At 42.2% G+C, this 144,179-nt stretch overlaps 2 protein-coding genes and 1 long non-coding RNA gene across 9 annotated transcripts in view; 2 read left to right on the top strand and 1 right to left on the bottom strand.

The window, feature by feature from the left end:
- The window catches only part of LOC116564927, a 1,007-nt gene extending 519 nt beyond the window's left edge, over positions 1–488 (top strand). Inside the window, exon 3 of the long non-coding RNA XR_004275161.1 lies at positions 1–488. This exon is cut by the window's left edge and continues 233 nt beyond it. This is a non-coding gene — a long non-coding RNA (uncharacterized LOC116564927).
- Positions 1–33,719, top strand: part of VPS8 (VPS8 subunit of CORVET complex) — a 244,417-nt gene extending 210,698 nt beyond the window's left edge. For 3 of the 7 annotated variants that reach the window (XM_032298384.1, XM_032298383.1, XM_032298385.1), the window contains 3 exons: positions 7,586–7,639; positions 29,585–29,665; positions 32,993–33,708. In XM_032298384.1, the coding sequence (XP_032154275.1) occupies positions 7,586–7,639; positions 29,585–29,665; positions 32,993–33,142 (285 nt within the window). In that variant the 3' untranslated portion in view covers positions 33,143–33,708. Of the gene's footprint in view, positions 1–7,585; positions 7,640–29,584; positions 29,666–32,992 lie in introns of all 7 variants that reach the window. The other 4 variants (XM_032298379.1, XM_032298382.1, XM_032298381.1 and 1 more) reach the window with 2 other exon arrangements.
- Positions 33,720–62,762: 29,043 nt separating this feature from the next.
- Positions 62,763–137,029, bottom strand: CUNH3orf70 (chromosome unknown C3orf70 homolog). Its single transcript, XM_032298378.1, has 2 exons — positions 136,602–137,029; positions 62,763–64,151 (listed from the first exon to the last, which is right to left on the bottom strand). Exons 1-2 carry the CDS (start codon positions 136,795–136,797, stop codon positions 63,595–63,597), a joined length of 753 nt encoding a protein of 250 aa, XP_032154269.1. The 5' UTR covers positions 136,798–137,029; the 3' UTR covers positions 62,763–63,594.
- Positions 137,030–144,179: the final 7,150 nt, after the last annotated feature.

Here is a 144,179-nt window from a genome sequence, read left to right as displayed (position 1 = left end):
CAGGATGGAGTATTATGGAGAGAGAGAGTTTCCAGGATGGAGTATTATGGAGAGAGAGAGTTTACAGCATGAGTATTATGGAGAGAGAGTTTACAGGATGAAGTATTATGGAGAGAGAGAGTTTACAGGATGGAGTATTATGGAGAGAGAGAGTTTCCAGGATGGAGTATTATGGAGAGAGAGAGTTTCCAGGATGGAGTATTATGGAGAGAGAGTTTACAGCATGAGTATTATGGAGAGAGAGTTTACAGGATGAAGTATTATGGAGAGAGTATTTATAGGATGGAGTATTATGGAGAGAGAGTTTACAGGATGGAGTATTATGGAGAGAGAGTTTACAGGATGGAATATCTGTGGAGAGAGAGGGCTCCATAGATCTGCAGAGGGTAACTTTTGAGTATTCATTTGAGTACTTACCACTTGCTTATCCACTGTGTGAGGAAACTACTTGAGGTCAAAAATAAAAAAAGAAAAGAAGGGAAAAAGAAGAAAAAGTGCCACCCAAAAGGATTAGGTTAAACAATGTCCCAGTCTCACAAAGAGCTAGATGTAGCGCTTGCTCCTGCCAGCCAGCCTGGAAATCACAAGGTACCCCTGAGAGTACTAAGTAAATTCTTAGCCTCAGTAGTGGGGAAAAAAATTAACTGCTGCTTTGATCTCACCTAACAAAGCTTAAATGCAAAAACCTAAAAAGATAAAACTATTTCCAAGTATTATAACCACATCTCAGAACAGAGCTCAGAATGTATAAAGAATTATAAAAATATCCAATACCCAACAAGATAGGATCCACAATGTCATAATGAGGGGAAAAATCAATCCATTGAAACTAACACAGAAATGACCCAGATAATAAAATTATCAGACAAGGACATGTAAAGTTATAATTGTGTTCCATATGTTCAAGAAGCTAGAAGAACAATTAAACATGTCAAATGGAAATAGGGAATTTAGAACCAGTAGAACATCTAGAGGTTTAAACTACAATGTCTGAGATGAAGAATATACTAGATTAATAGCAGAATGGGCATTGGAGAAGAAATGATTAGTGAACTTAACAATATAGCAATAGAAACTATCCCAAATCAAACACAGAGAGAAAAAAAGACTAAACAGAAATGAACAGGGCTTGGTGCAGTGGCTCATGCCTGTAATCCCTGCACTTAAGGAGGCCAAGGCAGGAGGATCACTTGAGCCCAGGAGTTTTAGACCAGTCTGGGCAACATGGTGAGACCCTGTCTCTACAAAAATTTTTAAAAATTAGATGACTGTGGTGGCACATGTCTGTGGTCCCAGCTACTCAAGGGCTGAGGCAAGAAGGTAACTTGAGCCCAGAAGGTCAAGGCTGCGGTGAGCTATGATTGTGCCATGGGACTCCAGCCTGGGCAACAGAGTGAGACTGTATCTCAAAAAAGAAAAAAGAAAAAGAAATGAGTAGATAATTGATGAACTATGGAACAACTTCAGGTTGCCAAATATACATCTAATTGGAACCCTGGAAGAAGTAGGGATGCAGAATACAAAAAAAATATTTGAAGAGATGTGATAGAGTTCTAATTCCAGTAATAGCAGAGCAGCCTATGTTGGATGATCTTTCTGCTAATAATAATTATAAGCCCTACACAAACCATGAAAAAAAACATTGTTTAGAGAACAACTGGAAGCAGGCAGAAACTATAGGGAATGCAGACCTTGAGGTAAGGGAAGCAAACTAGACAATCTCTACATTTAACCAGCTTTTCTCTAGGGTGCTTCTTGGCTTGCCATGGAGTACTGAAGAGAAGAATTTGAATGGCAAGTCTCATTTGTACTGGGTTAAAGAAACAGAGGTCAAATTACAAGACTACCAAAGCAGCTCTAAGGGAGAAAATCTCAGAAAGAAGCATGCCACAGAAGAGGGAGCCCCAAGTTTTCTTTGCAGTTTTCCAGATTGTGTACAGACAGACAGTACTTGCAGAAAGCAGCGTCAAGCAGAGATTTCAGCAGCTGCCTGGTGCTGAGTTTTGAATGTAAATGTTGCTATATTAGAGGAATTGATAAATACTTCAAATTTTGTGTTGAAACTGCAGAAGGGGTATAGTTGAGGACTAAGGGATTTCCCAGGACTAAGGGCAAAAGCACATTAAATCCTAACAAAACCAAAACCCAAACTATCATAGGATCAGTAAGAGGAAGAAAGAAAGTGTAACCTAAAATCAAGAGAAAAAGCATCAGTAGAAGCAGACCTATGAATGACCCAGATGCTGGAGTTGGCAGTTAAGGACTTTAAAATAAAAATTATAAATATGTTAAATAATTAGTGGAAAAGATTAGCAGAATAATTGAACACATGGGGAAACCTCAGCACAGAAATAGAAACTCTGAAGTAAAACCAAGTGTAAATTGTAGAGCTAAAAAAATATCTGAAGTGAAAATTTTGTTAGATGTCAACAGGATTTCTAACACTGAGAAAAAAATTAGTAAATTTGAATACAGTTCTACAGAAATAATAATTGTAACCGAAGCACAGAGGCAAAAAGAATTGAATGTGAAAAAAACTCTTGGTGACCTGTGAAACAGTATCTACAAGTCTATCATATATAAATTATAGATATATGTACATTATATATCTATAATTTATAAATATGATAGGCATATATATGAATATAATATGTAACTTACATAGAATATATCTATAGCTGGATTTCTGGAACATAAAGAGCAAGAGAATGGGAGCTGGGAACATTTGACCTAATAGTATCTGAAATTTTCCCAAATTTGGTAACAAACATCAACCCATGCAGTCAAAAAACTCAGCAAACCTCTAGCAGCGTAAATGTAAAGGAAACCATACCCAGACACAGCATAGTCATAGTCAAACTGCTGAAGCCAAAGATGAAGAAGAAATCTTCAAAGGAGCCAAAGACAGCAATAATAATGATGGCTGCCTTCTCATTTTTTAAAGAAAAAAATGGAGGCCGGGAGACAATAAAATGGCATTTAAAGTGCTAAAAAGTAGGTTGGTATGGTACATATATTACCTTCCTGGGTGGACTAGTCTTTATTTCATAATTACGTGCTTTTGAGAGATAAACAAAGGACATAAATAGCCTCACTTTGGTTCAGGTCAGGTTTTGCTTCCAGATGACTTTTGGTTTGAAAAATGTTTTTAAAACAACCCTTTTCGTTTCAGAGCTTTTTGGATTTCAGAATTATAGGAAAAGGATTTGTGGACCCATCTTACTTATCTAAAGAAAAAGTAGTAATGTGTATTTTTAAATGGTTGTACCTTTGAATCAGGGACTTAGAAGAACCTGTCCAACAGAAATTATCAAGCTTGTGTGCCAGATGTTATATGCAAAGATACAACATTTTAAAAAATAATTTTTAAAAGTTGAAAACAACCTAAATGTCCCAACAGCCCACAGTTGATTAAATGAATCATGGTATGTCTAGACAGTGAATGAACTGCTTTGTAGCCGTGAAAAATCATATTGTAAACAAAAAAAAGAAAAATCCTATTGTAGAATAATACTGATATGTCAAAGTAAACATTCATAATGTGCAACATAAAAAGACCACAAAGCAGTGACTCTAAATTTTAATAGCAGTTACTGCCGTGTGATTGGATTGTGCTTTTTATTTGCTTTGTTTGAGCTGTTATATTCCTTAAATTTGTGTCACTGAACATGTATTTCTTTTACAATCAGAAAAATTAAGTCTTTTTTTTTTTCCATTTAAAAAGGTCTCTCTGTTGCCTAAGCTGGAGCACAGTGGTGTGATCACAGTTCACCACATCCTCAGCCTCCTGGGCTCAAGCTATCTATCCCCCAACTCACCCTCCCGAGTAATTGAGACCTCAGATTCACACCACCGTGCCAGGCTAATTTTTTAATTTTTTGTGAAGATGGAGTTTTGACATGTTACCCAGGCTAGTCTCAAATTCCTGGGCTCAAGCCATCCTCCTGCTCTGACCTCCCAAATTGCTGAGATTACAAGTATAATCTACCATTCCTGGCTCTATTAAAAAAAAAAAAAAAGGCCAGGCATGGTGGCTCACACCTGTAATCCCAGCACTTTTGGAGGCCAAGGCAGGTGGACTACCTGAGGTCAGGAGTTCAAGACCAGCCTGATCAACATGGTGAAACCCCATCTCTACTAAAAATACAGAAATTAGCTGGGTGTAGTGGCATGCACCTATAATCCCAGCTACTCAGGAAGCTGAGGCAGGAGAATCACCCGAACCTGTGAGGTGAAGGTTGCAGTGAGCTGAGATTGCACCATTGCACTCCAGTCTGGGCGACAACAGTGAGACTCCATCTCAAAAAAAAAAAAAATACAAGGTGATAAAGAGGATACTCCTATTGGTTTTAAACTTCAGCCCAGATTGCTTGGTTAAGTCAGGAATCATTTTATTAACAAAGATCACAAAAAGTTCAGCATTATTAAGCCCATAGCTTAGTGTATCATCTATCCCCAGATCTAGTGTCTGCACACCTGGATTTAAAGTGTCTCTTTTAAGCTTCATTGCCTGAGGCATTTCCAGAAGGAATCCTGTTAAATGAAAGAATAAGGCCTTTCATGAGAGATGCCATTTCTGTTGCCACTGCGAACATTCTCTGACTTAATCTCTGGAGAACAGCCTTCTCAGATAAATCGTCCACCACCACATCTAGTTCTTGGCTTGTTTTTAAAAGTCTGCGGAGTCTTTCATGAGGTCATTTTTTTAAGCTTAAATGTCTACTTTACTTTGAAAATCTCTTTTCTCCCTTTTTAAAAAGAGCATACCAGAAGTTAAAATGGATCATTTTTAGCAAGCTACGTCATACATCTGGAGTGAATTCCAAAGTATTAATGTCATGGTATGTTTAGAGCAAAGACTGTCAAGTCTAATTTTTGCAGATCTGCTAAATCTGAAAGGGCAGTCTGGATAGCTAGCAGTTTTGATTGTTGAGCTGAGGTATGTTTTCTAAAGTTATTCTTAGAATCAGAGGGTTTTTAAACAAAACCTGCAATGTGGTCTTACTTGACTAGCAATGTGACCATGACAGGGTGTATCTTCATCATCTGTACTATAGGCTCTTATAATTAGAGTTGAAAGAGGCTTGAGGCCTTGTAACTGCTTCCCAGTACCTCATTCTAGTCAGAGAGTATCTAGTATCTATTGAACTACTTACAGTAATAATTATATTCTGCCCTTGATATGGTTTGGCCATGTCCTCACCCACATCTCATCTTGAATTGTAGTTCCCATAATCTCCATGTGTCTTGGGAAGGACCTGGTGGGAGGTGATTGAATCATGGGGGCGGTTACCCTCATGCTGCTCTTGTGATAGTGAGTGAGTTATCACGAGATAAGGGGCTTTTCCCCTTTTGCTCGGCACTTCTCTCTCCTGCTGCCTTGTGAAGAAGGATGTGTTTGGTTCCCCTTCTGCTATGATTGTAAATTTCCTAAGGCCTTCCCAGCCACGTGGAACTGTGAGTCAGTTAAACCTCTTCCTTTATAAATTACCCAGTCACAGGTATTTCTTAATAGCAGCATGAGAATGGACTAACACCCCTGTAAATTAATAAGCAGATATTCTGGTCTCTGTATATTCGATATTTTTGCTATAATTCACTGCTGAAACCCTATGGGCTAGGAATTCTCATTGCAGAAAGATGTTTGATAACAATTGAATTTCTTTTATAGATATAAGGCTATTCATATTTTCTGTTTTGGGTCCATTTTTGTAAGTTCTGTTTTTGAAGAATGTGTCCTTTTCATTTAATTTGTCAAGCGTATTGGCATAAAATTATTCACAATAGGCTTTTATCATTTTTTAAATATCTGTAAATGATGTTGCATGCTATAATATATCCTCTTTCATTGCTGATACTGGTAATTTATATTCCCCTTTTCTTGATCATCTCAATGGCAGATTATCAATTTTATTTATCTTTTCAAAGAACCGATTTTGACCCTGATAATTTTCTCTTTTGTTTTGTTTGATTTTTATTTCATTGATTTTTGCTGCTTATTATTTCTTTTCTACTTAGTTTGGTTTTACTTTGATCTCTTTCTAGTACCCTAAATTGGAAACTTGGATCCTTTATTTTAAACCTTTCTTATTTTCCAATATAACATATGGCTATAAATTCTTCTAACCACTGTTGTTTTAGTTGTATGGTACAAATTTCTTTAAATGCTTTATTGAGGTATAGTAATTGATATAAACGGGACATGTATAAAGTATGTAAATTTGACATATGTATACATTCATGAATCTATCACCACAATCAAGATAATGACCCTATCCATCACCACCAAATATTTACTTAATCCCTCCCTCCTGTTCCCTGTCAACTACTGATTAGTTTTACAAACTGATTAAACAATAAATTAGTTTGCATTTTCTAAAGTTTTAGATTAATGAAACTATAAAATAGATATACAGTTTTTATCTGACTTCTTTCACTCAGCATATTTATTTGCACGATTGCATCATACATTTTTAAGCTGTTGGCTGCATAGATGTTTAGCATTGTGTGTCTTCCTGATTAATTGACCCCTATGTTATTATGGGATGGCCCTTTTTATACCTGATAGTAGTCTTTGCTCTAAAATCTAGTACTGTTGGTGGGGCACAGTGGCTCACGCCTGTAAATCCAGCCTTCTGGGCACAGAGGCTGAGGCAGGCAGATCACCTGAGGTCAGAAGTTCGATATCGGCCTGGCCAATATGGTGAAACCCTATCTCTACTAAATACAAAAAACTAGCCAGGCGTGGTGACGCATGCCTGTAATCTCAGCTACTTGGGAGGCTGAGGCAGGAGAATCACTTGAACCAGGAGGCAGTGGCTGCAGTGAGCCAAGATTGCACCATTGCACTCCAGCCTGGGCAACAGGAGTGAAACTCCATTTCAATCAATCCATCAGTCAATCAGTCAGTCATCTAGTGCTATCATGGTATATTTTTCCCATCCTTTTAATCTATTTGAGCCTTCATATTTAAATGGAGTGTTTCTTGTAGGCAGCATGTAGTTGGGTCCTTCTGTCTTATCTAAAATCTCTGTCTTTCAGCTCTTCAAATATTTACAGATATATCTATACCATTAGTCTTTTTTTTCTTGGACTAAACATCCTTTTATTACAGTTTGATACTTTTTCTAAATCCTTCACTATGGTCCAAGTCTTCTGTGCATGCTTTGCTTCAGAGGGATATTGTATCACAACAGATACTTTGAATTGCCTTCTGCAGGAAAGACTGATCATTGCAGCATGTTATAGGCCCTTTCAGGCAATATATTTTGTTTTTATTCCATTGCTTAACATCATCACCAAAGATCCATTATCTATTTAGTTCCTCACCATTTGGTTAAAATCAGACTAGACCATCTGTCCCACTTTTCTCACCCAAATCAGATTTGTTTCTTGGTTCACTACTGATTTTTTGATCTCCAGAAAAATTTCAAGAGATCTTAACACAAAATCTGTTCATTGTTCCTCTGGAAATGTCTGTTTTATCTCAGTGATACCAATTCTAGTTGAATTATTTTGAATGTGAGTCAAACAAAACTAGACTTTAACTGAAAAGGTATTAAAATGTTTGCCTTTGTTTCCCCAGGTAAAAATGTCTCCATCATATCATCAGTCCAAAGGGGATCTCACTGGTAAAAAGGTGAGTTTGTTTTAAAGGCAGAAAGCCAGTTCCTCCTTCTGTGTGTTTATTCTCCTATGTTGAACACTGTTCTCAACATGGCAGTGATTTTTAATCATCTTAATGCTGTTGAAGATTCTTTCTGATGAGATGCTTTAATGACATGTCTCCGGGCCTCATAGGCTCTTCCAGAGAAACCAAGCTGGGTTTTGGTGTCAGCCTCCTAGCAGCTGTCAGTTTCTAGAATTTCCGTCTTCTAGACCAGGCACGGTGTCATGGTATCAATGAGTGGCAGCAGGTGAAAGGTATTCAGAGAGGAGAGCTCTATAGTTTGTTTTAATAATGTGCTTTACTTCTAGAGAGCTATGCCTAAAAACCCTGGCCTGAGATATTAACACCACTGGGAAGGTCTTCAATAAATAGTGGTAGAAGAGAGCTCTCATGTTCCTGACTGTAAGCTCTGTGAGCACAGATAGGGCGTCACTGTTTTACACCCTGTCTGAGCAATGCATAGATGATGTCAGGAGAACCACTAAAATTCTTTTCCTTTATCCAGCTGCAAAAGTGCAGTTGAAACATGGTAAACAAATGGACGTTTGTGCTTGTTTCTTTCATTATTTTTCTTTCTCTAGTAGTTGAATTGTTTCTTTTTTCCTTGTCCGTTTTTACAGTCTTACAGTTTCAGCCAGCATTCGTATCAGTGGAGGATTGTAGAGCAAAAATAACCACTTGCTGGCTCTGTTGACCAACAGCAGGTTTTAGCTTCAAAGCAATGTTCCAAAAATGGGTCCCTCTCCTCGGACTTCAGAATCCCCTGAGACTTTTTCAAAAGAGAAGAGAATAAAAATAAAATACGTTGTCTGAAAAGGCCTGTAACATGCTGCACATGGAAATCTCCTTCACTCTTGTCAAGGCAGCAGGGGCAGGCAAGACTGAGGCAATGCTGTTGACACTTAGAGCCATCACCCTGTGATGCGCAGAGCCAGCGGAGCCTGGCGGGTTAGTCTCGCTCAGTAAACAGAAGAGGAAATGGGAATCCAGAGGGTTTCCGGTTTTTTTGTCTTTGCTCTCCAGCGTTAGCTATGGGACGAACTTCTAACAGAGAGCTGTGCTTTGGATACCACCAAACTTGGGTTCAAAGATTTTTCCTTCCACTTATTTATCTGAGTGACCTTGTGTAAACTGGCCCCTCCCTTCGTCTTACATGAAATGGTGATGCTATCTCTCAGAATTGTCCTGAAGATTAAATGAAATACTGTACTGTCTAAGAGTCTCACACTGTGCGACATACAGTAAGTACTCAAGCTGTTGTTGACACTAGTATTAAACGCAGGTCCCCCAACTCCTAGTCAGGTGTCCTCTTACTTTATCGTGTCCCTTGTATAATATTGTTCATTCAGCAAGTATCGTTGGCCCCTCACGTTTGTGGGCTCTGCATCTGTGGATTCAACCAACCACAGATTGAAGACATGGGGGGATAATGATAAAAAATAATGATGCAACAACGAAAAACAGTGCAACTATTTACATTGTATTAGGTACTATAAGTAATCTAAAGATGATTTAAAGTATATGACAGGATGTGCACTGGTTATATTCAGGTACCTTGCCATTTTCAAAGGACTTGAGCAGCCATGAATTTTGGTATCCATAGGAGGTCCCGGAGTAAATTCCCCGCAGATACTAAGGGATGGCTGTATTTCTTTCTTTCTTTCTTTCTTTTTCTTTTTTTTTTTTTTTTTTTGAGACAGGCTCTCACTCTGTTACCCAGGCTGGAGTGCAGTGGTGCGATCTTGGCTCACTGCAACCTCTGCCTCCTGAATAGCTGGGACTACAGGCACCCGCCACCACATCCAGCTAGTTTTTTTGTATTTTTAGTAGAGATGGGGTTTCACCATGTTGGCCAGGATGTCTCAGTCTCCTAACCTCGTGATCCACCCGCCTCGGCCTCCCAAGGTGCTGGGATTACAGGCGTGAGCCACTGCGCCCGGCCAGCTATATTTCTTTACATCAGTTACTGAAATAAACAGTGCACTAGAGATGAGAAATACAATCCTGATCTCAAAGACCTCAGCATTTATTGAGAAAAGTGGACAGGCCATCTGACAGTTACCAGACAACTTGACACATGCCGTGGGAAGTGCACAGGGTTCTTCTGTGAAGGCACCAAGGAAAGTCCTTGTTTTGAGATGACCAAACTCACTTAGTGCAGCTCTTACGTTCTTTATGGCAGAAAGCTCCATGAAGAACTTTGAGGAATGGTGAGCTGCTCCCCCACAACGTTGTTATCACATTGGAGCGAGAGCCAGTTCTGCCGTGTATATGGGCATTTTTAAAATAAACACTCATTTTGAAATAGGACCATGCAACCTGTTTTCCAAACTTAGTAACGTCCCAGCTTTTTGTCATTTTGCGTGTCTGACCTCTGTCAGAGATGAGACAACATCACAGAAGCAGGATTCTGTTCCTCTTAGAATCAGCATCAGGCAAACAGAAGCTTCCCAGCCCGATGCCTGGACACAAGTGAGCCGGGCAGCATTGCTTTGTGACCAGATGCAGACTTATTCCCGCTTTATGCAAAAGTTGGGACTATCTCTACAATATTTTATTCAGTCTACATCTCAAATACCTTTTACTTTATCAGTGAGAGTCCATTTCCAGTATTCACTGTGGTGATTTACAGGCCATTACTTTCTCCAATAAAAATATTTCCATTTTTTAGCTACTGAGCCAAGTCGTAGTGTTGGTGAATATGTGAATAGCTGAGGAGCTTTTCTTAGCAGCCGCCTTGTGGAGTTCATAGTAGCTGGCCTCTCCTGAAATATAGATTCTGAGATTGGGCCACTGACCATCCCTAATTTGAAGCCCAAACTAGGTGGCACATACTTATTATCACACTGTCTATGTTGTCCATAGTTACTTCAAAATATATATCCTAGTAAGTGGCTATCCCAGATTAGGGGTCCGGAAAGGCTTCCCGGCAAAGGTAAACTTCAGCTAGCCTTAAGAAACAAGGGAAGCAGTAACCTAGGCAGATGGAGGTGAGCATAGCACATTGTAGGAAATGGAAGTGGTTCTGCATGTCTTCTGCATGGTGTGAAAGCATGGAGAAGTCTGGTGAAAGATAAATGTGGCTTGAGACCACAAGAGCCCCAGTCTGTGAAGTTTGCTTTCTATCTTGAGAATAAAGGTTTCCAGCAAAGGTAAGGTTAAAGGCAGAAAGACCAATTAGAAGAGTAAGACAGTTGTCCAGGCAAGGAAAAAGGTCCTAACCCAAGGCTGCGTTAATGGAATAAAGCGATTAGATAGATTCAAAGGTTAGCTACTTTTCCTCTCGGAAAACCCTGACACCCTCCTTACGTCTGAGTAAGTGTCCTTCCTTCCTTCCGTGAGCTCATAGCACCCTGAATTAATCCCTACCAACACGATTATCTGGGCGAGTTGAGATTGCCCCTCCACTTAATCCCATCTTCCATTAGACCATAAGCCTCACGAGGGCAGAGCAGTAACCACATCAGTCTTGTTTACTGTTGTATCCCTAACTCTAGGACAAGGTGGTCACTCGGTCGTTGAATGAATGAGAGATATACGAAAGAGATTTCACAGGACTTTGTGATTATTTTTGAGAAGTGGGTGTGGGGGCGGATTTCTGGCACTGATGACTAGAGGAAAAACAAATGAAACATCATTGCTGTCCCAGGCTTGTCTCCCCAGCATGGAGTTCCTTACTGAATCAGCAGTACTCAGAGTGAGATTTACCGGAAGATCAATGTGAAACTCGACACCTAATTATTACTTCCCTAGTTGGGTGTATATTTTTGTGTGGATATGCCTGTATGCACATGTACATCTATGTATATATTCTGGTTCTCATCCTTGAGCCTCTCTTCCCAAAGTTGCATTGACAGATGGAAGCAGCAGTAGTGTCTGTTGAACAGAGTGACTGCCAAAGTGACATGTGTAAGAAACAAAGGAAGCAGTAGCGTTCTTGATTTAGCCAAGAAGTCTCTGTTGACCGATAACTGAAGGAAGTGTTGGGTGACTCTGCTGTCAATATTGGCCCTGCCAAGAGCTGGATTCAAGTGCTGAGGAAACCAGAGTCGTGTTCTGTAGGACCTGCTAACTTCCTGGGACTTCTTTTTAGGTGTCTCGTGTAGGAGTCACTTTTTAGGATGTCACTGTTCCACTCTGCTGCCGCGTGTCAGAGTGTGCATCACATTCCACAACATGTGTCTTTGTTTTTTTGAGATGGAGTCTCACTCTGTCGCCCAGGCTGGAGTGCAGTGGTGCAATCTTGGCTCACTGCAACCTCCAACTCCTGGGTTCGAGCAATTCTCCTGCTACAGCCTCCTGAGTAGCGGGAACTACAAGCATACACCACCACACCCAGCTAATTTTTTTGTATTTTTAGGAGAAGGGGTTTCACGGTGTTGGCCAGGTTGGTCTTGGCCAGGCTGGTCTCAAACTCCTGACCTCAAGCGATCCTCCCACCTTAGCTTCCCAGAGTGCTGGGATTACAGGCGTGAGCCACCACGCCCTGCCCACAGCATGTATCATTTTACAAGCATTTTGCCTTGTAGATATTCTTTACAAAAGCTTTAGATTGGCAGTATTTATTATATATAAAATTGGTAGAGGTTTACTTTATGCATATAAAATTTCTTCTTAATGGGCTCTAATTGATAACTTCAGTAACGAAGTTGGAAGATACACATGGTTCCCTAGGACCTTTACAGTGTTTGATCGTGTATGATCAGAAGAAATTTTAAAATCAGGAATCTTTGCCTTCAGATAAAATTGACATAAAAGCCCATTGCAAGGAACTCCCCAGGATGGATCCAAATGAGGACAATGTTTAAGGTGGATCAGATACCATTCAGCTCTGATGCACCTCTTCTTGATTAACCGAAGAAACAGCAACCAAGAATTTTCACAGAAAAGTTGGGTCTGTTACAGTTATGATAACTAGAGAAAGCATTTTGTCTTGTGTCTTGATCACAGGTACATGGTTACCTCTCTGAGCAAGCCCTGGTTTTAGATCAGCTTTCTCTGCTGGCGTGTTTGCAGAAGCTGAGGGGCCAGGTGCTCAGGCCGAAGACTCCTCAGCCCGGTGGGGCAACTGGAAGGTCCACAGTCATTCTCCTTAGAGTAACTTCTCGAGTTAGCGACAACGCACAGGGAATGAGACAGTGGAAAGCCTTTCCAGCAGTTCTGTGAGTCCATTCAGTAGATGTTCTGCAGGCCTCTGGTAGTTACCAGGGTTCAGAGGGACAAAGGGCAGTGAAGAAATTTAGTTCTCTGTCTCAGCACATTTACCTGTTAATGATGACTGAACTGGTGGATGTCATAACCAAACCTCTTAGAAGTTGATTTTCAGTTTATTAAGTATTCAAGTAAGTTATAAGAATTTGGAGCCAATTTTTGGAGTTCAGAGACTATCTCACTGTGTTGCCCAGGCTGGAGTGAGTGCAGCGGCACAGTTATAGGTCACTGCAGCCTCAGACTCCTGGGTTCAAGCGCTTCTCCCACCTCAGCCTCCTGAGTAGTTGGGATTGTAGGCATGAGCTACCAGCCCTGGCTGATTTTTCTTTTTGGTGGCTGTTCTAGGTGCTCTCATGAAGTAAGGTTCTTTTAACCAATTTGCAGTCGTGCTGCTCATGTTAGCAATGTAGACAGCTACACTTGCTCATCATTTTTGTTGAATTACAGCTTGGCTTTTTTTTTTTTTTTTTTTTAAGGGAAAAAGCCTCACAAAGCCACTGTTTCCTTAACAACTGGAAAAGCTGGCCACAGTGTCTCAGCTGGCTGGCCCTAAGAATGGCTGGTTGATCGTTTCACAAAAGTCAAGGGAAACATGAAAGGAAGAAAGCACAGAGATAGATGCAGCATTTTCTAGCCATCATTTGATGGAGGCTTAAATAAAATAAAGATACATTCCTCTTTTAATGTCTCACCCTTAACTCTTTCCTTCAAAGATGCGAGTTCTCATGAACAACAAAATGATAGCCCGTGATGGATGTAGATGCTTCTTTCCCTAGAATATTTGTCTTAATAGGAACATAACTCCAAATATGACTTCAGTGCCTCTACTGAGGCCCCTCCAAAAGAGGAAACAGAGAACATGATTTGATCTTTGTTTTTGCATGGACAGAGTTGGAGACCTCAGCAAGGCAGGTGCCTTTCTGTGGATGTGAAGAAGCTGGCGTCTGTTGCCTTTAGACACCTGGAGGGCAGTGCTCTGGAGGACACCAATTGGAGGAAAGCTCAGGCATCCGTAATTATTGAGAGCACAGAACTGGTGCCTGTGGGTAGCCACTCTGTGGTGGACATGTCAGCATGGTGTGAGAATTTCATAACGGTAGAACCAGCTGTCTTCAGTGACACTACATTACCTACTACCAGAGGTGTTTGGTGGGTGACAAGATGTCTATTGCTCAAAGCTCCTGCCATGGGTCCGAGTTTGGACTAGTTGATGTTTAGATCCCTTGAAGCATTAAAATCTTAGGAGTCTATAGTTGTATTTAAAAACGAGTTGCATGTTCACTGAAGTAGTGAGTGATTTCAGTTAAAACTACACAGCCTAAACTAATAGAACGTGTTGTCTTTCAAAGAAAAATGCAGATTTCTGTAAGGAGAGACTTTATCCAGAAGAATCATTGCAATAGAAGTGAGGGGGTTGTTGCAGTAAGGGGAACGCTCCAGCCGTAAGATCTGCGGTGGCCTCAAAGATCAGGCAGAAAGGACATTTATTTCATAAAAGGGGCGGGTAAACAAAGCTAGAAAGAAGCAGGTGTGAAGGAGTGGGTGGAGGGAACAGACAGTTGAACAGAGATGCGTTTCCTCGTGGTCAGCTGAATCTCAGAAGCAGCCCTTAAGGGAGAGATTGGCTGAGAGTTCAGGGGCTTAGGGAAGGAAAGAAGCTTAACCAAAATGTGGTTGTCAGTTAATAAGCGTTTTGATTTTGTTAATAATTTTTGTAATTAGTAGTCTCTGTTTTTTAGAGTACTGTAGGTTTACAGAAAACTTCCCTAGGTTCCGTTTCCCTCCCTACTCCCACAGTTGCCCCTATTATTAACATCTTGCATCAGTGCAATACGCTTGTTATAATTTATGAGCCAATATTAATACATTATTATTAACTAAAGTCCATGGTTTACATCAGGGCTCACTCTTTCTGTTGTGTATTCTGTGAGCTCTGATAAATGTATAATGAAATGTATCCACCATTACAACATCATACAGTCACTTCCCTGTGCCCCAGATCCCTGTGCTCCACCTATTTAGCATGCCTTCCTTCTCCCCAAACTTTTGGCAACTACTAATCTTTTTACTATATCCATAGTTTTGCCTTTTTTTTTTTTTTTTTTGAGACAGAGCTTTGCTCTTGTTACCCAGGCTGGAGTGCAATGGCGCGATCTCGGCTCACCGCAACCTCCGCCTCCTGGGTTCAGGCAATTCTCCTGCCTCAGCCTCCCGAGTAGCTGGGACTACAGGCACGTGCCACCACACCCAGCTAATGTTTTGTATTTTTAGTAGAGACAGGGTTTCACCATGTTGACCAGGATTATCTTGATCTCTTGACCTCTTGATCCACCCGCCTTGGCCTCCCAAAGTGCTGGGATTATAGGCATGAGCCACCACACTCGGCCTAGTTTTGCCTTTTCTAGAATGTCGTGTAATTGCATAGTATGTAGGCTTTCTAAATTGGCATCTTTCACTTAGAAGTCACCGTTTAGGATTCCTCAGTGTCTTCATGGCTTAGTAGCTTTTTTTTTTTTTTTTACCACTGAGTAATAGTCCGTTGTTGGGTTTTACTATAATTTATCCATTCACCTACTGCAGGACATCCTAGTCACTGCTACGTTTTGACATTTGTGACCAAAGCTGCAATAAATACCCACGTGTAGGGTTTTGTATGGGCATCTCAACTCATTTGTGTAAATACCTAGGAGCATGCTTGCTGGATTATATGGTAAGACTGACTTTACATTTTTTCAATCGCCAAAGTGGCTGTGCCATTTTATATTCCCAGCAGCAATGAATGAGAGTTCCTATTGCTCCACATCCTCACCAGCATTTGGTGTTGTGGTGTTGTCAGTGTTTTGAATTTTAGCCATTCTAACAAGTATGTAGTTGTATCTCATTTTCTTAAATTCACAATTCCCTCATAGGATGTTGAGTGTCTTTTGACTCACATGCTTATTTTCCATTTGTATATCTTCTTTTCAAATTTTATTTTAGATACGGGGGTATATGTGCAGGGGGTATATGTAACAACATGGGAACATGGAGTGATGCTAACATGGAGCGTGTGAATCCTGTCACCCAGAGAGTGAGCATAGTACCCCTTACCCTCGAGTATTCTGCGGTGTCTGTTGTTCCCATATTTATGTCCATGTGTGCTGGATGTTTAGCTCTCACTTATAAGTGAGAACATGTGGTATTTGGTTTTCTGTTCCTGTGTTAATTTGCCCAGGATTATGCCCACTAACTCATCTGTTTTACTGCAAAGGATGTGATTTCATTCTTTTTTATTGCTGCATAGTATTCCATGTATACCAGATTTTCTTGATGCAGTCTACCATTGATGGGCATTTGGGTTGATTACATGTCTTTGCTATTGTGAGTAAGAGCCATCTTGATGGTGTGAGATGGTATTTCATTGTGGTTTTTATTTGCTTATCCGATGATTAGTGATGCTGAGCATGTTTACATAAGCTTGTTAGCCACTTTTATGTCTTCTTTTGAGAAATGTCTGTTTATGACATTTGCTCATTTTTTAATTCAGTTATTTGAAGCCCACTTCTGTCAGTTCATCAAACTCATTCTCCGTCCAGTTTTGTTCCCTTGCTGGCGAGGAGCTGTGATCCCTTAACAGAGAAGAGGCATTCTGGTTTTTGGAGTTTCCAGCCTTTTTGCGCTGGTTTCTTCCCAACTTCGTGGATTAATCTTCCTTTGGTCTTTGAGGTCAGTGACCTTTGGATGTGGTCTCTGAGTGGACGTCCTTTCTGTTGATGTTGAAACCATTTCTTCTGGTTTGTTAGTTTTCCTCCTAACAGGCCCCTCTGCTGCAGGTCTGCCGGAGTTTGCTGGAGGTCCACTCCAGACTCTACTTGCCTGGGAATCACCAGCAGAGGCTGCAGAACAGCAAAGATTGCTGCCTGTTTCTTCCTCTGGTAGCTTTTTCCCAGAGGGGTACCTGCCAGATGCCAGCCAGAGCTCTTCTGTTTGAGGTATCTGTCAGCCCTTACTGGGAGGTGTCTCCTAGTCAGGATACACTGGGGTCAGGGAGCCACTTGAGGAGGCAGTCTGTTCATTATCAGAGCTCGAACACTCTGTTGGAAAATCTGCTGCTCTCTTCAGAGCTGCCAGGCAGAGATGTTTAGGTCTGCTGGAGCTGTACCCACTACCACCCTTTTTTCCAGGTGTTCTGTCCCAGGAAGGTGGGGGTTTCATTTTTAAGTCCTTGATGGGCTGCTGCCTTTTTTCAGATATGCCTGCCCCACAAGAACATACAGTGAGACAGTGCCTTCAGCTGCTAAGCTGTGTTGGGCTCCACCCAGCTTGGATTTCCTGACAGCTTTGCTTACATTGTGGAGTTGAACCTGTCTACTCGAGCCTCAGCAATGGTGGACGCACCTCCCCCAACCAAGCTCAAATGTCCCAGGTCGAGCTCAGACTGCTGTGCTGGCTGTGAGAATTTCAAGCCAGTAGATCTTAGCTTGCTGGTCTCAGTGAGGGTGGGACCCACTGAGCCAGACCACTTAGTTCCCTGACTTCAGCCCCCTTTCCAGGGGAGTGAACAGTTCTGTCTCACTGGCATTCCAGGTGCCACTGGGGTATGAAAAAAAAACTGCTGTGGCTAGCTCTGTTTCTGCCCAAACAGCCACCCTGTTTTGTGCTGGAAACCCAGGGCCCTGGTGGTTGTGTCGGTACCAGAGGGAATCTCCTGGTCTGTGGGTTGTGAAGAGCATGGGAAACACTCAGTAGCTGGGCCAGGTGTAGGAAACAGTCCTAATGGCTTTGCTTGGCTAGAAGAGGGAGTTCCCTGGCCCCTTGCACTTCCCAGGTGAGGCACTTCCCTGCTTTGGCTCGCCCTCCTTGGGCTGCTCCCACTGTATAACCAGTCCCAATGAGATGAACCAGGTACCTCAGTTGGAAATGCAGAGATCACCTGCCTTCTGGGTCGATCTCACTGGGAGCTGTGCACCAGAGCTGTTCATATTCAGCCGTCTTGCCCAGGGACTGCATTAGCAGTTCTTATAAGCCAGGTCTGCTACCAACAAATTCTCTCCATTTTTGTTTCTCTGTGAAAGTTTTTATGTCACCTTCATTTTTGAAAAATAGCTTTGCTGGATATAGAAATCTTAATGGGCAGTTTTATCTTTAAACATTTTGAATATGTCAACCCACTGCCTGTGGCCTCCATTGTTTCTGCTGTTAGTTTTATTGGGGTTCTTTGTAAATTACTAGTCATTTTTCCCTTGCTGCTTTCAAGTTTTTCACATTGTTACTGATTTGGCATTATATTATTATGTACTTTCAGATATATTATTATGATGTATCTGTTTGTGGAACTCTTTGTTTTCATCCTACTTAGAATTTATTAAGCTTCTTGAATGTGTAGGTTATTGTTTTTCAATAAACATAGGACATTTTTAGCCATAATTTATTAGAATATTTTTCCTCTCCTTTCTCTCCTCTTCTGGTCCTCTCTTTATGCTTATATGGGGCTGATGATACCCCACATTTCTCTGAGACTGTGTTCACTTTTCTTCATTCTTTTTTCTCTCTGTTCTTCAGCTTGCATGATTGCTATTGGTCTGTCTTCAAGTCAGCCATCCTCCTGCTAGCTCAGATCTACTGTTGGGCCTGTCTTGTGAATTTATTTCAGTTGTAGCTTTCAACTCCAGAATTTTTATGCATTCTTTTTTATAATTGGTATCTCTTTATCGATACTGTCTGATGCTACATTATCATCATACTTTACTTTGTAAACCATGCTTTCCTTTAGTTCTGTGAAGATATTTATAATGACTATTTTGAAATATTTTTCTGTTAAATCTGACATCTGTTTACTCTTACAGGCAGTTTGTGTTTTCTGCTTTTTTTCCTGGGGATTGATCATACTTTCCTATTTCTTTGCTTGCCTCATAACTTTTTGATGGAAACTGGACATTTTAGAAAATATATTGTATACCCTAGGTACTGGTCCCTCTGCCCCCGGGGCTTGTTTTTGGTGACTGGCTAGATGAATTTAGTGAAGTCTATTTTTCTCCATAGTATTAAGCTTCTATTATTGGTCCTCAAGTAGGTGCAGCCGTGGATATGTCCACAGTCTCCCTGGAATGACAGCGGTATTGGCTGGGCTCTTATTTTTTGTTGTTTGTTTGTTTGTTTTTCTTCAACAATACCTCACTGTTAAGCTCTACAGATTGCCTAATGATTGCTCTGTTGTTTCCACTAACACCTTAAGACTTAAATTGTCTATAAATTAATCCAGTCAAATTGCAGTTTCTTTTAGGTGATAGTTTGAGACCTATTTTTGATATTTCATCTGACCTCACAAGGCCTCCTGCAGTTGTCTTTTTCCTCAGTTCTCTTCTGCAAAGTAGCCAGCCTGTAGTCCAGGTTGTATCTTCATGAAATCCACAGGTCGCTCCCCAGATGCATTTCACCACTACCTCCACTGTTCTTAAGAACACACTTAGGATGGAAATTCTCTGTATTCAGTTGCAAGTGAAATCAGTTCCTCTGGGGAAAGATTAGGAGCTATTTATTTTAGAGCCTGCTTCTTTCTCAGGGAAAAATCTCAGAGCTGGGGCTCTGGAGCTGGGGGTAGGGACAGCGGCAAGCTTTTGTCTGAATGTCATCCTGCAGTCTAGGAGTCAAATGCTGTTGGAAGCAGGGAGGGGCAGCAGCATACGGTGAGTGCCTGAGCAGCCTCCTGGTCTCCTCTCCTGGACTCATAAGCCAGGGCAAGGGTGGTCAGAAACCGAGGATTTTTAGTGCACAGCCTCCAAGGTGGAGCTTCCACTGCATGAGTAGAGGCTGCCGGAAGACGGGAACCTCCTTCACCTCTTGACTGCCCTCACCCAGGACTTAGCCCAGCAATACATAGCAGAAGGCAGGATGAGAAATACTGCAGTCCTGCTCCTACTGGAAAGAAAGCCTTCCAGCTGTGATCTTGGGATAAGAGAGGCTGCTGCTCTTGGCTGCAGCAGTGTGCAGTTTCTGCCTTGCTGAGTTGTGAAGGTGGGGAAGGGAGCAGTCGGTTCAGAAATCATAGTCATCTTTCTTACCAAATTTTCATAGTGTAGGAGGGTAGCTTCTTCAATTGGGCTTTAAATGCTTGGAGTTTTCGTTTTATAGTTTTCACCAGTTTTTATCTGGAGTTCGTTTTAGTCCATGTGTATTGCTATAAAGGAGCACCAGAGGCTGGTAATTTATAAAGAAAAGAGGTCTATTTTGCTCATGGTTCTTCCGGATGTGCGAGCAGCATGTTCCAGCATCTGCTTCTCGTGGGAGCCTCAGGCTGCCTCGTCTCAAGGCAAAGGGCAGCCGACACGTCCAGAGATTACGTCGTTACCGAGAAAAAGGGGCATTGCTAGCCTGAGACTTCAGAAGCCAACACTGTGACACTATGTGGTTTTGTTTTGTTTTGTTTTGTTTTAGAAAAGAAATGCTTTTTATTATACATTGACTCACGGGGACAGGAGTCCAGCTCAAATCTGTCTCCCTGTGCTGGCTTTAAGGCAGTAATTTTATTAGAAGAGATTTAGGGGGTAGATTCTGGGATTAGTGGTGATTAGTAGAAGAAAAGAGAAGGTCTGGAAAATCCTCAGGCATGCGTGGTTATCTCTTCATGCTCCCTCATGGGTCTGTGCAAATTAGTATGAAATATGCAGTAGAAATTGGGCTGCAACATCAGCAAGCTCATTCTGCACAAACTCCAGTCTCCCATATTGGTTCCAGCCAATTTCAGCCCATTTTTTAATCTCACAAGCAGAGGAAGTTTCAGCATTTTAGCAAATTATTTCTTATCTGCTATCCTGCAAACTCAAGAATTTCTGTTCGTCGCAGATTGTTTTTAACTCTTTGGGGCATGGTTTCAACATGGCAAGAGAAGCACCAAGAGAGGGACAGGAGAATAGCGCCAGGCTGTTTCAAACAACCACCTCTCATGGGAACTAAGAGAGTGAGAAATCACTCACCTCCCACCCTCGGGGAAGGTATTAACCTATTCATGCGGGATACACCTCCGTAACACGAACACCTCCATTAGGCCTCTCCAGCTTTGGAGATCAAATCTCAACATGAGGGTTGGGGGGAGCCACATCCAGACGAGAGCAGGGCTCCTCAGGCTGTCGGGCTGGAAGTGGTCTCTCTCCTCATCCATTTTAACAAGCAGGGTTCTGCCTCTGCTTGAAAACCACCTTCGTAAGGCAGGATATTCCATCTTTGGAAGCTCTGACCAAGATAATTCTTCCTTATGGTAGGTGGCACCAGTTGATCCTGGTCCTTCCCCTAGGACCTACCAAAATTAGTTTAATCCTTCTTTTATAGAGCAGAATTCCAGTGCTTCACGTGGCCGAGGTCCTGACTCCAGCCCTCGGTGGTCTTTTGACCAGGCACAACATCGACAGTCCGTTTCCTGTATCTTCTCCCCCCATCAGACCACGTCTCTTTGAGTATTGCCATTGTACTTCAGGTGAAGTCGTTTTAGAACCAAATGACTTCAGCATCTTCCTTACTCTAGAGTCTGTTTCTGTAAATGGAACCAAAAGCACATTCATTTTTTAGCAGCCATTCTGCATGCTTGATTCACAGTTGACATGTTGCTATCAGACTCCTGATTCTGTTCACACACACTATTGATGTACACGCCCTTGGTTTCTGGAGCCAAGTGCAAGGCATTGCTTACATTGTTTCCGTTTATGACCCCTTGGGAATCATTTTTTCCTCCCAAGGATAGAGCCTTACAGCTCATCATCAGAGACATGTAGCATCATTTATTAGCTCCCATGCTAATGCAACTGAGAGCTAATAGGTGTGGGTTTTACACTTCTTACTATGACACTTTTTCTTTATGAGACGGAGTTTTGCTCTGTTGCCCGGGCTGGAGTGCAGTGATGTGCTCTCCACTCACTGCAACCTCTGCCTCCCGGGTTCAAGCAGTTCTCCTGCCTCCGCCTCCTGAGTAGCTGGGACTACAGGCACCTGCCACCACGCCTGTCTCATTTTGTATTTTTAGTAGAGATGGGATTTCTCCGTGTTGGTCAGGTTTGTCTCAATCTCCTGACCTCACGTGATCCGCCCGCCTCGGCCTCCCAAAGTGCTGGGATTACAGGCGTGAGCCACCGCGCCTGGTCGGTTTTGCGCTTCTTAATATGAGACTTCTGCTTGGGTACTCGTCTTTCCCACTCAGATTATCACATGTGTGTCTCATCATGGGGCTGTGTGTGAGACCATCTCGGTGCCAGTAGTTCTCTGTTCTATCCTGTGCCCTCTCCATATGGAAGGGAACAAACACTCCCTCAGCAAAACAGGAGTTCCCTCCCGGCGACCATCTTCTTGGACCTTAGAGTTGAGATTATTGATCAAGTTGCAAATTGGCCTTTCCCCTCCAACATGTTTCCTGATGGCGCTTTTAGGCACTTCCCACAATATGTGCAGTCACCCTCTTTCTCTTCAGTATGTGTGGCAGAGCCACCAGCAGCCTGTTGCTGTGCACTAAAACAACCCAGGAGGCCATTCTTAATTGCACTGTGCCCGTTCGTAAAGGTCATGGAATTTTAGCAGAGCTTTGCAGACTGTGCTGCTCTAATGCGTGTGTGTTTTCTGGGGGCTAACATTCTGTCACTGCGGAGAATAGCCTTCTGTCTGGACCTCGGCCCCAAATCAGTTGTGCCACCCTGGGAAGCTCCCTCTTCTTCATATAGTGTCAAACACTGGATCGGGCCTGCTCGGGAAACAGTGAGACTCTCCGCTGGCAAATGCAGAAGGGAAGGAGGCGGAGGCGGACGTCAAGCGTGGGCTGCGCTTGGGGCCGTCTGCTGTGTCTGACAGGTCACTGCCTTGGGACTTTTTTGTTTCTTTGTTGTTTTCTACAAATATCCTAGGTGTGTTCTAGTTCGAATTTACATTTCTTCCATCGTAGTATCGAAGTTTTGCTCCCTGGTTTTCCGTGAAATATCAATGAATGGTAGGTGTCATTCCAGACACAGCGCGTCCTTAAAAGAGAGCCGCTCCTCTGTGCCGTCAGCCTCTGGATTTTGTCAACTTCCTTTAGAGACTTTTGAGGTTTTTTTCTGGCAAGCTATTAATTACTGTTAAAGCAGCTACGTGTTTTTGAGGCTTGTTTTGAAGTTCTGCCAGGGCAGATCCCGTGTGAATGCCCTGAAACGATGTATCTTTCCGGATTTCCTTAAGGTCTTCCTGTACTGACAGAGAAAAAGCGACTGTGAGATGGCCACGGTATGCCATGTGGCAAGACTCCAAGTTTGCACAGGACGGCGGCCCTGGAGAAGGGGGGCACTCTCAGTGTCATGCACGTGTCCCAGTCCTGTCATGTTCGTGCCTGTTTGTAATGGCCCTGCTCGCTGTCCTGGCATCTCGGGGTGGTGACGACCCGGGATAATACGTCTGTTACATTGTGGGTGGCAGCACCCAGCAATGACTTTTTAATGTTTGGGAATTGAGCTTCCCAGCCTGTGAAGCAGATATACTCAGATGGCCAACCCTTTCTCACATAATTATCTCCGTCAAGAAAACAGGAAGGTTTTCATGAACTTGACCACAGAGCTACATTAGTTATCTAAAAATTCAAACTGTATTCTACATTTTTTAATCCATTTTTTAAAAATACGTGCTGAGATGATCAGCTTTTGTCACCACAGATTTTCCGCAGGCTGTTGCCTTTCAAAGCAGGTTGGGGAAGGAGTCGCCAAGCGTGTGCAGGAGCGGTATCTGGGATTCAAAGACTGAACCAACTGGGGGTCATTTTCTGTTGTGAGGGAGCAAAACGGGTGAATAGCACCAAACAGAAGATACTTACGTTCCCGCTTTCACCTAGCGCCAGCCTTATGATGGCACCACAGAGGATCCTGGTAGGCACTCGGGCAGATGCAGTATCAGTCCCCGCAGACACAGACCAGGCAGCTGAGGGTGTCCATGAGAAACCCGTGATACCGTATACCTTCAGAGTACCTGATGTTTGTAACAAACATGTCATAGTGGGCTATAGCATTACACCTGTTATCAAGAGTCACCCTGTCTCTTACAAGCTGTATTTTAGTATGTCGAAACTTCAGTTTCCTCACAGGTAAATTAGAGAAAATAATGTCTCCTTCACTGGACTAACACACTCATGAAACACAGCTAGCAGAAGGCCAGCGGCTAATGGACAGCAGGAAAGGTGCTTTCTCCATTTCCCTTCCCAGCCCTTCCCTTACAAGAAAGAGCCTTGTAGGGTAGGCTGTGCAGAGATTTTCCCCATTAGTAGATGACATAACGGATATGAGGGATATCAACACAGCTAATTCGTGTCAGAGCCGAGTTCAGAGTTTTTTCTGTGATGGCAGAAGGCATTCATGAATGCCTAGTGCGTACCCAGAGCTGTGGTGACATTGTATGTGAAGTGTCTTCCTGCAGAACGTAGCTTAGCTCTTAACACTGGGCTTTGGTCTAGGCTTCCAAAGTCATTTATTTTATTTTATTTTTTTGAGATGGAGCCTCTCTCTTGTTTGTTGCCCAGGCTGGAGTGCACTGGCGTGATCTCAGCTCACTGCAACCTCCCCCTCCTGGGTTCAAGCAATTCTGCCTCAGCTCCCCGAGTAGCTGGGATTACAGGCATGCACCACCACACCTCGGCCTCCCAAAGTGCTGGGATTACATGCATGAGCCACCTCGCCCAGCCCCAAAGTGATTTTTAAGCAGAACACTAATAGCTCTATTTATTTTCATTCACTGCTTTCTCGTTCTGTCTCCTGGGCTTTTTGTTTATACTTTATAGAATGATGGGATGCGTTTTGAAATTAAAGCAGAATCATGAAGGATCCCCCGGAGGGAGGGTGGGCATCCATCAGTTTCACAGGAGCGTGATTAGGCAGATTGACCCAGGCAAGCACTACACGGCTGCCCACACAACCTTTTGGGTCCCTTGAAAGTGACCTTCCTCAGGCTTCTTCCAGACGGATACTGAGAGAATGGCAGATAAAAGACATCTCTGGAACTGGACTGCCCCAGTTCAGATCTGGGCTCTGCCACCAACCAGAATGACCTTGGCACGTCACTGAACCCCAGGAGCTGAGCTTCTTCACCTGCAAAATAACAGTAACAAAAGTACCCACCTCATAGGGTTTTTGAGATGATTAAATGAGATGCTCCGTGCTAAGTAGTTACAACAGTGTCTGGCACATGGTCATTCATGGTGGATAAAGCGAGCCTCCGCAGCGGGGGGGGAGGGTTGTTCCTCTGTGTCGCATCCGAGAAGACGCAAAGCAGCCTTTTTCCCCGGTACTGTGAAAAGGTCACCGTGTTGTTTCTTTGTAATTGTGGTATTGAAGGTCTCGGGTCGTTAAGGTTATTTTTCAATTAGCCTTTCAGTCTCTATCTTCGGCCTTAGAGCTGGTGATTCCAGGGTTGTGACAGCTACTGTAAACGAACCTCCCGCAGAGACGTTGGGCCACATTTCCCCCGCCTCTCTCTAGGCAGCTTAGCAGCTTGTCTGCCTGTTGTATTATTTCATTACCTCACTCATTATTAGCGGTGACCTGCTGAGAGTTTTGAGGCACTGGGGAACGAGGGGCTATGAAGAGGCAGGTTCAGTCGCAGACTGTTGTGCGTGGGAACTTGGAAAAGGTATTTCCTGTTTGCAGAGGGAAAAGAGTGCTTTTTCCTTGATCTCTGAAGCTAAACTTTCGTTTTAGGCAAAACTTTTAACTATTAAGGACTTCCAATGTGAAACAGCTTAGGCGGCAGCAAAAGCCTGGCTGAGGCCATAACAGAGACAGAGAAAGATCTCTGCCTTCACTGCCGCCAGAAAATTACAGAAGCGCCTGGAGAAGGCTTCTAGAATGCCGGAAAGACAGATGATCGTGTTGTGAATTATACAAAGTGGCCCGTGCCTCTCACAAACCAGGTTTGCTCTTCTCGTGTGTTAGTGTGGAAAGATAATTAGAAAAGGAAACGTTCAGGTTTGATTCCAGGATCTTAGTAATTGTAGAGAGTAAGAAATGAACAAGCAGAGCTCAGGCCTCTGTGACTGCCCGTGTCTTCGAGTGTGATTGGAAGGCTTCGTGTCTACAATCCCTAGGAGTCGTATCACCCCTGTTCCTGGGAACCTGGCCTGTCAGGTGGCAGTGGATCCTGGTGGTTGTCCTGTATCAGCGCTTGATATGTTTATTAAGAGGTCTGTGGATCTTGAAAGCCCTGGTTTGTTTTCTTCCTTCCGGCGGCTGTACTTCCTGCCCCCGCTTCCACATCTGTGAGTCACTGAGCTTTTTTTTTTTTTTTTTTTTTTTTTTTTTTTTTTTTTTGAGACGGAGTTTCGCTCTTGTTACCCAGGCTGGAGTGCAATGGCGCGATCTCGGCTCACCGCAACCTCCGCCTCCCGGGTTCAGGCAATTCTCCTGCCTCAGCCTCCTGAGTAGCTGGGATTACAGGCACGCGCCACCATGCCCAGCTAATTTTTTGTATTTTTAGTAGAGACGGGGTTTCACCATGTTGACCAGGATGGTCTCGATCTCTTGACCTCGTGATCCACCCGCCTCGGCCTCCCACAGTGCTGGGATTACAGGCTTGAGCCACCGCGCCCGGCCGCTATTGAGCTTTGAAACGTGCTGGCGCACCGCATTAGCGCAACATCCTCTCCCTGGGGCTCCAGAGATCATCAGGACCTCATCTTCCCCCAGATTTACTTTAACGCTGAGTACTACAAGGTCATTTCCAGGGTTGCCACTGTTTCTTCTTCTCGTATTCGCTGCAGTTTAATTTTTAGCTCTTAACACTGGACTTTTGTTACATGGGAAGAAAGAAATTTGCTCTAGCAGACAGCAGGAAATGCATTTTTCTTCTCTTCCAGTTGGAAAATCACTCCCACCCAGTTTTATCCCGGGGGGGTTCGTGGTCTGAGGGTACTTGTGTGTTTTTGGATGTGAGCGGGGACTGTGTTCCTATTTTGTTGCCCCCCACCCCCGCCGCCCTTTGTTTTTTCTATGACCCTCATTTGGCTTCTGTACACAGAAACAGTCACTTCTCTTCAGGCTGTCCTGTGTCTTTGTGACATTGCCCCTAATTTGCTTATGAATATGCCGTAAAAGATACAAGTCATGATTAGGCTCAGTAAACATTACAGTGTTTCTTGACTCTCATGCCCTGAATGCCTGCTGATGTCATGGTGCCCACCTCTTCCCTGGTTGGTAGAGTGTGGCCTGAGGTGGCACTGCCCTTTGATAAACTGGAACATAGAGGAGAGCGGTGACCTCTCAGGGCGTACAGGGAGCTGGGGCCAGGATTGGAGCCCGTGTTTCCTGATTTCACCCCATTGTTCTTCCTCAGGGACACTTCTTTCTGGGAGTGTACACAACGCAGTCGCAGTTGTGACTGCCATTTATTAAATATCAAATGGACGCCAAGCCCATTATCTCTCATTTTCATAATTCTGCAAAGCAGAGTTTTACAGATAAAGAACCTGAGACTGAGAGAAGCTGCATTACTTACTTAGAGCCACTCACCTGGTCTTGGGCAGAGTCCAGTTGGGCCCAAGTGTGTCAGAAGCCTGCCCTGTGTTCTTACTGCATTGCAGAGGGTTGATAACTCCAGCGATAAGTAGTAAGAAATCAGAAATCTGCGTGCCGGCTCCCATCCCTTCACTTGACTGGCAGACGATGACTCTATGGCTGCTCTGTGCCAAGCACATACTGGGCACCGGAGAGCAAGACGGACGGGAGCTGATCTGAGCAGCTCTCATTTCCACGCAGTTTCCCCTCACTGTCCGCGCACCGTCTTCTGCACACCCCCAGCCTCTTTCATGACCCAGTTTCGCCCACGCACGATGCTCTGATGCCCCCTCCTTTCTGTGTCTCTAGCCACTTCAGGGCGAGGGCCACGCCGCGGCATCTCACGGAGACTGGCTGTGTGCGGCACCTGTGGGCCTTCCCGCGCTCTCTAGTTAGTGGCGCTGAGAACTTGCGGAGGGAGCCTGTGCGTCTCCGATGTGTTCTGCGCGTTGCCTTCTTGGCTCTTCCTCGCCGCTTAAGGTGGTGTAGCTGTCACTATCCCCATGTGAGCGAAACAAACACTCAAAAAGCACCCAGCTCAGAGGGCACAGACAGCTCGCCTCAGATGCCGCTGCTGGTAATCGTTAAGCCAGGCTTTGGGCCGAGGCCGATGAACCCACCAGCCTGTGCAGAGCAGACACTCGGGACAGGCTCATGAAACAGGGCAAAGAAAAAGGTCTTTTTACCAATCTATACGTAAACAAAAACACATCTGAAATCAGCTTGTAACTATGGGTATCCCTGAATTGTGAGAAAAGCTAGCATAGACTGAGCCCTCACCTGTCTTAGGCAGTTGCAAATTTTTTTTTCTTTTTTCTTTTCTTTTTCTTTTTTTTTTTTTTTTTTTTTGAGATGCAGTCTTGCTTGGTCACCCAGGCTGGAATGCAATGGCAATGGTAGGATCTCAGCTCACTACAACCTCCACCTCCCGGGCTCAAGTGATTCTCCTGCCTCAGCCTCCAAAGTAGCTGGGGCTACAGGCACCCACCACCATGCCTGGCTAATTTTTGTATTTTTAGTAGAGACGGGGTTTCCCCATGTTGGCCAGGCTGTTCTTGAAACTCCTGAACTCAGGTGATTCACCCGCCTCAGCCACCCAAAGTGCTGGGATTACAGGCACGAACCCCACACCCAGCCAGGTGACACTTTAAATATGTATCTCATTTAATTTGTGGTAACCTCGAAAGGTAAGCATTACCCCTTAGCTTTTGGAGGGAGCAGGCCAGAAGGCCGATGCCTCCAGGAGGGCTTTGTTTACCGTATGGATAAGTGCCCATTCTTTCTGAAGCTCTAGACCCTCCTGTGCATCTTCATTGGTTGAGCTAGTTTTGGCCATGAAAGACAATTGCAAAGTCGTAGTGGTTTAAGCAAGAGAGAAGTGTAATTGCAGCCAGCCACGGCACACCACGCACCTCCCTTCAGCTGTCTTCTGTCTTGTGGCCCTGCCGTCCTTAACACAGGTGAGCATTACCCCTTCCCACAGGCGAGGCAGTTGAGGCTTAGAGAAGTGTGGTGACTCGCCTGAAGTTACACAGCAGGTCGCTGTCAGAACCCGCATGCAGATTCTCCTGACTCCAAACCTATGGCTGCCTCCCAGGATCCCATTTCTTCTCTCTGGATAAGAGTCGGATCAGGTCCACGGAGAAAAGAACCGCAGTTTGGCAGGTCCCACCGCAACAGCAGGGGGAAGAAGGCAGGGTGCTGGAAGAGCAGGCAGACCGGCCCTTTCCCAAAAGCAGCAGACGAATCTTGCCACCCCGTAGGCGGCTACCAGCTTTGCAGTGAGACAGAGAAAGGATGAGATTTTTAAATTACAATGCAGCTCCTGTTACCATGAGAGGAAAGGGGTATCCTTGCTGGCCATAGGAAGCGGCGGACATGGGAGTGCCAGACTGGAAGGGACTAAGGGGCTCCGACAGTCATGCCAGAGAGGGCTGAGCAGCTCTGAAGGGGCCTGCACCCGGGGCATCTGGAGACGGGCCAGCCCACAGCCTCGTCAAGGAGGGGTCCGGAGGGACAGGCCAGCTTCTAACTGACGTCAGTATGTATCTCACTGACTGCTGGGAGCAGGGACTGTTTTCAAAGAATGAAGGAAGCCCCGTGTGCTGCTTCAGCACGGTGTGGAGCGAGTTCGGAGGCCCCCAGCCACACGATGTTGCTGATCTTGGCGGTTTTTGTTTTTCAGGCAACCTCAGAGCCTGTTCTGGATCCACAGCAAATCCAAGCATTTGATCAGCTTTGCCACCTCTACCGAGGAAGCTCCAGGGTAATGTTCGCCTGGCTCTTTATATTTTATTTCCCTATTTGTCATTTCCTGCTTTAGAAAGGCAGTGTCTCTGAACCTCCCTGTAGCCTCCTCCCAGCCTGGAAGGTGCCCTGGCATCCCTGTTATGGCTACATGGACAACAGACCCTGGTCCCAGGGAGCACTCAGAGCTTGGTAAAGAGGGCAAAGGAGGTGGGAAGCTATCTGTCCCTTATCTGCCATGAGTTGTGAGGACACAGAAGCGCTTCTGTGTTTGACCTCCTCCAGAGAGAACAGGCCGGAAGGCTGGTACCTCAGGAGGGCTTTGTTTGCTATGTGGATAAGTGCCCATTCTGTCCGAAGCCCTAGACCCTCCTGGGCATCTGCACTGGCTGAGCTAGTTTTGGCCATGGAAGACACATGCACAGTAGTAGTGGTTTAAGCAAGAGAGAAGCGTAAATGCAGCCAGCCAGGGCGCACCACGCACCTCCCGTCAGCCGTCTTCTGTCTTGTGGCTCTGCCGTCCTTAACGTGTGACTTCAACTTGGATGGTCCAGCGTGGTGGCTTCCACTTACCTCCGTTGTCTAGAATTTAGACCCATGGCCACACCTAACTGCAGTGGAGACTGGGAAAATTGGTCTTGATTCCTAAAGACCTTGGGCTGAAGTTATTGGTCTACTCTAACTGTGGAAGAGGAGCACAGACTGGAGGGTGGCCAGCAGTCACTGCCACCGCATCAGACCGGGTGTCCCCCAGGCACTTCACACATGTGTTCATCCACTGTCTCCACCTGTTCTTCTGTGCCTAGGGCCTGCCTCAGGAATGGCACCTCTGCCATCCAGCCACCCAGAGCAGAGACCTGGCAGCACTAGGCTCAGCCCTCACCTTCCTTCCCCCCGACTGAGGACGTCCTGTGGGGTCTTCTCTGCCAATCCCCTTTGTGCCACCACCCTGGGTCGGGTCTCCTTATCACGCATGGAGGCCACTGCAGGTCCTGATTGGCTAGAAACCCTTCTGTCCCTTCTCCATGCGGCTGCCTGGCTACCCTTTCTAAACCCAAATGTGTCGTGTCACTCCCTTGCTGAAGACGTGTTCTGGATCTCCGCCACCTAAAGAACGAGTCCAGACCCTGCCCCCTCCGCCACTCCCAAAGCCCACCTCAGTCCTAGCTGCTCGCATGTGCTCCTGAGCTCACGGTGAGCTTGTGCAAACTGCTGCGTGCTCGGCGTCTCTGCCTGGGCTCCCCTCGCCCACTCCCCTTTCTTAGGCAGAACCTGCTGGGATACTTGGTAGCCCAGGGGAAAATGTGGTGTTCCTTCTTTGAGAGTTGATGTGGGCAGAGGTTGTTATTTCAGGAAGCTTCTCCAGGGTCTCCTGGGTGCGGCCCGGCAGCTTTATTGAGCTGGCGTCACCCCCATCCCTCCCCAGCCTCAGCCACGCTGCGCCCCAGGAGTTGGGTTTCTGGGTCTTCCAAGGAGGTTCTTCTGCTTCAAACTGTTGAGCTGTTATTTAGGGCTCATTGGTTTCCAGATCACAAAGTGGCCAAGGCAGAACACCAGCATCTCTCTTCCTGGGAAATACAAGGCTTTTGTTACCGCTGTTTCGCGGTTGCTCTTCCATCTCAGCGTCAGGATGTGAAGGCGCTGACTTGAGCTTCTGTTGCCCATTCTGCTCAAAGCACTGCACGTAACAGTCATTGCAGGGAACTTCGCGGGCTGATGGGCACGGGGAGGGTTGTGGAAGAAAGGAAGTGGCACGAGGTGGACTTGGACAGAGCAAGCGACATCTCTCGGTCCCTGCCCGATGGCTTGAGTGGGCCTTCCGGGCACTTGCAGTCAAAGCTTCAGTCAGAGCGACCGGCTCGTCAGTCAGACCGCAGGTGTGTCTCCAGGCCAGGACCTGGGTTATTTTTGATAAATTGACATGTAGGAAGCTTCAGATGTCTCCCCAGTCACCACAGACAGTGGCACTGAGTTTTCAACAGACGTGACAAATGGACACGTGAGCTTGTGCCACCGTTGCCAGAGTTTGGAGGGCCCCTCAAGGACATGGTGCCTGGCAGGTGACTGCACACCGCCACTTCCCGCTGGTGACCTAGGGCAAGTCACTTGTCAGGCTCCAGGCTTTCTGCCCCAGAGGGATGTTATGGAGGACTAGAAATCACACACATGGCAAGGACCTAGCAAAGTGCCCGTGGCGGAAAGACGCTCGATACTGCCACAAGTGGCGATTCGACATCCCCTCAGACTTCCGACGTTGCGTGGACGCAGACAGGTGGCCCTGAGGAGTGTGGTGGCCGGCTCGTCTCAGCTGCACATGCCCCGTGGGCCAGGCTTTCACCGCCTCCATGTGAGCCTACGAGGGTCCCTTAGAGTGCAGGTCGTGGGACACGACGGCCCCTCCCACAGGGCCCAACTCCCGTTATTAGGGAGCGTGTTTACCTTGGCTCTGAGTTTTCCAAGTTAGCTCTGTGGGGTGGAAGTTAACTCACAGTGTTCTGGGAAGCAACAGGCAAAGACCCTAATCAGGCAGGAAGTCTGAGGACCTTGGGTGTAGAATTCGTCTCTTCTCTGACCATCAAGGGCACCTCAGAGCCAGGCTGCCAGCTCCCTACCTTCGTGAGGGAAGGCCCCTCTGAGTGGCAGCGGCTGGCTCCCCAGCAGGCCATGCCAGGCTTGCCTGCTATCCTCTCTCCTCCTTGGCAGCTCTTCCAGAATTGAGCCACTGACAAAGCGAGGACACTGCTGGTGTCATGGGTGGGAATCAGGAAGCTGGGAGCAGGGGGTACTCGGAGGAGAAGGTAGAATCCAGGAGTTGGACTCGGGAGCCCCTGAGTTTGAGTTGGCGCTGTGTGTCTGTGTGAAGCCTTCTGGGCTGCAGAAGAGCGGTCAGAGCCAGTGGTGAGAATGAGTCATTCCCTCCGAGGAGAGTGTACCAAGAGGGGGAGCCTGGCACCAGCAGAGCTCAGCACGCAGCTCCTCGGCTCAGGGGCGCCCGCAGGGAGAGGAGGGCGGCAGCAGGGAAGCAGCGCTCAGCAGGGCAGTCCTCAGTGGGGGCTCTCCAGAGCCGGGCAGAGCAGTGTGTGTGCCCTTGGGAGCGAACCAGTCCAATGTCATTATTGAATGAGGAAATACAGGCCCTAAAAACTGAAGTGAACGTGCCCAGAGCCACGCTGCTAGTTTGCGACGTACAGACCTGAGATCCGAATGCAGGGTTTTCACTGCTCCTGCAAGACAGTGCTGCCTCCCGTGTGTCTGAAGCAGGAACTAGGAGGCTCTGCACCTCTGTTACACACCCCCTTCCCCCTGCCCCCACAAGTCTTAGCTGATGTGTGTCCCTCCTTTGCAGCTGGCTCTTCTCACAGAACTCTCCCAGAATCGCAGCAGCGAGAGCTCTAGGTCATTCAGTGGCTCCCAGGGTGGCCTTGCTTTCAACAGCATCTTCCAGAACGAGAACTTCCAGCTGCAGCTCATTCCCCCTCCTGTGACTGAGGACTGATGACTCCGTGGAGCCTGGCCCGGGAGAACCAGCGACCATCCCGAAGCAGCTGGGGAGAGGCCCCGCCTCTGGTGGGCTCGGCCTCCACTGCCTCCCACACTTCTGAGAAGAGGTTCCACATTGGGCTTCCATGCCCAGGGCGTCCGCACCACCATTCCCAGTGTAGACTCCCTGCCTTCACACTGTTGTCGTGCGCCAGCTCACCCGACTGGCTGGTTTTGTTTTGCTTGTTAAGCAAAGGAATGTCAGTACCTCTGTCCAGCTTTTTAGGAAGTACATTTTGCCTACTGAGACTTTTTCCCTTCTCCCCTGAAGCCTGGAAAGTGGGTGGAACTCACACTAATGGCATTACGGAGTCTGCCGTATGCCGCCTCCTGCAGCTGGCGGGCGATACAGAGGAGCCTCACCTTCTGCGGAGAACAGTGGTTGGCCAGGCTGCAACATAGCTGAAATAGGCCTTGGAGCAGAGACACGGAGGGGCCAGGGCCATCTCCCTTTTAATGTGTTCACGCGAAACCTTATGTGAGTGTAAGACTTGCCCTTTCTAAGAATAAATGCCTCTGTGTCCACAGGTCTCCTGGCCGGCTCTCAGTCTGTCAGGTCTGGAGGACATTTAGAGCCCTGTTCACAATTTTATTAGCCCAAAGTCAGGAACCTGACCGTGACCACCTTCGTAATTCAAATAAGCGGCTCCATCCTCAGCTGTCTTCAGAGCCACCCAAATGATCCTGTGACTGGGGCAAGGCTGCCAAAGAGAATACCACTCTCTCAGTTTTTGGCCATGGGACTTGGTTTATCGTTGAACCAGCCCCCACAGGAGGTCACCACACGCAGTGCCTAGGTTTCCACCTCACACGCTCAGATGGCCTTTTCCTCTGCACTGGAATGATCAGGCTCTCATGGACTGATACCAACCAAACCTACAGGAAATCCATATGTAAACTAGATATACATTTTTTTTTTTTGAGACAGAGTTTTGCTCTTGCTGCTCAGGCTGGAGTGCAGTGGCACGGTCTCAGCTCACTGTAACCTTCACCTCCCAGGTTCAAGTGATTCTCCTGCCTCAGCGTCTCAAGTAGCTGGGATTACAGGCACCCACCACCACACCCAGCTGATTTTTATATTTTTAGTAGAGATGAGATTTCACCATGTTGGCCAAGCTGGTCTTGAACTCCTAATCTCAGGTGGTCTGCCCGCTTCGGCCTTGCAAAGTGTTGGAATTACAGGTGTGAGCCACCGGGCCCAGCCGATACAAATTTTTAACCCTTAAATAGAAAATAGATCCTGCTTGTACCATGTACTACCTGTAATCAGCAAATCAGTTAACCTTGCTAAGCTTCTGTTTCTTTATAAAGAGAACTGTTGTGAAGATGAAATAATACATGTAAACTTTTGCTATGTGTTGTGCAGGCACATGGCAAATACCCCAGAAATGCTAGCTGGGCTTTTTTATATGACTTCTCCTAAGACCTGGGCTACAAGGGCACTGCTTCCTAACGAAGGTATCAGGAGATAAAATTGAGGGACGTGGTTGAACATTAACTCATCACCATTCAGATGCCTGCTGCAGCTATATGACATAGTCTCAACCCCAGTTTACAGATGAGAAAGCTGAGGCTCAGAGGTGACAAGTAATTTCACCCGGGGAACGTACCGAAGAGGTAGCAGAGCCCGGGGAGTTCAGACTCGCGATTCCGGAGTCAGGGACGCTACCTGCCTGAAGTTATGCATCAAAACCTTTCTCATTGAGCCTAAAATTAATGCCAAAGCAACTTGATATTCTCAAAGCAAAACTCAGTGATTTCCCTTCTTCTTTTGCAGTATAAAGAACCAAGGCAAAAGGAATATTCAATATAAAAATGTAAATTGTGGGCCAGGCGCGGTGGCTCAGGCCTGTAATGCCAGCACTTTGGGAGGCCAAGGTGGGTGGATCACGAAGTCAGTTCAAGACCAGCCTGGCCAACATGGTAAAACCCTGTCTCTACTAAAAATACAAATTTAGCCGAGCATGGTATCAGGCGCCTGTAATCCCAGCTACTCGGGAGGCTGAGGCAGAGAACTGCTTGAAACTAGAGCGGTGAGACGAGATCACACCATTGCACTAAGGCTGGAGGAAAGAGCAAAACTCCATCTCCAAAAAAAAAAGTAAATTGTGACATCAAAAACACGAAATGTGTTTGGGAGGGGTGAGGTAAAAGCAGAACTTTATGCAATCAAAGTTGTAATAAGCTTAAAATAACCTGTTATAACTAAGATGTTTTTTGTAAGCTTCATGGTAACCACAAAGCAAGAAATTATAGTAGATAGATAAAAGATAAAAAGGAAGGAATAAAAGCATACCACTAGAGAAAAATCGTCTAATCAATCAGAAAGCAAGAGAGGAAGAAAGAAAAGGATCTACAAAACAATGAACAGAATTGCAGTGATAAGTCCTTACCTGTCAATAGTTACCTTGAATGTGAATAGATTAGATATGCCAACCAAAAGACAGATTGGCCGATTGGATTAAAAATAAGATCCAACTATATGCTGCCTAAAAGAAACTCGCTTCACCATTAAGGACACACGTAACTTGAAAATGAAGGATGGAAAAAGATATTCTGTGCAAAGGAAACCGTAAGACAGCAGGAGTAGCTATACTTAGATAAAATAGACTTCAAGTCAAAACTGTCAAATGAGACAACGTTATATAATAATATGTATAATAAATGTAACATAATAATATTCATCAGGAACATACAACAGTTGCAAATATATATGCACCTAACATGAGAGCACCTAAATCTATATGTAAAGCAAATTATAAATCTGAAGAGAGAAACCGAAATACAATAATAATGGAGGACTTCAACAATGGACACGTTATCCAGACAGAGAATTAATGCAGAAACACTGGACTTGAATTACACATTAGACTTAACAGACATACACAGAACATTCCATTCAACAGCATGAAAATACACATTTTTCTCAAGGGCACATTGAACATTCTCCAGGATAGACCATATTTTAAGAAATTTAAGATTGAAAATCATAACAGGTATTTTTTCTGACCATAATGGTATGAAACTAGAAATCAGTAATAGGAATTTTAAGAAATTCACAAATCTGTGGAAATTGAACATGTTCCTCAACAACCAATGGAGACAAAGAAGAAAGGAATCAGAAAGTTTAAAAATATCTGGAGACAACTGAGAATGGAAATAACATCCCATAAAAATACCATTTATGGTGTGTGGCAAAAGCAGCTGAAGAGGAAAATGTATAGCTATAAAGCCCTACGTCAAGAAAGAAGAAAATCTCCAAATAACCTATTGACATAACAATCTAAGGAACTATAAAAAGAACAAACCAAGCCTAGAGTTGGTAAGAGGAAGAAAATAATAAAGATCAGAGCAGAAATAAATGAAATAGAGACTAGAACTAGAAAAATAATTTTTAAAAATTAGTGAAATTAAGAGGTTTTTGTTTAAGGCAGCCTATTGCTTTGTCACGCAGACCGGAGGGCATGGAACAATCACTGCTCACTGCAGCCTCACCCTCCTGGCTTCAAGCAAGCCTCCTACCTCAGCCTCCTGAGTAGCTCGAACTACAGGGGCACACCCCCATGCCCAGCTTGCTTTTTTTTTTTTTTTTTTTTGGTAAGGGCATGGTTTCACTTCACTATGTTGCCCAGGCTGGTCTCAAAAAACTCCTGGCTCAAGCCATCCTCCCACCTTGGCCTCCCAAAATGTTGGGATTATAGATATGAACCACTGTGCCTGGCCAAGAGTTGTTTTTTTTGAAGGATAAACAAAACCAGTAAACCTTTAGCTAGACTGAGAAAAAAAAAACTCAAAATCAGAAATAAAAGATGAGACATTATGATTGATACTACAGAAGTAAGAAGAATCATACTGCAGGCAAGCATACATGAACAAATTGGATAGCCTAGAAGAAATACATAAATTTCAAGACACGTATACTGCCTCCCAAGACTCAATCATGACGAAATAGAAAACCCAAGCAGGACAATAACAAATAATTAGATTGAATCAGTAATTTAAAAGTCTCCCAGCAAAGGAAAGTCCAGGACCAAATGTCTTCTCCACTGAGTTCTACCAACCACTTGTAAAATAATTAGTACCAATTCTTTTAAAGCTATTCCAAATAATTGAAGTGGAGGGAACTCTTCCTAACTCCTTTTACAAAGCCAGCCTAACCCAGATACTAAAACCAGCAAAGACACAACAACAACAAAAAAGAAAATTATAGGCCGGGCACAGTGGCTCACGCCTGTAATCCTGCACTTTGGGAGGCCGAGGCAGGTGGATCACCTGAGGTCGGGAGTTTGAGACCAGCTGATCAACATGGAGAAACCCTGTCTCTAATAAAAATACAAAAATTAGCCGGGCATGGTGGCGCGTGCCTGTAATCTAATCCCAGCTATTTGGGAAGCTGAGGCAGGAGAATTGCCTGAACCCAGGGAGCACAGGTTGTGGTGAGCCAAGATCGCACCATTGGACTCCAGCCTGGGCGACAAGAGCAAAACTCCATCTCCAAAAAAAAAAAAAGAATATTATAGGCCAGCATCCCTCATGAACATAGCTGCAAAAATCCTCAAGAAAATGCTAGTTAACTAGGTTGTATACAGTGGCTCATGCCTGTAATCCCAGCACTTTTGGAGGCCAAGGCAGGTGGATCACCTGAAGTCAGGAATTCGAGACCAGCCCGACCAACATGGTGAAACCCTGTCTCTACTAAAAATACAAAAATCAGCCTGGCGTGGTAGCCCATGCCTGTAGTCCCAGCTACTTGGGAGGCTGAAGCAGGAGAATCACTCGAACCCAGAAAGTGGAGGTTGCAGTGAGCCAAGATTGCACCACCACACTCCAGCCTGGGTGACAGAGTGAGACTCTGTCTCACACCAAAAAAAAAAAAAAAAAAAGCATAAAACACTAAATCCAACAATACATCAAAAATATAATACGCATGATCAAGTGGGATGTTACCACAGGAATACAAGGATGGTTCAACATATGCAGATCAACAAACATGCTACATGACATAAATAGCATGAAGGACAAAAACTATATGATCATCTCTATACATGCAGAAAAATCATTTGGTAAAATTCAATATCCCTTTGTGATATTGAAAAAAAAACCTCTAAGGTATAGAAAGAAAGTACCTCAATGCAGTTAAGACCATATATGACAAAGCCACAGCTAACATACTAAATAAGGAAAGACTGAAAGGTTTTCCTATAAGAAATGGAGCAAGACAGGAATGCCTACTCTTACTACTTTTATTCAACATAGTATGGAAGTTTTATCCAGAGCAGTCAGACAAGAGAAAGGAGGAAATAAAATAGTCACTGTTTGTAGACAACACAATCTTATACATAGAAAAACCTAAAGACTCTATGATAAAACTCATAAAACTGATAATTCAGTAAAGTTGCAGGATACAAAATCAACATGCAAAAATCATTAGTGTTTCTGTACACCGATAACTAGCTGAAATGAATGCAATCCATTTGCAACAGCAATAAAAAATAAAAACAATTTAGGAATACATTTAACCAAGGAGGTGAAAGGTCTCTACAAGGAAAACTAGAAAACACTGATTAAAGAAATTAGAGGTCAGGTGGTGGCTCATGTCTGTAATCCCAGCACTTTGGGAGGCTGAGATAGGAGCATCACTTGAGCTCACAAGTTTAAGACCAGCCTGGGCAAATAGTGAAACCTGATCTCTACCAAATATACAAAAATTAGCCAGGCCTGGTGGCACATGCCTGTTGTCCCAGCTAAAGGGGAGGCAGAGGTAGGAAGATGGCATAAGCACAGGAGGTGGAGGTTGCAGTGAGCTGATACGGCAGCACTGCACTCCAGCCTGGGTGATAGAGCCAGACCTTGTCTCAGGAAAAAAAAAAAAAAAAAAAAGAAGAGAAGTTGGAAAAGACACAGACATCCCATGATCATGAATTGGAAGAATTAATATTTCTAAAATGACCATATTACCCAAACAAGCTACAGATTCAATGCAGGCCCTATCAGAATGCCAATGTCATTCTTAACAGAAATAGAAAAGACATCTTAATATGTGTATGGGACACAAAAAACCCTGAATAGCCAAAGCAATTCTGAGCAAAAACAACAACGTTGGTGGCTTACACTACCAGACTTCAGAATATACTACAAAGCTATAGTAACCAAAACAGCATGGCATTGGCATAAGAATACAGAATCTAGAAATCAATCCATGTATATACAGCCAACTGATTTTTGACAAAGACACCAAGTACACTTATTGGGAAAAGGACACCCTCTTAAGTAAGTGATGCTGAGAAAACTGGATAGTCATATGTAGAAGAAAGAAACTAGACCCCACCTCTCACTCTATACAAAAACCGACTCAAATGGATCAAAGACCTAAATATAAGACCCAAAACTATAAAACTACAAGAAGAAAACATAGTCAAAACACTTCAGGACATTGATCTGAGAATAGATTTTATGACTAAGTCCTCAAAATCACAGGCAACAAAAGCAAAAATAAATTGGATTATTTCAAACTAAAAAGCTTCCACACAGCAAGGGAAATAATCAACAGAGTGAAAAGACAGCCTACAGAATGGAAGAACATATTTGCCAACTGTTCATCCAACACGAGATTAATATCTATATCCAGAATATATAGGCCAGGTGTGGTGACTTACGCCTGTAATCCCAGCACTTTGTGAGGCTGAGGTGGGTGGGTCACTTGATTCCAGGATTTTGAGACCAATATGTTGAAACCCTGTCTCTACAAAAAAAATACAAAAAGCCAGTCATTGTGGTGTGTGCAGTTCCAGCTACTCAGAAGGCTGTGGTGGGCAGATCACCTGAGCCTGGGAGGTTGAGGCTGCAGCAGGCCATGATCATGCCACTGCACTCCAGCCTGGCACAGTGTGGCCCTGCATCCAAAAAAAAAAAAAAGAAAGAAAAATACAAATATACAAGGAACTCAAACATGTCAACAGGGAAAAAAAATTTGTAATGAGCAGATAATATGAACAGGTATTTCTCAAAAGAAGAGATATATAGCCAAAAACAGATGATGAAATGCTCAATATCACTAATCATCAGGGAAATGCAAGTCAAAACCACAATGTGATATCATCTCACTCCAGGATGGCTATGATCAAAAAAGACAAAAAATACCAAATGCTGGCAAGGAAAGATGTGGAGATAAGGGAATTCATATACACTGTTGGTGGGAATGTAAACTAGCACAGCCACTCTGGAGAACAGTATAGAGGTTCCTCAAAAAAAGTATGAATAGAATTGTCATATGATCCTGCAGTCCCACAACGTGGCATTTATCCAAAGGAAAGGAAATCAGTATATTGAAGAGACATCTGCACCCCGGTGTTTATTGCAGTACTATTTGCAATAGCCAAGATATGAAATCAACTTAGGTGTCCAACAGCAGATGAATGGATAAAGAAAATGTGGTATATATGCACAATGGAATATTAGCCATGAAAAAGAATGAAATCCTGTGATTTACAGTGACACAGATGGAGCTAGAAGACATTATGTTAAGTGAAATAAGCCAGGAACAGAATGTTTATCACCACATGTTCTCACTCATATGTGGAAGCTAAAAAAGTTGAGCTCATAGAAGTAAAAAGTAGAACAGAAGATACCAGAGGCTGGGAAGGGTACAGGGAGGAGGGGAATAGGGAGAGATGTTTTAAAGAATACAAAATAAGTAACAGGAGCAATAAGTTCTAGTGTTCAGTACCACTGTAGGATGACTATAGTTAAGAATATAGTCTCAAATATCTACAAGAAGGATATTGGATGTTCCCAAAACAAAGAAATGATAAATGTTTGAGATGATGGTTATGCTAATTACCCTGATCTGATCATTGCACATTATATGCATTGAAACATTGCTATATACCTGATACGGTTTAGCTCTGTTTCCCCACCCAAATCTCATGTTGAGTTGTAATCTCCTGTGTTAGCAAGAAATTTCTAAACGTTGGTGGGGGGTGACTGGATCATGGGGGCAGATTCCCCTCTTGCCGTTGTGCTAGTTCTCATGAGATCTTGTTGTTTAAAAGTGTGTAGTACTTCTGTGTTCACACTCTCCAGCTGCCATGTAAAGAAGTTGCTTGCTTTCCCTTTGCCCTTCTGCCAAGATCATAAGTTTCCTGAGGCTTCCCAGCCATGCTTCCTGTAAAACCTGCAGAACTGTGAGTCAATTAAACCTTTTTTATTTTATAAAGTACCCAGTCTCAGGTAAATCTTTATAACAGTGTGAGAACAGACTAATACAGAAAATTGGTACAACAGAAGTGGGGCATTGCTACAAAGATCCCTGAAAATGTGGAAGCAGCTTTGGAACTGGGTAACAGGCAGAGTTTGGAACAGTTTGGAGGACTAGAAGAAGACAGGAAGATGAGGGAAAGTTTGGAACTTCCTAGAGACTTGGTGAATGGTTTTGACCAAAATGCTGACAGTGATATGGACGATGAAATCCAGGTTGAGGTGGCCTCAGATGGAGATGAGGAACTTATTGTGAACTGGAGCAAACGTCACTTCAAAGCTTACTTGCTGTGCTTTAGCAAAGAGACTGGCAGCATTGTATTCCTGACCTAGGGATCTGTGGAACTCTGAACTTGAGAGAGATGATTTAAGGTATCTGGCAGAAGAAATTTCTAGACAGCATAGTGTTCAAGATGTGGCCTGGATGCCTTTAGATACTTATTTGCATAAGCAAAGAGAACTTATATTTAAAAGGGAAGCAGAGCATAAAAGTTTGGAAAATTTGCAGCCTGACCATGTGGTAGAAAAGAAAAACCCATTTTCTGGAGAGAAAGTCAAGCCAGCCACAGAAATTTGCATATGTAAAAAGGAACCGAATATTAATGGCCAAGACAATAGGGACAGTGTCTCCAGGGCATTTCAGAGACCTTTGCAGCAGCCCCTCCTTTCACAGGCCTGGAGGACTAGGAGGGAAAAATGGTTTTCTGGATCAAGCCCAGGGCCCCCCTGCTCTGTGCAGCCTCAGGACATGGTGCCCTGCATCCAAGCTGCTCCAGCTGTGGCTAAAAGGGGGCAAGGTACAGCTTGGACTGTTGCTTCAGAGGGTGCAAACCCCAAGCCTTGGCATCTTCCATGTGGTGTTGGGCCTGCAGGTATGCAGAAGGCAACAGTTGAGGCTTAGGAACCTCCACCTAGATTTCAGAGGACGTATGGAAACACCTGGATGTCCAGACAGAAGTCTATTGCAAGGGTGAGGCCCTCATGGAGAACCTCTACTAGGGAAATATAGAGGAGAAATAAGGGATTGGTGCCCCCACACAGTCCCCACTGGGGTACTGCCTAGTGGAGCTGTCAGAAGAAGGCCACCATCCTCCAGACCCCAGAATGGTAGCTTCACCAACAGCTCACACCATCTGGAAGAGCCGCAGGTTCTCAATACCAGCCCACAAAAGCAGTCACAGGGGTGGAGCTGCCCAAGGCCATGGGAGCCCACCCCTTGCATCAGTGTGCCCTGGATGTGAGACATGGAGTCAAAGGAGATGCCTTGGAGCTTTAAGATGTAATGACTTCCCTGCTGGGTTTTGGACTTTCATGGGGCCTGTAGCTCCTTTGTTTGGGCCAATTTCTCCCTTTTGGAATGGGAGCATTTACCTAACATCTGCAGTCCTGTTGTATCTTGGAAGTAACTAACTTGTTTTTTATTTTAAAAGATCACAGGTGCAAGGGACTTGCATTGTCTCAAATAAGACTTTGGACTTGGACTTTTGAGTCAATGCTGGAATGAGTTAAGACTTTGGGAGACTGTTGGGAAAGCATGACTGATTTCAAAATGTGAGAAGGACGTGAGATTCGGGAGGGGCCGGGGGCTGAGTGGTATGGTTTGGCTCCGTGTCCCCACTCAAATCTCACGTTGAATTATAATCCCCATTGTTGGAGGCAGGACCTGGCAGGAGGTAATTGGATCCTGGGGGCAGAGTTTCCTCTTGCTGTTTGTGAGAATAAGTTCTCACAAGATCTGTTTAAGTGGTAGCACTTCCCCCTTTGCTCTCTCTCTTCTGCCACCATGTGAAGAAGCTGCCCACTTCCCCTTAGCCCTTCCGCCATGATTGTAAGTTTCTTGAGGCCTCCTAGCTTGTGGAACTGTGAGCCAATTAAACTTCTCCATAGATTACCCAGTCTCAGGTAGTTCTTTATAGCAGTGTGAGAACGGACTAATACAGTACCCCCATCAATATGTATAATTATATGTCAATTGAAAGTGTTTTAAAAAATTACAGCTTCCATATGGGCTGTGCATCTGCTGTCTCTCTCTCTCTTTCCCTCTCTGCCTCCCCCACCTCCCTGTTCCCTTCCCTCCCCCTCTCTCATTCCCTCCCTCCCCTTCTTAACTCACTCAGGAGGAAGCCAGTTGCCGTTTTGTGAGCAGCCCAGTGTACAGGCCCATAAGGGAAAAATGGAATCTTCTTGCCAACAACCACAAGTCAGCTTGGAAGCAGATCCTGCAGTCCCAATCACACATCCAAGTGGCTGGTGCCCAGTTACCAGCTCGACTGGAATCTCATGAGAGACATTCTGAGCAGAATCACTCAGCTAAGATGTTCCCAAATTCCTGAATTCCAAAAACTGTATGAGATAGTACACGTTTATTGTTATTTTAAGCAACCAAGTTTGGGAGTAATTTGTTATGTAGCAATAAATAATACTGTTTGTTTCCTAGGGGGGAAAAAAAAAAAAAAAGCTCTAGGCATCATACTACCTGATGTGAAAACTAACTACACAGCTATAATAAATCATCATGGTCCTGGCACAGAAACAGACACAGACCAGTGGACAGGACGGAGAGCCCAGAAATAAGTCCACACATCTACAGTGGATTGATTTTCAATGAAAATGCCAAGAACACACAGTGGGGAAATGACAGTATCTTCAATAAATGGTGCTGGAAAAACGGAATGTCCACATGCAGAAGAATAAAATTAGACCCTTATCTCACACCACATACAAAAGTCAACCAAAGTGGATTAAAATTTTAAATGTAAGGTCTGAAACTATAAAACTACCAGAAGAGGCCAGGCCAGGCACAGTGGCTCACACCTGTCATCCCAGCACTTTGGGAGGCCAAGGCAAGTGGATCGCTTGAGTACAGGAGTTTGAGACCATTCTGGACGGAATGGTGAGACCCTATCTCTACAACAAATACAAAAAAAAAAAAAATTAGCCAGATGTGGCGGTGCGCACCTATAGTCCCAGCTACTAGGGAGGCTGAGGTGGGAGAATCGCTTGAGCCTGAGGGGTCAAGGTTGCAGTGAGCTGTGATCACAACATTGTACTCCAGCCTGGGTGACAGAGTGAGACCCTGTCTGAAAAAAATAAATACTTATCAGCAGAAAACACAGGGGAAGAACTCCATGACATTGGTCTGAGCAAAGATTTTTTGAATATGATCCTAAAAGTAGCACTGGCAACGAAGGCAAAAATGCAAATGAGATGACATCAAACTAAAAAGTTTCAGTGCAGCAAAGAAAACAGTGTGGAGAGACAGCCTCTGGAATGGTGGAGAACATCTGATAAGGGGCTCACACCCAAAATATCTAAGGAACTCAGTAGCAGGAAAATAACTCAGTTTTTAAAATGTGCCACGGACCTGACTAAAGATTTCTCAGAAAAGACACAAATGGCCAGCAGGTGCATGAAGAAATGCTCAGCATCACTAATCAGGGAAATGCAAGTCAAAACCTCAATGAGATACCACCTCACACCTGTCAGAATGCCTGTTACCAAGAAGGTAAAAGAGTGTTGGTGAGAATGGGAAAAAAAAAGGGAATCTTTGTATACTGTTGATGGGAATGTAAATCAGCATGGGCATTATGGAACACAGTATGGAGGTTCCTGGAAAATTTAAAAATAGAACTACCATCTGATCCAGCAACCTCTCAACCGGGAATATATCCAAAGGCAATGAAATCAGTATGTCACGGAGCTGTCTGCATTCCATGTTCACTGCAGCAGCATTCTTAATACCCAAGAAAGGGAATCAGCCTCAGTGACCACCAGCAGACGAATGGATGAGGAAAATGCGGTCTGTAGCCACAGTGGAATACTATTCAGCCTTTCAAAAGAAGCAAGTCCTGTCATTTGTGACATCATGGATGAAGCTGGGGGGCATTATGTTAAGTGAAATAAGCCAGTCAAAGAAAGATAAATCCCGCATGGTCTGACATACAGGGAGTGTAAAAAGGTCAAACTCACAGAAACCCAGTCAAGCGGTGGTTCCTGGAGGGTGGGGAGATGCTGGTCAGAAGACACAAGGTTTCATTTAGGAGGAATACGTTGAGATCCAATCATGCACCACGGGGTATACTGGTATACTGTGGATCTGAGAATTGCAAAGGGAGCAGGTTTTAATTGTTTATACCACAAAAATTATAAAGTATATGAGGCGATACATTTAAATAGCCTGATTTGGCCATCCCATAATATACATATATCAAAACATGATGTGTGCCATAAATATGTAAAATAGTACTGCTCAATTTAAAAACTAAGGCAGTGTATGGGATTATCAGAACCTCTGTTCAAACCAGGACCAGCGCACACCAACAAATTATTCTTCCTCAGCTCCTCTCCTATTAGTCCCCGAGAGTTCCTTTACTTGTCCTTCAAGTCACAGCCCAATTGAGTAAATTGCAGCATCTTTTACATTCAGGTCGTGCCTTCCCAAGAATCTACTCCGGATTGGGTTTGAAGAGCCCTCTTGCCTCATCTAAGGGTAGATGAGAAACAGGCTTGAGAGCTGGGTAACGCCAGGCCCCGGGACCTGGCAGGCCTGAGCTGAGGAAGCCAGACCCTGTCCCATCTTGTGGCATTTAGCACACGTTCTACTAGCAGGTCCTTGGGGGCAAAGTCTCTTATCTGGAAATAGCTTCAGGATCAGCAGTAGCACCTGGTTCTGCTGATACTGTCTTGGGAGCTTAGAGGATGCAGAGCAGGCTAGCAGCCCCACCTTCCTCACTCCAGCCCGTGAGCTTCAGCTGTTTCTAGGTCGCATGCCACCACTTGGCTATGATGGCTGATAAGGAGGACCTGGGAAGACCCTTCATATTACCATTTGGGGAAGACAGGTAACTGATCTGAACATTCTCCTCCCATCCTGCCCCCTGAGGAGGAGATGATCCCTGGGTCAGGGCACTGACGGAAGAAGGGAGGGCATTTGAGTTGTCCAAAAACATCACAGCTTTGTTTCTCCTTTGTATCTGGTGATATTGGATCATACTGTGTCCCCACCCAAATCTCATGTCAAATTGTAATCCCCAATGTTAGAGGAGGGGCCTATGGGAGGCAATTAGATACTGGTGGTGGAGCTCTTATTCATGGGTTAGCACCATCCCCCCCGCACCTTGGTACTGTATAGTAAGTGAGTTCTCACAAGATCTGGTTGTTTAAAAGTGTGTAGCACTGGCCAGGTATGGTGGCTCACGCCTGCAATCCCAGCACTTTGTGAGGCTGAGGTGGGTGGATCACCTGAGGTCAGGAGTTCAAGACCAGCCTGGCCAACATGGTGAAACCCCGTCTCTACTAAAAATACAAAATTTAGCCAGGCATGGTGGCAGGCACCTGTGATCCCAGCTATTTGGGAGGCTGAGGCAGGAGAATCTCATGAACCCAGGAAGTGGAGGTTGCAGTGAGATGAGATCGCACCACTGAACTCCAGCCTGGGTGACAGAGCAAGACTGTCTCAAAAAAAAAAAAATTAGCTGGTCATGGTGGTGTGTACCTATAGTTCCAGCTCCTCAGGAGGCTGAAGCAGGAGGATCGCTTGAACCCAGGAGGCAGAGGTTACAGTGGGCCATGATGGTGCCACTGCACTCCAGCCTGGGTGCACTCCAGACAGAGCGAGACTGTCTCAAAAAAAAATGTGCGTAGCACCGCCCCATCTCTCTCTTCCTCCTGCTCCAGGCCACGTGAAGTGCTGGCTCCCCCTTTATCCTCCGCCAGGATTGTAAGTTTCCTGAGGCATCCCCAGAAGCCGAGTAGATGGCATCATGCTTTCTGTACAGCTTGCAGAATCATGAGCCAATTAAACCTCTTTTCTTTATAAAAACCCAGTCTCAGATTCTCACAAGATTGTTTATCAGGTGTATTGGTCCATTCTTGCATTGCTATAAAATAGAGTTTAATTCACGCAGAGCCAGCTGAACAGGAGACTGGAGTTTTATTATTACTCAAATCAGTCTTCCCGGGCCTCTGGTGGCTAGGGTGCTTCTAAAGTCGTTTGCGGGAAGGGGTGGGGATAGCTAGGCAGTGGTGCTTGCTGATGACCGCTTGGCGGTGCTTCCACAGGGGTGTGGGAATGGTCCTCCACGCTGAGTTGAGTGGCTTGCTTCTGGATGAGGCCGCAGGAGAGGTTGGTGGGTCCAGGTGGAGCCACTTGTTACCAGGCATGAAAAAACCCGAAAAATACCTCAAAAGGCCCATCCTAGGCTCTACAATTGTAATGTTACCTGCAGGAATAAATGGGGACGTTGCCTACTTGGCGGCCTCCGGAATAATGGCTGGTGATGCTCCATGTCTACACCTCAGCAGACAGAATTCAGGCTCCTCTGTCCTCCTAGGATAACCTAATCAGCTAATGAGAGACCCGGTTGAGAGTGCATAGGCGGTGGCGTGCTGTGGAAAGGCTATTGTCATTTAAACGAAAGTAAATATCTTCCAAAGTTAGCTTGGCCTAAGCACAGGAATAACTAAGGGCAGCTTGAAGGCCAGCGGCAACGTGGGGGTTGGCCAGATGAGATCTTCCACGCTGCCGTGGAAGATGGTTTCAAATGGGTGCTGTCTGTATCACACCTGAAGATGGTTGCTCTCAATCTCCAGCTTCAGCTGAATTCTCCCCTGCGCCGCCTTCGTCCCTTTGAGCCCCGTGATTGCTCAGTCGTTCTCTTGGGCGAGACACGGGGCTGGCTGCTGTCAACACGAAAGGGGCCGGTACACGGCCCTGCCCTTGGACACGCACATTCAGCAGAAACTCTGCCGGAGCCCTGTCAGCATTTGCTTTCATTTTTATAGTTTAGTTCTCATAAAAAGATGGCCTGGAGGTCCTTTGCTTTCGGGTCACGCATTTGTTCAGGTGGGGATGTATCGTCCCAACCTGCCCCTACATAGCTTTGCTCATTTATTTGGGGCACGTGTAGAAGAGAACCTGGGCTTGGACCTTGGTGAAGATTCACTCTTACAGCTGTTATCTGTCATAGCCTCTGTTTTCCATTCTGCGTCTTTTTTACATTTTATTATCCAAAGGGAGGTTTTTTGGGTTGGTTGGTTGGTTTTTTTAAATAAAATCTCACTCTATTGCCCAGGCCGGAGCACAGTGGCGCGATCTCAGCTCACGGCAACCCCACCTCCTGGGTTCAGGCAATTCTCTTGCCTCAACCTCTAGAGTAGCTGGGATTACAGGCACCTGCCAGCACACCCAGCTAATTTTGTATTTTTGGTAGAGACTGGGTTTCCGCATGTTGGCCAGGCTGGCCTCAAACTCTTGACCTCAAGTGATCCACCCGCCTCAGCCTCCCAAAGTGCTAGGATTACAGGCGTGAGCCACTGTGCCCAGCCAGTGTTTTTTTTTATATACGAAAACTCCGAGATCCCCTTTCTAGGAGCATTGACTTCCTCCAGATAGTATAAACCAGCACAGGTTTTCATGTTGCTGGGGTTTGACTGTGTCTCCTCCAGAATTCAGGTGTTGAAACTTAATGGCCAATGTGAGGCTGTTAAGAGGTGAGGGCCCCTCCCTCGTGCATGGTAATAAGGCCCTCATAAAAGAGGCTGCGCACAGCGTTCTGCCAGCTTGCCTGCTGCGGGGTGAGGATGCAGCAATGAGGCGCTGTTCTGGAAGCAGACAGCAGCCCTCACCGGGAACTGAACCTGTTGGCACCTTGATCGTGGACTTCCCAGCCTCCAGAACTGTGAGAAATTAAGTTTCTGTTCTTTATAAATCATCCACTCTCAGATATATATACACACACACACACACTTTTTTTTTTTTTTTTTCGAGACAGAGTCTCTTTTCCAGGCTGGAGCGCAGTGGTGCGATCTCGACTCATTGCAACCTCTGCCTCCCAGGTTCAAGCAATTCTCTTGCCTCAGCCTCTCGAGTAGCTGGGACTACAGGCGTGCGCCACCACCCCTGTATTTTTAGTAGAGGCGGGGCTTTGCCATGTTGCCCAGCCTGGTCTCGAACTGACCTCAGGTGGTTCGCCCGCCTTGGCCTCTCAAAATGCGGGGATTACAGGCATGAGCCACCGTGTCTGGCCAGTCTCAGGTATTTTGTTACAGCTATATGAAAACAGACGAAGATATGTTTTTATGGGTATCTGCACATTTCACAAGTTTGGGATATATCGAAGGGCATGATGGGTGGTGTGCGTCCAAGTTCCTTTTCTCTGTGATGTGCGCTAACTCCTAATATTAACCAAGCACTGAGCCAGGGAGGGTGAGTGGCTGTGGGGAAGGGGCCTCAGAGCCTTTCTGGAAGGAGGGGTGCCAGGCTGTGTGGTTCCTTCGGGACCCGGGGTGGCTGGCAGAGCATCCAGCTTTTGTGGCTGTCAGTCCAGGGGCATGTGGCAGAGACGGTGGGTGGGGTGGCATCTGGGCACCATGGCTGGCCCAAGCTTCTGCCCCATCTAGGACCTGTGTGTGGCAGATTCTGGGTGTGCGTCACCGCTCTGTTCAGCTTGATGGGTTTCCAGGTGGGGCCCAGGGTGAGGGTTCGGAATCACCAGGGTTGAGAACCGCTGTGGTTGTCGGTCCAGCTCGGCTACACGCCCCACCCAGCCTATCTGTGTGTAATGGCCTGGACACTTCTTTATAAGCTATAATGAAGGGTAACAGCAGCCACCAGCCGCTTCATTCTCCCCAGTCACCTGGGAGGGTCGCCGCTATCATCTCCACTTTCCTCAGAAGGAATCGGGTTCAGGGACCTGCCAGCTAATGAGCTGTAACTGGAGCTTGGGTGTGCGACTCCCAGTTTACATGGAATGGACAGTAAAAGCCTTACCGGGAAAGCATGTGTCCCTGCAGAATGGCTGCATGTGCAGGCGTTTAACAGCTCTTCCCGAGAGGCACAGAGGGCAGCTCCCAGTGCTCGCTCAGTGCCTGCTCGGGGGTGTGGCTGCGCGGGGGCCATCCAAGGCCAGCAGGAATCAACCGTCCGCTTTCCCTGGAACAAGGCCCGCCAGAGGGTACAGTAAGGAGCCAGTTTGTAATCTGTGCCACGTGTGGGGAACTCAGAGGCGCTGAGAAGGGCCCGCAGGTGGGAAAGGGCTGATTCTGCCCGAGGGTGCCTTGCAGGGGGTTCTGGTGAGCTGGGAGTATGCTCAGCGTGGAGGGCTTCTCCCGGGCCGCGTGTCTCACGGGTCTTCTTGCAGCTGCTTTCCCAGCCCCTGAAGGGTGTGACATCCTGAAAGAAGCTGACCCCTGAGGTTATGCAGGTGTGGTCACATCCCCAGAGTGAGGATGAGGAATCCTTGAGGAAATGACCAGCCTGTCTCCTACTGTTTTTCTTTTCTTTTCTTTTTTTAAAAAAGCTGTGTGTTGGGGAGGCTGGTGCTCCTGCTGCAGGCTGTAGGGAGAATCCGCGGTGAAGCTGTTGGATCCAGCCCCATCGTCGGTGCCTATCCATCAGTTACTTCCTGAGTGCCAAGTACATGCCAGGCGCTGTCCCGTGCTGTCCCCTGCAATGGGACAAGCAGGCTGTAGGTCAGACAGGGTCTCCCCTCTGGAAGAGAGAGAGGTGACACCCTGCCCAGACAACACAGCGTGAGACATTGTGATGTGGAGGGTGTACCTGATGAGGTCACGGGAGGGACCTGAGACTGTGTGAAATGCTTCATTTCTATTTTTAAAATTTGGACTCCTCCATCTTGCTTCTGATTGAATCTTTCATTTCTTTACGTGGCAAAGGAATAGAAAGAAAGCAACGTTCTCTGCAAGTCACCGCTCCACAGAAATCAGCAGATCCCTGCAGAGATTGAGCAGCAGCTTAGAACGTTGGAGTCAGTGAATTCCAGCATCCAGATGACCTCAGAGGTCAGCGTGCCACTTCTCCTGCCCAGACACAGGCACTGGCCTTGGCCCCAGGGGCTAGAAAGGAGTAGGGGGGAGGCTCGGGGTAAGTTCCAGGAAGCAGAGGACAGGAAGCATTCCATGTCCAGCAGGTAGCTCCGCAGCCACCAGGGGCAGCTACATTCTCGAGCTGTGTGCCCAGGGAAGAGTCTGCCCAAGTGGAGACCGGCCCTGTTCAGCATCTGGCTGGGCATACAGAAGGTGAGGCTGAATCTGCAGGGCTGACGTGGTGGCTCAGGGCAGGGAGGACTTTATCAGCAGGGGAAGGGCTTCATGGAGGAGGTGACACTGAGAAGGTAGACAGGGAAGGAGAGGCCACAGCCTGAGCTGAGCCCATCTGTGGAGCCACCTGCAGATGACAGGCCCATCCCGTACCCAGTCAGTTCTGACTTTGCGGACCCCAGAAGTCACAGCACTAATGTGGCTCTGATTCATGATTCTGCTTTATTCTAGAGAGCTCTGCCAGAGCCATGTTTGTGGGACAGGGTGGGGCAAGCTCGGCCTTCACACCCTAACTAGTGGCATGAAGGAGGTGGTGCTTGGGAGGGCCCCTGATGTCCCCACATCTGCCCCTTCCTCCTGCCACAGAGTTGAGGGGGATGGAAACTTGCCTAGCGTAAGGTGACAGGTAGGGGTCCAGTTTCTGCTTTCTGCACATTGCTAGCCAGTTTTCCCAACACCATTTATTAAACATGGAATCCTTCCCCGTTGCTTGTTTTTGCTGGGTTTGTCGAAGATCAGATGGTTGTAGATGTGTGGTGTTTCTTCTGCGGTCTGTTCTGTTCCATTGGTCTATGTCTCTGTTTTGGTACCAGTACCATGCTGTTTTACACTAAAATTAACTCCAAATGGATCAGAGATTTAAACATAAAACCTAACACCTTACAAACACTAGAGAAAACTAGGCAAAACCATCCAGGACACAGGCATAAGCAAGGGCTTCATGACTAAAACACCAAAGCAATGGCAATAAAAGCCAAGATAGACAAATGGGACCTAATTAAACTCCAGAGCTTCTGCACAGCAAAAGAAACCATCATTAGAGTGAATCGGCAACCAACAAAATGGGAAAAAATTTTTGCAATCTACCCATCTGATGAAGGGCTAAATCCAGAATCTACAAAGAACTAAAACAGATTTACAAGAAAAAAACAACCCCATTCAAAAGTGGGAAAAGGATATGAACAGACACTTTTCAAAAGAGGACATATATGAGGCCAACAAACATATGAAAAAATGCTCATCATCACTGGTCATTAGAGAAATGCAAATCAAAACCACACTGAGATACCACCTCACACCAGTTAGAATGGTGATCATTAAAAAATCTGGAGACAACAGATGCTGGAGAGGATGTGGAGAAATAGGAACACTTTTACACTGTTGGTGGGAGTGTAAATTAGTTCAACCACTGTGGAAGACAGTGTGGCGATTTCTCAAGGATCTAGAAATAGAAATTCCATTTGACCCAGCAATCCCATTACTAGGCATATACCCAAAGAACTATAAATCGTTCTACTATAAAGACACATGTACACGTATGTTCATTGCAGCCCTGTGTACAATAGCAAACACCTGGAAGCAACCCAAATGCCCATCAGTGATAGACTGGACAAAGAAAATGTGGTACAACGACACCATGGAATACTATGTAGCCATAAAAAACAAGTTCGTGTCCTTTTTAGGGACATGGATGAACCTGGTAACCATCATTCTCAGCAAACTGACCCAAGAACAGAAAGCCAAGCACCATATGTTCTCACTCATAGGTGGGTGTTGAACAATGAGAACACGTGGACTCAGGGAGGGGAGCATCACACACGGGACAGTTGCAGGGAGTAGGGGAGAGACAATGGGGGGTGGGGAGGGAGGGGAGGGGGGGGAGGGATAACATGGGGAGAAATGCCAGATATAGTATGCACCTAAAGTAAAATAAATAAATTATAAAAAAGAAGAAACTTGCCTAGCTCTCCAGGAGGGGGGGTGGCCCGTGGGAAGAGCAAGGCACAGCCCCCATCATGGCCCCTGTGTGAGCAGAACAAGGCACTGGGCCCTTTGAAAACTACAGACAGTAAACGTGATGTTTCGTCTGCAGCAAAGGTCCCAGCACGTGTGGGGAAATGCTTTACAAAGATCACATGTTACTTGTGGAAGAGGAAAGCAGACAGGGGCTTCAGTGAACACTGCAGTGAATAAATCATTCAGAGCTTTGGGGATCCTTCTAGAAGCAGTGTATTTCCACCAGCTCTGCTGCTGAAAGTACCTTTCCAAAGATGCAGTGCCAGAGTCGGATGTCTGTGATCTGCCTGGAGCTGCAGGAAAGGCCTCCTGCCGTGCCATCTTCCAGCCAGGGCAGACTCCAGAGGGGGGGGGGGGGTGCGTGGGAGGGGGTCTGAGCTCCCAATGGGCGGCAGCTGATCAGAGGCCCCATCCCAGGGGCTTCCTCCTCTTGGAGCCATCCATGGCCAGCTGTCTGCCAGCAGTCTTCTCATGCCACATCCTGGATCCTCCCTAAAGCTTTTCCCAAGGAAAATGGCAGTTTGACACTGTCCGCCTGCTCCAGGGACACATCACACCTGTGCTGAGGAAGCGAGTTTTCTCCTCTGCATTCCTCCTGAGGGCAGGACTGTCTGGCTCACTACCCCATCTTCCCTGGCACAGCCAACAGTTACTGAGTGCCAAGATATGCTAGGCACTTTGTGAGACAGAGTGGGTGTTGCTACTCTTTAAGTCACTATCTTTTTTGAGTAAACTTTTTTTGCCTGTATTCCCTTCTTCTTTAAGATTGAGTCTCATTCTGTTGCCCAGACTGGAGTGCAGTGGTACAATCTCGGCTCACTGCAACCTCTGCCTCCTGGGTTCAAGCAATTCTCCTTCCTCAGCCTCCCAAGTAGCTGGGACTACAGGCACTCACCGTCATGCCCGGCTAATTTTTTTTTTTTTTGTATTTTTAATACAGATGGGGTTTCACTGTGTTAGCCAGGATGGTCTCGATCTCCTGACGTCATGATCCACCCACCTCTCCCAAAGTGCTGGGATTGCAGGCGTGAACCACTGCACCCAGCCTCAAGTAAACTTTTTACGAACAGAATGTTCACAAACCATATGTGTACCACTAGATGAACTTGCAATGTGAACACCTGTATCACCAATACCAAGGTCCTCCGAATTCTTCCATCGCACCACACCCCTACTCCCCACATGAACCACTACCCTGACCTCCGTTTATGTGATCATTTGTGCCTGTTTTGAACGTCGTACTAATTGAGTTATATATCAAGCCCCCTTGGGAAGTGGCTTTTTCACTCGACAATATGTCTGTGTGATTTATGCATGTTATTCATCCTCACTGCTGAAAAATATCTCATTGATTGGCTAACCATAATTCAACCATTTGATTGTTCATGAGAATTCAGGTTGTTTACAGTACTGGCTTGTTAACAATTTTCATCTGTGTTTTGGTGGATGCAGGGGTTCATTTCTGTTAAGTATAAACAGGAATGATTTTGCAGGGCCCAGGGGTAGATGTCATTAGTACCTTGTTGAATGTATACACGTCTGATGAATGAACAAGAGTCTGTGGCTTCAGGAGGCAACAGGATAGGCAAGATGGGATATGGTACACATGCTGACACACTCAGTCCTTTCCTGAGCTTGACCCTAAGTGCAGGGCCCTGCCATCTGCCTTCTGCCCCAGCCAGGGGGGTAGCTGGCTCTAGAGCCTGGCAGGCTCTGTGGTTAAGCTGCTGGGTGGGGCTGCATTGGGTCCAGCCTAACGGGGCCTGGGGCTCTGAGGGGATCTCAGTGTCTCACTCTGTCATATATACTAGAGTGTAATGGCATGATTATGGCTCACTCCAACCTCCACCTCCAAGGCTCAAGAGATCCTCCCACCTCAGCCTCCCAAGTAGCTGAGACTGCAGATGTGCACACCTGTCCAGTTTATTTTTTATATTTTGTAGAGATGGGGGTCTTACTCTGTTGCCCAGGCTTAGTCTCAAACTCCTGGGCTCAAGCAGTCCTCCTGCCTCAGCCTCCCAAAGTGCTGGGATTACAGGTGTGGGCCACCACGCTGGGCTCATATTGATGCACTTATGAGAGAAGCTATAGTCTCCCATTCCTGACACCTGTTCCCTCAGACCCCTGTGCTTACCCATCTCAAAGGTCAGCATTGGGTCCTAGTAGTCTTAGGGGCCAAATCCCAGTCCCCAGCAAACTTGGGACCTGATGGTTTACCCAACCCAGCCTGTTTTTTTTTTTTTTTTTTTACAGTCTCACTCTGTCGCCCAGGCTGGAGTGCAGTGGCGTGATCTTGGCTCACTGTAACCTCCACCTCTCGGGTTCAAGCGATTCTCCTGCCTCAGCCTCCTGAGTAGCTGAGACTACAGGTACGTGCCACCGTGCCCAACTAATCTTTGTATTTTTAGTAGAGATGGGGTTTCACCATGTTGGCCAGGACAGTCTGGATCTCCTGACCTCATGACCCACCTGCCTTGGCCTCCCACAGTGCTGGGATTACAGGCGTGAGCCACCGCGCCCGGCCCGGCCTCTCCTCTCTCTCTACGGGATGGAGTTGGCTCATCCTCCTCCAGCACTCCAACAGCCCCACCCCCACACCACCCTGCCTCACCTCCACCTGAGATGGGGTTTCCAGGTAACTGCCTCCCTTTGTACTAGCCACCGCTGGCCTCTCCATGGACCATCAGTCCCTCTCTAAGTGGCATAACGTGGGCCCAGGTGACTCCCTGACTGACTCAGAAAACACTGGATGGCTCTAGGAGTTCACCCTTGAAATGATGGGGAGGGCATGAACCCTTTCAGGATAGGACTGACCTCTCTGGACCGCCAGTGATGTGAAGGGACCTCAGTGAATTCCAGTTGTACCGAAATCTTCCACATCTCCTGGTGACATGCCAGAGGCCTCTACTGTGCACCCCATGTTCATCCAGATAATTGGGTTTCCTGAAGAACCCGCATTTGGTTTCCTCTGGAAACCCAAATATCTGGTGTGCTCCTCACATACTCAGTGCAGCCTCTAAATGAGGCTAGAATCACCTCATTACTCTAGATTCTTCAGGAAAACAGGCTCTGTGAATCCCCTGTGCGCCCCCCACCCCCACCCTGGGCCACAGTGGACCTCCCCTCCTGGTGCTGTGTGGCCTTCCAGCTCCTCCCCAGAGCGCCGGAGTCCTGCAGCGGCTCAACAAGGGGTGGAGTAGCCAGGCTGGGTTTGGAATCAGAAGTCTGGGGCTCTGACCTTGCCACTTCCTGACATGTGACCTTTAGAGTTGACTTAATTCTTTGCTGCTTCGCTTTAAACTCGCCATTATCCCTGCCCTGTCCACCACAGAGTTGCTGGGTCTAGCAGATAACCTGCCACCTGGAAACACGCTTTGTAAACTGCAGGTCCCTCTTCAGACATTGTGGTGTTTTGCCGTTCCACGATGCTGTGTATTTTGTCATCATCTTTGTCCTGGGAGAAAGCATCTGGGGTTTGACAACAGGTGACCAGCTAGTTGTCACACAGGACTAGAATGTCCCCAACCCCAAGCTTTCATCTCCCATCTCTAAGAGTCTCTCACACAGCTTTAGGCTGGGGACCGAGAAAGGAAGAAATGAAGCCTCACCAGTTTCTCCAACCCACCTGGCCCATGAACTCTCCAGCCATGAAAGCGGTCACTCCTCCACAGAGGCCCATCAATTTCAGGACACGCACTCCCAGCCCAGCCATTAGTCTCTACCAGCAGGTGCAGGAGCAGGTGTGGCCACAGCCTGGATTTGCAGGCTCTCCCCTTCCACCCACAGATCCAACAAAATCGGGCTCCACTGTACTTCCTGCCCTAGGACCTGACATCTTCAAAATGACTTACTGGGTTGTTTCTGATGACAAAAGTAATATATCTGCTGGGTGTGGTGGCTCACGCCTGTAATCCCAGGACTTTGGGAGGCCAAGGCAGGTGGATCACGAGGTCAGGAGATTGAGACCATCCTAACATGGTGAAACCCCATCTCTACTAAAAATACAAAGTCAGCTGGGCGTGGTGGCACACGCCTGTAATCCCAGCTTGGATTACTTGGGAGGCTGAGGCAGGAGAATTGCTTGAACTCGGAAGGTGGAGGCTGCAGATAGCCAAGATCGTGCCACTGTACTCTAGCCTGGCAACAGTGAGACTCCAACTCAAAAAACAAAAAAAAAATCCAAACAAAAACACCATTGATACCTTGGTACATTTGCTTTTGCCTTTTTATTTCCATCAGTTTCCTGTATCTCTGTTTCCTAAAGAATTCCATCCATCTGACCTCTAACTGCGCCTCCCTGACCCCTATGCAGTGAGACTGGGCCCCGAAACCCTTCTCACTCCCTTCATTCAGCACAGAACTGGGGTGGCACAGTAAGGGTTAAGGGCATTAGCAATTCCCAGTGATTGAATTGTAATGAAGATGAGATGCTAAATTAAAGTTTATTGCAGAATAAAGGTGTGTGCAGTCAGCATTTGTAAGAGGCTACAATGAGATGCCTTCTAGAACTTGGCAATACAATTAAGTAGAGAGTTGAACAGTAGAGTGTACACGCAGATGAGATGAGCTGCCTGCAGGAATCACTTTAAAAGGTAAGTGAGCTTAGTGAAGGCAGAAAGGGCTTGTCTTGAATGCTGGTCAAGATGTGATTAAACATGGAAGAAGCAATGGCGTAATGAGAGCACTGAGATATTTGCAGAAACATGGTATGGGGTTGTGGGGCTTGTATGGACACAGAAAAAGGGGCCAAGAGGGAAGCCCATCACTGCTTTTCCTCCTCTGTCTAAGGACCAGATACACAGGTAGACAGGCCCCTTGTCTGTGGGAAGGAGTCTGCTGGGTTAGGGGGTGGAGCAGTGGAGACAGTGGGCTAGAGCGCAGACTCTACAGCCAGAGTGACTGGGTTCAAACCCTGCCTGCCCCTGGCAGACAAGCTGTGCTACACTGGGCAAAGATAGGGACTTCTTGAGCTCTTTTCCTGATCTGCGAAATGGGGCTGCTGACATCTTGCTGTGGAGACTATGCACAGGAAGCTTAAGGTAGACGTGGAGCTATAATTATTATTAAGAATGATTTTATTACTGATGAATAATGACTTTATTCAGCAGTTCCTAGGAAGGTTGTTGAGTAGAAGCCAGCCCCTGAAGCTGTTCTTTTTTGAATGTGCTGAGTAAAAATAAGGCCCTTGGGCTTGCACTGAGGCCTGGCCCTGAGCCTGGGTGACCAAGCGACCCCCAAGGCTCTGCAGGGCAGCAGGCTCCTCGACGCCCGATCTTCAGTTAAAACTGCAACCAGGCCGGGCGCGGTGGCTCACGCCTATAATCCCAGCACTTTGGGAGGCCAAGGCGGGTGGATCACAAGGTCAAGAGATCCAGACCATCCTGGTCAACATGGTGAAACCCCGTCTCTACTAAAAATACAAAAAATTAGCTGGGCATGGTGGCGCGTGCCTGTAGTCCCGGCTACTCGGGAGGCTGAGGCAGGAGAATTGCCTGAACCCAGGAGGCGGAGGTTGCGGTGAGCCGAGATCGCGCCATTGCACTCCAGCCTGGGCAACAAGAGCGAAACTCCGTCTCAAAAAAAAAAACAAAAAACAAAACTGCAACCAAACACTACCTTACATGGCACGTGGGAACTGAATACCAAGGCTGTGACTGTGTGTGAAACAGATGCTATTTGGTGGGGGATATCAAGTGTTACGTGCTATAAACCCAATGTTGCCAACAAAAGGGCCTAGACAAAGAGTTCTGGACATTACCAGGAGTGGTGACTATGAGCAGATACTGCGGACGGTACGACTTACCTGCACCTCAGGAAGTCTCGTGAAGGTTTAATGGGATAATGGGCATACACTATTTCCTAGCACGTAGGAGGCGCCTGATATAGAAATGTTTCACACTTTGCAAACGTGAGTTTTTGTTTTGAGGTCGGGTGAGAGGCATTACTCTACACTCCAACATAGCAGATTTGTTCTGGTACCAAAGAAAAAAAATCACGTTTATTTTACAAGGCAGTATTTTCCTAAAGTGTTACACACCAAGGAAAGTTGAGCTGTCTGTAGGAAAACCATATAATTTTAGGAAATTACAGAAGAGTCCACATTGTGCTTAAAACTTTAAAATAGTTTTTTAAAATAGCACAGTAAGTGAATATTGCAAGGTATGACCAGCCTTAAAAAGGGATGTGAACACAATATGGAGGCTCACTATGAAAACCGCTAGTGACAGGTCGCTCTGAGAAGTGTTCGGGCTACTAAGAGAACACTGCTTCAACCTTCACTGAAAAAAGAATTCATAGCACTCACTGAAACATGGCCTTTTCCTAAAACAGCTCTCAGTTATTCGCAGTAATGAAAAAGAGCAGTGACAATAGCAGTGACAATTTTTAAATGGTGAATAATCCCAAAATGAATGTTGAGAAGTGCCCTATTTACGTTTGGATGTGAGAACCACTGACTTCCAGGAAGTGGCAGCACTGATCAAGTGCGTGGACCTCCCACTTGTTCTCCCGTCTTCCCTCCTCCTCAGTGGGAGAAGACAAAATCGTACTACTGAAAAGCCTAAAATATAACTGGTTTCCTCTTCTGGTTCACACCTCCTCTACAGAAGGGGACAGAAGAGCAAACTGTTAAAACTTTGTTTTCCTCATGTAAAAAAGCCAAAATGTGACAATAAAATTTTGCAAACAAACAAGATGTGGGAATAAATAAGAGCTGACCGTATAAATATTCTAACTGGTGCTTTTTCTCCTGCCTGCTAGTATTTGTACCACTAAACTTAGCTGGATCGATGGACAGCTTTATAAATTATCCAGGTGCATACTCTTGCCCACGTCAAGAATTCAATTAGCATAAAAGGAGTTTGTTATGATCAGTCCTAAAATACTTGTGATGTTTCAAATAGACCAAGAAGTGGAGGATAGGAAGTAAAGCCACCACTCCCAAGATAGAATCAAAGCCCAGATCAAATCTAAAAGAAGTATTTCGGGAAAACGGTTACGTGGTTTCGCTCTGCGCCTGGTGCTTTACTCTGTTTTATTTTGTATTACCTTCAGCTACAAGTCTTCTCCTCCCAGGGAAGCAACTGTTCTTCAGGGCAGTCCTCAAATTCTGACTTCATATATTAAAAATTATATCGTAAAAACCTAGATGTGATAGTAAATCCTTAGTATTTTGTATACCAAACAGTTGTAACCACAAATCCATTTTAAGAGTCATATCTTGGAAAAGTTATAAGCATATATGAAACTTAAAACTTCTAAAATCTTGGTTAGAGAATAAAACTAAATTCCACATTTAGTGGAATTAAGCTTCTACCTAATAGCCTTTATGCCAACTTTCCGAAAGCAGGACTGGTATCGGGTTTCCATATAAACCCAAGAAAGCAGTTTATCCATCCACAAAGCCCAACCCTTGCTCCAAGTGAGCATATTCCTGGGTCCAAATGATGAAGCTTTCATGTCTGTCATGTGCAAGTGTTAATGAACCCAGGCTGTTTCACATGACTGTGTCCAGTGTCTACAGTGCATGTTGCAGTCTAAACATTTTCTAAAGTGCCTATAAGTACACAAATTTGCAACATCACATCAGCGTTAGAGAAATTCCTTCATATAGTATAGAACAGGCCTAGAATTTAAAGTGAAACTACACATTTTTATATCTGTTTCAGTTAGTTTTGGAATGCAAGCATAAATAAACAATTCCAGTTCAATCATATATTTCAGTGTTATTAACAGTGCTAGGACAAAAATAGATCTTGTGCTTATTTAGAAAAGGTCATTTTGAGATCCAGGAGTATCTGATACTTAGAATCCAATGGAACATCTCTAATTCTATACAGTAGATACTAGTAAGTGAAGCTTAGTGAGTTTTTAATTATAAAGAGATTGTGCAAATATTTAAGGTGATTATCAACCATTATTAAATCCAAAAATTCCATTAAAATTGTGTCTAATCAGCATGGCAGTTCAGGAGTTTAAAAAAGGAACCTAGACACAAGTCCTAAATGGTACTGAGAGAGGTCCCGGCCCTGCCACTGAGCCAAGATGCAGAAGTGTGGCCCCGTGGCCACGTCTTTCCATGGCTTTAGAAATCTGGTTGCTGACTCCATTAGATGAGTGGGTGGGAATGGTGTAGAGGAGCAAGCCCCTCTATATGCCCATGTGTAGAGTGTGCTCACCCACAGGGAAAATCTAGACAGGGCCCTGGCGTTGCTGTTGCAAACCTTAGCACATGGCGCGGGACTGCACCAATGTGGCCTGACACAAGGCTTGCAGGCATGTGGCTTCCATGCCTGCCTTCAGTGGGCCTGTCACACAAGGCAGGCACCAAGGACAGCAGGCCGGGCTCATCGGATGTCCCTGTGCCATCTGGGCCATGCCCTGGGCAGAGGGAAGCCCCTCATGCCTACACCTGCCCTTTCCTGTGCCTGCCTGTTCCTAGAGCTCCTCGTACCCCCTTTTGGTTTGTCTTGTTGAGTCTTTAAATTTTAGTACGTGGAGACTAAGCTGTACTCTCATTTAGCATAGAAAGTTTTAACTAACGCTGCAAAGGAAAATGCATACTCCGCCTTCTAAACCCTATGGATATCTTGGCCATCTAAATCTAAAAAAAAGTTCTATCTAGTAAATGACTTAACTTACACATACACCTGGGAAAGCAGATTCTTCCTGGAGTAGTTTGTGAATGATGTCAAATGGAGGCTTCAGGGAAGAACATAACTTTTTCTTTTTTAAAATACAAATGAATGTGCCGTAGAGACGCACCATGCTGCCAGAGCACAAGGAAACGCCCCGACAGCATGCTTCTGGAGAATTAGGAGCGAGTATTGTTCTATCTCTAGCTCTGATGTTCTCATTAGGCCATACTTATAATTTCCAGGATTTTTAACTATGCCTCACGGATAGAAGGTTTGGAGAAATGGCAGTTGCGACTTGCACAAGAATACCTGGTGTAAATGGAGATTAGAAGTAGCATTCTGAAGAGAGCTAAATAAGAAAGAATTCGTCACTATTTTGTGCATGTGAGGGAAGAGAACACACATAGCAGACCGTGTTAGTGGGGGAAACTGAAGGAATAGTACACACAATCTTTTCTCCTGACTTAGCAGCAAACTATTTCAACTGCTTGTGCATTTGCATAAAAATCCATGCATCATACTGAATTCTAATCCATTTCTCACTTAAGCCATACTAATGCTTCATACAACCAAATGAAGCAGAATTAATCAAACCTATTAGATTCATTCCTAATCCCTAAAGGACTTATGTCTTTAGCATTTCCATGCTAACTAAAACTATTAATTGATTTTTTTTCTTAAGATGTCAGATGTGGCTGCCTCCTAAATATACCTATATAACTTCCTAAGAGTTTTTCCCAGGCTTGAAGAACAATTAAAAGCAGAGAAATGTTGAGGAACCCACCCAAGAGGCCAGTTCAAGTGCTGAAACACCTTCCCCAGCTGGGCCAAGCCAAGTCAATCTCTTCCTTCCCCTGGGTTCCCAGAGCTTTCTGGGTGTTGTGAGTTGAATGTGTCATATGTAGGACTGTGGGCCCCTTCATGGGGGGAGAATCAGGTCTTATTTGTGCGGTGTCCCCACAGCACCCTGCAGGGGACAGGTGCTCAGCTAAAGCTGGACTGGGCATGAGGCGGATGAGGTCATCTCTTCTCACGTGAACGTTTAGCTCAACCTCAGTCATGGAGCCTTGTACAGACACTGGCCACAAAGCAGGGGCTGAGCTGGCCTCCAGTGATCTCCTAGAAGTAAGCCAAGGCAGCTCTGGTCCAGACCCAGTGCAGGTGTAGGGAGAAGGGGAAAGGGAAGAAACGGCGGCTACCAGTGCACGCTCTGTTCCCCAAGGGAGCTGCTGCCTGCATAGGACAAGCAGGACAGGACAGGGGTGCTCATGAACACGTCAAAAGGAATGGCAAGAGTCTTTCTGGAAGGAATGGCTATTGAGAAAACCTTGGCTCCTTCCCTTGGGCACCTCCTCAATCTGATCCAAGATACTCTGTGATCATCGCTTCACTGCCTTCAAATCTCCCAGTGAAATTAAGGCTGGGTCACAATTCATGACACCAGATGCTACATAGAAAGTAAGTCAAGATATAAAAGAAAACCATTTATAATAAAAAATGTCTTAGTTGTAAGACTGAGAGAAGCTAATCAGCATACCACCAAACTGCTACAGTTGTTGGGGGGTGGGGTGGGTAGAAAATATCATTGGAAAAAAGGATCCATCAGACAGAGGTACAAAAGCTGGGCGTGGTCCCAGGCTGTGGCTTCCTGGCTGGACTCTCACACGGTCGTTTCTATGGTTTCAATCACTTCCAGGTCAGACTGCGAGGGGGAGAGAAGGGTGCACTCATCCGGTTCCCAGCTGCTCTCTGGACTGTAATCTTCCTCTGAACTCAGTTCTGCTCCTTCTTCTGTGTCCTCGTCACACGATTCCACGTAGTGGGCCCCAATCGCATTGATCCCAGAGTCTTCAGAACTTGAGGGAGAAGAGCAGTGATCTATTTTTGGTGTATTGCTCTCTTTTGAAATTAAGGCATCGTGTGCAGAGACCTCCTCAGGGCTCATTTTGTGGGAATGTAGCGCCGGCTGCTTCTGCACATAACACATCTTCCCATTAATACATTTAACCTGATAGTTGTCAATAAAGAGGTCTGAGATCATACAGTACCTTGGTGAGTCAGGGGGCAGGGGAGGCTGGAAGACAGATGCAAATTTCAGAAAGTGCTCAGTGAGCGAGACTGAGATCTGAATGGTGTTTGTGGGCTCCCGAGGCCTGGCAGGAATCTCGGTGCTTGGAAGCTGTTCCACAGGGGTCATAGGCTGATACATGTATTTGCCTGTGGAGACACAAAAAAAAGACACTTGAAATCTCTAAGTATTACACAAACTATATTAATACAAAGATAATGGTTTCTTTCTGAGGATTCAGAATGTCTTTAAAAATATTTCAGTAACACCTCAAAAGAAACTAGTAATAAAATCATTCAACACCGTTATAGTCAATTAAAAAGTCAGCATGGTATATAATAATTTTCATCTAAAAGACTCTTTCTAAATCTCAATTTATATTTGAGTCTTTCTGATATCTCTGAAGTAGGTAGATGATACTATAATACTTATTTTACAGACAACTTTAAGTAATTTACATATCAAACTAGAACAAAGAATGTCCATAATACAGTAAGGTAAAAAATAGAACTTGCATGGCTGGGCATGGTGGTTCATGCCTGTAATCCCAAGCACTTTGGGAGGCCAAGACAGGCAGATCATTTGAGGTCAGGAGTTCGAGACCAGCCTGGCCAACATGGCGAAACTCATCTCTATTAAAAATACAAAATTTAGCTGGGCGTGGTGGTGCACGCCTGTAATCCCAGTTACTTGGGAGGCTGAGGCAAGAGAATCCCTTGAACCCAGGAGGCGGAGTTGCAGGGAGCCGAGATTGCGCCACTGCACTCTGGCAGTGGACTGCACTCCAGCCTGGGCAACAGAGTGAGACCCTGTCTCAAAAAAAAAAAAAAAAGTTGTAAAGTAGTATAATGTACTGTAAAATTATATTTCCATGTTTATCTCTTTTTAATGTATATATTCTTCCAGTTTTTAAATGTGTATAAGTTGATTATCAGAATTCCAGGAGATTTTCACTTTCTAGGTTTCTCTTTTTGCCATATTTGCACACTTATATACAATAGGTAATGGCCTGCTGGATCATCCTGGCCATGTTCAATGACTGGAGTAAGGGTTAGGGTGTGAAATGATTCCTCGAAGGACCAAAGCTCATCAGAGGCCTAAACAGGAGGTATTCTCTCTGACACCAATTCCACAGGCACTAAGCAACCTAAGCCAAGCAGAAGCAAAGGGCAAATGCACAGGGAGATGCAGAGGACAGCCTGCTGGATGTTTCTAGGAGACCAGCAGGCTTATCTCCAAGCCCTCCTCTCTGCTCTGAGCCCTCAACTGTTTCCCGCTTAGTTTACATGGAAGTAAAACCTAAATGGATTTGGTCTGAATGTGTCCCTTTCCTCATTCCATTTTTCATTCAACATCTAGCAAAGCCTCCCACATGCCAAGTGCTAAGGAAATAGGGTTGAAAATATCCAATCTGTAAGTCTAGAGTGATTTCAAAACAAAAAGCTAAAGCAGGGATGGGGGGGCGGGGCCAAAAAAAACTCCAGTCAAGTAGCCACAATTGTGGACATCATTTTTGGAGTTTTCCTAATTTAGCCAATTTATCGGTTCATGTTGTATCTTCTGCACATTGTTGACAGGGGTTTTAACCTTAGCACTACCTGCGTTTTGGACCAGATAATTCTTCGTTGTGGTGGGGGGAGGGGGAGGATGGCGCTATCCGACGTGCTGCAGGGTGTTTAGCAGCATCTTTGGCCTCTACCCACTAGATGTCAGCAGCAGCTCCTCCCCAAGGGAGGCAAATTCCCCAAGGGGTGAAATCAGCCCGGTCAAGAACCACTGATTATGGTATCTTCATGAGCATTTTTTCCAGGCGAAACACTCGTGTATGGCTCTTGCTCCTGTTTCTTTCTTTGTCAGGCTGGAAATCCTTCTAGGACAGGAATCACATTTGTAAGAAAAACTAGCTTTGGTTTTATAATGTTAATGAAGCCACAGAGGAGTAGCAGTTTCAGATTAGAAATGTAAGTAGTAAAGTTGCCACAAATCATGCAATCTCAGTAATCTATTCAGATCAGCCAAGCTTGCTTGTATTTTTTGTTTTTTAACTCCTATACCAAAAGAGCCATTCAGGTACCACAATTTCTTTATAACCAAATTACTCTAAAAATACCTTCATTTTCATCCTGGGGTACCACATGAAAAAGGTACACTTAAAGCCGTTAAGGCTCTGGGTTTCCAGGGTGCTTCCAAGCCCAGACAGACCTCATGTAAAGCCCATGGTCTGATAAAAATGTGAGAAGAACCCAGTCACACCTGCCTGGGAGAACTATGTTTAAAATATACCAGGCATTTTCGTTTCTCTAGATCTTTAAAATAATTATTACTTGTCAGGCAGAGTTAAAATCAGGTCAGATCTAAGAGCTGACATGGTAGGACCTCTGCCCCTAAGCACTGTGAACAATATTGGCTGAAGGGCTAAAGAAGGCTGACCTTTAAGCCTCCCTCCAGACCCTCCAGAGCAATGCGTGTTTGGGCACGCCATAGAGGACGGACTTGGAGAACCTGGGGAACTACTCTTCTGTCCACAGAGTGGTAAATAAAACATGGAATGAGGGCTTCGTCTTTTCCATTCTTGGCTGGTAGTTATGAGCTCAGGAGGCTGTGGAAGGGAGGCAGTCAAGAAGTGCTTGTATACGCTGATCAGGTTCATCCTGCCCTAAGTAACCTGTGGTTTAGTCAGTCACTTGACACAGCCATAGGGGGATCCTCAGAGTTGATTCATGCCGTCCAGAACCATCCTCAGATCCGGGGGAACAAGGCTTTATTTGTCCAGAGATAGAGGAAAAAGGTGAAGCCTGGCTTTAGGACTCCCCTCACTCCTTTTTTTCCTTCCCCTATCTTTGTTTCTTCATAATATCTTTACTTTCTTTCCTCTTGGCTCTTCCACTCTTTCTTTCTCTGGTCCCCTCTCATCCAAAGCTCTATTTTTCTTTCTCGAAGTGCTGTGCTATGGACTGAATGTTTGTATCCCCCTAAAATTCATGTTGAAACCCTAATCCCCTATGTGATGGTATCTGGAGGTGGGGCCTTTGAAGAGTAATTAGGTTTAAATGAGGTATGAAGGGTAGAGCCTCTGTAATTGGTTTAGTGTCCTATGAGAAGAGGGAGAGATCAGATCCCTTTCTCTCTCTCCCAAGTGAGGATACAGCATCTGCAAACCAGGATGAATGTCCTCAGCAAACACTGACTCTGCCTCAGTCTTGGAATTCTCAGCTTGTAAACCGTGAGAAATACACGTTTGTTGTTTAAGCCACCCGGTCTATGGTATTTTCTTAGAGCAGCCCAATCCGACCAGGATGTATAGTAAAGAGAAATGCAGCTGGGTGAGGAAGATGAGAACCAGATTCCACTTCCTTCTACAAGGTACGCCTAGTAAATGTGTTTACTTAGAGTGAGGGTGAGAGCCCATGATCTGGTGATACGGGGACACAAGGAAAAAGAGAAAGAAAATAGTAAAGATGGCCACATTAAAAAATAAAAAAACCTTTAGTAACCACCTTTGAAATATCAATTATTATATAATACTCTATTGTTTATGAACACATAAATAATTAAACTCACATCAAAGATCCCTGGGGTATCCTATGCTGAGAATCCGTGTTCATAAGGATAGCTCCCAGGCACTGCAAGACCCTGAGTTATCAGAGATTCAATTATGTTTACTGTACTATGAGAATAAAATGAACACACTTCTTCAACAGCAAGGATTTCTGGAGATTTAGCCAAGAAATTCAATAACCACTATATTCTCTGAACAATCGTAATTAAGAGTTTACTGTGTTACTTAAAGGATAAATAGATGAGAATGTTTAAACCCTAAAGCTCTAAAAGGAAAAGGTACTCAGAGAGAGGGCTTAGAGAAAAATAGCAAAAGGAGAATTCATTTGATCCAGCAATTCCAATTCCACTTTTGGGTCATACCTGAAAGAACGGAAAGCAAGGTCTCAGGGGTATTTGAACATCCATGTTCACAGCAGCATAATTCACAACATCCAAAAGGTGGAAGCAACCCAAGTGTCCCCATGGATGAGCAGATAACAGGCCACATATATGTAAAATATAACACAAGCCTTGAAAAGGAAGGAAATCCTGACCCATGCTACAACTGGAAGAACCCTGAGAATAAGTGAAATAAGCCAGACACGGTAAGACAAACACTATATGATCCCACTTCTTTGATGTATCTAAAGTAGCCAATTCATAGAAACTGAAAGTAGAATGGTGTTTGCCAGGGACTGGACATACCAGGAAATGGGGAGTTGCTGTTTAATGGGAACAGACTGAGCTTTAGAAAACGAAAAGAGATGTGGAAATGGATGGTGGTGATGGCTGCACAATATAAATGTACCTAACACCACTGAACTGTACATGTAAAAATGGTTAAGATGGGCCAGGCTTGGTGGCTCACACCTGTAATCCCAGCACTTTGGGAGGCCGAGGTGGGTGGATCATGAGGTCAGGAGTTTGGACTAGCCTGACCAACATGGTGAAACCCTGTCTCTACCAAAAATACAAAAATTAGCTGGGCGTGGTGGCATGTGCCTGTAGTCCCAGCTACTCAGGACGCAGGAGAATCGCTTGAACCCGGGAGGCGAAGGTTGCAGTGAGCCGTGATTGCGCCACTGCACTCCAGCCTGGAGGACGGAGTGAGACTCTGTCTACAAAAAAAAAAAAAAAAAAAAAAAAAGTTAATTATATTTTACCAAAACGTACCCCAAAAAAGTGGCCTGAGGTTACCTGCATCCATAGTTCAGTTCTTTGACTTTATATATTTTAAATTAGTTTTATACTTTTAGTGTAATTTACGGTGTTAACAGGCTGAAGGGAAAGAACCCATATGATCCAGAGTATATAAAGAATTCTTATCCCATAAGAAAACAATGAAATTTTCTTAAAAAGAGGTGTGGCTACATAAGAGTAACATGGAGGGATCTTGACGGTGATGGAAATGTTCTGTATCTTTTTTTATTGTACTTTAGGTTCTGGGGTACATGTGCAGATCATGCAAGGTTGTTGCACAGGTACTTACATGGCAAGGTGGTTTGCTGCCTCCACCCCCCCATCACCTATATCTGACATTTCTCCCCCTCCACCCCCACTGCCCCTCCCCTTGCCCCCGCACAACAGACCCCAGCGTGTGATGCTCCCCTCCCTTTGTCCATGTGTTCTCATTGTTCAACGCCCACCTATGAGTGAAAACATGCGGTGTTTAATTTTCTGTTCTTGTGTCAGTTTGCTGAGAATGATGGTTTCCAGATTCATCCATGTCCCTACAAAGGACACAAACTCATCATTTTTTTATGGCTGCACAGTATTCCATGGTATATATGTAATGTTCTGTATCTTGACTGTATTAATGTCAATACCTCGGTTGTGATATTGTACTACTGTTTTGCAACTTAACTGCCATTGGGAACTAGGAAAAGGGTATATGAGAGCACTGTATTTTTCTTAAAATTTTATATAAACCTATGACTTTTTTCAAAAAAGTATAATCTAAAACAACAGGGGAATAATGACCACAGGAGTGATGATATAACCCTTCCTGGTGTATTGTATCAGGAGCTACATGCTGTTGACACATTTCATCGCAGGAGATGTTTATTAACTTTGAATGTGCTGCCTGTCTAGGATTCTCCGTTGCAAAGTTACTATTATTCTCTTTGTAAGATAGGGATAGTGCAAATACCCTTTCTCATCATACTTTCACCCACTAATTTTAGCATGGATAGATGGATCTTGTCTGCAACAAATATTACTGTGGTGTTTGCCAAACAGTCATTTTATTTTTTAAACCACACACGATTCTTCAGATTTTCCATTTACGTCATTCCTTCTACATTTATTAACTGGAATTCTGTGTGTGAAATGGAAGATACCGGGATGAAATCGCATCTTGTCAGACCCAGACAAACTAAAGCCAGGAAAGCCTGAAGGCGGGGTGCCGGGGGGGGGTTCGTTCTTATATTTCTGAGATAAAGACTTGTTTCAAGGACTTTCTAAAATAACCCTATGAGATTCTTTACAACTGCAGCAACTCAGGTAAGATGCTCTGGAACACCTGCCCAGTAATGGCATCTCCACTGATAAACTGAGGTCGTCAACTTGGGTTATAATTCCCAAATAAATTCAACATATTTGGAGACTTTGTTCTGATTTTTTTTCTTGGTTGACATAAGTAAGCACCAAAAGCTGCTCCTTCTCCCTCACTTGTTTATTTACTCAATTATTTATATAAGCATGGACTCATAGATATTTTATTCTGTGTATTGCCACCTGTTACTATCATTTATTTTGTTACTCAAATTGTTCCAGATTTAGCTCTTGGGACCTGTGTCCTTTCAAGTATTCCCATCCTTGACTGAAGACGTCTTTACTTTCTGGCACCAGAAGACATTACTGGTTTATTTGTACTTTCCCTGCACCAGTCTGGGAATCAGCGATTTCTCCAAGGAGCCCTAGTTCCTTTTATTAAGAGCTTATACACATTCTTCAGCTTGTTGTCAAAATATTCCTGTGAAGTGGAATCTTAGTTTGCTAATGACTCCTTCAAATCACTCTCAGAGCTCATCCATAGGAAAGTGAAGACAATACCTTATGATAGTATCCAGTACCCATTTTTAAAATAATATAAAAATATACATCACAAACCCATTAATTTATCTTGAATCATTTTAAAGGGAGCTGAAATCACTTTCTCAATAATGAAAGTGATCATACAACATGTCTAACACAAAAATCAACTGTGACCAGAAAATGAAAAATAAAACTTTTTTGAGGGTGGTGGTACCTGGCTCAACACTGTCAGCTGTTTCCCAAAGGCCAATGAAACCACAAATAAGTCACTTCCACTACTAAAGTTTTGATTCATAATATTTCTGATGTTTTCTCCCTTTGGTGTTTGACAATAATATGTCTTTTCAAAATGCCTCAATGAGACACTAAAAAAGATTTATATTCTCATCCTAGCTCTTTGGTTGAAAAAAGAAACAGAAGAGTTATTACATTCTCAAACTCTTATAACAAGACAGCAGTCACTTCCCAGACTGGGGCCTTGACACACCCTGTGTTCTTTCTTCAGGAGGATACCCATTACTTAAAAAGGTTTAGATAATGCTCTATTAGTTATTCTGTCATTCTGGGCCCTTCACTTCAGCTAACATTGCAATTTGTAGCACTGTATAATTACATAGCAGATATATTTCCTTGAAGATGTTTCTTTCTCTTGGTTGTAGAGCACAAAGGGAATGGAAAACTTAAACCCAAATACAGAAAATAAACAAAAGAAATGTATGAGCCCTGTTAAGGTACTGTGTGTACCCTGCTCAACTATTTGATCAGTTGTACACTGATTCTTAAAAAAAGATCCTTTGGGGGGAAAATGAGCATTTTGCTTTTGCAGAGAGTTTCATGGTTGTTACAAATGTGTGTCCTCCTTGACACATGAAGTATACTGCTCTCAGGGAATGCAAAGTAATTTAAATATTTGTGTAAGCAAAATATAATTAGAAAGGTAAATGTACTGAAAAAAATGAGTGGCCTGAGGTAAACTGCATGCACAGTTCAGTTCTTTGACTTTATATATTGAATTACAATTATGTTTATTTTATTCCCAAGGGCATTCATTATTTTGAAAGTAATGTTAAATATTCTAATTTAGAAATTTCTGAAAGGCGCATTTTTCACTGGCTAGCATATCACAAACCAAAAGCAAATGAACTTAGTATTTATTATAGCCAATCTTTTTGTGGCCTGGCCCTTCATCCTGCCTCACTGGCATTCACATCAATATTTTTGTACTTTGAGCTGTGAGGACACTAAAGTTTGCCTATTTCCCAACAAGTTGAAATTCTCAATCAGAAATGTCTGCAAGATTCTAGTTTCTTCATTTGAAAACTGTATGTGTAACTCCTTTAGTGTGGCGGAGCATATTAACATAAAACAAATCCAGTGACACAGCCCACCAGAAGCATGGCTTAGTTACTCATTTAGCAAATCCTTACTGCATGTCTACCATGTTTATGCTACTAAGTCAGATGCTATGGGAAATAAAATGAAACAGTATGTAGTCATGCTTCTAGGAGATTGCAGATTGATATAGAAGATACAAAAGTAAAACAAGAGTTGAGTAAGACTATAGGACTATATACAAGGGTGTTCATGAGGCAGTGAAACAGGATTCCAGGTTTCACTGAAGGACTTTACATGGCCATTAAAAGACAGAGACCTGTACTGTAGCAAGCAGAATGGCTCCAATGTATTAGCGCAGCATTTGGGGTTAGACAGTTGACCAAGATGGCGAAGAAGAATAAAGTTTCTGAGGAAGACTGAGGCTGGATGGGGTTGGAAAGCAAAGCCAAGGAGTTCAGATTTGGGTGGCCATGGTGAATGGCTCAAGATCACTGAGGAAGCAGGTAATGATAAAAGGAGGGCTGTAGAGAATGTGGTCAGGTAAATGTTTGCTGATGGACTGGAAAGAGGAGATGGGAGTTAAGAAGAGGCTGCTACAGATTTTCAAGCATGAGGTTCTGATCTAAGTCAGGTGACTTGGAAGAGGAGGAAACACAGGAGACACATCTTGTGAAGGTGGCAAAGCTCAGGGGGTTAAGACAAACACCATGGACTCAGACACACCTGGATACGAATCCCAACTCTGCTATCTAAGAGCTGTTTGACTTTTTTTTTTTTTTTTTTTTTTTTTTTTAGGCAGAGTCTCCCTCTGTTGCCCAGGCTGGAGTGCAGTGGTGCCACCTTGGCTCACTGCAACCTCTGCCTCCTGGGTTCAAGCCATTCTCCTGCCTCAGCCTCCCAAGTAGCTGGGATTACAGGCAACTGCCACCAAGCCTGGCTAATTATTTTTGTATTTTTCATAGAGACGGGGGTTTCGCCATGCTGGACAGACTGGTCTTGAACTCCCAACCTCAGGTGATCCACCTGCCTCGGTGTCTCGAAGTGTTGGGATTACAGGCATAAGCCATTGCCTCTGTCCTGTTTGACATTTTTGAAATTGCTCGTCTCATATTTTCAGTTTCTTCTTGTAAAAGTGATTAATGATATCTCAGAAGGTGGTTGAAGGATTAAACATGAAAATGCTTTCAAAGCAATAACTCGGGTGTCTGGCACACCATAAACATTCTATTATTCTTGCTGCTTACAGAAGGCAAGTGCTGCCTGGAGGTGTCTCCAAGCCAGTCTAGAGCCTTTCTTGGCTGTATTTGCCCATCCCTGTTAAGACCAGGGCCCTCCCGTTCCTGAGTTTCTGGTACCCAGCTTCCTGATTCAGTTCCTCCTATTAACTTCTCTCTGATCAGATCTCGGCCACCCTACCTCACCTACTCCCAAACTCTAAAGTCTGCTTTCACTCTGTTTTTCAAACTAATATTTTTTGAGCCTTAATTATGTGCCAGGCACTGAGCTAGGTTCATGGGGTAAAAATAGAAGGCAAAACAGACAGCAACCCTGTCCTCATGGAGCTTACATTCTAGGAGAGTATGCATACTTCAAACAAATCACATGAAAAGATAGAAATGATTAAAACCAATAGAAGTGATAGGCAAAAAGTGATTAAAAAAAAAGTAAAGTCAGTGATTAGAAATTACATATTTAGGATAACTGATTTCGCCTGGGGCTCAGGGAAGACATCTCTGAGAAAGGGACAATGTATAATATAGGTTGAGTATCCCTTATCTGAGATGCCTGGGATCTGAAGTGTTTCAGATTTCCCAAAGCACTAAACTGACTTCAGCAATCAAGCCCTCACCCCCTCCCAGGATCGTACTGATACCTGGATTGCAGTCACGTGTGTTAAGAGAGAATGGAGGTGGTGGTGGAACAACGTACCACCAAGCAACCTGGACCAGCAGACTTCTATAAGCTACACTGCTCCCAGCCATGTGATGACACCCTCAAGTATGGGCAGCTTAACCCTGAGACCCACCTTAAAAATAACATTTCTGTAAGTGCCGTAAGTCAAAAATAGAGAAACTGTTTGCCACACTTAGGAATTCACAACCACCAATCTGAAACTAAAAAAGAATTTAACTACAGTTAGTCCTACCTGAAGCCAAATCTGGTTTAAGGGACAGATATACGCAACAAATTCTTGTGTATTTTAACAAGCATCAATCAGTGAACGACTAAGAGGAAAAAGAAGTGTAGAATGCATCCCCCTTACAATCCAGTTTGGGTCACATCAACATCCATAGACACCACAAGAGGGAATATAAGTATTAAGCGGTGGGTATTGATGATGCATGGTGTAAGGAACTCAGAGAAAGGCAAGGGCTGGAAGGGCTAGAAAAGGCTCCACAGAAAACATGGAATGTCAATTTAAAAAGAGCTAGGACCTGAACAAAAGAAAGTAAAGTGATGCACCTTGTGCAACAATAACATGATAATAGACCGGGGTGGGGGAGTGTGCGATGGTCAGGCGGCCAGCCTGAATGGAGCAGAGGGCTCTCCTACGACCTGAGACCAGTCTCTACCCAGATAACATCCCTCGGTATCCTCAGGGTACTTGTTTGAGAACCACCCCAACCCCACGGAAGTCAAAAATCCAGATACTCACATCTCATATAAATGGCACAGTATTTTGTGTATAACCTATGCACATCCTTCTGCCTTCTGTATATTTTAAATCATCTCTACATTATAGTACCTAATATAAAGTAAATGGTTTGTAATTTTTCTTTTTTTCAGACGGAGTCACTCTGTCACCCAGGCTGGAGTGCAATGGTGCAATCTAGGCTCACTGCAACCTCTGCATCCCGGGTTCAAGCAATTCTCCCACCTCAGCCTCCCGAATAGCTGGGATTACAGGCATGCGCCATCATGTCTGGCTAGTTTTTGTATTTTTGTAGAGACTGGGTTTTACCATGTTGGCCAGGCTGGTCTCGAACTCCTGACCTCAAGTGATCTGCCCGCCTTGGCCTCCCAAAGTGCTAGGATTACAGGCGTGAACCACCAAGCCCGGTCAATTTTTTTTTATTGTTGTATTGTTATTTATTTCCCAGATATTTTAAATTCATGATTGGTTGAATCCATGAATGCAGAACCAGTGGCTATGAAGAGCTCACTATAATGTGGCAAGAGCAGAACACTTCCCTTGCCATGGGAGATGGGATACAATAAGAGCCATTCTGCCGAATAAACCAGCACGGCAGAAGCTCTTGAACCTGTAGACACAGCTAATTCCAGTTGAGACAGGCCCCTTCTAGGGCCAGAGAGTTTAGACACTTCTGATGGGTTAAAACAAAACAAAACAAAACAAAAGAATGAGAACTCTCCTAGGCTTCCAGTTCCCATTAGGTGGCCAAATAAGGGTTTCATTTAGCGAATATGTCTGCCTGTTTCCACGTAAGCTGGAAAGTCATACTTATCCACCTGGAGCTATTCTGCAGAGCTAGCTGAATAGTTACTGGTTAGAAAAGAGAGCTGAGGAAGCCTTCTCACAAGGAAAGGTCACTGGGGGTGAGATGAAGCATGAAAACCATATGCTCAGAAAAAGGATGTCTGCTGACAGGGCACATGGAGACTCAGCCAGTCTGTACTGTCTACACGCTGCAGCCTAGGAAAACGGTGCAGAGAAGCGGGATGGGGGCAGAGAGGCATCAACAGGGAAGTGGCTGACTGCAGAAGCTACTTACAAGGTGAGAACAACTGCAGGAATACCACCGCTTTTCAAATCTAAAGATGGTTGCTAATGTCTTTCATTTTCGTTACCTAATATTATTATCTTTGATATTTTAATAACAAGCCTTGACTTTACGGGCATTTTATGAGACCACCTCAGCCTCCTGTCTTTCTCTGCAAAAATCACGAGTGCATGGGTTGAGTTACTAGGCTGAACAACAGATTTCTAAAATTGCAGTCTGAAAAAATCCATTTTGAGAACAATGAAATCCCTATGAGGGGGACGGCAAAAGTAGAGCCTGGAACATGATGATTCTGGTATAGTTTTCTGTCACTGCACTAGCACATAGCTGTATAGTTTTACAGACTATTAGCAATATCTGTCCATTGAATTAACCAAGTTATTAGCAGCCATTAATTAAATGGACAGATATTGCTAACAGATTAAAGCTAAGGGAAACGGTATAAGACATCTGTCACATTTATTGATAAGGGGATGAAAAATTCAGAAATTTACAAGGAAAGGATGCTAACAAGTCAACCTGATTTAAGAAAAATAAGATCTTGAAGCATCTGAAGTATCTGTGCTTAGCACAGGAACTCAGCAGGGACTCAATATGGTTCTCGATTTTTAAAAAAGATGTAACTTAGTTAAAGCTTTTGTAGGGAACATGTCTACATTATTCAAGAGCCTCATTTTCAATATAAAACAAGCCAATATAGCATTCTGAGGCTTCTTTTAATAACTAATAAACACATCCAAAATATCAATGAGATGTTAACATATACATGAATTATAATTCCCAATATAATCAAAGAAAATATACTTGTATTTTTCTTTAATAATTACCTATCATTTCTCCTGAAACTGTGGTTAAACCAGCCAATTTCGAAATTGGTGCCACTGGGGAAATCCAAAGATTAGGAGTAAGAAGTAATGAACTTCATATTTACAACTAACTAGTGTGTCTACTTCACTGCCCATCTAACAACTCCTGAATAGGGACAAGAAAACTCAGATAATGGCACCAAAATTCAACTGGAAGCTTTGTTCTTGAACCACCTAGTCCTTACAATAGAAGGGCTATAAACTTCATGGAGGGAGTCATTCCACAGTAAGCATTAAAATAGTAAAGAAAAAAAGGGGTCCGGAGTGCCATGAAGCTATGAACGTACTAGCTGTCAATTCATTGCCACTCAGCTCCAAATTTTCCCTTCCATATATGCTCTGCCATCATGGACAGAATTCCTTTACAGTGAGCATGGTGATGCTTTCTCAGTGGAGAGTCCAGAGGACTCTGCAGGAGGAAGGGGCTCTCTTGGCTGCTGCAAGTGTGAGGGGTACGGGGAGCTCTGCCCCAGCCATGCACCCAGAACGTGTGGTTCCTTGGCACACTTAAGTCTTGGCTTGGCCTACTGAAAACCTTCCCATGGCCCTCCCCACAAGGAAACCAATATTCTGAAGACCTCCTGCCCATCCTAAGCTTTTGCTCCCTCTACCCAGCCACACCATTAGTTGCTGATTGCCTGTGCTCCACCTGCACTGCAGAGGCTGCTTCCTGCTGGCCAAGCAATTGCAGACCAGTACAATCTGGGGAAGCAGCATGTTTCTCTGCTGTCCTTTGGGCTGAATTAGACTTTTACCATCAAAGTCTGAACCCCAGCCTTGGGGGAGAGGACTGCCTTTTAAGTTTGTCCTTCCTTAGGTATTCTCCTAGGGCCCTGGGGAACTGCATAGAATTTCCTTAATTTCTTAGAGTTTAACAATACTCTATATTAAACTTCCTCCCCATTTAATCCACTGTGTGGTTTCCATCTCCTGTTTGGTCTTAAATTGATTCAATGACACAGGTATGAGATTTCTTAAAGTAGTAATTTTGAGTATCTACTGAGAAAATAGCATTAAGAAGTTCAGTAGTTTATATATTTGGAACTTATAGATGAAAAATGTCATATATTAAAATGCTACTGATTCTTTAGATTTTTATAATTGGACATTTAATTTAATAATTTTAATATTAATGGAGAAAGACTTCAGAAGAATGCATCCTAAAACCTATTTTTTTTAAGAACATTGCCTTTGCTACTTAATATTCTAGCTCAATAATATCAAAAATAACTAAGTGAAGCAAAAGAGCTCACTGAATACCCTTGATTATTCTCCCCCAAAGGAATAGCATATAAAACTACTGAACTAAAAGTGCTTTTCCCGAAAGAACAAGCTTAGGAGAAGAACTGTGAATCCGGCCTTCATAATAGATGAGCACACGCTAATCTCAATTCCAGAGTGAAAAACTTCAGCAGCTAGGTGAGAGCAACATTCAGCAGCCTTAGGAATGAGATCAGAGAATCATGGCTGGCCAAAGATAACACAGCTCTTTTCCCAGGAACCTGAAATAAAAGGGAACAGATACAGGCACCTCTGCCTATAAAGCATGTGGCACACAGAAGGCAGAAACAACCATTTGAGAAAAGGAAATTCTGATTTACATGTGAAGTTCTAGACAAAATTGGAGCAGTATATAAAACCTAAGACATGGACCTCTGGGCAAGATGGCTTAATAGGTATAGCTCCGGTCTGCAGCTCCCAGCGAGATCAACTCAAAAGGTGGTGATTTCTGCATTTCCAATGGAGGTACCTGACTCATCTCATTGGGACTGGTGAGAGGCAGTGGGCGAGCAGAAGTAGGGTGGGGTGTCGCCTCGCGTTGGAAGCGCAAGGGGTTGGGGAACTCCCTCTCGTAGCCAAGGGAAGCTGGGAGGGAATGTGCCAGAAGGAACGGTGCATTCCAGCCCAGATACTACGTTCTTCCCATGGTCTTTGCCACCCATAAACCAGGAGACTCCCTTGGGTGCCTATGCCACCAGGGCCCTGGGTTTCAAGCACAAATCTGGGCAGCCATTTGGACAGACACCAAGCTAGCTGCAAGATTTTTTTTTTCATACCCCAGTGGCGCCAGGAATGCCAGCAAGACAGAACAGTTCACTCCCCTGAAAAGGGGGCTGATGCCAGGAAGCCAAGTAGTCTAGCTCAGTGGACCCCACTCCCCACGGAGCCCAGCAAGCTAAGATCCACTGGCCTGAAATTCTCCCTGCCAGCACAACAGTCTGAAATCGACCTGGGACGCTCATGCTTGGTGGGGGGAGGGGCATCTGCCATTACTAAGGTCTCACAATGTAAAACAAAGCTGCCAGGAAGTTTGAACTGGGCGGAGCACACCGTAGCTCAGCAAAACCACTATAGCCAGACTGCCTCTCTAGATTCCTCCTCTCTGGGCAGGACACTCTAAAAGAAAGGCAGCAGCCCCTGTCAGGGGCTTATAGATCAAACTCCCATCTCCCTTGGACAGACCACCTGGGGGAAGGGGTGGCTGTGAGCCCAGCTTCACCAGATTTAAATGTTCCTGCCTGCTGGCTCTGAAGAGAGCAGCAGATCTCCCAGCACAGTGCTCAAGCTCTGCTGAGGGACACATTGCATCCTCAAGTAGGTCCCTGACCCCTGTGCCTCCTGATTGGGAGACACTTCCCAGCAGGGGTCATTAGATACCTTATACAGAAGAGCTCCCGCCGGCATCTGGCAGGTACCCCTCTGGGACAAAGCTTCCAGAAGAAAGAACAGGCAGTAATCTTTGCTGTTCTGCAGGCTCTGCTGGAGATACAGGCAAACAGGGTCTGGAGTGGACCTCCAGCAAACCTGCACAAGAGGGGCCTGTTAGAAAGAAAACTAACAAACAGGAGTAACATCACTATCAACAAAAGGATGACAACACAGAAACTCCATCTGAGGCTCACCAATATCAAAGACCAAAGGTAGATAAATCCATGAAGATGGGGAAACACCAGTGCAAAAAGGCTGAAAATTCCAAAAACCAGAACGCCTCTTCTCCTCCAAAGGATCACAACTCCTCACAAGCAAAAGAATAAAACCAGACAGAGAATGAGTTTGACGAATTGACAGAAGTAGGCTTCGGAAGGTGGGTAATAACAAACTCCTCCAAGCCTAAAGAAGCATGTTCTAACTCAATGCAAGGAAGCTAAGAACCTCGAAAAAGGTTAGAGGAATTGCTAACTAGAATAACCAATGTATAGAACAACATAAATGACCTGATGGATCTGAAAAACACAGCAAGAGAACTTCGTGAAGCATACACAAGTATCAATCCAGTAGAAGAAAGGATATCAGTGATTGAAGATCAACTTAATGAAATAAAGCATGAAGACAAGATTAGAGAAAAAAGAATGAAGGGAAACGAACAAAGCCTCCAAGAAATAGGGGATTACGTGAAAAGACCAAATCTACCTTTGGTGTTCCTGAAAGTAATGGGGAGAATGAAACCAAGTTGGAAAACACTCTTGGTTTTTATCCAAGAGAACGTTCCCAACCTAGCAAGGCAGGCCAATATTCAAATTCAGGAAATTCAGAGAACACCACAAAGATACTCCTTGAGAAGAACAACTCCAAGACACATAATTGTCAGATTCACCAAGGTCGAAATGAAGGAAAAAATGCTAAGCGCAGCCAGAGAGAAAGGTCAGGTTATCCACAAAGGGAAGCTCATCAGACTAACAGTGGATCTCTCTGCAGAAATCCTACAAGCCAAAAAAGAGTGAGGACCAATATTCACCATTCTTAAAGAAAATTTTCAAACCAGAATTGCATATCCAGCCAAACGAAGCTTCATAAGCGAAAGAGAAATAAAATCCTTTACAGACAAGCAAATGACGAGAGATCTTTGTCACCACCAGGCCTGCCTTACAAGAGTTTCTGAAGAAAGTATTAAACATGGAAAGGAACAACCAGTACTAGCCATTGCAAAAACATACCAAATTGCAAAGACCATTGACACTATGAAGAAACTGCATCAACTAATAGGCAAAATAACCAGCTAGCATCATAATTACATGATCAAATTTGCACGTAACAGTATTAACCAAATGTAAATGGGCTAAATGCCCCAATCAAGACACAGACTCGCAAACTCGATAAAGGGACAAGACCCATCACTGTGCTTTATTCAGGAGACTCATCTCACATGCAAAGACACACATAAGCTCAACATAAAGAACTGGAGGAATATTTACCAAGCAAATGGAAAGCAAAAAAAAAAAAAAAAAAAAAAAGGCAGGGGTTTCAATGCTAGTGTCTGATAAAACAGACTTTAAACCAACAAAGATAAAAAAAAAAAAAAGACAAAGAAGGGCACTACATAATGGTAAAGGAATCAATGCAACAAGAAGAGCTATCATACATATATATATATATATCTCCTCAATATAGGAGCATCCAGATTCATAAAGCAAATTCTTAGAGGACTAAAAAGAGACTTAGATTCCCATACAATAGTAGTTAGAGACTTTAACACCCCACTGTCAATATTACACATACTAACAAGACAGAAAATTAACAAGGATATTCAGGACTTGAATTCAGCTCTGGACCAAGTGAACCTAACAGACAGTTACAGAACTCGCCACCCCAAACTGACAGAATATACATTCTTTTTGGCACCATATGGCACTTAATCTAAAATTGACCACATAATTGGAAGTAAACACTCCTCAGCAAATGCAAACGAACAGAAATCATAACAGTCTCTCAGACTACAGTGCAATCAAATTAGAACTCGGGATTAAGAAACTCACTCACCACCACTCAACTACATGGAAACTAAACAATATGCTCCTGAATGACTACTGGGTAAATAACGAAATGAAGGCAGAAATAAGTTGTTTGAAACCATTTAGAACAAAGACACAACGTACCAGAATCTCTGGGACACAGTCAAAGCAGTGTTTAGAGGGAAACCTATAGCACTAAATGCTCACAAGAGAAAGCAGGAAATATCTAAATTCAACACCCTAACATCACAATTAAAAGAACTAGAGAAGCAAGAACAAACAAATTAAAAAGTTAGCAGAAGAAAAGTAACTAAGATCAGAGCAGAACTGAGGGAGATAGAAACATGAAAGGCCCTTCAAAAAATTAATGAATCTAGGAGCTGTTTTTTTTTTTTTTTAAAGATCAACAAAATAGAGTGACTGCTAGCCAGACTAATAAAAAAGAAAAGAGAAAATCAAATAGACACAATAAAAAATGATAATGGGGATATATCACCACTGATCTCACAGAAATACAAACTACCATCAGAGAATACTATAAACATCTCTATGCAAATAAACTAGAGAATCTAGAAGAAATGGATAAATTCCTGGACACATGCACCCTCCCAAGACTAAACCAGGAATAAGTCCAAACCCTGAATAGACCAATAACAAGTTCTGAAATTGAGGCAGTAATAGCCTACCAACCAAAAAAAAAAAAAGGCCCAGGACCAGACAGAGTCACAGGCAAATTCTACCAGAGGTACAAAGAAGAGCTGGTACCATTTCTTCTGAAACTATTCCAAACAACAGAAAAAGAGGGACTCCTCCCTAACTCATTTTAGGAGGCCAGCATCATCCTGATACCAAAACCTGGCAGAGACACAACAACAACAAGTAAATTTCAGGCCAATATCCCTGATGAACACCAATGTGAAAATCCTCAATAAAATCCTGCAAACCGAATCCAGCAGCACATCAAAAAGCTTATCTACCACCATGAAGCTGGCTTCATCCCTGGGATGCAAGGCAAGTTCAACATATGCAAATCAATAAACATAATCCATCACATTAACAGAACCAATGACATTTTTTGTTTTTCACATGAATATCTCAATAGACGCAGAGAAGGCCTTTGATAAAATTCAACTCCTGCTAAAACTCTCAAGAAACTAGGCACTGATGGAACGTATCTCAAAATAATAAGCTATTTATGACAAACCCACAGCCAATATCATACTGTATGGGCAAAAGCTAGAAGCATTCCCTTTGAAAATTGGCACAAGGGGGCCCTCTCTCACCACACCTATTCAACATTGTATTGGCAGTTCTGACCAGGGCAGTCAGGCAAGAGAAAGAAATAAAGGTTATTCAAATAGGAAAAGAGGAAGTCGAACTGTCTCTGTTTGCAGACAACATGATTGTATATTTAGAAGACCCCATTGTCTCAGCCCAAAATCTCCTTAAGCTGATAAGCAACTTCAACAAAGTCTCAGGATACAAAATCAATGTGCGGAAATCACAAGCATTCTTATACACCAATAACAGACACAGAGCCAAATCATGAGTGAACTCCCATTCCCAATTGCTACAAACAGAATAAAATACCTAGGAATACAACTAACAAGGGATGTGAAGGACCTCTTCAAGGAGAACTACAAACCATAGCTCAAGGAAATGAGAGGACACAAACAAATGAAAAAAATATTCCATGCTCATGGATAGGAAGAATCAATATTGTGAAAATGGCCATACTGCCCAAAGTAATTTATAGATTCAATGCTACGCCATCAAGCTACCAATGACTTTCTTCACAGAATTAGAAAAACCACTTTAAATTTCATATGGAACCAGAAAAGAGCCCGTATAGCCAAAGCAATCCTAAGCAAAAAGAACAAAGCTGGAGGCATCATGCTACCTGACTTCAAACTATACTACAAGGCTACAGTAACCAAAACAGAATGATACTGATATCAAAACAGATATATAGATCAATGGAACTGAACAGATGCTTCAGAAATAACACTATACATCTACAACCATCTGATCTTTGACAAACTTGAAAAAACAAGCAATAGGAAAAGGATTCCCTATTTAATAAATGGTGTTGGGAAAACTGGCTAGCCATATGCAGAAAACTGTAACTGGATGCCCTCCTTACAGCTTATACACAAATTAACTCAAGATGGATTAAAGACTCAAATGTAAGACCTAAAATCATAAAAACTCTATAAGAAAACCTAGGCAATACCATTCAGGACATAGGCATGGGCAAAGATTTCATGACTAAAACACCAAAAGCAATGGCAATAAAACCCAAAATTGACAAATGGGACCTAATTAAACTAAAGAGCTTCTGCACAGCAAAAGAAACTATCATCGGAGTGAACAGGCAACCTACAGAATGGGAGAACATTTTTGCAATCTATCCATCTGACAAAGGGCTAATATCCAGAATCTACAAAGAACTTAAATAAATTTATAAGAGAAAAACAACTCATCAAAAAGTGGGCAAAGGATATGAACAAACACTTCTCAAAAGAAGACATTTATGTGGCTAACATGAAAAAAAGTTCATCATCACTGGTCATTAGATAAATGCAAATCAAAATACAATGAGATACCATCTCATGCCAGTCAGAATGGGGATCATTAAAAAGTCAGGAGACAACAGATGCTGGAGAGGATGTGGAGAAATAGGAACACTTTATACTGTTAGTGGGACTGTAAATTAGTTCAACCATTGTAGAAGACAGTGTGGCGATTCCTCAAGGATCTAGAACAAGAAATACCATTTGACCCAGCAATCCCATTACAGGGTATATACCCAAAAGATCATAAATCACTCTACTATAAAGACTCATGCACATGTATGTTTATTGCCAGCACTATTCACAATAGAAAAGATTTGAAACCAACCCAAATGCTCATCAATGATAGATTGGATAAAGAAAATGTGGCACATATACACCATGGAATACTATGCAGCCATAAAAAAGGATGAGTTCATGGCCTTCACAGGGACATGGATGAAGCTAGAAATCATCATTCTCAGCAAACTAACACAGGAACAGAAAACCAAACACTGCATGTTTTCACTCATAAGTGGAAGCTGAATAATGAGAACACATGGACACAAGGAGGGGAACATCACATACTGGGGTCTGTCAGGGGTGGGGGTTAGGGGAGAGATAGCATTAGGAGAAATACCTAATGTAGATAACGGGTTGATGAGTGCAGCAAACCATCATAGCACATATGTACCTATGTAACAAACATGCATGTTCTGCACATGTATCCCAGAACTTAAAAGTATAATTCAAAACAAAAACCTAAGACAGAACTTAAAATTATAATTCAAAACAAAAACCTAAGACATTTGGCACTAGGTTGGGCACTGTGGAGCTTTATACCTATCTGTCCATGTTATGTGTGAAGAAAAGTATAATTACAGCAGATAACTATATGGTTTTAGCCTACTGATAACATCAATAAGATTGGGTAATATAAAAATGTACTTTTTCAAGACCAAGTAACATTTATCTGCATGATGGGATTTTTAGGATTATCACTTGACAATATAATGGATAAAAGGCACCACCAGCATAAATGCAACCCTTGCAGAGAGACAAAGCCGTAGGCCTGCAGGGGAAAGACTGTGGCTAAAAGACACTGCCAGAGACACCAGCCCCACAGCAAGGATGCACCCTGTCCCAGGTACAGCTGTTTTGGATATGTCTAGGCTAAGGCTATCCTGGGAATTATCTGTGCAGATGGCTGGCTGAAAGAGGTCCCCAGCTGTTCTTAACGTATACTAATAGATAATAAATGCTATGTATTAAAATGCTACTGATTTCCAATTGGGGAATATTTTTAATGCTGTTGATAAAAAACCAAATAGGATTTCTGTGAATTCTTTACAGATTATGAGCCTAAAATGCCAGATGAGATATCGGATGGTTTCAAAGACATTAATTAGGATTTTATTACTTCTTTCTGGAATATAAGCAGGGCACATTTATTTAAAACAAGTAGGTCCTAGAGTCTACTGATTAATGCTAATAAATCAGAAAATCTATAGTTTTCACATAAAATCTCAAAGGATTACAAAATGATGTGAAGGCAGAAAGCATCTCCCTTTACAGTTGATATTTTTATGAATCCACGGGAAAAAAATGTATTCACACATCATACTGTCTGAGAAAACTAATTTCAACAATACTTATTTTACTGCATGGTAGATGTGATGATTAATTTTATATGTCAACTTTGAGGGTGCTTTGAATGGGACTAACATTTAAATCAGTGAAGTCTGAGTAAGCCAACTGTCCTTCATAATGTGGGTGGGCCTCATCCAATCAGTTGAAGGCCTGAATAGAAAAGAAACACCAGCTTCCGAAGCAAGAGAAAAATCTCCAGTAGATTCCCATGAATGTCATCCACACGTCAGCTCTCCAGGGTCTCCAGCCTGCCTGCTGGCTCACACTGCAGATTTGGACTTCTCAGTCTCTATAATCACATGAGCCTATTCCTTATAATCAACCAGTATCCATCTATCTCTGTTTTTCTAGAGAATACTAATATAGTGGAACTCATTTCACCTGCAGTGGTATGATATACCCATAGCACTATAATCCAACATGACCAATTTTAAGACATAAGGAAAGTGGAAGCAACGTGGAAAACATAATGCAGGATATCATCAGGGAGAACCTTTCCAACCTAGCTAGAGAGGCCAACATTCAGATTCAGAGAATGTAGAGAACCCCACTAAGCTACTTCACAAGAGGATCATCCCCAACAATCATAATTAGCAGATTCTCCAAAGTTGAAAGAAAAAATATTAAACGCAGTCAGAGAGAAAGGTCAGGTCACTTACAAAGGGAAGTCCATCAAACTAACTGTGGACTTCTCAGCAGAAATTCTACAAGCCAGAAGAGAGTGGGGGCCAATGTTCATCATTCTTAAAGAAAAATTCCAATTAAGAATTTCATATCCAGGCAAACTAAGCTTCATAAGTGAAGGAGAAATAAGATCCTTTTCAGACAGGCAAATACTGAGAGAATTCATTACCACCAGATCTGCCTTACTAGGAGCTCCTGAAAGAAACAGTAAATATGGAAAGGAAAGACCATTACCAGTCACTACAAAAACACTGAAGGACACAGACCAGTGACACTATAGACCTGTGTATGTAATCATTTCAGACAAGCAAATACTGAGAGAATTCATTACCACCAGATCTGCCTTACTAACAGTAATCACATACACAGGTCTGCAAAATAATCAGCTAACAGCATGACAGCAGGATCAGATCCACACCTGTCAATACTAACCTTGAACATAAACAGGCTACCTGCCCCAATTAAAGGGCACAGAGTGGCAAGCTGGATAAGAACCAAGACCCATCACACATGCAATGACACCTACAGGCTCAAAATAAAAGGATGGAGAAAAATCTACCCAGCAAATGGAAAACAGAAAAAAGCAGGGGATGCCACTCTAATTTCACACAAAATACATTTTGAACCAAGAAATATTAAAAAAAAAAAAGCATTACGTAATGGTAAAGGATTCAATTCAGCAAGATGATATAACTATCCTAAATGTATATGCACTCAACACAGGAGCACCCAGATTCACAAAGCAAGTTCTTAGAGACCTAAAGAGACTGAGACTTCTACACAAAAGTAGTGAAAGACTTCACCCCCCTGACAGTATAAGATTATTGAGGCAAAATATTAACAAAGACACTCAGGACCTGAACTCAGCAGTAGATCAAATGGACCTGATAAACATCTACATTACCTCTCCACCCCCAAACAACAGAATATACAGTTTTCTTATTGCCATATGGCACATACTCTAAAATCAATCACATAATCGAACTTAAAACACACCTCAGGAAATACAAAAGAACTAAAATCAAAACAACCACGCTCTCGGACCACAGAGCAATCAAATTGGAAATCAAGTCTAAGAAATTTTGTTAAAATCATACAATTATATAAAAGTTGAGTAACCTGCTCCTGAGTGAATTTTGGGTAAATAATGAAATTTGGGCAGAAAAAAATTGTTTGAAACCAACGAAAACAAAGATGCAACGTATCAGAATCTCCAGGACATGGCTAACACAGTGTTGGGAAGGAAATTTATAGTACTAAATATCCATATAAAAAACTGAGATCTCAATTTAATAACCTAACATCACAACTAAATGAACTAGAGAACCAAGAGCAAACCAACCCCAAAGCTAGCAGAAGACAAGAAATAATCAAAATCAGAGTTGAATTAAAAGAATTTTAGACATGAAAAACAATCCAAAAGTTCAGTAAGTCCAGGAGTTTTTTGAAAAAAAAAAAAAAAAAAAAAAAAATTAACAAAATAGATCACTACCTAGACTAATAAAAGAGAGCAGACCCAAATAAATACAATTAGAAATGACAAAGGTATTATAAATGACCTCACAGAAATGCAAATAACCATCAGAGAATATTATGAACACCTCTATGCACATAAACTAGAAAATCTGGAAAAAAAAATGGGTAAATTCTTGGACACATACATCCTCCTGAGACAGCCAGGAAGAAATGGAATTGCTGAATAGACCAGTAACAAGCTCTGAAATTTAACCAGTAATAAATAGCCCACCACCTAAAAAAAAGCCCAGGACCAGATGGATTCACAGGCAAATTCTACCAGATATATAAAGATGACCTGATACCATTCCTAGTGAAACTATTCCAATAAATTAGGGAAGACAGGACTGCTCCCTAACTTATTCTATGAGATCAGCATCATCTTGATACCAAAACCTGGCAGAGACTCAACAAAAAAAGAAAACTTCAAGCCAATGTCCTTGATGAACATCAATGCAAAAATCCTCAACAAAATACCAGCAAACCAAATCCAACATCAAAATGCTTATCTACCATGTTCAAGTAGGCTTTGTCCCTGGAATGCAAGGTTGGATCAACATACACACACAAATAAAAAAATATGATTCATCATGTAAACAGAATTAAAGACAAAAACCACACAATCATCTCAATAGATGAAGGCATTCATCCATTCTTGCACTACTATAGCAAACTACCTGAGACTGGGTAATTTACAGAGAAAAGAGGTTTAACTGGCTCATGGTTTTGCAGACTGTATAGGCGTGTTCTTCTGGGAATACCTCAGGAAACTTACAATCATGGTGGAAGGTGGATGGGAAGCAGGTACATTTTCACAGGGTCAGCAGGAGAGAAAGTGACGGGGGAGGTGTTACACACCTTCAAACAGCCAAATCTCGTGAGAACTCTATCAAAAGACAGCACTAGGGGGATGATGCTAAACCATTAGAAACCAGCCCCATGATCCAATCACTTCCCACCAAGCCCCATCTCCAACATGAGGATTACAATTCAACATGAGATTTGGGTGGGGACACAGCCAAACTGTATCAATGCAGAAAAAGGCTTTCAATAAAATTCAGCATCCCTTCATGTTAAAAATGCTCAGGTATTGAAGAAACATACCTCAAAATAGTAAGAACCATCTAAAACAAACCAACAGCCATCATCATGCTGAACGGGCAAAAGAGGAAGCATTCTTCTTGAAAACTGGCCCATTCTCTCAACACTCCTATTCAACATAGCATTTAAAGTCCAGGCTGGATCAATCAGGCAAGAGCAAGAAAGAAAGGGTAACCATATAGGAAGAGAGGAAGTCAAACTATCTCTCTTTGCAGACTACATGATTCCATATCTAGAAAACCCCATAGCCTCTGCCCAAAAGCTCCTTCAGCTAATAACTTCAGCAAAGTCTCAGGATACAAAATCAATGTACAAAAATGACAAGCATTCCTATATACCAACAACAGTCAGGCCAACAGCCAAATCAGAAACAGAATCTCATTCACAACAGACACAAAAAAATAAACCAGGAATATAGCTAACCAGGGAGGTGAAATATCTCTACAAGGAGGACTACAAAATACTGCTGAAAGAAATCAGAGATGACACAAACAAATGGAAAAACATTCCATGCTCATGATTAGGAAGAATCAATTTCATTAAAATGGCCATACTGCCCAAAGCAATTTATAGATTCAATGCTATTCTTATCAAACTACAAATGACATTCTTCACAGAACAAGAAAATCTATTTTAAAATGCACTGGAACCAAAAAAGAGCTCGAGATAGACAAGGAAATGCTAAGCAAAAAGGACAAAACTGGAGGCATCATGCTACCCAACTTCAAACTCTACTACAGGGTTACAGTAACCAAAACAGCATGGTACTGGTACAGAAACAGACACATAGACCAATGGAACAGAACAGAGAACCCAAAAATAAGGCCACATACCTGCAACTATCTAATCTTCTACAAAGTTGATAAAAACAAGCAATGGGGAAAGGATTCTTTATTTAATGATAAATAAATGATGCTGGGATAACTGGCTACCCATATGCAGAAGATTAAAAATAAACCCCTTCCTTACACCATATACAAAAAGTAACTCAAGATAGATTAAAGACTTAAATGTAAAACCCAAAAACTATAAAAAGCCTGGAAGATAGCAGGGCACAGTGGCTCAGCCCTGTAATCCCAGAACTTTGGGAGGCCGAGGCAGGTGGGTCACCTGAGGTCAGGGGTTTGAGACCAGCCTGGCTAACATGGTGAAACCCCATTTCTACTAAAAATACAAAAATTAGCCAGGTGTGGTGGCACATGCCTGTAATCCCAGCTACTCAGGAGGCTAAGGGAGGAGAATCACTTGAATTTGAGAGGTGGAGGTTGCAGTGAACAGAGATGGTGCCATTGCACACCAGCCTGGGCCACAGAGTAAGACTCTGTCTCAAACAAACCTGGAAGACAACCTAGGCAATACCATCAATCTGGACATAGGAATGGGCAAAGATTTCATGACAAAGATGCCAAAAGCAATTGCACAAAAAGCAACAGGCAACTGGGATTAATTTAAAAAGTTTCTACACAGCAAAAGAAAGTATCAACAGAGTAAACATACCACCTACAGCATGGGAGAAAATTTTTGCTAACTATACATCTGACAAAGGTCTAATATCCTGCATCAATAAGGAACTTAAACAAATTTACAAGAAAAACCCATTAAAAAGTGGGCAAAAAACATGAATAGACACTTTTTAAAAGAAGTCATACACGCAGTTAACAAGCATATGAAAAAAAGCTCAACATCACTGATCATTAGAAAAATGCAAATCAGGCCAGGTGCGGTGGCTCAAGCCTGTAATCCCAGCACTTTGGGAGGCCGAGGCAGGTGGATCACGAGGTCAAGAGATCGAGACCATCCTGGTCAACATGGTGAAACCCCGTCTCTACTAGAAATACAAAAAATTAGCTGGGCATGGTGGTGCGTGCCTGTAATCCCAGCTACTCAGGAGGCTGAGGCAGGAGAATTGCCTGAACCCAGGAGGTGGAGGTTGCAGTGAGCTGAGATCGCGCCATTGCACTCCAGCCTGGGTAACATGAGTGAAACTCCGTCTCAAAAAAAAAAAAGAAAAAAAGAAAAATGCAAATCAAAACCACAGTAAGATGCCATCTCACACTGAGGGGGAAAAAAAGGAAAAATCAGTGAGGTAAACATTAAGACTGGTCCTTGCAGAAGCAGCCTGCCTGAAAAATCACAGGCACAGGCAAAAATAGAGCAGCCTGGGAAAAACTCAGGCTGCACTTGCACAGATAAGCAGGTAGGATCCAACACAAAAGCCTTTTGTTAGCTATGTGATTAGTGAGCTCCCAGGAAAAAGTTTCCTCCCCTTTTCAGGCATATACAAGGTGGGCTCTGTGGGAACCTGCAGATGGAGGAGGTGGGCTTACTCAAACCCACAGTTATACAAACAAGAGAAGCAGTGCTTTGTGCTTGCCTAGAGACATACACACAACTACACAGATAGGGGGGAGTTATGCAGACAGCTTTTCAGATAAGAGAAGTTACTCAAACAGCTAGAGATGAGAGGAGTTTCTTATAAAAGCTTTTGAATTCAACTGCAAAACAGCAACCCACTCTGGCTCCCCACTCTGCTGTGGAGAGCGCTCATTAAACTTTCCCTTCAACCTCATCCTTTGTGTCCATGCTCCTTAATTTTCTTGGTTGTAAGATGATGAACTTGGATAACACCTAAGACAATGAGACCAGCGACCCTGGTTTCAACACCAGTCAGAATGGCTATCATTAAAAAGCCAAAGAATAACAGGTGTTGAAGAGGTTGCAGAGAAAAAGGAATGCTTATACACTGTTGGTGGGAGTATAAATTAGTTCAATCATTGTGGAAAACAGTGTGGCAATTCCTCAAAGACCTAAAAACAGAACTGCCATTTGACCCAGCAATCCCATTACCAGGTAAATACCCAAAGGAATATAAAATCATTCTATCATAAAGACACATGCATGCATATGTTCACTGCAGCACTGTTGGCAGTAGCAACGACAGGGAATCAACCCAAATGCTCATCAACAATAGACTGGATAAAGAAAACATGGTGCATATATACCATGGAATACTATGCAGCCATAAAAAAAGAATGAGATCATGTCCTTTGCAGACACATGGATGGAGCTGGAGGCCATTATCCTCAGCAAGCTGATGCAGAAACAGAAAACCAAATACCACATGTTCTTACTTATAAGTGGGAGCTAAATGACGAGAACACATGGACACATAGAGGGAAAACATACACACTGGGACATACCAAAGGGTGGAGGGTGGGAGGAAGGAGAGGATCATGAAAAATAACTAATAGGTACTCGGTTTTAATATCTGGGTGATAATTTGTACAACAAACCCCGATGGCATGAATTTACCTTTATAACAAACCTGTGCATGTACCCTTAAACTTAAAAGTTTAAAAATATATATCCAGCAACCAACAAGGTAAAATTCACAATGCTGACAACAAATTAGAGATTACCAGACATATCAAATAGGGAGAAAATATAACTTATAATGTAGAAAATATCAATCAAAATCTACCCAGAACTGACACAAAGTTAAAATGAGCAAATATACTAAAACAATGACTAAAACTGTATTCTGTATGTTCAATAGGTTAAGCAGATGTTGGGACAACTGGATATCCACATGCAAAAGGAAGAAAATCGGACCCCATCTCACACCAAGTACAAAAAGTAACAATGGATCATGGAGCTAAACATAAGAGCTAAAACTATAAACTCAGAAAACAGGAATAAATCTTTATGATCTTGAATTAGAGAATGTTTTGTTAAGCAAGGAAAGAAAAAGTAAATTTGATTTCATCAAAATAAAAAAGCTTTGTGCTTCAAAAGATACCATCAAGAAAGTGAAAAGAGACAACCCACAGAAAGGGAGAAAATATCTGCCAGTCATATACATGGCAAAATATTTATATCAGAATAAAGAACTCTTAGAATTCAATAAGAAGACAATCTAATTTTAAAATGAACAAAAGGGTTTGAATAGATATTTCTTTAAAGATGGTCAATAACCACATGAAAAAATGCTCAACACATCATTAGCCATTAGATAAATACAAAACAAAACCACAACAAGCTACTATTTCACCCTCGTTAGGATGACTTAAAAAGAGACAATAAAAACAGTTGGCAAGACTGTGGAGAACTGAAACTCTGATACTGGGGATGTAAAATGGTACATAGCTGCTTGGGAAAACCATTTTGAACAATAATTTGGAAGAGTTGATAGAGGACCCCAGAATCTCTGGCCACACTGATTGGTGGCGGTGCAAGTCCAGTCAGTAAGGACTAGGAGAGGGTTCTCCTCTATCTAATATGCAGACACCAACACAAACAGTAAAGGAAACAAAGAATCAGGCAATAATGTTTTAAAGAAAGGAATAAGTTAAATACCAGAAACTGACTCTAATGAAATGGAATTAAAAATTATTTACCTGATAGAGAGTTCAAAATAATGGAACAAAGATGCTAACTGAAGTCAAGAGAACGATGCATAAACAAAGTAAGAATTTAAACAAAGAGACAGAAAACACTTTTTTTTTTTTTTTTTTTTTTGAGTCGGAGTTTCGCTCTTGTTACCCAGGCTGGAGCACAATGGCGCGATCTCGGCTCACCGCAACCTCCGCCTCCCGGGTTCAGGCAATTCTCCTGCCCCAGCCTCCTGAGTCGCTGGGATTACAGGCACGCGCCACCATGCCCAGCTAATTTTTTGTATTTTTAGTAGAGACGGGGTTTCACCATGTTGACCAGGATGGTCTCGATCTCTTGACCTCGTGATCCACCCGCCTCGGCCTCCCAAAGTGCTGGGATTACAGGCTTGAGCCACCGCGCCCGGCTAGAAAACACTTTTAAAAGACCAAACAAATCATGGGGGCTGGGCCAGGTGTAGTGGCTGATGCCTATAATCCCAGCACTTTGAGAGGCTGGGGTAGGTGGATCACTTGAGGTCAGGAGTTCAAGACCAGCCTGCCCAACATGATGAAACCCCACCTCTACTAAAAATACAAAAAATAAGCCAGGCGTGGTGGCGCACACCTGTAATCCCAACTACTTGGGAGGCTAAGGCAGAAGAATTGTTTGAACCTAGGAGGCAGAGGGTGCTGTGAGCCAAGATTGCACTATTGCACTCCAGCCTGGGCTACAGAGCAAGACTCCATCTCAAAACAAATAAATAAATAATATAATATAATATAATATAATATAATATAATATAGAAGTCCCTCATGGCCCATTTTATGTTCTGACTATAACAAACTGGCTGAGTGACTGGTCATTTGTCACCTGGTTCTCATTTCTCTATTCCCCAGCAAGGATCCGTTTCACTAGTTTTGCTTTCTCCCATCCTTTCGGACTTGAAACACTCTGCTTCTATTGCCAAATAATTCTACTGTTTTCAAATTTCACTAGAAAACTTATTTATGCAAAGTTTTCAACAAATAATTCATATCAGCCTTCCTCGATAGGCTAAAAATTACTTACACTGTTTGCACAATCTATATTCATTTATTTTTTAACATTAAAAATTATGAAATACCTTTCACACAAAGGTATATAACAGTTATTTTCCTACTCTATGTACTCATGTACCCACCATCCAGTTAAAAAATAAAACTGTCAAGATAGTTGAAGTCTCTGCATATTCATACCCAATCCCACTCTCCTCCCTCCCCCTACCCTATCACTGTAAGAGGTAACCTCTACTTTGAATTTTTACCTAATGTATTTTTCATTATATTCCTGGACTTTGCATGTCTAAACTAATTAATATTTTCTTTTTTGAATATTACATACCACCAAACGAACTCTCAATATACAATAAATAACCAATAATGCAAGTTCAGTAAAAATTTCCATGACATTATTTCAAACCTGAGTCACTGAACATGAGTTAAATTTTTAACATTTTATTCCAGAATAATAATTGCCATTTGACATGCACATAAATCCTATAGAGATCTGCAACAAAAATAAAGTAGTACATCTAATGTTTGCCTTCAAATAGAAGCTTTTATCTATACTTAAAAAAAATCTACAATATGTAGAAAGTTAACGGCAATGTAAAATAAAAAACAAATGAGACTTGTAAAGAACTAACTATGCCATATCTTTTCTGGATGGAATTATAAGAATAGAGTTTGAAGGAAACAAGATTGCTTAAAGAGAGTTTTCCTTTTCTTCAAACATGGCCAAAAATAAGTGTCTGGATTCCTGCCTCACCTGAGGTTTATTCCAGAAGAAAAGTCAAAAAAGCTTATCCAGTCATATGAACAAGCAAAGAAGAACTTATAAATAACTAACACTAGTAAAAGCATCTATTGAATCAACCCTATTCATTAGTCTTAGTGCTTCTATTATGAATAATTGCTAGATAGTGCCAAAATAAAATTCCAGTTGTGATATAGGTGAAAAAAAGGCACAATTAATACCAGAATATAAAATAGCAAACAAGCCAACCAAAATTTATTATATACTTCTCAAGTGCCAGAGACAGAGCTATGTGGAACAGGGAAGGGGAAGGTACAATGGCTTAGTACCTGGAATATAAGCAGCCCTGTCCTTGGAGATAGAAGCTATAACAATTTATATTAACAACTTAAACGTCAAATAATACTTTCTAAGTTGATTGCTTTAAGAAAATAACCAAATGAACAAAAAAACAATTAAAAGAACATAAATGGTAACTTTGTTTTATTTATATATTGAGAAACATTCAGATTAAATTAAAAGGACTCAAGTAATTATTCAGATATGTGAACATATCCACACTTGGAAACATCCAAAAAGAATTAACAGCATTTTTCCAGATATTGTCTATCATGTAAATATGTTTTTAGAATCCACATCTTCAGTAAATTAGTGAAACAAATTAAGAAGCCCAGCTCAAGGCATTACAATTTAAATTATATCAAGATTTTAATGATTAAAAATTCCCCATCAGAAACGTATCCTACAACGTTTCCATTAAAATGAATTAATATAAATGAAAGCACCTATCACCACTCTGGCTAGATACTTGGTTCTTACTAAAAATTAAAACAACATTTACCCTAAGGGGCAATAAAACTCATTCTTTATATTTGAAATCATAGAAGCATAGAGTTTTACTGACTGAAAAAACCTTGGAAATGGTCTAGTTTAACTCTTTGATTTAAAAAAAGGCAGAAAATGAGGCCCAATGACTCAGCAAACTAACACCAGAATCAGATTAAAATGCAGGTCTCCAGACATAAGGCTTACTGCTTCTGCAAATCCTTTGTTGAACTAATTTTTTTTTTTAAAAGGGAACTCACTTTGTTTTCAATAAAAAGCTCTGAACTCTGAGGCAGAAGGCCAGATTCTTACTCCAACTTTCACTAATTACAGCTTCAGAGAAGTCATTTTATAAAATGAGATGGTTAGGTTAGATCAGTGGTTCTCAATCTTGGCTGCATAGTAGAATCCTCTAAAGGGATTTTTACAAAATAATAACGCCCAGGTCCTACTTCCTCCCACCCAAGATTTTATTCTAAATGGTCTGCGATGGTATTCTGGCATATATATTTTTTAAAGCTTCTTAAGTGACTGCAATGCAGAACCAAGACTGAGAACCAAGGTACTAAATAATCGTTAAGGTCCCTTTTATAACCTAAAATTCTAATTAATTTTCTCCTGTTTTGGTTGTGGTCATTTGGTTACTGGTTAACTGACGAGTAGATTAGAAACAATAAATACACACAAACCCAGAAAAAAATAAACTGATATTCCCCCTGCAGACTTTGCAGACATTCATGGTTTATGTAGAATCTACATCATAATCTGTTAGCGTTTATTGGAACCATTATGGAGAAGGCTGCTTCTCCTTCCCTGATGTATCCTTCCACATGCAGGGGCTCAACTGGCATAAAACTCTTGGCCCCTCTCTATGCCTTTCCTCCCTATGGTCAAGGAGAGAGAGAATAGCTTCTTGGCTGGCAAATTTGCAAAAAAACTAAACTACATATGCTGGGCTCAGCAACCTCCTTTTGCCTCTTGGGAATGAGGCAACCAAAGGGAATACAAGTTCTGACCTAGTTCTCTAAAGACAGTGTCTTCGGGCTGCTATAACAGAGCCCCATAGCCTGTATGGCTTATAAACAAAGGAGATTTATTGTTTATAAGATCAAGTTGCCGGCAGGGTTGGATGCTGGTGAGGGCCATCTTCTGGAATGCAGATTGTTGACTTCTCGTTGTGACCTCACATGGCAGAAAGAGGGCTAAAGAGATCTCTGAAATCACTTTCATATGGGCACTAATACTATTCATGAGGGCTCCACCCTCATGAACTATTACCTCCCAAAGGTCTCACCTTTCCTAAAACCATCACATTGGGGATTAGGATTTCAAGAGGAGGGGAGGGGACCAAAACCAAACAGTCATTGCAGATGGTCTCTGCAATGAAACTTGTGCCAGTCCAGTGCTGCTATGCCTAGGTGGATAAGTCTTCTCATTCTGAGGTTCAGAATTTGGAAGTCCATAAGCTAGCAAATACAAGCTATATCCTCTAATTCAGCATTTAGTAGAGAGAGGGTAGTATTTCAGCTTGCAGATGAATATTCTTACTTTGTTTCTCAATGAAAGAAGAATGCTATTTATTGGTCCCCCTCAGGGGTCTCAACAAGACCTACTCTGAATTAGATAATGGCAAGTGGAATACAAAAATGGTATGTTTAGTGTCATTTGGCAATGCTTGGAATGAATGAGTAAATGAACAAATATTATAGTCCAGATAGAATGTCATATCTACTCAAGGGCTATATATTAACCAAAGGAAATCTTATCAATCTTGCCTTAATTCAGAGTTTCTGTCATTGTTTACTTTTCAGGCTGGATAATCCTTGTGGAGAGCTATCCTCTACATTCTATGATGTTTAGCAGCATCCCTGACCTCTTACTCACTAGACATGAGTAGGCAACTCTCCAGCTGTGACAACCAAAAATGTCTCCTGGGATTGCCAGATGTCCTCTGGGTGACAAAATGATCAAATGTTGAGAACCACTGCCTTCATTTGTTGTGACAGTACAGGAAAGCAGAAGGTATGTATCTATTGAAAAATGACCTGTTGAAAAGCAAACACAGAATCAAAGACTATGATAGAAAGATTTCTAGAGGTGAGCTAGTCTAACCTTCTACATTTTCAGATGAGAAACCACATTTATGGAAATACCAACATTTATTTAACCAGTTATGTCTTGAACAGAACTTCTATCTTACTTTTAAAATCAGCAACCTTGTCAATAAAAATGCAAATAGGAGCATAATCTAGGAATTTCCCAATTGTTTTCTACTGAAAACATCAGTCAGTATTATTTATTTCTGGGTAAGTGCCATACCACTTTAAAATATGTAAAATATATTTCCTCCAATTCAGTTCTTATAAGATCTGTGAGAAATCTTTAGAAGCCATGCCCATCACTTAGGGTAAAAACCCTGGCTCTCACTATTTATGACACACACACACACACAGAACAGCCACTGATATGGCAGAACTGAAGGAACTAAAAGATGGTATAAAAATTTAAAAATAAAGAACCTATTATGTGTTACTTAGCAAAGAAACAAGTAGATACAGCCTTGCCTTCCACAGTAACCTTTCTCAAGACAATCCTTCTAAAACACAAATCTAATTACGTTTCTCCCAGCTTGGCTTCAAATCCTTAAATAGTTCACAGTATCTATCACCTTCAAGATAAAAAGCAAATTTCCTAGAATGGTATGCAAGGATTTCCACGATTTTGTTCCTGCCTGCCTCTCCAGCTTCATGTCTTTTCCTTCTCCCACACACGCCCTACATTCTAGCCAGCCTGAATTCATTGAAGATCTCTAAGGATACCCAAGAACCTATGTTTTATAACAGTAAAAGTGAAATCGGCACAGTTTTGTGTAAATTGTTTATGGACCCAGCCTTCAGTTGTCAGGTTTGGTGTTACTTCCTCAGGGAATACTGCTCCAATCCCAACTCTATTACATATTTTCACAGCATCCTGGACTTCTCCTTCACTGCATTTATCAGAACTATTGTTTTTACAATTTTTGTGTGATTATTATATTATTCTCTTTCTTCATATAAACTGTAAATTATAAAAAGGCAGGAAGTGTGTCTGGTTTTATGTTCTAATATATCCCCAAGGCAAATATTATATATGTCTGGCATATAATAGATGTTCAACAAATGTTCGTTGAATAAATGAATGTTCTTTCATATCTGCAAGTCTTACTGAAGATGGGGAATGATGTTTCTTTCCTTGTTTATCTGGCCAATTCCTGTTTTCCTTTCAGCTTGAGCATCCTTCATTCTAGAAGTCTTCCTGATACCCTAAGTCTTAGATACTTCACTTCTGTGCTCACATACCATCCTGGATATATTTTTATATACCATATATACTTGACTACAGTTTTTACTTTACTTATCTGTCTCTCCTGTGACTATAGTCTCCTTAATGACAAACGCTGTGTCTTTCATCCTTCTATACCCTGTTGGTAGCATAGTGCTTAACACAGAGGGGACACTCAGTAAATGCTTGAACACATATAAATATGCACATACTGCACTTTATGACACAGCCTCACTACTTTAGAGTGAAAACATTATAAAGATAAAATAAACCTTGAAATAAAGCCCCAACATTTAAATGACATTAAATTTTTTTCAGAAAATACAATAACCTAAAAAAATTGCTTAAATTTTTTTAAACTACTATTTTCCTTGTCAAGCTTCCAGGATAAAATCTAAAATCAGGTCACTAAATAAAAATTTAAAAACAACTTAGATTCACATATGACTTCTAGGAAAATAGAAAAGTTGAATGTTATACTCTATGGCAGTTAAGTCATTTTAAAATAATGATATTATCTCAAGAACCACTCTACCATGTTACTCTGCTACTGAAGAGACACTTAAACTTAAAAACTCCCCTGCAAATTACTTTATCCCTTTACAGACAATGGTGATAACGTCTGTAAGTTTCTCCTGGATTCCCAAATTGAAAGAGAGGAGTTGGTTGCTAAGGCAACTTCTGTTTTCTGAATACATGATTTATCCCTTCAGAGTTTTGAAACATTTAAATGTTTTTCCAATGATTCTTTAATGGGTATAATTAAAACAATATAAGGATGGAAGACAATGTTATCTGGCTGCTTCCATCACAGCTCATAAATGACTATACATTTGCCCACATTTTGTTACTATGAGGTAGTCTCTCCTAAACCAAGAACATACCAAGCTTTCAAAAAACAAATTAATGACCAATAAAGGGTACAAACTTAAATTTATAAAATAAGTATGTTTTGGGGACTTAAAGTACAGCATGGTGACTATAGTTAATAATAATATGTTATATACGGCACTTGAAATGTGTGCTAAGAGAGGCCGGGCGTGATGGCTCATACCTGTAATCCTAGCACTTTGGGTGAACAAATCACAAGGTCAGGAGATCAAGACCATCCTGGCCAACATGATGAAACCCCATCTCTACTAAAAATACAATCATTTTAACAGAGCTTTAGGTTAGTCATCTAATGTCAAATTTAAATAGTAAACCATATCTCATTACATATGCAAATGTGAAAATGAACAGAAAAAGCATGTCTAAGTGATAATAAAGTTTATGTTGGTCTTTCAGTTAATTTCTGAATTTTTCAGAAAGGTACATCACTAATCTATTTTCAATTTAGTATTTCCTCTTTTTAGCTGCATTTTGGGGAATTTGGGGTGCTTTTAAAAAATGGGGGAAAAAAGTACCTTAGAAAAAACATAAAGTATCTTACACAGATCATATACTTGGTCATATAATAATAACACCACTACAGATCACTTAAGATATGTATGTGACTGCTAATGGGTAAAGGGTAACTTAGCAAGTATAAATACATTTCTATCTAATAGTGAAAATATACAAGTATGTAAGATTATGTAAGTCCTGGAAAGAGGTAAAGTTTGCAAATTACTCATTTGGTCATTCAATAAATACATACTATCTGTCAGACACTGTACTACTGAATGTTAGCCATTCAATGGAGAATAAAACAGACAAGATTCCTTTACCTTCCTAATGTTGGCATTCTAGTAAGGGAAAGTAGACAGTATAGTAAACAAATAGATATGCAGAGCAAATAAAGAAAAATAAGCAAAGTAAACAGACAACGCACAAAGTGGGAGAATATCTTCACAATCTATACATCCAACAAAGAACTAATATCCAGAATCTACAAGGAATTCAAACAAATTAACAAGGAAAAAATGAACAGTCCCATCAAAAAGTGGGCTAAGGGCATGAATAGACAATTCTCAAAAGAAGACATACAAATGGGCAATAAACATATGAAAAAATGTTCAACATCACTAACGATCAGGGAACTGCAAATCAAACCACAATGTGATACCACCTTACTATCACAAGAATGGCCATAACAAAAAAATTAAAAAATAACAGATATTGGCATGAATGCAGTGAAAAGGGAACACTTCTACACTGTTGGTAGGAATGTAAACCAGTACAACCACCATGGAAAACAGTGTGGAAATTCCTTAAAGAACTAAAAGTAGAGCTATCATTTGCTCCAGCAATCTTACTACTGGGTATCTACCCAGAGAAAAAGAAGTCATTATACCCCCCCAAAAAAAATATATACTTGCACACACATTTATAGCAGCACAATTCACAATCGCAAAAATATGGAACCAGAACAAATGCCCATCAATTAATGAGTAATGAAACTGCATTATATATATACATATGTATGTGATGGAATACTATGCAGCCATAAAAAGGAATAAATTAATGGCACTCAGAGCAACCTGGATGGGACTGAAGACTATTATTCTAAGTGAAGTAACTCAGGAATGGAAAACCAAACATTGTACATTCTCACTCATAAGTGGGAGCTAAGCTATGAGGATGCAAAGGGATAAGAATGACACAATGGACATTGGGGACTTAAGGGGAAAGGGTAGGAAGGGAATGAGGGATAAAAGACTACAAACTGGGTTCAGTATATACTGCTCGGGTGATGGGGGCACCAAGATCTCACAAATCACCACTAAAGAACTTATATACATAACCAAATACCACCTGTTCCCCGAATCTATGAAAATTAAGAAAAAAAAAAGAAATGCAGCATGATTCTGTTAGAAAGAATAGGGAGAGCCTACTCTAGATAGCGTGCCAGGAAAGGTTTCTGTGAAGAGGTCATGTTTCAGAAGAAGTATGACAAGAGGAGTATTTACTACAGCATGAGAGGCTGAAAAGGAAAGGACAGCAGGATGCCACGGGGTATGAGAACACTCAACACAGAGACAACAGCAAGAACAATGGTCTAGAGCAAGAAATAATTTCACTAGTTCCAGAAAGTGAATTAAGGTTAATCTGATGGGAGAATAGTGGAAGAGGGAGAGTGTAATGAGACATGTGAAGCTGGAGAAGTAGTAAGGACAGGACAGTCAAAGCCATGATGTCAGACTGTATAAAAAAGCAAGGCCCAATAATACGCTATTGTACAAGAAACCCTCTTGGAAGATAAAGAAATAAATTGGTTAAAAGTATAAAGGAAATATACTATGCAAATGTTAATCAAAAGAAAGTTAGAGTGACTATATCAGTATGAAAATAGAACCAGTATTATTACCAAGGATATAGAAGGACATTATATAATGATAAAAGGGTCAATTGACCAAGAAGATGTATAATCCTAAATATGTATAAACCTAACAAGAGAGTCTCAAAATACAGTTGGCCCTTCATATCAGTGGGTTCTGCATCTGTGGATTCAAGCGGGTTTGGATCACAATCCCAAAGGACAATCCCAAATGCCATAATCCCAAATGTTGAAATCCTAAAAGATCAAAATTCCTAAATTCTAAATCCCTAAAATCTATAACTCCTGGGGTCTAAAATCCTGTAAATCACCATCACGGGATACTTGTATCATGGTAAGCAGAGCTATTACCTTGTTATTGTCTTTATTTGGAAATTAAGTATGGTTTAAGGAGGTGCATATGGGTGCCAAAGGGATGAAAGGTGGACCTGTGGACTTCTTATTAGAGGCCAACTTGATTGGATTAAGCAACACCTAGAAACCTGGTAAAGCATTGTTTTAGGTGGGCCTGTGAAGGTGTTTCCAGAAGAGATCAGTATATGAGTCTGAGAGGACTAGGTGGGGAAAATCTGACTTCAGTGTTGGCAAGCATCATCCAACTGGCTAAGGGCCAGGGGAGAACAAATACAAAAGGCAAATTGGTCTCCTTGGACATCAAAAAATTGACTCCATGGGACAGACGTGGTGGCTCATACCTGTAATCCCAGTACTTTGAGAAGCCAAAGCAGGCAGATCACCCGAGGCCAGGAGTTCAACACCAGGCTGGCCAACATGGTGAAATCTTATCCCTACTAAAATAAAATAAAATAATAAATTAGCCAGATATGGTGGTGTATGCCTGTAGTCCCAGCTACTCAGGAGGCTGAGGCAGGAGAATTGCTTGAACCTGGGAGACGGAGGTTGCAGGGAGCTGATGTTGCACCACTGCACTCCACCCTGGGCAACAGACCGAGATTCCAACTCAAAAAAAAAAAACAAAACGAAAAACTGACTCCACGAAAGTGCATTATCACAATGTTGACTCTGTGTGTAAGCATAAAAACGTTGAAACTTCTTCAAGAAAGAAAGAAATGCCCATTTTGTACATTTGCATTTGTGAAAGATAAATTTCTTGAGATCTCAGGTCTTTGAACAAGGACATCTGTAGTGGTGGCCCATCGTGGTTTTTGACATATCTCATCAAAAAACTTAGACTGAACATCACAGTATTTCAGATGACTGCAGTTACAAAGCTGGCTACACACAATTGCCAACTACTGTGATGTGCATTTATGCATTTCACCTTTTGATATATTTTTCTTTCTTTTTTTTTTTTTTAAAAAAGAGATAAGGTCTCACTATGTTGTCAAGACTTGACTTGAATTTCTAGGCTCAAGTGATCCTCCCCCCTTGGCCTCCCAAGCAGCTGGGATTACAGGACACGCCATGGTCCCCATCTCTATGACCTATTTCTTTATGAATATGGTTTATCTGTTCATAACCGTTATATACATGTGACTGTTACTATTCCTGAACATTTATGATTGCAAAAAATATATTATTGCCTATTTTATTGTGTAAACTAGCTTATGAAGTATTCTGTCATTTTTTTAATGTTTTTTAAACAAATACCTCTTCTAAAATGTCCTTTGAAGAGTTTTAAATTATTTTTTCCAGAATTATATTTTCAGGACTTTGATCTTTCAGAATTTCAACATTCAGAATTATATTGTTTGGAATTTCGTCTGTCAGAATTATGATAGGCTCCTAATTCAACCAACTATAGATTGAAAATATTCAGGGAAAAACTGGATAGTTGTCTTTACTCAACATGTATAGACTTTTTTCCTGTTGTTATTCTCTGAACAATAAAGTATAACAACTATTTCCATAGCATTTACATTGTATTAGGTATTATAAATAATCTAGAGATTTAAAGTATACAAGAGAATGTGTATAGGTTACAAGCAAATACTATAGCCTTTTATAAAAGGAACTTGAGTATTCACAGATGTTGGTATTCATGGGGTGATCCTGAAACCAATACATTTTCAGGTACCTATGGGCATAGGTACCGAGGAATGACTGTACATTAAGAAAAATCAAATCTTTCCAAATTGATATACAGATTCAATGCAAGTCCAGTCCAAATCAAGAAGCTGATTCTAAAATGCATATAGAGAGACAAAGGAATTACAATAGCAAAACAATTTTGAAAATGAACAGTAAAGTTGGAAGACTCACACTGCTAATTTCAAGACTTACAATACATCTGTAGTAATTAAGACAATGTGGCACTGGTGAAAGTTTAGACACATTAATCAATGGAACAGAATAGAGGGCCTCAGCACATTTACGCTCAATAGATTTTTTTTAAATAAAAGTGCCAAGACAATTCAGTAACTTTTTCAATAAATAATGCTGAAGTAACTGAATGTATGTAAAAAAAAATCTTACTTAATATCTAACTATCTATAAGAATAACAAAATAACTAAAAGGAGTTTTAGAAATGAAGGAGAGAGAGACTTAAACATGAAACTTATACTATAAAATTTCGAAAAGAGCATATAGGAGAAAATCTTTGTGACCTTAAATGAGGCAAATCATTCTTAAATAGAATACAAAAAGCACAAACCATTAAAAATGTTAAATTGAGCATCAGTAAAATTTAAAACTCTCCACTAGACACTTAAAGAAAATGAAAAGACAATTCACAGACTGGGAGAAAATATTTGCAAACATATGTCTGACAAAGGTCTGATACCCAGTATATAGAAAGAGCTTTTTAAAATGCTTAAAAAGAATTTTAAAAAAACAAGTGAGCAAACAATTTGAACAGATATTTCACCAAAGAGATTATACAGATGGCAAAAAAGCACATGAAAAGATGTCCAACATCACTACATTAGAGAAGTCACATTAAAACTACAATGAAATACTATAACACACATATTTAAGTTGATAATTTTTTTTGAAGAGCTGATATCATCGAGTGCTGGCAAGAACGTAGAGCAACTTGTGTATGCATGCATTGTTAGTGGGAATGCCAAATAAAATAACCACCTTGAAAAACAGTTTAGCAGTTTTTCAGAAAATAAAACATACACTTATGTGACCTAGTAGTCCCATTCCTAGGTATTTACTCAAGAGAAATGAAAACATACATTCTCACAAAAATATGCAAGCAAATATTTACAGCAGCCTTATTCTTTACAGGCAAAAAGTAGAAACAACCCAAATATCCACCAACTGATGAATGATTAAACAAACTGTGGTACATTCATACAATGGAATGCTAAACTGCAAAAGAAAAGAATGAACTACTGATACACCCAACAGCATGGATGAATCTTGAGATCCTATGTTAAGTGGACAAAGCTACATGCTACATGATTGCATTTATATAACATCCTGGAGTGTTATAAAAAGTATAATAAAAAGGTTGCATACTGTATGATTCCATTTATAAAACATTCTGAAAAACACAAAACTATAGGGTATAAAAACAGGTTAGCAATTGCCAGGGATGGGGGTGGGATGGGAATACAGGACTGACTATAAAGCTTAAAGAAATTTTTTGGATGACAGGAATATCCTACACTTTGATGATGGTTACACAATTATATGTTTATTAAAATCCATAGAACTGTACAAATACAAGTGTGTAAATTATACTATATATGTTATACTTAATAAGCCTAACTTTTTAAAAAAGAAAGGACCATGGCAAGTACAACAGGATGTCAACGAAAAACTGAAGGTAAAAATGATTAATCTCTAACAATTCGATAATGTTCAGCTTTTCTAAGCAGTTTTTAACATGTAATTTCAAGCCTGCTCTTTAACTTAATTGGTCTGTTGAATTTAACAAGTATCAAATGAAATAGTGGTCTAAAGTCAAGCTGCCAGTGTCTTTGTATAGCTAACAACTTATGACGCTGAAAACTCTAGGCCCCTTTCCTAGATAAAATAGAGAAGTTGTTGCAAGATGATAAAAAAGAATGTCAGTCACAGACTGAAGGATCTGTCTTCTCAGACAAGTCAAATTCAGGGATAAATGACAAAACAGATATAGAACAGCGTCATTACTGTCAGTACAGAGTCCCAAATAACTTCCCTGGGTGCCTCTAGATGTAAGCAGCCAGAAGGAAATACCTGCGAAATAATATAAAAACCAGAAAGTTACAATGCACACTGAGGAAACCCAAAATGGACTTCCACATGTTTTAATTCATCTTATCATAAACAATCTGAGAAATAGATATTACCTTCATTTACATTAAGGACATGGGTTTCTTTGCATTAAGCAAAACATTCATGGGAAAAAACAGGACTGACCCCCATCATTTCTGGGTCCTAGTGCAAAACGAAAATGCAGGCCCCTTGTTCAAAACGTACAGAGCACATGGCCCTTCTAAGAGTGGGACCTCTCCAATCACACAGTTAGTTGTATGGCCACAAAACTGGCCCTGGAGAGACGGTACAGCCCATCGACAAATTTTAAACATGCAAGAAATCACTTGTCCATTCCCTCATTGCAATGATAATCACACGATAAAAATATTATCAAAAATCTTCACATTCAAATCCCCAGAGGAGATTCTATAGCTTTTTAAAATCCACTTTACTGTCTCAGCAAAGATCTCCAGTTATCTGTTTTCCATCTTTTTTATTGCTATTCCCCAATTCCCTTATCTCATATCCAAGAAAATCCGAAAACGTCTTTCCACTGCCTCCTGTAAGAGGTCCCTTTTATATGCCTCAATATCATTATGGGCTGTCTATCTAGAACCACAGAATGAAAAAGTAAAAGTAAAAAAAAACTAATTCATGCTGACAGTAGAAATAAAATAAGCTAACAGTTGGGAAGGCATTAATCAGCTTAAAGACTGGGCCTAAAAATGAGATAAATAAGGTGTTAGTGAAAAACTAAATATTCTTGCAGAACTGTAAACGTCTTATAATTTTATCTCAACTTTTAAGAAAAAGTCTAATTTCTAACTCCCTGAGAAGATACATGATATAGATTAGCTTGAAGAAAAGAACTAAGACCTATACATTCATTCTTTTTACTATTACTGTTTGAGATGGAGTCTCATTCTTGTTGCCCAGGATAGTGTGCGGTAGCACGATCTTGGTTCACTGCAACCTCCACCTCTGGGGTTTAAGTGATTCTCCTGCCTCAGCCACCCGAGTAGCTGGAATTATAGGCACCCGCCACCACGCCCAGCTAATTTTTGTATTTTAAGTAGAGACGAGGTTTCACCATGTTGGCCAGGCTGGCCTAGAACTCCTGACCTCAGGTGATCCTCCCGCCTCTGCCTCCCAAAGAACTGGGATTACAGAAGAGAGCCACCAGGACTGGCCACTATTTGTCTTTTTAATGTCTGAGTAAACTGACTCCCTCAAAAAGAGCAAGTCCATATTATCAACATATGAACAATCTATAGGGTAGATCCACAACAGCTTTAAAAACTTGAGACACTGAAGGACAACTTTTATGAGTTACGGTTACAGGATGATTTGGCCCAGGAGACTTTCCCCTCAAGACTGGCTTCAATTTTTTTCATTAGCGTGGATTCACTAAAACAAATAAAAAGTTAAGCATAAACCTCTTATAGTTCTAGTCCTCATACAACTACAAAGCAGAAACTAACTTTCAAATTAAATACACAAGGAACAAAGCCAATAATCATTAAATTAGCAACAGTAATTTAATATGACAAATAATGCTGTTTTTTAGGCAGCTAACTGTTGCTTGAAATCTGATAATGGTCCTCACTGCTACAGCACAGATTCTTTAAATGGTATCAGCCCCAAAGACTTTAGCGAGTACTTTTATAATATAACAAACCCATCAGGTACAAGTGAAAATTGGCTGGGCATGGTGGCTCACTCCTGTAAGTATGCAATCCCAGCACTTTGGGAGGCTGAGGCGGGTGGATCACCTGAGGTCAGGAGTCTGAGGCCAGTCTGGCCAACGTGGTGAAACACCCTCTCTACTAAAAACATAAAAATTAGCCAGACATGGTGGCACATGCCTGTAATCCCAGCTACTAGGGAGGCTAAGGCAGGAGAATCACTTGAACCACAGAAATGGAGATTGCCGTGAGCTGAGACTGCGCCACTGCACTCCAGCGTGGGCTACAGAGTGAGACTGTTTCAAAAAAAAAAAAAAATGTGAAAATTTTTGTCAGACCAGATATTATACCTCTATGACCCACAAATCTATGAAATGTAGTTAAGAATGTAAAATTCTTATTTCTAAAACTTAATCAGAAATTAAATTGTATCCTATTGTAATCACAAAATTTCTACCCTACATTTCTAAGATAACTAATCAATAACTGTAGCTGTAAAAATGATACCTCTAAAAAATGTTAAATAAACACATGAAGAAATGGTGTAGTCATATGAAAAGAATTATCTTTAAGACTAGAAATGATTTGATAATTTAATCCCTATCCTAAAAACCCATTAAACCAATAAACAATTTGCAGTAAATAGCTATCTTCAACAACCTGAAAACTGAAAGCAGAAGCCCCTAACACATAACCTGCAGCATCTTTAAAAGCAGAAAATAAAAGTTAAAATGGACTCAATTCCTACGCTGTGATATCAAAATACCAAAGATAGCTCAGAAAATACATATGATTTGAAGAACTGGGAGTAGCAGAATCTAACAATCAGGGGTGTCCAATCTTTTGGCTTCCCTGTGCCACACTGGAGGAACAGACTTAGGCCATATATGAGATACACTAACACTAACGATAGCTGATGACCTTTTAAAACAAAATCACAAAAACATCTCACAGTGTCTTAAGAACGTTTATGAATTTGTCTTGGGCTGCATTCAAAGCTGTCTTGGGCTGCATGGGGCCTGCGCTTGGGCAAACTTGATCTACATGCGGGCTAACTTCCTCTACCCTGCTATTCTCTCCAAAGCAACTTACTCCACTTTCCACTCTTGGTAACAAACTATGTCCTCTCAGACTCAGATACAAAGTATCCAGCCAGAGAAGCACTGCTTTCCCTTTCCAAACCTGCTGATTCACTTATTTTGTGGGCCACACACAGTAGTTGATAATATGAAGGTTTTCACATTTTTAAAGAGGGAAGCAGCTGTTTTATGCTCACCAAATCTTCTCTTCAAGGTTCTGCTGTAGTGCTTGTAGTCCCAGGTAATGTCTAAGAGTCTACAATGTCAAAAGCTGAGCTCAAAAGATGCTATCAAAAACTTTGAACCCTAGATCACTGGTCAGTGTAGCCAGAAGAAACTGTGGCTACACCAATGAGTCAAATAGCAGAGGGCTTCTGCTTGCCCTTATAAAGTTGAAGTTGGTCTGATCAGTTTTTCTAAATATAAAAGGCCTTACCATCCTCCCAAATATTCCTTTATTGTTAGCATCCAGTCACTCCCCCAATGAATGGAGTAACACAGACAGATGTCCGGAAGACTTGGAACCTTGGTCCCTGGCCCTGCCTTTTCTATTTTTTTTTAACATATATTTTACTGCATTTTAGGTGTTGGGGTACATGTAAAGAACATGCAAGATTGTTGCATAGGTACATACATGGCAATGTGGTTTGCTGCCTTCCTCCTCATCACCTATATCTGGCATTTCTCCCCATCTTATCCCTCCCCAACTCCCCACCCCCTGCTGTCCCTCCCCTAATTCCCCCCAACAGACCCCAGTGTGTGATGCTCCCCTCCCTGTGTCCATGTGTTCTCATTGTTCAACACCCGCCTATGAGTGAGGACATGTGGGTTTGATTTTCTGTTCTTGTGTCGGTTTGCTGAGAATGATGGTTTCCAGGTTCATCCATGTCCCTACAAAGGACACGAACTCATCGATTTTTACGGCTGCATAGTATTCCATGGTGTATATGTGCCACATTTTCCCTGTCCAGTCTATCATAGATGGGCATTTGGGTTGGTTCTAAGTCTTTGCTATTGTAAACAGTGCTGCAGTGAACATTTGTGTGCATGTGTCCTTATAACAGAATGATTTATAATCCTTTGGATATATACCCAGTAATGGGATTGCTGGGTCAAATGGAATTTCTATTTCTAGGTCCTTGAGGAATCGCCATACTGTCTTCCACAATGGTTGAACTAATTTACACTCCCATCAAGAAATGCAAATCAAAACTACATTGAGATACCATCTCACACCAGTTAGAATGACAATCACTAAGAAATCTGGAGACAACAGATGCTGGAGAGGATGTGGAGAAACAGGAACACTTTTACACTGTTGGTGGGCCCTGCCTTTCTATTGCTGTTGTCATTTTTTGGCTAGGAGTCTGGACTGCTGAGACTGTAATAACAGCTATGATAATGGTAGTTTTAATTATCACAACCTACAATATATTACCTCCAGTTGACAAAATAGTAAACCAGGGTTTACAAAGTTTAGTTTTCTAACTCCTTTTCTGAAAATAAATGGATTTGTATCTGATTAACTTGAAGGCTACTTAGCCCAGAAAAACATAACTTTGTTTTACGATCATGTTGACGGTTTCTTCAGTTTCACCATTTTATGCAAAACAGATAAACAGATGCCTGGTTGAAGCAGAATGGGGGACCCAGCACAGGTCACTTTCATTATGAATTTCCAACAAAGGTGCTTCTATGAAACTCTATCTTAGCATAATTTGAAAAAGCATGAAACAGATGATCTCAAGGTGCTTTCTTTCCTAAGTTCTAGAGAACTTAGTGGTAATTTCTATCACATTATGAATGCATGGATTTAATCAAGTGATTAAGAATGAGTTTAATCATTTATTAATAACAAATATTCAATGAGTGCCCAGCATATTGATCACAACTTTTAAAATGCAATTATCTGTTTCTCTTTAAAAGTTTCCATGCATATAAATTTGGCCCTTAAAGTATTAAGTTTTTTCTGTGAGTCAAAGACAGACGCTATTAAATACATTAGCGGTGCCTTTTTTTTTTTTTTTTTTTTTTTAATTACAGCTTCTATTTTAGATACAGGGTATATATGTGCAGGATGGTAACATGGGTATATTGCACCGGGTAGTGAGCATAGTACCCAACAGGCAGTTTTTCAAGTCCGCTCTCCCTACTCCCCTCTAGAAGTCCACAGTGTCTATTGTTCCCGTGTTTATGTCCATGTGTACCCATTGCTTAGCTCCCACTTGTAAGTGAGAACATGCAGTATTTGGTTTTCTAGTTTTCTGCATTCATTCACTTAGGATAATGGCCTCCAGCTACATGCATGTTGCTGAAGAAAACATGATTTCTTTTTTTTTTTTTCATGGCTGCACGGAATTCCATGTGTATATATACCACATTTTTTAAATTCACTCCACCACTGATGGGCACACGTAGGTTGATTCCATGTCTTTGCTATCATAAATAGTGCTGTGGTGAACATAAAAGCACATATGTCTTTTTGGTAGAAAGATTTATTTGCCTTTGGGTACATACCCAATAGTGGGACTGCTAGGTCAAATGGTAGTTCTATTTTTTTCTTTGTGAAATCTCCAAGCTGCTTTCCACAGTGAACTAATTTACATTCCCACCAACAGTATATAAGCATTCCCTTTTCTCTACAGCCTCACCAGCATCTGCTGTTTTTTGACTTTTTAATAATAGAAGGCAATGTTAAACTTGTCCTATTACCAAAATATTTATATTCAAACAAAAGAAAATTATAACATGCTTATTCATATCATTTTGAGTTAAGCGCAGATTGTAGAGCAGTAAGTAACATCCAAAAAGTAGAGCCTATATTACAATAAAGAGACTAAAGCATAAGTAATATTTTCACTATAGTTATACAATCAAAGATAAACATTCACTGATATTTTGGCTTAGAGACATTCTCAAAATAAACAACTAAAATAACAACCAGCTTCTGTTCCAGTGTACATCTTGAAATATAGTTCCAGTGTACATCTTGAAATATAATCTTTTAATTAAGGTTAAATGGGTATTACTTCTATATTTCCTGTGTCTTTTTCTTCCTAGAAAATTTTTTCATGTTTTGTTATTTATATCACAAAGTCATCCTATAAAAATATTTTACTAAAGTTTGGGCTAAAAATAAATATATTGAAAAATTAGTTTCTCAACATAAAAAGCTATAAAGCATTTTTCATACAATCTTTTATTAGTATGACCCATATACCATAAAACGTATCCTTTCAAAGTATATAATCAGTGGGTTTTAGTATATTCACAAAGTTGTACAAACATTACTACCATCTAATTCCATAACATTATCACTGCTCCAAAAAGAAACCTCTTGTCCACGGTCACTGTCTATTCTCTCTTTCCCTGGTCCATCAAAACCACTAATCTAATTTCTGTCTCTATGGATTTGCCTATTCTGGCCATTTCATATAAATGAAATCATATAATATGTTACTTTCTGTGTCTGGCTTCTTACCTTTAACATGTTTTCAAGGTTCATCCATGTTATTGAATGCATCCGTATTTCATTCTATTCCCTTGTATTGCCAAATACTAGTTCCTCTGTGTATTTTCCATACCTTGTTTAACCATTCATCAACGGACATCTGGGTTGTTTCCACTTTTTGGCTATTAAGATTAACGCTGCTATTAACATTTGTATACAAGTTTTTTTAATGGACATATGTTTCATTTATTTTGGGTTACCTAGGAGTAGAACTGCTAAGTCATATGGTAACTCTATGTTTAACATTTTGAGTAACCACCAAACTGTTGTCCAAAGTGGCTGCACCATTTTATATTCCCACCAACAGTGCATGAGGGTTCTAACTTGTCCACATCCTCACCAACACTTGTTATCTTTCTTTTTAAATATTGCCATTCCAGTTGGTGTGAAGTGATATTCATTATGGCTTCAAAATGTAATTCTTAAATGGTACAATCTAAAAATAGTAAACAATTAAATGACTATCCACCTTAGCCAGGTCAAACTACTTTTACAGAAGCTGTTGTAATTTTACCTGAATGTTAACCATCAGAGGTCTATGACTAGGTGATCATTTCTCCAGTGTTTGAATTGAGGTGCTTACTACTCAACAAAAAGTAACCAAGTGAAAATATCTTGTTATAATAGAGTTTCTGATATCTGGTTAAACAGAGCATTAATATACTTATTGCCTCTCATTATACTGAATTCATATGTACATGTATTTTTATTCCATGTTGTTTAAAAAAAGCTTTAAAGCAACTTTTCAAAAAGGGATATATGATATAGAATTTTTAAAATAGACTTGTTTCTGACCAAATGGTATGCTAGGCAACCTGAATAATCCTTCTGCAACTGAAAAATGCTAGAAAAAAATTAATATTCCTCACTACATTGATGAACTGACAAAAGTAAGGAATATTCAGGCAGAAACCCAAGTAAAGGTAGAAATTCAGAGAAGCGACTGGAAAATTGAGCATAATGTTTACTTTGAGGATATTTGCTGGGATAGGTGAAATTTAGCTTTGGCTTCTGTAACCTTTTAGAAGCTGAGGGTTCATGAAACAAAGCTTAAGGGTTACTGTAGATATTATAAAAAGAAACTCTCCAAAAGTTAACATCAGTGTAAGAGTAAATTATAAGTAAACCAATGCCTACAGCGGTTTTCTATAGCTTAAAATCAGGACACATGAGAAAAGAGGGGAGGAAAAATTGTGTAACTCATAAGCAAAAGCTGTCCTTCCACAGATTCCAGCCAAACTTCAGACTTCCAGGCTGGTCCAGATATGTTATTTGTTTAGTCTAAAGCAATCCTGTAGTAATAGCGTCCCTAGGCATCTGGAGAAAGCAAAAGCAAATCCTAAATGAAGAAATTCCATGGGATAGCATTCCGTGGGATAAGCTGGAGTTCACAGTTAAAAATCACAAAACATACAAATGAGCAAGGCACTTAGTAAAATCAGATCTGCAAAGATTCAAATATTGGAACTATCAGAAACAGAACATAAAACAAGTATGTTTCTTATGTTCACAGAAATAAAAGATATGAGTGAAAACAAGTAACTATTAAAAATGAGGAAGTCTTTTTCAAAATGACTATTTGAAAAAGAATCAGATAGAAGATCAATAAAATACTAAAAAAAGATTAAAAACTCAATGCATTAATTTCATTAATTTAATGCATTCTATACTGCCTTCTGGAGAATTTCTTTGGATATGCTTTCCACTTAACTTTGTTCAGATCTGTGAACAAAGTGGAAGGCATATCAGAAGAAATTCTCCAGAAGGTAGTATAGAGTGACAAAGACATTAAATATGAAACAGACAATATAAAATAAAGGTTAAAAAAAGAATGATACAGTGAAAACATATAATACATATCTAATCAAAGTTCCAGAAGAAGAAGATAATGAGAATGAGGAAAGGACAGTATTTGAAGGTGGCCAGGTATTTTGTAAAATTGATGATGGACATCAATCCACAGATTGAAGAAGCTAAATTAATTCTAAACAGGATAAATAAAAAGAATTCCAATATAGAGACACAAAGAGAAATCAGAACACCAAAAACAAAGATACTATCTTAAAGGCAGCTAAAAAAAAAAAAAAAAAAAAAAGATAACTTGCAAAGGAATGACAATTGACAGCTAACTTCTTCATAGCAACAAAGAAATCCAGAAAATGGTGGTATGATATATTCAGTGAAAATAACTTTGAAGAACAGCTAAAAACAAAAATATGCTCAACTTCACTCATAATATGAGAAATGTAAATTAAAACCGCTGAGATACCATTTCTCATCTACAACATTGGCAAAAACTCAAAAGCTTGACAATATACTCTGTTGGTAAAGCTATTAGAAAATAGGCATTCTTACATATTGCTGGTGGGAGGGCAAATGGTACAACCCACATGAAACAGAATGTGGCAATATCTAACAAAACTACGTATGTATTTATTCTTTGATCCAGCAATCCCACTTCTAGGACCTTAAAGATAAGCCTCCACAAATATATCTTAACAGATGCACAAGATACTCACTGCAACATTATTTGTAGAAGTAAAATATAAGAAACAAACAAAATGCTCAGCAATAAGAAATTGGTTAAAAACCTATTACACAGGCCAGGCATGGTGGCTCACACCTGTCTTTGGGAGGCCGAGGTGGGTGGATCACCTGATGTTAGGAGTTTCAGACCAGCCTGGTCAACACAGTGAAACTCTGTCTCTACTAAAAATACAAAAAATTAGCCAGGCATGGTGGTGCACACCTGAATCATAGCTACTTAGAAGGCTGAGGCAGGAGAATCCCTTGAACCCTGGGGGTGAAGGTTGCAGGCAGTGAGCGCAGATCACGCTACAGCACTCCAGCCTGGGCAACAGAGTGAGATTCTGTCTCAAAAAAAAAAAAACCTATTACACATATATGCAACAAAGTAGCCTGCAAGCATAAAGAAATGAGAAAGAAGCCACCTGTAATCCCAGCACTTTGTTTGAGAGGCTGAGGTGGGCAGATCGCTTGAGCTCAGGAGGTCGAGACCATCCTGGGCATCATGGTGAAATCCCAACTCTACAAAAAACAGAAAAATTAGCTGGGCTTGGTGGTGCATGCCTGTAGTCCCAGTTACTTAGGAGGCTGAGGTGGGATGATGGCTTGAGCCCAGGAGTTCAAGGATGCAGTGAGCTATGACTGTGCCACTGCATTCCAGCCTGGGTGATAAAGTGAGACTCTGTCACAAAAGAAAAAGAAATACATGTACACACACACACACACACACACACACACACACTATATATATATATATATATATATACATACATACATACATACATATTTTAGAGGAGGTGGATTCAAATGCAGTAGAAGGTATTAAAATACAATGAAACTTTTTAGTATTCTTTTTTACATGGGTTGGCTTTTTATTCTGGAGACAGTAACACCAAACAGTTTGACTTTTGAACCATGAAAATTTTTACATATTCAAAAATTAAAATCAAATAAAAAAGATGGAGACTAATATTTCCAGGAATATGGAACAGATACGACTCCCTATTCCTCCCACTAAGTACAACTAAAAACCCTAGACATTGCATATAAAACTAACAGAAAAAGACTGAAAGGTGGAGAGAAGCCTGACTAACTAGGGGCCTTGGGGCCCAAGCAACCACATGGTAGCGAGTTCTGGCATTTTCCTGTGTGTCTTCTTCTCCTCCTAGTTGCCAGACTTGAGGCTAAAGAAGCTGTCAACCAGGACGCACAAATGGCAGCAGACAGAAGAAGCCCTAACAAATGCCTGCTCTCTCTAGCCAAGGGACCAGAGAAGGAGCAACCTAAAATGACAAAAAAAAAAAAACAACTTTGCGAGAATAACTATTCTATGCTATTCCAGCCAAACATCAGAGAAAAAACAACAACAATAAAACTGTGTTCTTCACTCCAATCAACGCCAGTAAAGGCTGAGAGCTACAGTGAAAGATGAACTTCCATTCTTGAAAGGCTCTAAAAAGGCACCTCAACGCTGTAGCCAGGAAGCGTCAGAAGCCTCAATGCAAGTCAGGACTCAGTGGTACTGAGGCCACCTCCACTGTGGTGGCAGGAGAGGCCTAAGGGAGAGCAAAAACTCCCACTCCCACCCAGAGATACCAAGGAGCCAGCCTCATCTCCAGGGTGTCAGTGGAGGGTGAGTGTGGAACGTGGACTTCTATCTCCGTCTGGCAATAAGGAGGGTGCAGCCCCTTCCTCTACTAGAATGGTATCCGAAAAAAAGCCAGTAAAAACAGAAGATCTTATTTAAGATTCAGTCTCTTAATATAATGGAAAAATGTTCAGGTTTTAATTGAAAATCATTTGTCATAACAACAAACCAGGGAGAACTCAAACTAAATGAAAAATAACAATCAACAGATGCCAATACTGAGATGACAGAGATGTTAGAATGATCTGACAATAAATTTAAAGCAGCCATGAAAAAAAAAGTGCTTCAGTGAGCAACTGCAAACATCCCTGAAGCAAATGAAAATGTAGAAAGCCTCAGAAAAGAAATAATCTCAGCAAAGACAACAAGAACAAAGAACTAGGCCGGGCGCGGTGGCTCACGCCTGTAATCCTGGCACTCTGGGAGGCAGATGTATCACCTGAGATCAGGAGTTGGAGACCAGCCTGGCCAACATGGTAAAACCCCATCTATACTAAAAAACAATAATACAAAAATTAGCCAGAGGCTGGGAAAGATGTGCAGAGGGGATGAATAGAAGTTGGTTAATGGGTACATACATTAGATAGAAGGGATAATTTCTGATGTTTGATAGCAGAGTAGGGTGAGTACAGTTAAAACAATGTATTGAACATTTTAAAATAATTAAAACAGAGAACTTGAAATGTTCCCAACCTACGGAAATGATAAATACTCAAAGTGATGAATACCCAAAATACCCTGACTTGATCACACATTCTACACATGTAACAAAATATCATATGTACCCCATAAATATATAAAAATATTGTGTCAATGAAAAATTAAATTGAATTTTTCAAAGATGCACAAAGAAGACACTCAAAAATACTAGAGCTAAATCAAAGTGGAATTCAAAAAAATGTTCAAATAAATCACATGAAGGCAGGAAAAAGAAAAAAGAAATGAAAAACAAGGAGAACAAACAAAATAAAATTTAAAATGGCAGTAAAAATCTATAGCTTATCAATAATCACATAAATTATAAATGCCCTAAAATATCAATTAAAAGAGAGATTGGCAGAATGTCTTGCAAAGCAGGACAAAATGTATACTGTGTACAAGAAACTTACTACAAATTTAACAGTACAGTTAGGCTGAAAATAAAAGGAAGGAAAAGATACATCATGGGAACAGTAATCAAAAGAAAGCAGGTATGGTTGTATTAATATCAAATAAAGTCAACTTCAGAGAAAAGAAAATAACCAGGTACAGAGAGGGACATCAGATAATGAAAAAAGGGTCAGTTTAACAAGAAGATATTAGCAATCTTAAATAAGTACGCATCAGACAAAAGAACTACAGATATCTGGCTGGCGGGCACAGTAACTCACGCCTGTAATCCCAGCACTTTGGGAGGCCGAGGTGGGTGGATCACTTGAGGTCAGGAGTTCAAGACCAGCCTGACCAACATGGTGAAACCTCATCTCTACTAAAAATAAAAAAATTAGCTGGGCATGGTGGCAGACATCTGTAATTCCAGCTACTCAGGAGGCTGAGGCAAGAGAACTGCTTGAACCCAGGAGGCGGAGGGTGCAGTGAGCTGAGATCGCACCACTGCACTACAGCCTGGGTGACATAGCGAGACTCCATCTCAAAAGAAAAAAAATCTGGCTGGGCATGGTGGCTCATGGCTGTAATCAATCCCAGCACTCTAGGAGGCCATGGTGGTCAGATCACTTGAGGTCAAGAGTTCGTGACCAGCCAGGCCAAAATGGAGAAACCCCATTTCTACTAAAAACACAAAAATTAGCTGGCATGGTGGAAGGTGCCTGTAATCCCAGCTACTCAGGAGGCTAAGGCGGGAGAATCGCCTGAACCCAGGAGGTGGAGGTTGTAGTGCTGTACCACTGCACTCCAGCCTGGGTGACGGAGCGAGAGAGACTCTGTCTCAAAAAAAAAAAAAAAACAACAAAACCTGCAAATATGCAAATATCTGTGGGTAAACAGACTTAAAAGGACAAACCCACAATTTACTTGAATCCTTCTGATGTGGCTTGGCTGTGTCCCCACCTAAAGTTCATCTTGAATTCCCACATGCTGTAGGAGGGACCTGGTGGAAGGTAATTGAATTACGGGGTCAGGACTTTCCCGTGCTATTCTCATGATAGTGAATAAGTCTCACAAAATCTGATGGTTATAAAAAGGGGAGTTCCCCTGCACAAGCTCTCTCTTTGCCTGCTGCCATATACACAAGACTTGGCTTGCTCCTCCCTGCCTTCCGCCATGACTGTGAGGCTTCCCAGCCACATGGAACTGTAAGTCCCTTTAAACCTCTTTCTTCATAAATTGCCCAGTCTCAGGTATGTCTTTATCAGCTTCATGAAAATGAACTAATACACCTTCTTTCAACAATTGACAGAACATATAGACAGAAAATAAGCCAGGATGTAGAAGAACTCAATGACAAAATCAATAAACAGGATCTAAAAGACATTTATACAACACTTCATCCACAGCAGCAGCATACTCATTCTTTCCACATGTCCATGACATTTGAGCCATATCCTGGGCCATAAAACAAACCTCAACAATTTCAAAATAGTTAAAATCATACAAAGTAGAATCAAGCTAGAAACTAATTAATAGAAAAGTAGAAAAATCTCCAAACACTTGGAATAATCTATGGTCAGAAAGGAAGTTTCGAGGGAAACCAAAAGTTACACAGAACTGAAAAAAGGTGAAAATGAAACACACCAAAATTTATGATAAACAGCTAAAGCAGTGCTGAAAGGAATTTTATAGTAATAAATGCATATATTAGAAAAAAAAAAAGCCTCAGATCAGTAATCTAAACTCCCACCCTCAAGAAGTTAGAAAAAGAGGCACAAAATAAACCCAAAGTGAGCAGAACGAAGGGCATAATAAAGATGAAGCAGAAATCAAAGACATATTAAACAGAAAAACCAACAGAAAGAAAATCAATGAAACACAGAATTGCCTCTTTTAAAAGGTCAATAAAGCTAACAAATCTCTAACAAGACAGACAAAGAATAAAGACAAATGACACAAATTACGAAGACCAGGAATGAAACAGAGGATGTCATTACATACCACAGAGACATCAAAAGTATAAGGAGCTATTATTAACAACTCTAAAAGCATAAATTTGACAACTCAAAATGTAATAAACCAATTCCTGAAAAAATGCATACTACCTACACTCATCCCTTGGTAATAATTCGAATAGCCCTATAATAAGAAGAAAACAGAATCGGTAATTTTATTTATTTATTTATTTGATGGAGTCTTGCTAGACTGTCACCCAGGCTGGAGTGCAGTGGCAAGATCTTGGCTCACTGCAACCTCCGCCTCCCGGGTTCAAGCAATTCTCCTGCCTCAGCCTCCCCAGTAGCTGGGATTACAGGTGTGTGCCACCACACTCCGATAATTTTTTATATTTTTGGTAGGACGGAGTTTCATATCATGTTGGCTGGGCTGGTCTCGAACTCCTGACCTCAATGACCCACCCGCCTCAGCCTTCCAAAGTGCTGGGATTATAAGCATAAGCCACCATGCCCAGACTGAATTCTTATACAGCTATAGTAGGCAAGATTGTACGGTACTGGAAAAAGAAGAGACATATTGACCAGTGAGACAAAATAAAAAGCCCATAAATAGACCCACACAATATGATTTTTATAGCAGTACAACAGCAACTCAATGGTGGAAAGATAATCTTTTCAACAAATGGTGCTGGAGTAACTGGACATCCATATGCAAAGAAATGAACTGTGACCTAAGCCACACGTTATAAAAAATAATGAATAATAGTTCCATAATGAATCATGAAACAAAATATAAAACGTAAAACTATAAAGCTTTTAGAAAAGAAAAATATATGAAATCTCAAGCCTGGCAAAGGGTTTTTAAAAGCATCAAAAAGCACAATCCATAAAAGGAAAAACTGATAAACTGGATTCCATCAAAATTTAAAATTTTATATCCCAAAAGACTCTGTTAACTTACCAGATTATATAGTGTCATCCCTCAATATACACATTAGATTGGTTCCAGAACCCCCCACCTGAGCATACTCAAGTCCCACAGCTGGCCCTCAGTATTCATGGGTTTCATATCCTGGGAATGCTGTATTTTCAATCCACATTTGGTTGTAAAACCCAATTATAAGTAGACCCATACACTTCAAACCCATGTTGTTCAAGGGTCAACTATAAACTAATTACGCAGTTTTTTGGCATATAAATAAAGATAGGGGAAACTTCTGCTAAGGGGATGAAAGGACAAACTACAGACAGAGAAAATATTTGCAAACCACTAGGCAAACATCTAGTATCTATAATAAAGAACTCTCTCTTTGAAAAGGTCAACAAAATTGACAGACCACTAGTCAGACTAATGAAGAAGAAAAGAGAGAAGAATCAAATAGACACAATAAAAAATGATAAAGTGGATAACACACTGATCCCACAGAAATACAAACTACCATCAGAGAATACTATAAACACCTCTATGCAAATAAACTAGAAAATCTAGAAGAAATGAATAAATTTCTTTACACATACACCCTCCCAAGTCTAAACCAGGAGGAAGTGGAATCCCTGAATACATCAATAACAAATTCTGAATTGAGGCAGTAATTAATAGCCTAACAACCAAAAAAAGCCCAGGATCAGACAGGTTCACAGCTGAATTCCAGTAGAGGGACAAAGAGAAGCTTTGTATCATTTCTTCTGAAACTATTCCAAACAACAGAAAAAGAGGGACTCCTCCCTAACTCATTTTAGGAGGCCAGCATCATCCTGATACCAAAACCTGGCAGAGACACAACAACAAAAGAAAATTACAGGCCAATATCCCTAATGAACATTGATGCAAAAATCCTCACTAAAATATTGGCAAACCAAATCCAGCAGCACATCAAAAAGCTTATGATCAAGTTGGCTTCATCCCTGGGATGCAAGGCTGGTTCAACACAGGAAAATCAATAAATGTAATCCATCAAGTAAAGAGAACCAATGACAAAAACCACGTGATCTCAACAGACGCAGAAAAGGCCTTCAATAAAATTCAACACCCCTTCATGCTAAAAACTCTCAAGAAATTAGGTATTAATGGAACATATCTCAAAATAATAAGAGCTATTTATGACCAACCTACAGCCAATATCATACTGAATGGACAAAAGCTGGAAGCATTCCCTCTGAAAACCGGCACAAGACAAAGATGCCTTCTCTCACTACTCCTATTCAATATAGTATTGGAAGTTCTGGCCAGGGCAATCAGGCAAGAGAAAGAAATAAAGCGTACTTAAATAGAAAGAGAGGAAGTCAAATTGCCTCTGTTTGCAGGTGACATGATTTTATATTTAGAAAACCCCATCGTCTCAGCCCAAAATCTCCTTAAGCTGATAAGCAACTTCAGCAAAGTCTCAGGATACAAAATCAATGTGCAAAAATCACAACCATTCTTGTACACCAATTAACAGACAAACAGAAAGCCAAATCATGAGTGAACTCCCATTCCCAAATGCTACAAAGAGAATAAAATACCTAGGAATACAACTTACAAGGGATGTGAAGGACCTCTTCAAGGAGAACTACAAATCACTGCTCAGGAAATAAAAGAGGACACAAACAAATGAAAAACATTCCATGCTCATGGACAGGAAGAATCAATGTTGTGAAAATGGCCATACTGCCCAAAGTAATTTATGGATTCAATGCTATCCCCATCAAGCTACCACTGACTTTCTTCACAGAATTAGAAAAAAATTATTTTAAATTTCACATGGAACAATTCAAAGTAAAAAATTACTTTAAATTCCATATGAAATTTAAAGTATTTTTTTCTAATTCTGTGAAGAACAAAAGACTTTATAGCCAAGACAATCCTAAGCAAAAAGACAAGAGCCTGTATAGCCAAGATAATCCTAAGCAAAAAGAACAAAGCCAGAGGCATCATGCTACCTGACTTCAAACTATACTACAAGGCTACAGTAACCAAAACAGCATTGGTACTGGTACCAAAACAGATATATCGACCAATGGAACAGAACAGAGGCTTCAGAAATAACACCACACCTCTACAACCAGTGATCTCTTACAAATCTGACAAAAACAAGCAATAGGGAAAGGATTCCTATTTAATAAATGGTGCTGGGAAAACTGACTAGCTATAAACAGAAAACTATAACTGGACCCCTTCCTTACACCTTATATAAAAATTAACTCAAGATGGATTAAAGACTTAAATGTAAGACCTAAAACCATAAAAAACCCTGGAAGAAAACCTAGGCAATACCATTCAGGACATAGGCATGGGCAAAGACTTCATGACTAAAACACTGAAAGCAATGGCAACAAAAGCCAAAATTGACAAATGGGACCTAATTAAACTAAAGAACTTCTGCACAGCAAAAGAAATTTTCATCGGAGTAAACAGACAACCTACAGAATGGGAGAAAATTTTTGCAATCTATCCATCTGACAAAGAGCTAATATCTAGAATCTACAAAGAACTTAAACAAATATACCAAAAAAAAAAAAAACCATCAAAAAGTAGGTGAAGGGTGAACAGACACTTCTGAAAAGAAGATATTTATGCCAACAAACATATGAAAAAAAGCTCATCATCACTGGTCATTAGAGAAATGCAAATCAAAACTACAATGAAATACCATCTCATGCCAGTTAGAATGGCGATCATTAAAAAGTCAGGAAAAAAACAGATGCTGGAGAGGACGTGGAGAAACAGGAATGCTTTTACACTGTTGGTGGGAGTGTAAATTAGTTCGACCATTGTGGAAGACAGTGTGGCAATTCCTAAAGGATCTAGAACAAGAAATACCATTTGACCCAGAAATCCCATTACTGGGTATATACCCAAAGAATTATAAACCATTTTACTATAAAGACACATGCACATGTATGTTTACTGCAGCACTATTCACAATAGCAAAGACTTGGAACCAACCCAAATGCCCATCAATGAGAGACTGGATAAAGAAAATGTGGCACACACACACCACAGACTACTATGCAGCCATAAAAAAGGATGAGTTCATGTCCTTTGCAGGGACATGGATGAAGCTGAAAACCGTCATTCTCAGCAAACTGACAAAAGAACAGAAAACCAAACACCCCATGTTCTCACTCATAAGTGGGAATTGAACAATGAGAACACATGGACACTGGAAGGAGAGCATCACATACCAGGGCCTGTCGGTAGGTGGGGGGCTAGGGGAGGGATAGCATTAGGAGAAAAACCCTAATGTAGATGATGGGTTGATGGGTGCAGCAAACCACCATGGCACGTGTATACCTATGTAACAAACCTGCACGTTCTGTACATATATCTCAGAACTTAAAGTATTATAATAATAATAAATAATAAATAAAAAAGAACTCTCAAAACTCAGTTTAAAAAATCCAATTAGAAAAGGATAAAAGACATGAACAGACATTTCACTAGAGAGGATATATAAATAGCAAATAAGCACATGAACATTAGCCATCAGGTGAATGCAAATTAAAACCAAAATGAGTCATCAATATACACCTGTTGTGGGCTGCATGTTGTCCCTGTCCCCAAATTCATATGTTGAAATCCTAATCCTCAATGTGGGGGGTCTTAGGAAGTGGGGCCTTTGGGAAGTAATTCTTATAGGTCTTGAGAGTAGAGCCGTCATGAATGGGACTAGAGCCCTTATAAAAAAGACCCCAGGGCCAGGTGTGGGGTTCACCCCTGTAATCCCAGCACTTTGGGAAGCACAGGTGGGCAGATCACTTGAGTCTAAGAGTTCGAGACCAGCCTGGCCATCACGGCGAAACCCTGTCTCTACTAAATAAATACAAAAATTGGCCAGGCCTGGTGGCCCATGCCCGGAATCTCAGCTACTTGGAAGGCTGAGGCAGGAGAACTGCTTGAACCCAGGAGGCAAAGGCTGCAGTGAGCAGAGATTGTGCCACTGCACTTCAGTCTGGGAGACAGGGTGAGACTCTGTCTCAAAAAAACAAAAAGCGAACAAACAAAAAACAAAAAGTGCTCTATCCCTCCTTCTACCAAGTGAAGACATGATGAGGAACCAGCAATCTAGAACCCAGAAGAACACAATGATGTTGGCACATGTATCTCAGTCTTCCAGCCTCTAGAACTGCGAGAAATAAACTTCTGTTGCTTATAAGCCACCCAGTCTATGGTAGTTGGTTATGGCACCTGAACTCACAAGACAAAAGCTATCAGAATGCCTAAAATAAAAACAGTGACAACACCAAATGCCAGTAAGCATGTGGTGAAGAAGCTAGACCAGTCATACATTGCTAGTGGGAATGTAAAATGGAGCAGACCCTCTGGAAAACAGTTTGGCAGTTTCTTACAAAAACTAAAGAGGTAACTACCATACAGCCTAGCATCTGCACACTTGAACATTTATACCAGAGAAATGAAGACTATGTTCAAGCAGAAAACCGTACACAAATGTTTATAGCAGCTTTTTCTGTAATAATTAAAAACTGAAAACAACTTAGATGTCCTTCAATAGGTGAAAAGTTAAAGGAACTGTGGTACATGTATACCATGGAATATTACTCAGCGATAAAAAGGAACAAACTACTAATATATCCAACAACCTGGATGGATTTCCAGAGACTTACATTGATTGAAAAAAAGCCAATCACAAAAGGTTATGTACTTTATGTTTCCACTTATATAACATTCCAGGAATAAAATTATAGAAATGAAGAATAGTAAGTACTATATCAGAAATCAGGGTTTTACTGACAAGGAAGGTATAAGTATGCGGTGGGGAAACGCAAAGGATACACACACACAAAGAAAGTCCTGAATACGATAATCTCCTAGTAAAAATAAGCAGACTCAAAACCCAAATAATGGTTTCCATACCATTTCTCATACCACTTCTAAGGAACTCAGGTTCCTTAGAAAAATGATTTCCAATCTGGGGCAGGGAAATTAATAGGTAAGCCTGGGATATCTTGTGCCAGAAAACTGGGAAATGCTAAAAAAAAGTTGATATATATTAAAAAGACACAGAAGCTGGCTTGCAGGTGTTCTCGCTGGCCAAGTTTAAAGACAATTTGAACATTAAAAAGAATTATAATACTTGATTATAACGCATTGGAAAAAAAGAATCAATTTGGCTGGGCACAGTGTCTCATGCCTGTAATCCCAGCACTTTGGGAGGCCAAGGAGGGCATCGCTTCAGCTCACAAGTTCAAGACCAGCCAGGACAACACTGTGAAAGCTCATCTCCACAAAAATACAAAAAATTAGCCAGGCAGCCAAGCGCAGTGGCTTACACTTGTAATCCTAGCACTTTGGGAGACCAAGGTGGGAGGATCACAAGTTCAGGAGTTTGAAACCAGCCTAACCAACATAGTGAAACCCATTCTACTAAAAATACAAAAATTAGCCAGGCATGGTGGCACGCGTCTGTAGTCCCAGCTACTCGCAAGGCTCAGGCAGGAGAATTGCTTGAACCTGGGAGGAGGAGGTTGTGGTAAGCCAAAATCATGCCACTGCACTCCAGTCTGGGCAACAGAGTGACTGTCTCAAAAAAAAAAAAAAAAAAAAAATTAGCCAGGCACAGGCATGCTCCTGTGGTCCCAGCTACTTGGAGGCTGAGGTGGAAGGACTGCTTGAGCCTAGGAAGCGGAGGCTGTGGTCAGGTGACATCACGCACTGAACTCCAACCTGGGTGACACAGCGAAATCTGGTCTCAAAAAAAAAAAAAAAAAAAAGAATCAGTTTGTCTATAGTAACAGAAGATGGGGTACAGTAAGCGAACCTCTTCATTATAAAAGATATCATCAAATGGTAGAAGGAATGACAAAATTTGAAAATCATGGTTTGGCAACCACCAAGGTAATAAGTGATGCATGCAATACTAACCACTGGGTTACGTTTGTTAGGGAACGGACTACTCACTCAGCATCAAAGTATCACCCCACAGATTACTTATTAAAAACAAAAGAGAAAAAAAAGCCAAAGGCTTCTTTATAATGGAAAGATGTGGCAGCTGCCACCTTAGCCTTGGTAGAACAAGACACATTATACGTTTTCTCATGTGATGCTGTGAGAAGGGCACAATATCACCCATGTAATAATGTGACAAAAATGTTTAAATCTAATCATGATGAAGCAATCAGGCAAATTCGGACTACAGGACCTTCGACAGACAGTTAACTTGGACTCTTCAAAAAACTTAAGTCATCAAAAAAGGTGTGATTGGTTTAGATGATTACAAGAGGCTAAAGTTACATAACAATGAAATGCAATATATGAATCTTGATTGAACCCTGGATGTTTCCAAAAGTCATTTTCTTTACAATTAAGAAAACTATGATAGATTGAATGACTGTTAATTACCTTAGGTGTGAGTATAGTATTGTGGTTATATAGAAAATTGTCCTCATTCTTAAGACAGGCATACTGATATATTTCTTTTTTTTTTTTTTTTTGGTCATACTGATATATTTTGGTATGAAGTGTCATGATGTTCGCAACTTACTTCTAAATGTTTTTTGGGGGGAAGTGAGAGATAGCAAGAGAGTGTATAGTCAGAAAAAGGGAAAGATAAAGAAAATGAGTCCAACAGACAGAATTTTCCACGAAATACCAAATTGTTATATTCTTAGTGCTTTTGTTTCACTGAAGATCTATTAAAATGAGATAAGAGATATACAGAAGTACATACGTATTACACCAAAACATCCAGTTTTAAATGGACAAATCAGCACTGGAGAAGTTAAATAATTTGTCCTGAATGAACTACTTGGGAGGCATTGTACAGACACAGCTGGAGGGTGTTCATATTACACATTGTTGGCACTCCAGATATTACACATTTTTGGCAGTATGCTTACAAAATCCTCTTAAAATATCAGAAAATTCAAGAATAAGAGAAAAGCAAAGGAAAAATCCTGTGAATTTGAGTAAAATAACTTGCAAAGCTACAATTAATTAGGTTGACTGACCCAGCATTCTAGCAACCAAGACTCCTCTATTAACTAGTGTTTTTGCCATTTTTTCAGCACACACTGATGAGACTTCTAAAGTACCAAAGCTGAATATGTTCAGTTTCACTTTAACACAGGATAAGCTCTGTAATATTTGAATCCTTTGAAACTTGTTAACCCATGTTTGACATATATGATAGCTCTCTATTATGTGGTATATTTGATTAACCAGAGCTGTCCACTGCTTAACAATGGAGGGAAACAGGATGAAGCTGGGGAGTGAGAACTGGAGCAAAATATAAGATTTCATGGTAAAAAAGCAGACAATCATCACACAGGAACTATTACAAAATAGAACTTTCCACAATGAGAATTAGAAAATAATTTATAAATGTAATATTCAAACCATATATTTTTATTCTTTGTTGTTTTCCAGTGTTTAATTGAACAAATCAGTAAAGTCACAGAGTGGATTCCAGATTAACCAGGACACTTGAGGAAGGGGAACACAATTGTAGACTTTGACAATCACAACACCATGAAGCTGGCACTATTATCCCCACATTAACGATATGAAAACTGAGAGAGGTTAAGTAACTTCCCCAAACCATGTAACGATTAAGTAGGCAGAGCCCATTCAAACTCGAAGTCTGACTCCAGTGCCTGCCATCAGGACATCTGTATTACCTAGTATTGCCACCGCTTTTTGCTTTTTATGGAGGAGGGGCTGATCCTTCCCTTTACTGAATACTTGCACTAGGTACTTTGCTTGTAATATATTGTTTGTTTGTTTGTTTATTTTTGAGACAGTCTCACTCTGTCTCCCAGGCTGGAGTGCAGTGGTGCAATCTCAACTCACTGCAATCTCCACCTCCTGGGTTCAAGCAATTCTTGTTCCTAAGCCTCCCAAGTTTACAGGCATATGACACCACGCCTAGCTCATTTTTTTTTCTTTCTTTTTTTTTTTTTTTTTTTTTTCTACATTGACCAGGCTGGTCTCCAACTCCTGACCTCAGGTGATCCACCCGCCTTGGCCTCCCAAAGTGCTGGGATTACAGCATGAGCCACTGCTCCCAGCCACAATACGTCATTTAATCTTCACAACAACTCTGTGAGGTAGAATTTTTTTGTTTTAAGAGATGGGGGTCTCACGATGTTGCTCCTGGGCCAAGGTGGTCCTGGGTAACTGGGAGTATAGGCACCCATCATGGTGCTTGGATCAAATAGAATTTTTATTCCTATTTTTAAGAAGAGTACACTGAAGCTGCAAGAAGTTTAGTAATCTATCCAAAGTCACTCTGCAAACAATAAGACTTGGAGTCCAAACACAGGCGTGTCTGACTCCACAGCCCTTGCTCATTGTTGGACTGTACTGTCTTCCACATTCTATGTATATACGATTCCTTACTTTTTTTTAAGAAAACAAATCTACTAGACAACTTTTGGTTGCCAAAGGCAAGTGTTCCTATATTGATTTGGAACTAATAACACAATTTCCCTGGAAACATTCTTTCCTATAATTAATGAGATCTCTAACATCAGAGAGTAAATTTGGATGAAGTGAGGACTTTGTAATGTGGGAAATTCTCATAGAAAGGCCCTCAAAAGCCATGTGGTTTAAATCTCTAATTCAACAGGCTTGGAAGCCAGTAATAATTAACGGTATGTATGCAAATCTAAAAAACGGCTTGTGCCAGTTAGAGATTAGTTGAGGAACGACATGACTGAAGCTTCATATCATGCAAATAATAAATATGATATGAATAAATGTGCCTAGTCTTTTTGTCTTTTTTAAATTTTACTTTATTCAAATACAGTATTAAATTTTTTAAATTTATATTAAATGGTTTTTTAAAGCATGGTTTTATAGAGTTCACAGCCATTCCAAAAATATTCATACTGCATATAATTGCCTTTCTCTTAAAATCAGAAAGCATTCTCCACCTGCTGGTTCCAAAAGGAATTTAAAACAGCTGAAATCATCCTCATTATACCTTCAGTGGAACCAAGAAAGCGAAAGCCCTGGTTGCCAGCTGGTTTGTAAGATTTTGATACACATTTGCCACAGGCAGCTGGGGTACTACATGTGAACTTGGTCAAATTTCCTAATCTTAAAAAATGAGGACAGTAACAGTACCTATTTCACAAGACTGTTGTGTCATTTAAATGAACAAACACATGCAAAAAGATTACAGAAAGCTATGTGCCCACGTGTAGCCATGATGTGTGTTATTTGCTATTGCTGAAGTTTATGTGCATCCATGATTGAAGCACCAGCTACGTGGAAAGACACCTCTCAGTTTTCTCTATCTCTGGAAGAGCTATGAAGAAACTCAGAACTTCACCTCACACCTCTCCTCTTAAAATCTGTTAATCTTCTTCCTTCAACCACTAGGCAAGGTTAGAACCCTCATTCCTAAAAAAAACTTTAGTTGACTTTTCCAACCAAACTACCATTCCCTATTTTTTGTTGTTGTTGCTAGTTTCCATTGCCAAACTTCTTAAACACACTTTTTGTAGCTACTGTTACTGATATGATTCAGATGTACTTTAGGAAAACCAGCTGGCATTTTCCCATGGAAGTCAGAACCTGATTTTGTGAGTTTTCCTAGAATCGTGTAAAAGTAGGAAAACAGAACAAATGGAATAACACAAAACCACAATGCTAATTTACTAATAAAAAGAAGCATATTTGCCCAAGGTCCTGACAGTTGAACCCTCTAATCAGCTCCTTCTCTTCCCACAGCAAATCTATAAATAGAAAGCCAAATGTATAACCAAACATTTGCTGGGATAGCCCAGCCACAAGGACCAGAGAATTCAACTCTCTAGGCAGCATGCTACCTTCTCTGAACAGTCTTAAAAAACTCTACCAAATTCTGCCTCTCCAACTCCCATTTTTCTCTAATTCTATGCTGCCCATCTACCTTTTGCTGTGACATTCTTTCTTTAGATATGCTAATATCATCTATTAGACTACATCAAGTCCCACTCTTCCTGCTTCAATCTGAAACAATCTTTTAAGATGTCTTCTACAGAAAACTGAGCTCATCCATCATGTGATTTTAAGCCAACTTTTGAGTTTTGCTGGTAGCACCTACATCATACCACATCCACCCACTCAGCCTCATCTGTCACCTTCAAATCACTTTCTCTTCCTTAACCCTTAACTTGAATGTCATTTCCTATCACATACAGTGACCTCTTTACAGTTCTCATTCTTCTGGATTTAACTACTGCAACTGATACAACTTGCCACCCATTTCTTAAAAACTTCCCCATCATTGGCTTTAATAGAACTGAGCTCTGTTGGTTCTGCTCATTAATTTTAAATTGCTCTACAGTGCAACGATGGTTAAGAGTCCAGGTGCAGAATCGAACAGACCTAGATCTGAATCCAGGCTCTACTCCTTACTATGTGCCCATGGAAAAGATCTAAGCCTTTTTCCTCAACTGTGAAATGGACATAATTACATAATTGGCTATTAAGTGCTCAGCATAATAAGCTTCTTCTGGCACAAAGTAATCGCTCAGTAAATATTAACAATTATGTCTGTGTCCTAATTCTTAGCTCCTAACACTCTGTTCTCTTTTGCCTGGAAGAGCCTCAAACAGCTTTGACTAATGCTTCAATTAAGTATATTCCTGAAGTCACTGTGGCAAGACTAAACCTTTCACCCTCTTCTCCATAGTAATGAAAATCCCTATTTGTGTATTTCACCAATATCTAATAATTAGCCTGCTGAAAACTGGTTTTATCTTCATACTCTTAGAACAGTAATTTCCCTTGGCTTCTGCCATACCGTATTTTCCAGATTTTTCTTCTCTAGCCATCTCTTCTTAGACTCCTCTGCCAGCTTATCGCCTTGTACCCAGACTCTGATGTCCTAAAAGAAAACACTCTGGTGTTCTAAAGGGAAAGCTTAGTGGTTTTCTTTACTTCTTATGCTGGTCCCTGGTGCCCATGCTTCATCACTGCTACAACTGCAACCTATAAGTAAGTAAACTACTTCCTATTTCTAGCGCAGACCTCTGCTCTGAGTTCTACATCCCTATATCTAACTGCCTACTAACATCACCATGTGAGGACAAAGGAAGCACTCAATAGATCCAAAACTAGATTCATGACCTTCCTCCAGTCCTAGTCACCCAGTATTTTACTGTTAGTGAATGGCACCACCACCCACAGCTGCATGAAGCAGAATTTTAGAAGTTAACCTTAATGATCTTCCTCTCCCTCCCCAACCAAATCTAATCAACCCTATAGATTTCACCTGAAGTGTCTCTCCAATACACTGACTTATCTCGACCTCCACCAATCTAATTTCTTATTCTAAGTATTCTAAGTAGCCACAAAATTCTACTTTACAATACCTACATATGATTTCTTTCCCATCCTTCTTCTCTAACCAAGCCATGTATTTTTTTCTCTCTCAAAACACCTCTTGAAAACCTTCCCTCATTAATTCCACCCAATATCACTCCTTACTGAAAAAAATTCATAGTCATGGTTTATTCAGCTTAATAATCTATCTTTGACCCTGACACCAACAGAACATATGATGCTTTCCTCCCAGACAACATCCTCAAAAATGTGCCATTACCCAAATACACTAGTCATTTCCTTTAATAATGCATCAAGCACTGAATCTGTGAATATATACATGGTACATGCTTTACATCTTTTATAAACATGTACATATTTTTAAGCCTTTTCTATAAGTTTATACATTTCACAAGATTAAAATCAACCACATAAAACTGAACTTCCTTTGTTTTGAATCTACCTTTTTTAAGCATTAGGATAATCCTCTCATTTTAGTATTCTCAGATTTGGCAAACAAACTGATAGTTTTCTCACCTCAATCAATTGTGATTTTAAAAGATCTACAAAAGTAGATATAGTATGGCGCGGTGGCTCAAGCCTGTAATCCGAGCACTTTGGGAGGCCGAGGTGAGGGGATCACCTGAGGTCAGTAGTTTGAGACCAGCCTGGCCAACACGGTGAAACCCTGTCTCTACTAAAAATACAAAATTAGCCTGGAATGGTGGCATGTGCCTGTAATCCCAGCTACTTGGGAGGCTGAGGCAGGAGAATCGCTTGAACCTGAGAGGTGGAGTGAGCCAAGATTGTGCCATTGCACTCCAGCCTGGGCAACAAGAGTGAAACTCCATCTCAAAAAAAAAAAAAAGTAAATACACTATGATTATGTCCTTACACTCTGCATATCAGGTCCATAATGGTCCATATAGGGTCCAGTATGATCCAGCTGTATTCATATTTGTATTCTGAGTTTCCATAATAATGTCTCACAGAGAGAAGGTGCTCAATACATGTTTAACAGAATTAAAGGAATTAGGCTTAGGACTGATACTGTAAACTTCATGAATACCAAAATAAAAGAGAGAGAGAGAACTTCTCAAATATGTTAACTCTGCTTATTTTGGGCTAAAAAGGGTAGAGAGAATGGCCAGCATAACTGAGGAGACTGTGACAGAGCACCTAGCTGCTTTAAATGAAGTCAAGCTTTTCGTGAATGAGAGCACTGAGCTGCTGCCAGTGGAGGAAGTGTGGAAACCGGAGGGTTGCCAAAGACTGGAAAAGAACAAATAACTGTAGTTCTGATTTTTTAAAAAACAGAAACAACTGCCAACGACAGTCCAGTATACTTGACGTCAATCCTTTTCTAAATTCAGATTATTTATTTAAAACAGTTTCTAACCATTTAGAAAAGAAAATGGTAACCATTTGTGAAATCAACCTGAGTTTTACCAGATTAATCTAATTTCTTCTTTTTTTTTTTTTTTTTTTTTTTAACAAGTGTATGTATAGACAGGTCACAGATCAAAAAGAGGCAGTAAAAACATGTGTTGGTAGGATTTCAACAAAGCATTTGACCAGGTTTCCATTACACCCATATACAAGATAAATAGAAGATGGATAACAGTGCAACTAGGTGGCTAGGTAATTGTTTCAACAATCCTAACAAGTGCTCATTAATGAACTGCTATCAACCTGAAGGGCGATTCTACCAGCAAGCTTCAGGACTCTATCTGTGGCTTTCTCTTGTTCAACAATTTTATCAATAACTTTAATGAAGATGTACTGTAGTACTGTTGGTATCCAATACATTGATGACATGAACCTAGGAGACAGCTTATAAACATATTAAGAAAATGCCAGGATCTAAAAACATACAGGAAAAAAAAAGCTAATTCTAATAAAATGAAATTTAATAGAAAAAGATATCTAAGGGGTTAGTACCTGTGTCCAAAAATATATATGTCACTGTGAGATGGGCAAACAGTGGCTTGTCACATATGTCCGCATGTTCTCACTCATAGGCGGGTGCTGAACAATGAGAACACATGGACACAGGGAGGGGAGCACTACACACTGGGGTCAGTTGGGGGGAAATAGGGGAGGGACGGTGGGAGGTGGGGAGTTGGGGAGAGACAGCAAGGGGAGAGATGCCAGATGTAGGTGATGGGGAGGAAGGCAGCAAATCACACTGCCACGTGTGTACCTATGCAACAATCTTGCATGTTCTTCACATGTATCCCAAAACCTAAAATGCAATAAAATAAAAAATAAAAATAAATAAAAAAAAAACAGCTCATTGTCTTTGATGGCAAGCTTAGTTCAATCTGACAGCAGCAAGCTCAGTGTGTGATGAAGATATCAGAAAAGCTAATGTGATGCTAGCTGCAGCAGTGGTAGTATCTCAAACATCGGAGGTAACGGTCTTGTTCAACGTTAGAGTGCTGAGACCACAACTGGAATACTGTCTGCCTTTCTAGGGGCCACCGTCTTCAAGGGATCAAAACCACCTTGGCACATGTTCCGAAGACGCTTAGGAGCCTGGATACTATTCCATAAAAGGAAAGGCAGAAGGGAGTGGAAATGTATAAATAGGACAAAGCAATGCCTTAAGAGAAAGATATGATCACTATCTTCATTCAGGCATTCAAGGAACATTATTGTCAAACCTATTTCAGGAAAGACATTGTGAGGATGGCCAGGGATACAGAGAGAAGACAGTCCAAATGTGTGAGAAATTCATATGTGTATTCAGATACGTATATATGAAGAGTTGAAACAACCATGATCTTCAAAAAGGATTCGATTGTTCTATATGATTTCATAAGGCAGAAATAGGAGCAGAAGAAAGAAGTTAGAAAGTAACTAATTTCAGCTCCATATAAGGAAGAGTATTTTAAGAGTCAAGGCTAATGAAGGGAGAAGCTATCTGGGAAGACTGCCAGGTTCCCATCAGTAACGGTTGTACCTAGAGAAGATACTGTCAAAATCAGACAGACAGTAACCTGGACTATCCTGAATATTCCTCACATTCTACACAACGATTCTATGCTTTCCCATGAAATGAATGAAAGTCCAGATTCTTTCTACTTGGGCATTTCAGCATCCCAGGTTTCCTAGAGTTGCTACTTCCAACTCGGTACCCTGTCCCACCCTGAAGCAATGCTTTACATTAATAAACGAGAACAGATCTGAGCACAATAGAAATAATGAGAAACAGGAAGACACTGACCCGTCAGCAGATGGAACACCAAAAATCAATTCTGTTCCATGTGCCTGGAATTTGTGAATTTCTATCCTTTAATTCATAAATTCGATTTAAATATCCATTTATGTTCTACTACTGTAAATAAGGGTTTGTAACATATTGCATTCCTGTTGTCAGCAATTTTTTTCTACTCAACAAAGAAAAAAATCATTTTAACTTAAGATCACTCGGAAAATGTCCTAAATAAGCACTCCAGCACCCTCTATTATAAATTTATGTGGAAACTAACTTTAGAATATTTTTCTTAAAAGGAATGATTCATCCGATATACTCGTCCAAGTACCATTAGCTAATCAAATTGTGGGATTCTAATTAAATGGCTACTTAAGTTTAATCTATTTAAAAATCACAGGCAGGAGGATAAACAGAGAAAAGGTTTAGACCATGCGGGTCTGGCTTTTATAAACTGGTTTAAGGTTATTAAGCTTACTTTCATTCATTTCATTTTGTAATTCTGTAAGTGTCATTTACAGGCTTTAAATACTACATCTGCGTATATAAGGAGCTCGACCTTCCAAACTGTTAATATTAACTTCTTGGAAGCAAATCTTCCCACATTGGCGCTTTTTCTCCATTTGTGTACAATAAATGGGAAACAGTTGGATTTCCAAGGGCTCTTTCTTTTAAATTGCAGCCCAGGAAGACAAAGTGAGCAAGAAGAAGAGGAGCATCTTTAACCAGCAGCCTTGAAAAACAGGCTTCCCCTACTGCTGTCTGCTGGCTCTCCCCATTTCTCAACACACTGCCTGCACGCTTTGGTCAAAAAACAAAAACAAAAACAAAACACACAGAAAGAAAAAAAAAAAAAAAACCAGATTCCCGCTTCCCAGAGGCAGGAAGCTCCCTTTTGTAGAAGTAGCTAAAGAAAGAGGCGCCCCACGGGATTTCATCTCGTCGCCAAGGCAGCGCCAGCCCCAGCTGTCCGGCGCGAGGGAAGCTCGGGCTGGCCCCGAGCCCAGGGCGGCCCCAGCCTGCGGCAGAGCAGCCCCGGCCGAGCCCGGAGCCCCCGCGGCCGCACAGTCCCGGCAGCGACCCCGGACGGCCCGGCGGGCGACACCCCCACCCCGACCGCGGCGGAAGGCGGGAAGACGCGGCTCGACTTACAGTGACACCATCCTAGGTGACAGCACCAGTGCAGCTTGAAGCACTTGCCATGGCTGTGCGTGGCACAGATGGACAGCCCGTCGCACGGCTGGAAGTCGGGTCTGCGGGCGGCGCAACTCCGCGCCAGGGCCTGAGCCTCGTCTAGTTTCTCGCTCTTCCAACCCCGCTCGGGCGCCGGCGAGGCCGCCGCACTCATTTCCTCTCTCCGCGCGGAGCCGACACCGGGAGCCCGGGAGAGGCGACGTCTGGGCGGGCAGGAAGCCGAGTCGGGCGCAGACGCGGGAGGGCGCGGCGCGGGCCGGGAGTCACGCCAGCGCGCGGCGGCGGCGGCGGGAGCGCGGCGGTCCCAGGCTCGAGGAGGAGCCGCCCGGGGCGCTGCGACCGGGGCCGGGCCTGCCGCCTCCTTGCCTCCCTCCCGCCCTCCGCCGCGGCGCGCGCCGCCCGCGCCACACGCGCACACGCACGCGCACAGGCGCGCGCCGGCCGGCCCCGCGCGGCGTTCCTCAGCGAGCCGGGCGTCCTCACACACACCCGGCCGGGGAGCGCGGCCGCGGGCGTCCCCGCCCATCACAGCTAGGTCCTCCTCACACTCCCCCGACGGAGGGCCGTGGGGAGCACACACGCCTCGGCCGCGTTGGACCCGCACGCACGCCGGCCTACAGAGGCGCTTCCGCCCAAGTGGCACCGGCCGCCAGGGACCCACACACGCTCCACGGAGGGCAGCGCACTCCCGGCCCACGCCCACTCGGACCTCCCGCTGGCGCGGGCCCGGCGCAGCGCGGAGCGAGGCTCTCACACACACACACGGCCTCTCCCACGCGCGCCTCACGTCTCCCTGGTACACACCTCTCCGGTCTGGGCACGGAGCCCCCCGGAGGCGCGCACACGCCCGAGCACACGCGCGCACCCCACACACCCCCCGGCCGGCCTCCCCCCTGAGCGCCGCCAGCCCCTGCCCGCCTCGCCCTAAACCGCGGGCCCGCGCGCCCCGGGCCTTCCCGCTCGCGCCCCCACCTCGGCCCCGACTGCAGCCCCTCCCCATTCCCCCCTCCCGCCCCCGTGGAGCGGGAAAGCCACCGAGCTGGGAGCAGTGACGTGTGTGTGTCCGCGTCTGTGTACTTTGGTGTGCATGGGATGTGTGTGTTGCGGGCGTGTGTGTGATTATTTGGGTATGTGGTGGGTATGCGTGTGTGGTGGGTGTGTGGCTAGTGTGCGTTCATGGTGCATGGTGGGCGGTATGCGTGATACCAGTGACTGGTGAGGTGTGTGTATACGTGTGTGTGACATGAAGGTTGTAACTGAAGTGGAATGTGGGCGTTTGTGTGGTTGAGCGTGTGTGGTGTGCGGATACGTGTATGTGTGTAGTTGGGCATGCATGTGCTTGTGCACGTGGTGGGGGTGGGTATGCTTAGTTATACGAGTATTCGGTGTGTGTGTGGTGGATGTGTGGCAGTGCGGCGCGTGTACGTGCATGGTGTATACGGATCAAGTGTGTGTGGTACACGGGGGTGAGTGGGCACACAAACGGGACTCATGTTTGCGGAGGACTCTACCTTTGTGTGTTAGTGCCTGCCCTGGCCGGCCGGTGTGGCCGACCCCGGGGTGACCGCGGCTTCCCCACACAGTCGGATTGCACTCTTCCCTCCTGGGGACAAGTTGCTCCAAATAGATTTTCCATGCCAGGCTCTCCTGCTGAGATCTGACCCCAGGCTGGATTCAGTGAAGAGAAAACAAACCATTTGCTCCCAGGGCGCACTGCTGGGAATGAGCGTTTCCCTGCAAAAAGGCCAGAACCCAGCCTTGAACACAGAAAAGGAGGGGACGCCCCCTCCTTATTTGCCAAACGTTTCACACAGCACAGAAGAAAGCTTGTTCAAGGAACAAGGCTGCCAGCGCAAACACTGTGTGGGAATATGTTCATGCCCCAGTCCACCTTCTCCTTCATGCCCTTCCTGCATTGCACTGACAAGAGGCTCGTCATGGCTTTGAAATAACCAAATTCATCCTCAAGCGCTGAGCATCCTTGCTGCCATAAGCAATCTTTCATAATTTTCCCTTTTATTTAACCTTGGCTTGAGAAGGGAAATGTAATTTGCATATATCTGACTCTAGTGAAATCTTCATTTTTTAGAGGTTGGGGAGAGACTCAATTTGGCAGCAAAAGTCTTTTCCAGAAAGGTCTGAATCAAAATCACAAACTGTAGTTTCCCCATTAACCTGACGTTGAAACAGTTGCAAACATGAAGCATCATCTCATCAGCTTCCACCCAACTGCCCCCCACCTCAAAAAAATCCTAAAGGAATACATCTCTGACATAAAATCTATGCCCCCCGCTGCTAACTTCACAGTCTGACCTACCTCAGAATAACATAAGTAAAAGCCAGAGAAATCTTAATCAAAGAAATCCATACTCCATTATTACTGCAGCAACCGACCAAGAATTTTTCAAACAAATGGGATTTTCCATCTGTTCTACCCTATCTCTCTCTTTCTCCAACCTATAAACTCACTCTAATACTGCCGGTATCCCAGAAAGCCTTACAACAGCGTCCTCTGTGTTTCAGTAACTAATGCTTGAACGGGATCCTTCCCCTGGCTTTGACCCTAGGGTGAACCATGTGATAAGATTCCACAATATATGAAACATAGCATTTCAGCTAGTATAAAATGAGCATGGGAAAGAATGCAATATAGCACTTTAGCTGGGAGGCAAGATAAATTATCCAAGCACCTTATTTTAAGGTAGCCACATGATTTGAAGTTGAGAAGCCTTTACATTTTCTGCACCACAAAACTCATTCCATCTCCTTGCCCTAAAGATGTTATTGACTTCTGTCTGGTGTGGAGGAGGAGAAGGTAATTGCTGTGACCTCTCAAGCATATACACACGGCTTTCAGGATGTGTTGTTGGGATCCAATTTTTAAAAATTTTTATTACGAAGCTTTCCAAAACACCCAGACATAGAGAGATGAGTATAACACCCCCCCATGTACCTATCACCCAGTTTCAACTATTCTGAATGCATTTAGAAAACCTTGTTTCCTTTACAGCTCCACCCACTCCAGGCCCCCAAACTATCCACTGGATTATTTTGAAGCAAATCTCAAACATCAAATCGTTTTATCCATAAATATTTTGGCGTATATCTCTAAAGGAAATTTTAAAAACTCTAACCCACAATAATAGCATAATAGCATACAATTTGATCATAAATATAAACTTGTCCCATAGCTGCTGACCACTTCTCCAGGTCCCCTTTAAGAATGCTACTTCTAGCTAGGCGTGGTGGCTCATGCCTATAATCCCAGCACTTTGGGAGGCCAAGGTGGGTGGATCACCTGAAGTCAGGTGTTTGAGACCAGCATGGCCAACATGGTGAAACCCTGTCTCTACTAAAAATAGAAAAATTAGCTGGGCATGGTGGTGCGTGCCTGTAATCCCAGCTACTCAGGAGGCTGAGGAAGGAGAACCACTTGAACCCAGGAGGTGGAGGTTGCAGTAAGCTGAGATCGCACCATTGCACTGCAGCCTGGACGACAGAGTGAGATTCTGTCTCAAAAAAAAAAAAAAAGAATGCTACTCCCTCTGCCTGGAACATTTCCCCCTGCCCTGGCCCTGGCCCTGACTTCCCCAACTACCTCTTCAGTTTAAGATTATCACTTCCTCAAATACTCTTTCTCTGACCAGTCCAGACTAAGTTATACATGCTCTCCATTCAGGTCGCTTATCCCAAATTTAAACGTAACTAAAGAAGGAATTCTTCAATTAATGTCTTTCCCCATCTCCCTTCCCAGACACAAACTGTACGCTCTTTGAGGACAGGAAGGTTGCCATCTTGTTTTCAAGATTTAGCACAGAGGATAAATAATTGTTGAAATAGTGAAAATAAGTTTCATCTCAGTTTCGAAAAGGCTGGGAGAGATTCTTCTTCAGTAAATTGTTTGCAAGTGTGTATAAATAATTCATATAGTTACTCTTCTTACTGCTGTCCCTTGGATAGTCACCTTCCACACTGACTCTGAGCTTAGCTGTATTCATTCCCTATTGGTCTGTAACAAGTCACTCCCAAATTAAAACAACACACAGTTTCTGAGTTAGAAGCCAGATGTAACTTCAGTAGATCTTCAGCTTCAAAGGCTCCCACAGAGCTGCAATGAAGACATGGGCCAAGGCTGCTTTCTCATCTACAGGTTCGACCAGGGAAGGGTCTGCTTCCAAACTCACTCACTCACAGTTTGTTAGCAAAATTCAGTTCCTCAAAAACCGGTTGTTTTTCACGGTTGTTTGGCTCCCCATGGCCCTTGTCACAGGACAGTCCACACATGGCAGATTGCTTTCGCAGAGTGAGTACGTCTTTAGAAGAGTCAGAGCACCACAATCCTTTTTAACCTACTCTCAGGAGCGATATTCCCACAATCTTGTCAGAGTCTACTCATTAGAAGCAAGTTGCTAGGTCCAGCTCCACACACAAGAAGATTACACGAGGGCAGGAATGCCAGAAGGCGGGAATCGCTGAGAGCCATTGCAGAAGCTGCCTGCTACGCCATGTGACTTGCTTCAGCCAATGAAAGAATAGCGAAGACGGTATAGGAAAGCTTTGCACAGAGCACTCTCATTGAGATTTGCCCTTTCCTTCTGTGTTGGAACCCTGAGACCACCATGTGTACAAGTCTGAGCCAGCCTGCTGAAGGATAAAATGCTTTGTGAAGGAAAATGAGGTGCTCCAGTTGGCGAGCAGCCAGTCAATCCCCAGCCAAGGTTCTGTCAACCACCAGAACGATGAATCGGGCTATGCTAGATGATGCTAGACTCCCCAGCTCGTCACAGAAGTGTGAGAGTCCAGCAGAGACCTGCTGAGCCAGTCCACACCAGGACGACCGCCATGGTCAACCACAGAGTCACAAGCTCCATAAAATGGCTCTTATTTTAGGCTGCTAGGATCTGGGTGGTTTCTTACACAGCAAAAGCTAACTGATACATCCACCAATTCTTTCAGAAGGTTATAGACAAAATAATTGAGGATTCAAGGGCTAAGTGACTCAATGCCATGGTGCAGCAGGCATGGTGGGAAAACCCCTTTAGGACCTAGCATCAGAACAATATAAATAGTTCAAGTCTAAGCTCTGTCATTTTCTGGCTGGAAGACCTTGGCAAATCCTTTATGCTTTCTGTGCTTCAGTTTCTCTATCAACAAAAAAGAGCCCAGAACTTTCTCTAGAACATCTTTTAGTGTTCAAAGTTAAGACCTGTCTGCTTGGTTATAGAGCTGGGAATAGAATTCTTTTGGTTCAGCTGTCATCTGTGAATAGTCCAATATTCCCTCACTATTCGATTGCATATATTGGTCTGATGCTAACATGAGTTGTATATGTGCACACCAACCATTTGGAACACTTTGATAAATCGAGTCATTACAATTCAGTTACTTTTTGGTTGCTTGATTGAACTGAGCAACTAATTCCACCATGGTTATAAATAACCTGCTAGTAATTGGTCAATTTGTCATATTAAAGCAATTAGAATGATGAAGTGGATGGAGAAGCTTCCAAATGAGGTGAAACTAAATTAAGAGTCTTCTGTGGGGAGGGAGGATGCCTCTTCACCATTACTACCCACATAATTCAGACCCTTGTCATCCCCTCAAGTGAAAAGAAAAGAATAGCAGCTTTGTAATCAGAGAGAGTGGAATCAAAGCTCAGCTCTACCACCTCCTTGCTGGGTGATTTGGGGCAAGTTATTCAGCCCCATCTCTTAAATGAGAATTGTACTTCCTACCCAATAACTTGCTATAAACATTAACTACGATAATATATTTGAAGAGCCAAACCTTGTATCTAGCACATTGCAGATGCTCAATAAATATGAGTCCCTCTCTTCCCAGCACCTTCCAATGCCTCCGTGTCCACAGACTCTCCTTGCTGCAATCCTTCCTCCATGAGGTTGAGAAGACATTTTCCTAAAACATAAATCTGATCCCATTATACCTGGGCTTAAAATCCTTTGAGGCTTCTCACTGCCTACTTGAAAAACTGGAGGTCCTTTGTAGGATAGACAAAGGCCTCCTAACATCCCCACCTGTTCTTCACTACCCCTTTGTAGTCTCAGACCTCCCTGGATTATTGTCTTGTTTCTGGAAACGTAATATCCTCTCCCCTCCCGCCTGCCTTGGTGCCTTCCCTCTTCCTGTTCTCTTTGTCTCCAATTGCCCGGCCGCCCCCTTCTACACATGTGGAATCCTGCCTTTCCTGCAAGCTCTTGCTCAAATGCGTCTTGAAGCCTTTTCTTAATTCACTTTCTCTCCATTCTCCAGGACACTTTATCTACAACTTGGTGCCCAAATACTGAGGCCGGGGTGCCGAGAAGATACTCACCAGGGAGTTTTGAACGGATACATTGAAAGATTTATGACTCAACATTCACAAATAGGATGGAACTTGTTTTTCAGATTCCTGTTTTGCAAACCTTAGACCCCAAGCATGAGGAGATTCCTTTGAAGTCTGTGAAATTAAACAGAAGCTTAACTTAAACAACTGGCTTGTCATCTTACTGAATATCTTACCTCTCTAGGTGACCCAGGCTGAAATAACTACAAATCAAAGTGCTATTTACTTATTTATTTAATTTTTTGAGACAGAATCTCTCTCCGTTGCCCATACTAGAGTGCCGTGGTGTGATCTTGGCTCACTGAAACCTCCACTTCCTAGGTTCAAGCAATTGTCCTGCCTCAGCCTCACAAGTAGCTGGGACTATAGGCACCCACCACCATGTCCGGCACTTTTTTTTGTATTTTTAGTAGAGATAGGGTTTCTCCATGTTGGCCAGGATGGTCTCGAACTCCTGACCTCATGATCTGCCCGCCTCAGCCTCCCAAAGTGCTGGGATTACAGGCATCACCACACCTGGCCAAAGCAATATTTTAAACATTGCATGAATGACAGACCTATAATAGAGAAATATTCATGTTCCCCCCGCTGCAACCTCTTGATATTGCATCACGGAGGCCGGCTTTCCCACAAAACATACCATTGTGCACCATCAAAGGCAAAATAGAAAGCCACACAGACCCTGAGCCAGTCCAAAATAGCGTTTCTTGTGTTTAAGTGGCAGATTGTGGATCACCTTAATATGATTTTTTAAAATTTGCCATTCTCTCCCTCAGCTGCTCTTTGAAAGGAACACAGCAGTTTTGTACCAATTTGTTTTATCAACTAGGGAAGTACTTTTATCTACGAAAATGTTTAGTGGAAAAATGAGCCTCAGAGTAGGTTTTGAACATAGAAGAGGAAGGCAAAAAGGCCAGTTTTGAACCTGCCAACGATCTGGCCCCCGGTGGGCCTGGGTAAACACCCTCAGCATTCATGCTCATCGGGACCAATAAGCAGAGAGCTTCTCCTGAGTGATGCGATGTGACACCAATAGGTGTAGCATCCAGTCGATTTTGTGCTCCACACAACACAACCCATTTCTTACACTTCGACAGTCCGCACCTACAGTCCGCACCGACTTCAGGAAGCAATGGACCTCTCTCATCATTCTGAAAGAAGAACACTCTTGCTTAATGGTAGGATAACACACA

Source organism: Sapajus apella, unplaced genomic scaffold (assembly GCF_009761245.1).
Source record: "Sapajus apella isolate SASKATOON/1434 unplaced genomic scaffold, GSC_monkey_1.0 scaffold38, whole genome shotgun sequence".
Classification (NCBI taxonomy): Eukaryota; Metazoa; Chordata; class Mammalia; order Primates; family Cebidae; genus Sapajus; species Sapajus apella.
The sequence above is the reverse complement of the archived record's forward strand: the minus strand, read 5'-3'. Positions and strand labels throughout refer to the sequence as shown.

Coding starts and splice junctions, on each gene's coding strand:
- CUNH3orf70 (XM_032298378.1), bottom strand. CDS start 136,797: ATGAGTGCGGCGGCCTCGCCGGCGCCCGAGCGGGGTTGGAAGAGCGAG. Junction 64,152..136,601: donor TCACCTAGGATGGTGTCACT/GTAAGTCGAGCC, acceptor GTGTCTCCACAG/GCAAATACATGTATCAGCCT.